Below are 144,179 nucleotides of genomic sequence, written 5' to 3' on the forward strand. Positions count from 1 at the left end.
GCTTGGAATCACTAATTGGTTCCACATGGAGACACCAGCGCTACACATTCGTATTTTCTAGGGAGAAAGCTACTGGGACTGCGGCAAACAAACATGATATATCTGTTTGTATAGATGACATTTCATGCACTTGCCTAACGAAAAGACTTTGCTTTTCTCCAAAACCATTTTTACTGTGATTTTCTCAGTGCATTGCATAGAAATTACACACCACTTTGTCCGGATATGACCTTAATGAAAGTGAAAAAGTATCCGGATTTGTTTTGGCTAACTCAATCCCAGCTTTTAATACAGCCTCAGTGTGTGTGTTTTCTGGATATTATCAATGGACTTTATTGTTTTGAATGTTTTTTATCGGAGAACATTTTATTTTAAGCTTGGATACAGTAATTGGTTCCACATGGAGACACCAGCTCTACACATTCGTATTTCTAGGGAGAAAGCTAGAGGAACTGTGACAAATAAACATGATATTTCTGTTTGTATTGATGACATTTTATGCACTTGCCTAACGAAAAGACTTTGCTCTTCTCCAAAGTCATTTTTACTGTGGTTTTCTCAATCCATTGCATACGAATTCCACACCAGTTTGTCCGGATATGATTCGATGAAACAGAAATATACTGTTGAGTTTTGGCTAACTCAATCCGAAACATTGTGAAAGCCTGTGTGTTTGTGTTTTCTGGATATTATTGATGGGCTGTATTGTTTTGAATGTTTTTATCAGGCAACATTTAATTTTGCACCTCAGAAACACTAATTGCACTTGCCTAACGAAAAGACTTTGCTTTTCTCCAAAACCATTTCTACTGTGATTCTCTCGGTCCATTGCATACGAATTCCACACCAGTTTGTCCAGATATGACTGGATGAAACCGGAAATATCCGGTTGTGTTTTGGCTAACTCAATCCCAGATATTGCTACAGCCTCTGTGTTTTTGTATTCCTGATATTATCCACGGACTTTATTGTTTTGAATGTTTTTTATCGGGGAACATTTAATTTTGTGCTTGGAATCGGTAATTGGTTCCACATGGAGACACCAGCACTACACATTCGTATTTTCTAGGGAGAAAGCTAGAGGAACTGTGGCAAACAAACATGATATTTCTGTTTGTATAGATGACATTTTATGCACTTGCCTAACGAAAAGACTTTGCTTTTCTCCAAAACCATTTTACTGTGATTTTCTCGGTCCATTGCATACGAATTCCACACCAGTTTGTCCGGATATGACTGGATGAAACAAGAAATATCCGGTTGTGTTTTGGCTAACTCAATCCAAAATATTGTGAAAGCCTCTGTGTTTGTGTTTTCTTGATATTATCGATGGACTTTATTGTTTTGAATGTTTTTTATCAGGGAACATTTAATTTTCTACCGTTGAAACACTCATTGGTTCATCAAGGGGACACCAGCTCCACACATTCGTATTTTCTAGATAGAAAGCTAGAGGAAGTTCGGCAAACAAACATGATATTTCTGTTTGTATAGATGACATTTTATGGACTTGCCTAAAGAAAAGAGTTTGCTTTTCTCCACAACCATTTTTACTGTGATTTTCTCGGTCCATTGCGTACAAATTCCACACCAGTTTGTCCAGATATGACTGGATGAAACCGGAAATATCCGGTTGTGTTTTGGCTAACTCAATGCCAGATATTGCTACAGCCTCTGTGTTTTTGTATTCCTGATATTTTCCACGGACTTTATTGTTTTGAATGTTTTTTATCAGGGAACATTTAATTTTGTGCTTGGAATCACTAATTGGTTCCACATGGAGACACCAGCGCTACACATTCGTATTTTCTAGGGAGAAAGCTACTGGGACTGCGGCAAACAAACATGATATATCTGTTTGTATAGATGACATTTCATGCACTTGCCTAACGAAAAGACTTTGCTTTTCTCCAAAACCATTTTTACTGTGATTTTCTCAGTGCATTGCATAGAAATTACACACCACTTTGTCCGGATATGACCTTAATGAAAGTGAAAAAGTATCCGGATTTGTTTTGGCTAACTCAATCCCAGCTATTAATACAGCCTCAGTGTGTGTGTTTTCTGGATATTATCCACGGACTTTATTGTTTTGAATGTTTTTTATCGGAGAACATTTTATTTTAAGCTTGGATACAGTAATTGGTTCCACATGGAGACACCAGCTCTACACCTTCGTATTTCTAGGGAGAAAGCTAGAGGAACTGTGACAAATAAACATGATATTTCTGTTTGTATTGATGGCATTTTATGCACTTGCCTAACGAAAAGACTTTGCTCTTCTCCAAAATCATTTTTACTGTGATTTTCTCAATCCATTGCATACGAATTCCACACCAGTTTGTCCGGATATGATTCGATGAAACAGAAATATACTGTTGAGTTTTGGCTAACTCAATCCGAAACATTGTGAAAGCCTGTGTGTTTGTGTTTTCTGGATATTATTGATGGGCTGTATTGTTTTGAATGTTTTTATCAGGCAACATTTAATTTTGCACCTCAGAAACACTAATTGCACTTGCCTAACGAAAAGACTTTGCTTTTCTCCAAAACCATTTCTACTGTGATTCTCTCGGTCCATTGCATACGAATTCCATACCAGTTTGTCCAGATATGACTGGATGAAACCGGAAATATCCGGTTGTGTTTTGGCTAACTCAATCCCAGATATTGCTACAGCCTCTGTGTTTTTGTATTCCTGATATTATCCACGGACTTTATTGTTTTGAATGTTTTTTATCGGGGAACATTTAATTTTGTGCTTGGAATCGGTAATTGGTTCTACATGGAGACACCAGCACTACACATTCGTATTTTCTAGGGAGAAAGCTAGAGGAACTGTGGCAAACAAACATGATATTTCTGTTTGTATAGATGACATTTTATGCACTTGCCTAACGAAAAGACTTTGCTTTTCTCCAAAACCATTTTACTGTGATTTTCTCGGTCCATTGCATACGAATTCCACACCAGTTTGTCCGGATATGACTGGATGAAACAAGAAATATCCGGTTGTGTTTTGGCTAACTCAATCCAAAATATTGTGAAAGCCTCTGTGTTTGTGTTTTCTTGATATTATCGATGGACTTTATTGTTTTGAATGTTTTTTATCAGGGAACATTTAATTTTCTACCGTTGAAACACTCATTGGTTCATCAAGGGGACACCAGCTCCACACATTCGTATTTTCTAGATAGAAAGCTAGAGGAAGTTCGGCAAACAAACATGATATTTCTGTTTGTATAGATGACATTTTATGGACTTGCCTAAAGAAAAGAGTTTGCTTTTCTCCACAACCATTTTTACTGTGATTTTCTCGGTCCATTGCGTACAAATTCCACACCAGTTTGTCCAGATATGACTGGATGAAACCGGAAATATCCGGTTGTGTTTTGGCTAACTCAATGCCAGATATTGCTACAGCCTCTGTGTTTTTGTATTCCTGATATTTTCCACGGACTTTATTGTTTTGAATGTTTTTTATCAGGGAACATTTAATTTTGTGCTTGGAATCACTAATTGGTTCCACATGGAGACACCAGCGCTACACATTCGTATTTTCTAGGGAGAAAGCTACTGGGACTGCGGCAAACAAACATGATATATCTGTTTGTATAGATGACATTTCATGCACTTGCCTAACGAAAAGACTTTGCTTTTCTCCAAAACCATTTTTACTGTGATTTTCTCAGTGCATTGCATAGAAATTACACACCACTTTGTCCGGATATGACCTTAATGAAAGTGAAAAAGTATCCGGATTTGTTTTGGCTAACTCAATCCCAGCTATTAATACAGCCTCAGTGTGTGTGTTTTCTGGATATTATCCACGGACTTTATTGTTTTGAATGTTTTTTATCGGAGAACATTTTATTTTAAGCTTGGATACAGTAATTGGTTCCACATGGAGACACCAGCTCTACACATTCGTATTTCTAGGGAGAAAGCTAGAGGAACTGTGACAAATAAACATGATATTTCTGTTTGTATTGATGGCATTTTATGCACTTGCCTAACGAAAAGACTTTGCTCTTCTCCAAAATCATTTTTACTGTGATTTTCTCAATCCATTGCATACGAATTCCACACCAGTTTGTCCGGATATGATTCGATGAAACAGAAATATACTGTTGAGTTTTGGCTAACTCAATCCGAAACATTGTGAAAGCCTGTGTGTTTGTGTTTTCTGGATATTATTGATGGGCTGTATTGTTTTGAATGTTTTTATCAGGCAACATTTAATTTTGCACCTCAGAAACACTAATTGCACTTGCCTAACGAAAAGACTTTGCTTTTCTCCAAAACCATTTCTACTGTGATTCTCTCGGTCCATTGCATACGAATTCCATACCAGTTTGTCCAGATATGACTGGATGAAACCGGAAATATCCGGTTGTGTTTTGGCTAACTCAATCCCAGATATTGCTACAGCCTCTGTGTTTTTGTATTCCTGATATTATCCACGGACTTTATTGTTTTGAATGTTTTTTATCGGGGAACATTTAATTTTGTGCTTGGAATCGGTAATTGGTTCTACATGGAGACACCAGCACTACACATTCGTATTTTCTAGGGAGAAAGCTAGAGGAACTGTGGCAAACAAACATGATATTTCTGTTTGTATAGATGACATTTTATGCACTTGCCTAACGAAAAGACTTTGCTTTTCTCCAAAACCATTTTACTGTGATTTTCTCGGTCCATTGCATACGAATTCCACACCAGTTTGTCCGGATATGACTGGATGAAACAAGAAATATCCGGTTGTGTTTTGGCTAACTCAATCCAAAATATTGTGAAAGCCTCTGTGTTTGTGTTTTCTTGATATTATCGATGGACTTTATTGTTTTGAATGTTTTTTATCAGGGAACATTTAATTTTCTACCGTTGAAACACTCATTGGTTCATCAAGGGGACACCAGCTCCACACATTCGTATTTTCTAGATAGAAAGCTAGAGGAAGTTCGGCAAACAAACATGATATTTCTGTTTGTATAGATGACATTTTATGGACTTGCCTAAAGAAAAGAGTTTGCTTTTCTCCACAACCATTTTTACTGTGATTTTCTCGGTCCATTGCATACAAATTCCACACCAGTTTGTCCAGATATGACTGGATGAAACCGGAAATATCCGGTTGTGTTTTGGCTAACTCAATGCCAGATATTGCTACAGCCTCTGTGTTTTTGTATTCCTGATATTTTCCACGGACTTTATTGTTTTGAATGTTTTTTATCAGGGAACATTTAATTTTGTGCTTGGAATCACTAATTGGTTCCACATGGAGACACCAGCGCTACACATTCGTATTTTCTAGGGAGAAAGCTACTGGGACTGCGGCAAACAAACATGATATATCTGTTTATATAGATGACATTTCATGCACTTGCCTAACGAAAAGACTTTGCTTTTCTCCAAAACCATTTTTACTGTGATTTTCTCAGTGCATTGCATAGAAATTACACACCACTTTGTCCGGATATGACCTTAATGAAAGTGAAAAAGTATCCGGATTTGTTTTGGCTAACTCAATCCCAGCTATTAATACAGCCTCAGTGTGTGTGTTTTCTGGATATTATCAACGGACTTTATTGTTTTGAATGTTTTTTATCGGAGAACATTTTATTTTAAGCTTGGATACAGTAATTGGTTCCACATGGAGACACCAGCTCTACACATTCGTATTTCTAGGGAGAAAGCCAGAGGAACTGTGACAAATAAACATGATATTTCTGATTGTATTGATGACATTTTATGCACTTGCCTAACGAAAAGACTTTGCTCTTCTCCAAAATCATTTTTACTGTGATTTTCTCAATCCATTGCATACGAATTCCACACCAGTTTGTCCGGATATGATTCGATGAAACAGAAATATACTGTTGAGTTTTGGCTAACTCAATCCAAAACATTGTGAAAGCCTGTGTGTTTGTGTTTTCTGGATATTATTGATGGACTGTATTGTTTTGAATGTTTTTATCAGGCAACATTTAATTTTGCACCTCAGAAACACTAATTGCACTTGCCTAACGAAAAGACTTTGCTTTTCTCCAAAACCATTTCTACTGTGATTCTCTCGGTCCATTGCATACGAATTCCACACCAGTTTGTCCAGATATGACTGGATGAAACCGGAAATATCCGGTTGTGTTTTGGCTAACTCAATCCCAGATATTGCTACAGCCTCTGTGTTTTTGTATTCCTGATATTATCCACGGACTTTATTGTTTTGAATGTTTTTTATCGGGGAACTTTTAATTTTGTGCTTGGAATCGGTAATTGGTTCCACATGGAGACACCAGGACTACACATTCGTATTTTCTAGGGAGAAAGCTAGAGGAACTGTGGCAAACAAACATGATATTTCTGTTTGTATAGATGACATTTTATGCACTTGCCTAACGAAAAGACTTTGCTTTTCTCCAAAACCATTTTACTGTGATTTTCTCGGTCCATTGCATACGAATTCCACACCAGTTTGTCCGGATATGACTGGATGAAACAAGAAATATCCGGTTGTGTTTTGGCTAACTCAATCCAAAATATTGTGAAAGCCTCTGTGTTTGTGTTTTCTTGATATTATCGATGGACTTTATTGTTTTGAATGTTTTTTATCAGGGAACATTTAATTTTCTACCGTTGAAACACTCATTGGTTCATCAAGGGGACACCAGCTCCACACATTCGTATTTTCTAGATAGAAAGCTAGAGGAAGTTCGGCAAACAAACATGATATTTCTGTTTGTATAGATGACATTTTATGGACTTGCCTAAAGAAAAGAGTTTGCTTTTCTCCACAACCATTTTTACTGTGATTTTCTCGGTCCATTGCATACAAATTCCACACCAGTTTGTCCAGATATGACTGGATGAAACCGGAAATATCCGGTTGTGTTTTGGCTAACTCAATGCCAGATATTGCTACAGCCTCTGTGTTTTTGTATTCCTGATATTTTCCACGGACTTTATTGTTTTGAATGGTTTTTATCAGGGAACATTTAATTTTGTGCTTGGAATCACTAATTGGTTCCACATGGAGACACCAGCGCTACACATTCGTATTTTCTAGGGAGAAAGCTACTGGGACTGCGGCAAACAAACATGATATATCTGTTTGTATAGATGACATTTCATGCACTTGCCTAAGGAAAAGACTTTGCTTTTCTCCAAAACCATTTTTACTGTGATTTTCTCAGTGCATTGCATAGAAATTACACACCACTTTGTCCGGATATGACCTTAATGAAAGTGAAAAAGTATCCGGATTTGTTTTGGCTAACTCAATCCCAGCTATTAATACAGCCTCAGTGTGTGTGTTTTCTGGATATTATCAACGGACTTTATTGTTTTGAATGTTTTTTATCGGAGAACATTTTTTTTTAAGCTTGGATACAGTAATTGGTTCCACATGGAGACACCAGCTCTACACATTCGTATTTCTAGGGAGAAAGCCAGAGGAACTGTGACAAATAAACATGATATTTCTGTTTGTATTGATGGCATTTTATGCACTTGCCTAACGAAAAGACTTTGCTCTTCTCCAAAATCATTTTTACTGTGATTTTCTCAATCCATTGCATACGAATTCCACACCAGTTTGTCCGGATATGATTCGATGAAACAGAAATATACTGTTGAGTTTTGGCTAACTCAATCCGAAACATTGTGAAAGCCTGTGTGTTTGTGTTTTCTGGATATTATTGATGGACTGTATTGTTTTGAATGTTTTTATCAGGCAACATTTAATTTTGCACCTCAGAAACACTAATTGCACTTGCCTAACGAAAAGACTTTGCTTTTCTCCAAAACCATTTCTACTGTGATTCTCTCGGTCCATTGCATACGAATTCCATACCAGTTTGTCCAGATATGACTGGATGAAACCAGAAATATCCGGTTGTGTTTTGGCTAACTCAATCCCAGATATTGCTACAGCCTCTGTGTTTTAGTATTCCTGATATTATCCACGGACTTTATTGTTTTGAATGTTTTTTATCGGGGAACATTTAATTTTGTGCTTGGAATCGGTAATTGGTTCTACATGGAGACACCAGCACTACACATTCGTATTTTCTAGGGAGAAAGCTAGAGGAACTGTGGCAAACAAACATGATATTTCTGTTTGTATAGATGACATTTTATGCACTTGCCTAACGAAAAGACTTTGCTTTTCTCCAAAACCATTTTACTGTGATTTTCTCGGTCCATTGCATACGAATTCCACACCAGTTTGTCCGGATATGACTGGATGAAACAAGAAATATCCGGTTGTGTTTTGGCTAACTCAATCCAAAATATTGTGAAAGCCTCTGTGTTTGTGTTTTCTTGATATTATCGATGGACTTTATTGTTTTGAATGTTTTTTATCAGGGAACATTTAATTTTCTACCGTTGAAACACTCATTGGTTCATCAAGGGGACACCAGCTCCACACATTCGTATTTTCTAGATAGAAAGCTAGAGGAAGTTCGGCAAACAAACATGATATTTCTGTTTGTATAGATGACATTTTATGGACTTGCCTAAAGAAAAGAGTTTGCTTTTCTCCACAACCATTTTTACTGTGATTTTCTCGGTCCATTGCATACAAATTCCACACCAGTTTGTCCAGATATGACTGGATGAAACCGGAAATATCCGGTTGTGTTTTGGCTAACTCAATGCCAGATATTGCTACAGCCTCTGTGTTTTTGTATTCCTGATATTTTCCACGGACTTTATTGTTTTGAATGGTTTTTATCAGGGAACATTTAATTTTGTGCTTGGAATCACTAATTGGTTCCACATGGAGACACCAGCGCTACACATTCGTATTTTCTAGGGAGAAAGCTACTGGGACTGCGGCAAACAAACATGATATATCTGTTTGTATAGATGACATTTCATGCACTTACCTAACGAAAAGACTTTGCTTTTCTCCAAAACCATTTTTACTGTGATTTTCTCAGTGCATTGCATAGAAATTACACACCACTTTGTCCGGATATGACCTTAATGAAAGTGAAAAAGTATCCGGATTTGTTTTGGCTAACTCAATCCCAGCTATTAATACAGCCTCAGTGTGTGTGTTTTCTGGATATTATCAACGGACTTTATTGTTTTGAATGTTTTTTATCGGAGAACATTTTTTTTTAAGCTTGGATACAGTAATTGGTTCCACATGGAGACACCAGCTCTACACATTCGTATTTCTAGGGAGAAAGCCAGAGGAACTGTGACAAATAAACATGATATTTCTGTTTGTATTGATGGCATTTTATGCACTTCCCTAACGAAAAGACTTTGCTCTTCTCCAAAATCATTTTTACTGTGATTTTCTCAATCCATTGCATACGAATTCCACACCAGTTTGTCCGGATATGATTCGATGAAACAGAAATATACTGTTGAGTTTTGGCTAACTCAATCCGAAACATTGTGAAAGCCTGTGTGTTTGTGTTTTCTGGATATTATTGATGGACTGTATTGTTTTGAATGTTTTTATCAGGCAACATTTAATTTTGCACCTCAGAAACACTAATTGCACTTGCCTAACGAAAAGACTTTGCTTTTCTCCAAAACCATTTCTACTGTGATTCTCTCGGTCCATTGCATACGAATTCCATACCAGTTTGTCCAGATATGACTGGATGAAACCAGAAATATCCGGTTGTGTTTTGGCTAACTCAATCCCAGATATTGCTACAGCCTCTGTGTTTTTGTATTCCTGATATTATCCACGGACTTTATTGTTTTGAATGTTTTTTATCGGGGAACATTTAATTTTGTGCTTGGAATCGGTAATTGGTTCCACATGGAGACACCAGCACTACACATTCGTATTTTCTAGGGAGAAAGCTAGAGGAACTGTGGCAAACAAACATGATATTTCTGTTTGTATAGATGACATTTTATGCACTTGCCTAACGAAAAGACTTTGCTTTTCTCCAAAACCATTTTACTGTGATTTTCTCGGTCCATTGCATACGAATTCCACACCAGTTTGTCCGGATATGACTGGATGAAACAAGAAATATCCGGTTGTGTTTTGGCTAACTCAATCCAAAATATTGTGAAAGCCTCTGTGTTTGTGTTTTCTTGATATTATCGATGGACTTTATTGTTTTGAATGTTTTTTATCAGGGAACATTTAATTTTCTACCGTTGAAACACTCATTGGTTCATCAAGGGGACACCAGCTCCACACATTCGTATTTTCTAGATAGAAAGCTAGAGGAAGTTCGGCAAACAAACATGATATTTCTGTTTGTATAGATGACATTTTATGGACTTGCCTAAAGAAAAGAGTTTGCTTTTCTCCACAACCATTTTTACTGTGATTTTCTCGGTCCATTGCATACAAATTCCACACCAGTTTGTCCAGATATGACTGGATGAAACCGGAAATATCCGGTTGTGTTTTGGCTAACTCAATGCCAGATATTGCTACAGCCTCTGTGTTTTTGTATTCCTGATATTTTCCACGGACTTTATTGTTTTGAATGTTTTTTATCAGGGAACATTTAATTTTGTGCTTGGAATCACTAATTGGTTCCACATGGAGACACCAGCTCTACACATTCGTATTTTCTAGGGAGAAAGCTACTGGGACTGCGGCAAACAAACATGATATATCTGTTTGTATAGATGACATTTCATGCACTTGCCTAACGAAAAGACTTTGCTTTTCTCCAAAACCATTTTTACTGTGATTTTCTCAGTGCATTGCATAGAAATTACACACCACTTTGTCCGGATATGACCTTAATGAAAGTGAAAAAGTATCCGGATTTGTTTTGGCTAACTCAATCCCAGCTATTAATACAGCCTCAGTGTGTGTGTTTTCTGGATATTATCAACGGACTTTATTGTTTTGAATGTTTTTTATCGGAGAACATTTTTTTTTAAGCTTGGATACAGTAATTGGTTCCACATGGAGACACCAGCTCTACACATTCGTATTTCTAGGGAGAAAGCCAGAGGAACTGTGACAAATAAACATGATATTTCTGTTTGTATTGATGGCATTTTATGCACTTCCCTAACGAAAAGACTTTGCTCTTCTCCAAAATCATTTTTACTGTGATTTTCTCAATCCATTGCATACGAATTCCACACCAGTTTGTCCGGATATGATTCGATGAAACAGAAATATACTGTTGAGTTTTGGCTAACTCAATCCAAAACATTGTGAAAGCCTGTGTGTTTGTGTTTTCTGGATATTATTGATGGACTGTATTGTTTTGAATGTTTTTATCAGGCAACATTTAATTTTGCACCTCAGAAACACTAATTGCACTTGCCTAACGAAAAGACTTTGCTTTTCTCCAAAACCATTTCTACTGTGATTCTCTCGGTCCATTGCATACGAATTCCACACCAGTTTGTCCAGATATGACTGGATGAAACCGGAAATATCCGGTTGTGTTTTGGCTAACTCAATCCCAGATATTGCTACAGCCTCTGTGTTTTTGTATTCCTGATATTATCCACGGACTTTATTGTTTTGAATGTTTTTTATCGGGGAACTTTTAATTTTGTGCTTGGAATCGGTAATTGGTTCCACATGGAGACACCAGCACTACACATTCGTATTTTCTAGGGAGAAAGCTAGAGGAACTGTGGCAAACAAACATGATATTTCTGTTTGTATAGATGACATTTTATGCACTTGCCTAACGAAAAGACTTTGCTTTTCTCCAAAACCATTTTACTGTGATTTTCTCGGTCCATTGCATACGAATTCCACACCAGTTTGTCCGGATATGACTGGATGAAACAAGAAATATCCGGTTGTGTTTTGGCTAACTCAATCCAAAATATTGTGAAAGCCTCTGTGTTTGTGTTTTCTTGATATTATCGATGGACTTTATTGTTTTGAATGTTTTTTATCAGGGAACATTTAATTTTCTACCGTTGAAACACTCATTGGTTCATCAAGGGGACACCAGCTCCACACATTCGTATTTTCTAGATAGAAAGCTAGAGGAAGTTCGGCAAACAAACATGATATTTCTGTTTGTATAGATGACATTTTATGGACTTGCCTAAAGAAAAGAGTTTGCTTTTCTCCACAACCATTTTTACTGTGATTTTCTCGGTCCATTGCATACAAATTCCACACCAGTTTGTCCAGATATGACTGGATGAAACCGGAAATATCCGGTTGTGTTTTGGCTAACTCAATGCCAGATATTGCTACAGCCTCTGTGTTTTTGTATTCCTGATATTTTCCACGGACTTTATTGTTTTGAATGTTTTTTATCAGGGAACATTTAATTTTGTGCTTGGAATCACTAATTGGTTCCACATGGAGACACCAGCGCTACACATTCGTATTTTCTAGGGAGAAAGCTACTGGGACTGCGGCAAACAAACATGATATATCTGTTTGTATAGATGACATTTCATGCACTTGCCTAAGGAAAAGACTTTGCTTTTCTCCAAAACCATTTTTACTGTGATTTTCTCAGTGCATTGCATAGAAATTACACACCACTTTGTCCGGATATGACCTTAATGAAAGTGAAAAAGTATCCGGATTTGTTTTGGCTAACTCAATCCCAGCTATTAATACAGCCTCAGTGTGTGTGTTTTCTGGATATTATCAACGGACTTTATTGTTTTGAATGTTTTTTATCGGAGAACATTTTTTTTTAAGCTTGGATACAGTAATTGGTTCCACATGGAGACACCAGCTCTACACATTCGTATTTCTAGGGAGAAAGCCAGAGGAACTGTGACAAATAAACATGATATTTCTGTTTGTATTGATGGCATTTTATGCACTTGCCTAACGAAAAGACTTTGCTCTTCTCCAAAATCATTTTTACTGTGATTTTCTCAATCCATTGCATACGAATTCCACACCAGTTTGTCCGGATATGATTCGATGAAACAGAAATATACTGTTGAGTTTTGGCTAACTCAATCCGAAACATTGTGAAAGCCTGTGTGTTTGTGTTTTCTGGATATTATTGATGGACTGTATTGTTTTGAATGTTTTTATCAGGCAACATTTAATTTTGCACCTCAGAAACACTAATTGCACTTGCCTAACGAAAAGACTTTGCTTTTCTCCAAAACCATTTCTACTGTGATTCTCTCGGTCCATTGCATACGAATTCCATACCAGTTTGTCCAGATATGACTGGATGAAACCAGAAATATCCGGTTGTGTTTTGGCTAACTCAATCCCAGATATTGCTACAGCCTCTGTGTTTTAGTATTCCTGATATTATCCACGGACTTTATTGTTTTGAATGTTTTTTATCGGGGAACATTTAATTTTGTGCTTGGAATCGGTAATTGGTTCTACATGGAGACACCAGCACTACACATTCGTATTTTCTAGGGAGAAAGCTAGAGGAACTGTGGCAAACAAACATGATATTTCTGTTTGTATAGATGACATTTTATGCACTTGCCTAACGAAAAGACTTTGCTTTTCTCCAAAACCATTTTACTGTGATTTTCTCGGTCCATTGCATACGAATTCCACACCAGTTTGTCCGGATATGACTGGATGAAACAAGAAATATCCGGTTGTGTTTTGGCTAACTCAATCCAAAATATTGTGAAAGCCTCTGTGTTTGTGTTTTCTTGATATTATCGATGGACTTTATTGTTTTGAATGTTTTTTATCAGGGAACATTTAATTTTCTACCGTTGAAACACTCATTGGTTCATCAAGGGGACACCAGCTCCACACATTCGTATTTTCTAGATAGAAAGCTAGAGGAAGTTCGGCAAACAAACATGATATTTCTGTTTGTATAGATGACATTTTATGGACTTGCCTAAAGAAAAGAGTTTGCTTTTCTCCACAACCATTTTTACTGTGATTTTCTCGGTCCATTGCATACAAATTCCACACCAGTTTGTCCAGATATGACTGGATGAAACCGGAAATATCCGGTTGTGTTTTGGCTAACTCAATGCCAGATATTGCTACAGCCTCTGTGTTTTTGTATTCCTGATATTTTCCACGGACTTTATTGTTTTGAATGTTTTTTATCAGGGAACATTTAATTTTGTGCTTGGAATCACTAATTGGTTCCACATGGAGACACCAGCGCTACACATTCGTATTTTCTAGGGAGAAAGCTACTGGGACTGCGGCAAACAAACATGATATATCTGTTTGTATAGATGACATTTCATGCACTTGCCTAACGAAAAGACTTTGCTTTTCTCCAAAACCATTTTTACTGTGATTTTCTCAGTGCATTGCATAGAAATTACACACCACTTTGTCCGGATATGACCTTAATGAAAGTGAAAAAGTATCCGGATTTGTTTTGGCTAACTCAATCCCAGCTATTAATACAGCCTCAGTGTGTGTGTTTTCTGGATATTATCAACGGACTTTATTGTTTTGAATGTTTTTTATCGGAGAACATTTTTTTTTAAGCTTGGATGCAGTAATTGGTTCCACATGGAGACACCAGCTCTACACATTCGTATTTCTAGGGAGAAAGCCAGAGGAACTGTGACAAATAAACATGATATTTCTGTTTGTATTGATGGCATTTTATGCACTTGCCTAACGAAAAGACTTTGCTCTTCTCCAAAATCATTTTTACTGTGATTTTCTCAATCCATTGCATACGAATTCCACACCAGTTTGTCCGGATATGATTCGATGAAACAGAAATATACTGTTGAGTTTTGGCTAACTCAATCCGAAACATTGTGAAAGCCTGTGTGTTTGTGTTTTCTGGATATTATTGATGGACTGTATTGTTTTGAATGTTTTTATCAGGCAACATTTAATTTTGCACCTCAGAAACACTAATTGCACTTGCCTAACGAAAAGACTTTGCTTTTCTCCAAAACCATTTCTACTGTGATTCTCTCGGTCCATTGCATACGAATTCCACACCAGTTTGTCCAGATATGACTGGATGAAACCGGAAATATCCGGTTGTGTTTTGGCTAACTCAATCCCAGATATTGCTACAGCCTCTGTGTTTTTGTATTCCTGATATTATCCACGGACTTTATTGTTTTGAATGTTTTTTATCGGGGAACATTTAATTTTGTGCTTGGAATCGGTAATTGGTTCCACATGGAGACACCAGCACTACACATTCGTATTTTCTAGGGAGAAAGCTAGAGGAACTGTGGCAAACAAACATGATATTTCTGTTTGTATAGATGACATTTTATGCACTTGCCTAACGAAAAGACTTTGCTTTTCTCCAAAACCATTTTACTGTGATTTTCTCGGTCCATTGCATACGAATTCCACACCAGTTTGTCCGGATATGACTGGATGAAACAAGAAATATCCGGTTGTGTTTTGGCTAACTCAATCCAAAATATTGTGAAAGCCTCTGTGTTTGTGTTTTCTTGATATTATCGATGGACTTTATTGTTTTGAATGTTTTTTATCAGGGAACATTTAATTTTCTACCGTTGAAACACTCATTGGTTCATCAAGGGGACACCAGCTCCACACATTCGTATTTTCTAGATAGAAAGCTAGAGGAAGTTCGGCAAACAAACATGATATTTCTGTTTGTATAGATGACATTTTATGGACTTGCCTAAAGAAAAGAGTTTGCTTTTCTCCACAACCATTTTTACTGTGATTTTCTCGGTCCATTGCATACAAATTCCACACCAGTTTGTCCAGATATGACTGGATGAAACCGGAAATATCCGGTTGTGTTTTGGCTAACTCAATGCCAGATATTGCTACAGCCTCTGTGTTTTTGTATTCCCGATATTTTCCACGGACTTTATTGTTTTGAATGTTTTTTATCAGGGAACATTTAATTTTGTGCTTGGAATCACTAATTGGTTCCACATGGAGACACCAGCTCTACACATTCGTATTTTGTAGGGAGAAAGCTACTGGGACTGCGGCAAACAAACATGATATATCTGTTTATATAGATGACATTTCATGCACTTGCCTAACGAAAAGACTTTGCTTTTCTCCAAAACCATTTTTACTGTGATTTTCTCAGTGCATTGCATAGAAATTACACACCACTTTGTCCAGATATGACCTTAATGAAAGTGAAAAAGTATCCGGATTTGTTTTGGCTAACTCAATCCCAGCTATTAATACAGCCTCAGTGTGTGTGTTTTCTGGATATTATCAATGGACTTTATTGTTTTGAATGTTTTTTATCGGAGAACATTTTATTTTAAGCTTGGATACAGTAATTGGTTCCACATGGAGACACCAGCTCTACACATTCGTATTTCTAGGGAGAAAGCCAGAGGAACTGTGACAAATAAACATGATATTTCTGATTGTATTGATGACATTTTATGCACTTGCCTAACGAAAAGACTTTGCTTTTCTCCAAAACCATTTCTACTGTGATTCTCTCGGTCCATTGCATACGAATTCCACACCAGTTTGTCCAGATATGACTGGATGAAACAAGAAATATCCGGTTGTGTTTTGGCTAACTCAATCCCAGATATTGCTACAGCCTCTGTGTTTTTGTATTCCTGATATTATCCACGGACTTTATTGTTTTGAATGTTTTTTATCGGGGAACTTTTAATTTTGTGCTTGGAATCGGTAATTGGTTCCACATGGAGACACCAGCACTACACATTCGTATTTTCTAGGGAGAAAGCTAGAGGAACTGTGGCAAACAAACATGATATTTCTGTTTGTATAGATGACATTTTATGCACTTGCCTAACGAAAAGACTTTGCTTTTCTCCAAAACCATTTTACTGTGATTTTCTCGGTCCATTGCATACGAATTCCACACCAGTTTGTCCGGATATGACTGGATGAAACAAGAAATATCCGGTTGTGTTTTGGCTAACTCAATCCAAAATATTGTGAAAGCCTCTGTGTTTGTGTTTTCTTGATATTATCGATGGACTTTATTGTTTTGAATGTTTTTTATCAGGGAACATTTAATTTTCTACCGTTGAAACACTCATTGGTTCATCAAGGGGACACCAGCTCCACACATTCGTATTTTCTAGATAGAAAGCTAGAGGAAGTTCGGCAAACAAACATGATATTTCTGTTTGTATAGATGACATTTTATGGACTTGCCTAAAGAAAAGAGTTTGCTTTTCTCCACAACCATTTTTACTGTGATTTTCTCGGTCCATTGCATACAAATTCCACACCAGTTTGTCCAGATATGACTGGATGAAACCGGAAATATCCGGTTGTGTTTTGGCTAACTCAATGCCAGATATTGCTACAGCCTCTGTGTTTTTGTATTCCTGATATTTTCCACGGACTTTATTGTTTTGAATGTTTTTTATCAGGGAACATTTAATTTTGTGCTTGGAATCACTAATTGGTTCCACATGGAGACACCAGCGCTACACATTCGTATTTTCTAGGGAGAAAGCTACTGGGACTGCGGCAAACAAACATGATATATCTGTTTGTATAGATGACATTTCATGCACTTGCCTAACGAAAAGACTTTGCTTTTCTCCAAAACCATTTTTACTGTGATTTTCTCAGTGCATTGCATAGAAATTACACACCACTTTGTCCGGATATGACCTTAATGAAAGTGAAAAAGTATCCGGATTTGTTTTGGCTAACTCAATCCCAGCTATTAATACAGCCTCAGTGTGTGTGTTTTCTGGATATTATCAACGGACTTTATTGTTTTGAATGTTTTTTATCGGAGAACATTTTATTTTAAGCTTGGATACAGTAATTGGTTCCACATGGAGACACCAGCTCTACACATTCGTATTTCTAGGGAGAAAGCCAGAGGAACTGTGACAAATAAACATGATATTTCTGATTGTATTGATGACATTTTATGCACTTGCCTAACGAAAAGACTTTGCTCTTCTCCAAAATCATTTTTACTGTGATTTTCTCAATCCATTGCATACGAATTCCACACCAGTTTGTCCGGATATGATTCGATGAAACAGAAATATACTGTTGAGTTTTGGCTAACTCAATCCAAAACATTGTGAAAGCCTGTGTGTTTGTGTTTTCTGGATATTATTGATGGACTGTATTGTTTTGAATGTTTTTATCAGGCAACATTTAATTTTGCACCTCAGAAACACTAATTGCACTTGCCTAACGAAAAGACTTTGCTTTTCTCCAAAACCATTTCTACTGTGATTCTCTCGGTCCATTGCATACGAATTCCACACCAGTTTGTCCAGATATGACTGGATGAAACCGGAAATATCCGGTTGTGTTTTGGCTAACTAAATCCCAGATATTGCTACAGCCTCTGTGTTTTTGTATTCCTGATATTATCCACGGACTTTATTGTTTTGAATGTTTTTTATCGGGGAACATTTAATTTTGTGCTTGGAATTGGTAATTGGTTCCACATGGAGACACCAGCACTACACATTCGTATTTTCTAGGGAGAAAGCTAGAGGAACTGTGGCAAACAAACATGATATTTCTGTTTGTATAGATGACATTTTATGCACTTGCCTAACGAAAAGACTTTGCTTTTCTCCAAAACCATTTTACTGTGATTTTCTCGGTCCATTGCATACGAATTCCACACCAGTTTGTCCGGATATGACTGGATGAAACAAGAAATATCCGGTTGTGTTTTGGCTAACTCAATCCAAAATATTGTGAAAGCCTCTGTGTTTGTGTTTTCTTGATATTATCGATGGACTTTATTGTTTTGAATGTTTTTTATCAGGGAACATTTAATTTTCTACCGTTGAAACACTCATTGGTTCATCAAGGGGACACCAGCTCCACACATTCGTATTTTCTAGATAGAAAGCTAGAGGAAGTTCGGCAAACAAACATGATATTTCTGTTTGTATAGATGACATTTTATGGACTTGCCTAAAGAAAAGAGTTTGCTTTTCTCCACAACCATTTTTACTGTGATTTTCTCGGTCCATTGCATACAAATTCCACACCAGTTTGTCCAGATATGACTGGATGAAACCGGAAATATCCGGTTGTGTTTTGGCTAACTCAATGCCAGATATTGCTACAGCCTCTGTGTTTTTGTATTCCTGATATTTTCCACGGACTTTATTGTTTTGAATGTTTTTTATCAGGGAACATTTAATTTTGTGCTTGGAATCACTAATTGGTTCCACATGGAGACACCAGCGCTACACATTCGTATTTTCTAGGGAGAAAGCTACTGGGACTGCGGCAAACAAACATGATATATCTGTTTGTATAGATGACATTTCATGCACTTGCCTAACGAAAAGACTTTGCTTTTCTCCAAAACCATTTTTACTGTGATTTTCTCAGTGCATTGCATAGAAATTACACACCACTTTGTCCGGATATGACCTTAATGAAAGTGAAAAAGTATCCGGATTTGTTTTGGCTAACTCAATCCCAGCTATTAATACAGCCTCAGTGTGTGTGTTTTCTGGATATTATCCACGGACTTTATTGTTTTGAATGTTTTTTATCGGAGAACATTTTATTTTAAGCTTGGATACAGTAATTGGTTCCACATGGAGACACCAGCTCTACACATTCGTATTTCTAGGGAGAAAGCTAGAGGAACTGTGACAAATAAACATGATATTTCTGTTTGTATTGATGACATTTTATGCACTTGCCTAACGAAAAGACTTTGCTCTTCTCCAAAGTCATTTTTACTGTGGTTTTCTCAATCCATTGCATACGAATTCCACACCAGTTTGTCCGGATATGATTCGATGAAACAGAAATATACTGTTGAGTTTTGGCTAACTCAATCCGAAACATTGTGAAAGCCTGTGTGTTTGTGTTTTCTGGATATTATTGATGGACTGTATTGTTTTGAATGTTTTTATCAGGCAACATTTAATTTTGCACCTCAGAAACACTAATTGCACTTGCCTAACGAAAAGACTTTGCTTTTCTCCAAAACCATTTCTACTGTGATTCTCTCGGTCCATTGCATACGAATTCCACACCAGTTTGTCCAGATATGACTGGATGAAACCGGAAATATCCGGTTGTGTTTTGGCTAACTCAATGCCAGATATTGCTACAGCCTCTGTGTTTTTGTATTCCTGATATTATCCACGGACTTTATTGTTTTGAATGTTTTTTATCGGGGAACATTTAATTTTGTGCTTGGAATCGGTAATTGGTTCCACATGGAGACACCAGCACTACACATTCGTATTTTCTAGGGAGAAAGCTAGAGGAACTGTGGCAAACAAACATGATATTTCTGTTTGTATAGATGACATTTTATGCACTTGCCTAACGAAAAGACTTTGCTTTTCTCCAAAACCATTTTACTGTGATTTTCTCGGTCCATTGCATACGGATTCCACACCAGTTTGTCCGGATATGACTGGATGAAACAAGAAATATCCGGTTGTGTTTTGGCTAACTCAATCCAAAATATTGTGAAAGCCTCTGTGTTTGTGTTTTCTTGATATTATCGATGGACTTTATTGTTTTGAATGTTTTTTTATCAGGGAACATTTAATTTTCTACCGTTGAAACACTCATTGGTTCATCAAGGGGACACCAGCTCCACACATTCGTATTTTCTAGATAGAAAGCTAGAGGAAGTTCGGCAAACAAACATGATATTTCTGTTTGTATAGATGACATTTTATGGACTTGCCTAAAGAAAAGAGTTTGCTTTTCTCCACAACCATTTTTACTGTGATTTTCTCGGTCCATTGCATACAAATTCCACACCAGTTTGTCCAGATATGACTGGATGAAACCGGAAATATCCGGTTGTGTTTTGGCTAACTCAATGCCAGATATTGCTACAGCCTCTGTGTTTTTGTATTCCTGATATTTTCCACGGACTTTATTGTTTTGAATGTTTTTTATCAGGGAACATTTAATTTTGTGCTTGGAATCACTAATTGGTTCCACATGGAGACACCAGCGCTACACATTCGTATTTTCTAGGGAGAAAGCTACTGGGACTGCGGCAAACAAACATGATATATCTGTTTGTATAGATGACATTTCATGCACTTGCCTAACGAAAAGACTTTGCTTTTCTCCAAAACCATTTTTACTGTGATTTTCTCAGTGCATTGCATAGAAATTACACACCACTTTGTCCAGATATGACCTTAATGAAAGTGAAAAAGTATCCGGATTTGTTTTGGCTAACTCAATCCCAGCTATTAATACAGCCTCAGTGTGTGTGTTTTCTGGATATTATCCACGGACTTTATTGTTTTGAATGTTTTTTATCAGAGAACATTTTATTTTAAGCTTGGATACAGTAATTGGTTCCACATGGAGACACCAGCTCTACACATTCGTATTTCTAGGGAGAAAGCTAGAGGAACTGTGACAAAGAAACATGATATTTCTGTTTGTATTGATGACATTTTATGCACTTGCCTAATGAAAAGACTTTGCTCTTCTCCAAAGTCATTTTTACTGTGGTTTTCTCAATCCATTGCATACGAATTCCACACCAGTTTGTCCGGATATGATTCGATGAAACAGAAATATACTGTTGAGTTTTGGCTAACTCAATCCGAAACATTGTGAAAGCCTGTGTGTTTGTGTTTTCTGGATATTATTGATGGACTGTATTGTTTTGAATGTTTTTATCAGGCAACATTTAATTTTGCACCTCAGAAACACTAATTGCACTTGCCTAACGAAAAGACTTTGCTTTTCTCCAAAACCATTTCTACTGTGATTCTCTCGGTCCATTGCATACGAATTCCACACCAGTTTGTCCAGATATGACTGGATGAAACCGGAAATATCCGGTTGTGTTTTGGCTAACTCAATGCCAGATATTGCTACAGCCTCTGTGTTTTTGTATTCCTGATATTATCCACGGACTTTATTGTTTTGAATGTTTTTTATCGGGGAACATTTAATTTTGTGCTTGGAATCGGTAATTGGTTCCACATGGAGACACCAGCACTACACATTCGTATTTTCTAGGGAGAAAGCTAGAGGAACTGTGGCAAACAAACATGATATTTCTGTTTGTATAGATGACATTTTATGCACTTGCCTAACGAAAAGACTTTGCTTTTCTCCAAAACCATTTTACTGTGATTTTCTCGGTCCATTGCATACGGATTCCACACCAGTTTGTCCGGATATGACTGGATGAAACAAGAAATATCCGGTTGTGTTTTGGCTAACTCAATCCAAAATATTGTGAAAGCCTCTGTGTTTGTGTTTTCTTGATATTATCGATGGACTTTATTGTTTTGAATGTTTTTTTATCAGGGAACATTTAATTTTCTACCGTTGAAACACTCATTGGTTCATCAAGGGGACACCAGCTCCACACATTCGTATTTTCTAGATAGAAAGCTAGAGGAAGTTCGGCAAACAAACATGATATTTCTGTTTGTATAGATGACATTTTATGGACTTGCCTAAAGAAAAGAGTTTGCTTTTCTCCACAACCATTTTTACTGTGATTTTCTCGGTCCATTGCGTACAAATTCCACACCAGTTTGTCCAGATATGACTGGATGAAACCGGAAATATCCGGTTGTGTTTTGGCTAACTCAATGCCAGATATTGCTACAGCCTCTGTGTTTTTGTATTCCTGATATTTTCCACGGACTTTATTGTTTTGAATGTTTTTTATCAGGGAACATTTAATTTTGTGCTGGGAATCACTAATTGGTTGCACATGGAGACACCAGCGCTACACATTCGTATTTTCTAGGGAGAAAGCTACTGGGACTGCGGCAAACAAACATGATATATGTGTTTGTATAGATGACATTTCATGCACTTGCCTAACGAAAAGACTTTGCTTTTCTCCAAAACCATTTTTACTGTGATTTTCTCAGTGCATTGCATAGAAATTACACACCACTTTGTCCAGATATGACCTTAATGAAAGTGAAAAAGTATCCGGATTTGTTTTGGCTAACTCAATCCCAGCTATTAATACAGCCTCAGTGTGTGTGTTTTCTGGATATTATCAACGGACTTTATTGTTTTGAATGTTTTTTATCGGAGAACATTTTATTTTAAGCTTGGATACAGTAATTGGTTCCACATGGAGACACCAGCTCTACACATTCGTATTTCTAGGGAGAAAGCTAGAGGAACTGTGACAAATAAACATGATATTTCTGTTTGTATTGAAGACATTTTATGCACTTGCCTAACGAAAAGACTTTGCTCTTCTCCAAAGTCATTTTTACTGTGGTTTTCTCAATCCATTGCATACGAATTCCACACCAGTTTGTCCGGATATGATTCGATGAAACAGAAATATACTGTTGAGTTTTGGCTAACTCAATCCGAAACATTGTGAAAGCCTGTGTGTTTGTGTTTTCTGGATATTATTGATGGACTGTATTGTTTTGAATGTTTTTATCAGGCAACATTTAATTTTGCACCTCAGAAACACTAATTGCACTTGCCTAACGAAAAGACTTTGCTTTTCTCCAAAACCATTTCTACTGTGATTCTCTCGGTCCATTGCATACGAATTCCACACCAGTTTGTCCAGATATGACTGGATGAAACCGGAAATATCCGGTTGTGTTTTGGCTAACTCAATCCCAGATATTGCTACAGCCTCTGTGTTTTTGTATTCCTGATATTATCCACGGACTTTATTGTTTTGAATGTTTTTTATCGGGGAACATTTAATTTTGTGCTTGGAATCGGTAATTGGTTCCACATGGAGACACCAGCACTACACATTCGTATTTTCTAGGGAGAAAGCTAGAGGAACTGTGGCAAACAAACATGATATTTCTGTTTGTATAGATGACATTTTATGCACTTGCCTAACGAAAAGACTTTGCTTTTCTCCAAAACCATTTTACTGTGATTTTCTCGGTCCATTGCATACGAATTCCACACCAGTTTGTCCGGATATGACTGGATGAAACAAGAAATATCCGGTTGTGTTTTGGCTAACTCAATCCAAAATATTGTGAAAGCCTCTGTGTTTGTGTTTTCTTGATATTATCGATGGACTTTATTGTTTTGAATGTTTTTTATCAGGGAACATTTAATTTTCTACCGTTGAAACACTCATTGGTTCATCAAGGGGACACCAGCTCCACACATTCGTATTTTCTAGATAGAAAGCTAGAGGAAGTTCGGCAAACAAACATGATATTTCTGTTTGTATAGATGACATTTTATGGACTTGCCTAAAGAAAAGAGTTTGCTTTTCTCCACAACCATTTTTACTGTGATTTTCTCGGTCCATTGCATACAAATTCCACACCAGTTTGTCCAGATATGACTGGATGAAACCGGAAATATCCGGTTGTGTTTTGGCTAACTCAATGCCAGATATTGCTACAGCCTCTGTGTTTTTGTATTCCTGATATTTTCCACGGACTTTATTGTTTTGAATGTTTTTTATCAGGGAACATTTAATTTTGTGCTTGGAATCACTAATTGGTTGCACATGGAGACACCAGCGCTACACATTCGTATTTTCTAGGGAGAAAGCTACTGGGACTGCGGCAAACAAACATGATATATCTGTTTGTATAGATGACATTTCATGCACTTGCCTAACGAAAAGACTTTGCTTTTCTCCAAAACCATTTTTACTGTGATTTTCTCAGTGCATTGCATAGAAATTACACACCACTTTGTCCGGATATGACCTTAATGAAAGTGAAAAAGTATCGGGATTTGTTTTGGCTAACTCAATCCCAGCTATTAATACAGCCTCAGTGTGTGTGTTTTCTGGATATTATCCACGGACTTTATTGTTTTGAATGTTTTTTATCGGAGAACATTTTTTTTAAGCTTGGATACAGTAATTGGTTCCACATGGAGACACCAGCTCTACACATTCGTATTTCTAGGGAGAAAGCTAGAGGAACTGTGAAAAATATTCATGATATTTCTGTTTGTATTGATGACATTTTATGCACTTGCCTAACGAAAAGACTTTGCTCTTCTCCAAAGTCATTTTTACTGTGGTTTTCTCAATCCATTGCATACGAATTCCACACCAGTTTGTCCGGATATGATTCGATGAAACAGAAATATACTGTTGAGTTTTGGCTGACTCAATCCGAAACATTGTGAAAGCCTGTGTGTTTGTGTTTTCTGGATATTATTGATGGACTGTATTGTTTTGAATGTTTTTATCAGGCAACATTTAATTTTGCACCTCAGAAACACTAATTGCACTTGCCTAACGAAAAGACTTTGCTTTTCTCCAAAACCATTTCTACTGTGATTCTCTCGGTCCATTGCATACGAATTCCACACCAGTTTGTCCAGATATGACTGGATGAAACCGGAAATATCCGGTTGTGTTTTGGCCAACTCAATCCCAGATATTGCTACAGCCTCTGTGTTTTTGTATTCCTGATATTATCCACGGACTTTATTGTTTTGAATGTTTTTTATCGGGGAACATTTAATTTTGTGCTTGGAATCGGTAATTGGTTCCACATGGAGACACCAGTGCTACACATTCGTATTTTCTAGGGAGAAAGCTACTGGGACTGTGGCAAACAAACATGATATTTCTGTTTGTATAGATGACATTTTATGCACTTGCCTAACGAAAAGACTTTGCTTTTCTCCAAAACCATTTTACTGTGATTTTCTCGGTCCATTGCATACGAATTCCACACCAGTTTGTCCGGATATGACTGGATGAAACAAGAAATATCTGGTTGTGTTTTGGCTAACTCAATCCAAAATATTGTGAAAGCCTCTGTGTTTGTGTTTTCTTGATATTATCGATGGACTTTATTGTTTTGAATGTTTTTTTATCAGGGAACATTTAATTTTCTACCGTTGAAACACTCATTGGTTCATCAAGGGGACACCAGCTCCACACATTCGTATTTTCTAGATAGAAAGCTAGAGGAAGTTCGGCAAACAAACATGATATTTCTGTTTGTATAGATGACATTTTATGGACTTGCCTAAAGAAAAGAGTTTGCTTTTCTCCACAACCATTTTTACTGTGATTTTCTCGGTCCATTGCATACAAATTCCACACCAGTTTGTCCAGATATGACTGGATGAAACCGGAAATATCCGGTTGTGTTTTGGCTAACTCAATGCCAGATATTGCTACAGCCTCTGTGTTTTTGTATTCCTGATATTTTCCACGGACTTTATTGTTTTGAATGTTTTTTATCAGGGAACATTTAATTTTGTGCTTGGAATCACTAATTGGTTGCACATGGAGACACCAGCGCTACACATTCATATTTTCTAGGGAGAAAGCTACTGGGACTGCGGCAAACAAACATGATATATCTGTTTGTATAGATGACATTTCATGCACTTGCCTAAGGAAAAGACTTTGCTTTTCTCCAAAACCATTTTTACTGTGATTTTCTCAGTGCATTGCATAGAAATTACACACCACTTTGTCCGGATATGACCTTAATGAAAGTGAAAAAGTATCCGGATTTGTTTTGGCTAACTCAATCCCAGCTATTAATACAGCCTCAGTGTGTGTGTTTTCTGGATATTATCAACGGACTTTATTGTTTTGAATGTTTTTTATCGGAGAACATTTTATTTTAAGCTTGGATACAGTAATTGGTTCCACATGGAGACACCAGCTCTACACATTCGTATTTCTAGGGAGAAAGCTAGAGGAACTGTGACAAATAAACATGATATTTCTGTTTGTATTGAAGACATTTTATGCACTTGCCTAACGAAAAGACTTTGCTCTTCTCCAAAGTCATTTTTACTGTGGTTTTCTCAATCCATTGCATACGAATTCCACACCAGTTTGTCCGGATATGATTCGATGAAACAGAAATATACTGTTGAGTTTTGGCTAACTCAATCCAAAATATTGTGAAAGCCTCTGTGTTTGTGTTTTCTTGATATTATCGATGGACTTTATTGTTTTGAATGTTTTTTATCAGGGAACATTTAATTTTGCACCTCAGAAACACTAATTGCACTTGCCTAACGAAAAGACTTTGCTTTTCTCCAAAACCATTTCTACTGTGATTCTCTCGGTCCATTGCATACGAATTCCACACCAGTTTGTCCAGATATGACTGGATGAAACCGGAAATATCCGGTTGTGTTTTGGCTAACTCAATGCCAGATATTGCTACAGCCTCTGTGTTTTTGTATTCCTGATATTATCCACGGACTTTATTGTTTTGAATGTTTTTTATCGGGGAACATTTAATTTTGTGCTTGGAATCGGTAATTGGTTCCACATGGAGACACCAGCACTACACATTCGTATTTTCTAGGGAGAAAGCTAGAGGAACTGTGGCAAACAAACATGATATTTCTGTTTGTATAGATGACATTTTATGCACTTGCCTAACGAAAAGACTTTGCTTTTCTCCAAAAGCATTTTGCTGTGATTTTCTCGGTCCATTGCATACGAATTCCACACCAGTTTGTCCGGATATGACTGGATGAAACAAGAAATATCCGGTTGTGTTTTGGCTAACTCAATCCAAAATATTGTGAAAGCCTCTGTGTTTGTGTTTTCTTGATATTATCGATGGACTTTATTGTTTTGAATGTTTTTTATCAGGGAACATTTAATTTTCTACCGTTGAAACACTCATTGGTTCATCAAGGGGACACCAGCTCCACACATTCGTATTTTCTAGATAGAAAGCTAGAGGAAGTTCGGCAAACAAACATGATATTTCTGTTTGTATAGATGACATTTTATGGACTTGCCTAAAGAAAAGAGTTTGCTTTTCTCCACAACCATTTTTACTGTGATTTTCTCGGTCCATTGCATACAAATTCCACACCAGTTTGTCCAGATATGACTGGATGAAACCGGAAATATCCGGTTGTGTTTTGGCTAACTCAATGCCAGATATTGCTACAGCCTCTGTGTTTTTGTATTCCTGATATTTTCCACGGACTTTATTGTTTTGAATGTTTTTTATCAGGGAACATTTAATTTTGTGCTTGGAATCACTAATTGGTTGCACATGGAGACACCAGCGCTACACATTCGTATTTTCTAGGGAGAAAGCTACTGGGACTGCGGCAAACAAACATGATATATCTGTTTGTATAGATGACATTTCATGCACTTGCCTAACGAAAAGACTTTGCTTTTCTCCAAAACCATTTTTACTGTGATTTTCTCAGTGCATTGCATAGAAATTACACACCACTTTTTCCAGATATGACCTTAATGAAAGTAAAAAAGTATCCGGATTTGTTTTGGCTAACTCAATCCCAGCTATTAATAGAGCCTCAGTGTGTGTGTTTTCTGGATATTATCAACGGACTTTATTGTTTTGAATGTTTTTTATCGGAGAACATTTTATTTTAAGCTTGGATACAGTAATTGGTTCCACATGGAGACACCAGCTCTACACATTCGTATTTCTAGGGAGAAAGCTAGAGGAACTGTGACAAATAAACATGATATTTCTGTTTGTATTGATGACATTTTATGCACTTGCCTAACGAAAAGACTTTGCTCTTCTCCAAAGTCATTTTTACTGTGGTTTTCTCAATCCATTGCATACGAATTCCACACCAGTTTGTCCGGATATGATTCGATGAAACAGAAATATACTGTTGAGTTTTGGCTAACTCAATCCGAAACATTGTGAAAGCCTGTGAGTTTGTGTTTTCTGGATATTATTGATGGACTGTATTGTTTTGAATGTTTTTATCAGGCAACATTTAATTTTGCACCTCAGAAACACTAATTGCACTTGCCTAACGAAAAGACTTTGCTTTTCTCCAAAACCATTTCTACTGTGATTCTCTCGGTCCATTGCATACGAATTCCACACCAGTTTGTCCAGATATGACTGGATGAAACCGGAAATATCCGGTTGTGTTTTGGCAAACTCAATCCCAGATATTGCTACAGCCTCTGTGTTTTTGTATTCCTGATATTATCCACGGACTTTATTGTTTTGAATGTTTTTTATCGGGGAACATTTAATTTTGTGCTTGGAATCGGTAATTGGTTCCACATGGAGACACCAGCACTACACATTCGTATTTTCTAGGGAGAAAGCTAGAGGAACTGTGGCAAACAAACATGATATTTCTGTTTGTATAGATGACATTTTATGCACTTGCCTAACGAAAAGACTTTGCTTTTCTCCAAAACCATTTTACTGTGATTTTCTCGGTCCATTGCATACGAATTCCACACCAGTTTGTCCGGATATGACTGGATGAAACAAGAAATATCCGGTTGTGTTTTGGCTAACTCAATCCAAAATATTGTGAAAGCCTCTGTGTTTGTGTTTTCTTGATATTATCGATGGACTTTATTGTTTTGAATGTTTTTTATCAGGGAACATTTAATTTTCTACCGTTGAAACACTCATTGGTTCATCAAGGGGACACCAGCTCCACACATTCGTATTTTCTAGATAGAAAGCTAGAGGAAGTTCGGCAAACAAACATGATATTTCTGTTTGTATAGATGACATTTTATGGACTTGCCTAAAGAAAAGAGTTTGCTTTTCTCCACAACCATTTTTACTGTGATTTTCTCGGTCCATTGCATACAAATTCCACACCAGTTTGTCCAGATATGACTGGATGAAACCGGAAATATCCGGTTGTGTTTTGGCTAACTCAATGCCAGATATTGCTACAGCCTCTGTGTTTTTGTATTCCTGATATTTTCCACGGACTTTATTGTTTTGAATGTTTTTTATCAGGGAACATTTAATTTTGTGCTTGGAATCACTAATTGGTTGCACATGGAGACACCAGCGCTACACATTCGTATTTTCTAGGGAGAAAGCTACTGGGACTGCGGCAAACAAACATGATATATCTGTTTGTATAGATGACATTTCATGCACTTGCCTAACGAAAAGACTTTGCTTTTCTCCAAAACCATTTTTACTGTGATTTTCTCAGTGCATTGCATAGAAATTACACACCACTTTGTCCGGATATGACCTTAATGAAAGTGAAAAAGTATCCGGATTTGTTTTGGCTAACTCAATCCCAGCTATTAATACAGCCTCAGTGTGTGTGTTTTCTGGATATTATCCACGGACTTTATTGTTTTGAATGTTTTTTATCGGAGAACATTTTTTTTTAAGCTTGGATACAGTAATTGGTTCCACATGGAGACACCAGCTCTACACATTCGTATTTCTAGGGAGAAAGCTAGAGGAACTGTGACAAATAAACATGATATTTCTGTTTGTATTGATGACATTTTATGCACTTGCCTAACGAAAAGACTTTGTTCTTCTCCAAAGTCATTTTTACTGTGGTTTTCTCAATCCATTGCATACGAATTCCACACCAGTTTGTCCGGATATGACTGGATGAAACCGGATATATCCGGTTGTGTTTTGGCTAACTCAATCCCAGATATTGCTACAGCCTCTGTGTTTTTGTATTCCTGATATTATCCACGGACTTTATTGTTTTGAATGTTTTTTATCGGGGAACATTTAATTTTGTGCTTGGAATCGGTAATTGGTTCCACATGGAGACACCAGCACTACACATTCGTATTTTCTAGGGAGAAAGCTAGAGGAACTGTGGCAAACAAACATGATATTTCTGTTTGTATAGATGACATTTTATGCACTTGCCTAACGAAAAGACTTTGCTTTTCTCCAAAAGCATTTTGCTGTGATTTTCTCGGTCCATTGCATACGAATTCCACACCAGTTTGTCCGGATATGACTGGATGAAACAAGAAATATCCGGTTGTGTTTTGGCTAACTCAATCCAAAATATTGTGAAAGCCTCTGTGTTTGTGTTTTCTTGATATTATCGATGGACTTTATTGTTTTGAATGTTTTTTATCAGGGAACATTTAATTTTCTACCGTTGAAACACTCATTGGTTCATCAAGGGGACACCAGCTCCACACATTCGTATTTTCTAGATAGAAAGCTAGAGGAAGTTCGGCAAACAAACATGATATTTCTGTTTGTATAGATGACATTTTATGGACTTGCCTAAAGAAAAGAGTTTGCTTTTCTCCACAACCATTTTTACTGTGATTTTCTCGGTCCATTGCATACAAATTCCACACCAGTTTGTCCAGATATGACTGGATGAAACCGGAAATATCCGGTTGTGTTTTGGCTAACTCAATGCCAGATATTGCTACAGCCTCTGTGTTTTTGTATTCCTGATATTTTCCACGGACTTTATTGTTTTGAATGTTTTTTATCAGGGAACATTTAATTTTGTGCTTGGAATCACTAATTGGTTGCACATGGAGACACCAGCGCTACACATTCGTATTTTCTAGGGAGAAAGCTACTGGGACTGCGGCAAACAAACATGATATATCTGTTTGTATAGATGACATTTCATGCACTTGCCTAACGAAAAGACTTTGCTTTTCTCCAAAACCATTTTTACTGTGATTTTCTCAGTGCATTGCATAGAAATTACACACCACTTTTTCCAGATATGACCTTAATGAAAGTAAAAAAGTATCCGGATTTGTTTTGGCTAACTCAATCCCAGCTATTAATAGAGCCTCAGTGTGTGTGTTTTCTGGATATTATCAACGGACTTTATTGTTTTGAATGTTTTTTATCGGAGAACATTTTATTTTAAGCTTGGATACAGTAATTGGTTCCACATGGAGACACCAGCTCTACACATTCGTATTTCTAGGGAGAAAGCTAGAGGAACTGTGACAAATAAACATGATATTTCTGTTTGTATTGATGACATTTTATGCACTTGCCTAACGAAAAGACTTTGCTCTTCTCCAAAGTCATTTTTACTGTGGTTTTCTCAATCCATTGCATACGAATTCCACACCAGTTTGTCCGGATATGATTCGATGAAACAGAAATATACTGTTGAGTTTTGGCTAACTCAATCCGAAACATTGTGAAAGCCTGTGAGTTTGTGTTTTCTGGATATTATTGATGGACTGTATTGTTTTGAATGTTTTTATCAGGCAACATTTAATTTTGCACCTCAGAAACACTAATTGCACTTGCCTAACGAAAAGACTTTGCTTTTCTCCAAAACCATTTCTACTGTGATTCTCTCGGTCCATTGCATACGAATTCCACACCAGTTTGTCCAGATATGACTGGATGAAACCGGAAATATCCGGTTGTGTTTTGGCAAACTCAATCCCAGATATTGCTACAGCCTCTGTGTTTTTGTATTCCTGATATTATCCACGGACTTTATTGTTTTGAATGTTTTTTATCGGGGAACATTTAATTTTGTGCTTGGAATCGGTAATTGGTTCCACATGGAGACACCAGCACTACACATTCGTATTTTCTAGGGAGAAAGCTAGAGGAACTGTGGCAAACAAACATGATATTTCTGTTTGTATAGATGACATTTTATGCACTTGCCTAACGAAAAGACTTTGCTTTTCTCCAAAACCATTTTACTGTGATTTTCTCGGTCCATTGCATACGAATTCCACACCAGTTTGTCCGGATATGACTGGATGAAACAAGAAATATCCGGTTGTGTTTTGGCTAACTCAATCCAAAATATTGTGAAAGCCTCTGTGTTTGTGTTTTCTTGATATTATCGATGGACTTTATTGTTTTGAATGTTTTTTATCAGGGAACATTTAATTTTCTACCGTTGAAACACTCATTGGTTCATCAAGGGGACACCAGCTCCACACATTCGTATTTTCTAGATAGAAAGCTAGAGGAAGTTCGGCAAACAAACATGATATTTCTGTTTGTATAGATGACATTTTATGGACTTGCCTAAAGAAAAGAGTTTGCTTTTCTCCACAACCATTTTTACTGTGATTTTCTCGGTCCATTGCATACAAATTCCACACCAGTTTGTCCAGATATGACTGGATGAAACCGGAAATATCCGGTTGTGTTTTGGCTAACTCAATGCCAGATATTGCTACAGCCTCTGTGTTTTTGTATTCCTGATATTTTCCACGGACTTTATTGTTTTGAATGTTTTTTATCAGGGAACATTTAATTTTGTGCTTGGAATCACTAATTGGTTGCACATGGAGACACCAGCGCTACACATTCGTATTTTCTAGGGAGAAAGCTACTGGGACTGCGGCAAACAAACATGATATATCTGTTTGTATAGATGACATTTCATGCACTTGCCTAACGAAAAGACTTTGCTTTTCTCCAAAACCATTTTTACTGTGATTTTCTCAGTGCATTGCATAGAAATTACACACCACTTTGTCCGGATATGACCTTAATGAAAGTGAAAAAGTATCCGGATTTGTTTTGGCTAACTCAATCCCAGCTATTAATACAGCCTCAGTGTGTGTGTTTTCTGGATATTATCCACGGACTTTATTGTTTTGAATGTTTTTTATCGGAGAACATTTTATTTTAAGCTTGGATACAGTAATTGGTTCCACATGGAGACACCAGCTCTACACATTCGTATTTCTAGGGAGAAAGCTAGAGGAACTGTGACAAATAAACATGATATTTCTGTTTGTATTGATGACATTTTATGCACTTGCCTAACGAAAAGACTTTGTTCTTCTCCAAAGTCATTTTTACTGTGGTTTTCTCAATCCATTGCATACGAATTCCACACCAGTTTGTCCGGATATGACTGGATGAAACCGGATATATCCGGTTGTGTTTTGGCTAACTCAATCCCAGATATTGCTACAGCCTCTGTGTTTTTGTATTCCTGATATTATCCACGGACTTTATTGTTTTGAATGTTTTTTATCGGGGAACATTTAATTTTGTGCTTGGAATCGGTAATTGGTTCCACATGGAGACACCAGCACTACACATTCGTATTTTCTAGGGAGAAAGCTAGAGGAACTGTGGCAAACAAACATGATATTTCTGTTTGTATAGATGACATTTTATGCACTTGCCTAACGAAAAGACTTTGCTTTTCTCCAAAACCATTTTACTGTGATTTTCTCGGTCCATTGCATACGAATTCCACACCAGTTTGTCCGGATATGACTGGATGAAACAAGAAATATCCGGTTGTGTTTTGGCTAACTCAATCCAAAATATTGTGAAAGCCTCTGTGTTTGTGTTTTCTTGATATTATCGATGGACTTTATTGTTTTGAATGTTTTTTTATCAGGGAACATTTAATTTTCTACCGTTAAAAAACTCATTGGTTCATCAAGGGGACACCAGCTCCACACATTCGTATTTTCTAGATAGAAAGCTAGAGGAAGTTCGGCAAACAAACATGATATTTCTGTTTGTATAGATGACATTTTATGGACTTGCCTAAAGAAAAGAGTTTGCTTTTCTCCACAACCATTTTTACTGTGATTTTCTCGGTCCATTGCATACAAATTCCACACCAGTTTGTCCAGATATGACTGGATGAAACCGGAAATATCCGGTTGTGTTTTGGCTAACTCAATGCCAGATATTGCTACAGCCTCTGTGTTTTTGTATTCCTGATATTTTCCACGGACTTTATTGTTTTGAATGTTTTTTTATCAGGGAACATTTAATTTTGTGCTTGGAATCACTAATTGGTTGCACATGGAGACACCAGCGCTACACATTCGTATTTTCTAGGGAGAAAGCTACTGGGACTGCGGCAAACAAACATGATATATCTGTTTGTATAGATGACATTTCATGCACTTGCCTAACGAAAAGACTTTGCTTTTCTCCAAAACCATTTTTACTGTGATTTTCTCAGTGCATTGCATAGAAATTACACACCACTTTGTCCGGATATGACCTTAATGAAAGTGAAAAAGTATCCGGATTTGTTTTGGCTAACTCAATCCCAGCTATTAATACAGCCTCAGTGTGTGTGTTTTCTGGATATTATCAACGGACTTTATTGTTTTGAATGTTTTTTATCGGAGAACATTTTATTTTAAGCTTGGATACAGTAATTGGTTCCACATGGAGACACCAGCTCTACACATTCGTATTTCTAGGGAGAAAGCTAGAGGAACTGTGACAAATAAACATGATATTTCTGTTTGTATTGATGACATTTTATGCACTTGCCTAACGAAAAGACTTTGCTCTTCTCCAAAGTCATTTTTACTGTGGTTTTCTCAATCCATTGCATACGAATTCCACACCAGTTTGTCCGGATATGATTCGATGAAACAGAAATATACTGTTGAGTTTTGGCTAACTCAATCCGAAACATTGTGAAAGCCTGTGTGTTTGTGTTTTCTGGATATTATTGATGGACTGTATTGTTTTGAATGTTTTTATCAGGCAACATTTAATTTTGCACCTCAGAAACACTAATTGCACTTGCCTAACGAAAAGACTTTGCTTTTCTCCAAAACCATTTCTACTGTGATTCTCTCGGTCCATTGCATACGAATTCCACACCAGTTTGTCCAGATATGACTGGATGAAACCGGAAATATCCGGTTGTGTTTTGGCTAACTCAATCCCAGATATTGCTACAGCCTCTGTGTTTTTGTATTCCTGATATTATCCACGGACTTTATTGTTTTGAATGTTTTTTATCGGGGAACATTTAATTTTGTGCTTGGAATCGGTAATTGGTTCCACATGGAGACACCAGCACTACACATTCGTATTTTCTAGGGAGAAAGCTAGAGGAACTGTGGCAAACAAACATGATATTTCTGTTTGTATAGATGACATTTTATGCACTTGCCTAACGAAAAGACTTTGCTTTTCTCCAAAACCATTTTACTGTGATTTTCTCGGTCCATTGCATACGAATTCCACACCAGTTTGTCCGGATATGACTGGATGAAACAAGAAATATCCGGTTGTGTTTTGGCTAACTCAATCCAAAATATTGTGAAAGCCTCTGTGTTTGTGTTTTCTTGATATTATCGATGGACTTTATTGTTTTGAATGTTTTTTATCAGGGAACATTTAATTTTCTACCGTTGAAACACTCATTGGTTCATCAAGGGGACACCAGCTCCACACATTCGTATTTTCTAGATAGAAAGCTAGAGGAAGTTCGGCAAACAAACATGATATTTCTGTTTGTATAGATGACATTTTATGGACTTGCCTAAAGAAAAGAGTTTGCTTTTCTCCACAACCATTTTTACTGTGATTTTCTCGGTCCATTGCATACAAATTCCACACCAGTTTGTCCAGATATGACTGGATGAAACCGGAAATATCCGGTTGTGTTTTGGCTAACTCAATGCCAGATATTGCTACAGCCTCTGTGTTTTTGTATTCCTGATATTTTCCACGGACTTTATTGTTTTGAATGTTTTTTATCAGGGAACATTTAATTTTGTGCTTGGAATCACTAATTGGTTGCACATGGAGACACCAGCGCTACACATTCGTATTTTCTAGGGAGAAAGCTACTGGGACTGCGGCAAACAAACATGATATATCTGTTTGTATAGATGACATTTCATGCACTTGCCTAACGAAAAGACTTTGCTTTTCTCCAAAACCATTTTTACTGTGATTTTCTCAGTGCATTGCATAGAAATTACACACCACTTTGTCCGGATATGACCTTAATGAAAGTGAAAAAGTATCCGGATTTGTTTTGGCTAACTCAATCCCAGCTATTAATACAGCCTCAGTGTGTGTGTTTTCTGGATATTATCAACGGACTTTATTGTTTTGAATGTTTTTTATCGGAGAACATTTTATTTTAAGCTTGGATACAGTAATTGGTTCCACATGGAGACACCAGCTCTACACATTCGTATTTCTAGGGAGAAAGCTAGAGGAACTGTGACAAATAAACATGATATTTCTGTTTGTATTGAAGACATTTTATGCACTTGCCTAACGAAAAGACTTTGCTCTTCTCCAAAGTCATTTTTACTGTGGTTTTCTCAATCCATTGCATACGAATTCCACACCAGTTTGTCCGGATATGATTCGATGAAACAGAAATATGCTGTTGAGTTTTGGCTAACTCAATCCGAAACATTGTGAAAGCCTGTGTGTTTGTGTTTTCTGGATATTATTGATGGACTGTATTGTTTTGAATGTTTTTATCAGGCAACATTTAATTTTGCACCTCAGAAACACTAATTGCACTTGCCTAACGAAAAGACTTTGCTTTTCTCCAAAACCATTTCTACTGTGATTCTCTCGGTCCATTGCATACGAATTCCACACCAGTTTGTCCAGATATGACTGGATGAAACCGGAAATATCCGGTTGTGTTTTGGCTAACTCAATCCCAGATATTGCTACAGCCTCTGTGTTTTTGTATTCCTGATATTATCCACGGACTTTATTGTTTTGAATGTTTTTTATCGGGGAACTTTTAATTTTGTGCTTGGAATCGGTAATTGGTTCCACATGGAGACACCAGCACTACACATTCGTATTTTCTAGGGAGAAAGCTAGAGGAACTGTGGCAAACAAACATGATATTTCTGTTTGTATAGATGACATTTTATGCACTTGCCTAACGAAAAGACTTTGCTTTTCTCCAAAACCATTTTACTGTGATTTTCTCGGTCCATTGCATACGAATTCCACACCAGTTTGTCCGGATATGACTGGATGAAACAAGAAATATCCGGTTGTGTTTTGGCTAACTCAATCCAAAATATTGTGAAAGCCTCTGTGTTTGTGTTTTCTTGATATTATCGATGGACTTTATTGTTTTGAATGTTTTTTATCAGGGAACATTTAATTTTCTACCGTTGAAACACTCATTGGTTCATCAAGGGGACACCAGCTCCACACATTCGTATTTTCTAGATAGAAAGCTAGAGGAAGTTCGGCAAACAAACATGATATTTCTGTTTGTATAGATGACATTTTATGGACTTGCCTAAAGAAAAGAGTTTGCTTTTCTCCACAACCATTTTTACTGTGATTTTCTCGGTCCATTGCATACAAATTCCACACCAGTTTGTCCAGATATGACTGGATGAAACCGGAAATATCCGGTTGTGTTTTGGCTAACTCAATGCCAGATATTGCTACAGCCTCTGTGTTTTTGTATTCCTGATATTTTCCACGGACTTTATTGTTTTGAATGTTTTTTATCAGGGAACATTTAATTTTGTGCTTGGAATCACTAATTGGTTGCACATGGAGACACCAGCGCTACACATTCGTATTTTCTAGGGAGAAAGCTACTGGGACTGCGGCAAACAAACATGATATATCTGTTTGTATAGATGACATTTCATGCACTTGCCTAACGAAAAGACTTTGCTTTTCTCCAAAACCATTTTTACTGTGATTTTCTCAGTGCATTGCATAGAAATTACACACCACTTTGTCCGGATATGACCTTAATGAAAGTGAAAAAGTATCCGGATTTGTTTTGGCTAACTCAATCCCAGCTATTAATACAGCCTCAGTGTGTGTGTTTTCTGGATATTATCAACGGACTTTATTGTTTTGAATGTTTTTTATCGGAGAACATTTTATTTTAAGCTTGGATACAGTAATTGGTTCCACATGGAGACACCAGCTCTACACATTCGTATTTCTAGGGAGAAAGCTAGAGGAACTGTGACAAATAAACATGATATTTCTGTTTGTATTGAAGACATTTTATGCACTTGCCTAACGAAAAGACTTTGCTCTTCTCCAAAGTCATTTTTACTGTGGTTTTCTCAATCCATTGCATACGAATTCCACACCAGTTTGTCCGGATATGATTCGATGAAACAGAAATATGCTGTTGAGTTTTGGCTAACTCAATCCGAAACATTGTGAAAGCCTGTGTGTTTGTGTTTTCTGGATATTATTGATGGACTGTATTGTTTTGAATGTTTTTATCAGGCAACATTTAATTTTGCACCTCAGAAACACTAATTGCACTTGCCTAACGAAAAGACTTTGCTTTTCTCCAAAACCATTTCTACTGTGATTCTCTCGGTCCATTGCATACGAATTCCACACCAGTTTGTCCAGATATGACTGGATGAAACCGGAAATATCCGGTTGTGTTTTGGCTAACTCAATCCCAGATATTGCTACAGCCTCTGTGTTTTTGTATTCCTGATATTATCCACGGACTTTATTGTTTTGAATGTTTTTTATCGGGGAACATTTAATTTTGTGCTTGGAATCGGTAATTGGTTCCACATGGAGACACCAGCACTACACATTCGTATTTTCTAGGGAGAAAGCTAGAGGAACTGTGGCAAACAAACATGATATTTCTGTTTGTATAGATGACATTTTATGCACTTGCCTAACGAAAAGACTTTGCTTTTCTCCAAAACCATTTTACTGTGATTTTCTCGGTCCATTGCATACGAATTCCACACCAGTTTGTCCGGATATGACTGGATGAAACAAGAAATATCCGGTTGTGTTTTGGCTAACTCAATCCAAAATATTGTGAAAGCCTCTGTGTTTGTGTTTTCTTGATATTATCGATGGACTTTATTGTTTTGAATGTTTTTTATCAGGGAACATTTAATTTTCTACCATTGAAACACTCATTGGTTCATCAAGGGGACACCAGCTCCACACATTCGTATTTTCTAGATAGAAAGCTAGAGGAAGTTCGGCAAACAAACATGATATTTCTGTTTGTATAGATGACATTTTATGGACTTGCCTAAAGAAAAGAGTTTGCTTTTCTCCACAACCATTTTTACTGTGATTTTCTCGGTCCATTGCATACAAATTCCACACCAGTTTGTCCAGATATGACTGGATGAAACCGGAAATATCCGGTTGTGTTTTGGCTAACTCAATGCCAGATATTGCTACAGCCTCTGTGTTTTTGTATTCCTGATATTTTCCACGGACTTTATTGTTTTGAATGTTTTTTATCAGGGAACATTTAATTTTGTGCTTGGAATCACTAATTGGTTGCACATGGAGACACCAGCGCTACACATTCGTATTTTCTAGGGAGAAAGCTACTGGGACTGCGGCAAACAAACATGATATATGTGTTTGTATAGATGACATTTCATGCACTTGCCTAACGAAAAGACTTTGCTTTTCTCCAAAACCATTTTTACTGTGATTTTCTCAGTGCATTGCATAGAAATTACACACCACTTTGTCCGGATATGACCTTAATGAAAGTGAAAAAGTATCCGGATTTGTTTTGGCTAACTCAATCCCAGCTATTAATACAGCCTCAGTGTGTGTGTTTTCTGGATATTATCAACGGACTTTATTGTTTTGAATGTTTTTTATCGGAGAACATTTTATTTTAAGCTTGGATACAGTAATTGGTTCCACATGGAGACACCAGCTCTACACATTCGTATTTCTAGGGAGAAAGCTAGAGGAACTGTGACAAATAAACATGATATTTCTGTTTGTATTGAAGACATTTTATGCACTTGCCTAACGAAAAGACTTTGCTCTTCTCCAAAGTCATTTTTACTGTGGTTTTCTCAATCCATTGCATACGAATTCCACACCAGTTTGTCCGGATATGATTCGATGAAACAGAAATATGCTGTTGAGTTTTGGCTAACTCAATCCGAAACATTGTGAAAGCCTGTGTGTTTGTGTTTTCTGGATATTATTGATGGACTGTATTGTTTTGAATGTTTTTATCAGGCAACATTTAATTTTGCACCTCAGAAACACTAATTGCACTTGCCTAACGAAAAGACTTTGCTTTTCTCCAAAACCATTTCTACTGTGATTCTCTCGGTCCATTGCATACGAATTCCACACCAGTTTGTCCAGATATGACTGGATGAAACCGGAAATATCCGGTTGTGTTTTGGCTAACTCAATCCCAGATATTGCTACAGCCTCTGTGTTTTTGTATTCCTGATATTATCCACGGACTTTATTGTTTTGAATGTTTTTTATCGGGGAACATTTAATTTTGTGCTTGGAATCGGTAATTGGTTCCACATGGAGACACCAGCACTACACATTCGTATTTTCTAGGGAGAAAGCTAGAGGAACTGTGGCAAACAAACATGATATTTCTGTTTGTATAGATGACATTTTATGCACTTGCCTAACGAAAAGACTTTGCTCTTCTCCAAAGTCATTTTTACTGTGATTTTCTCGGTCCATTGCATACGAATTCCACACCAGTTTGTCCGGATATGACTGGATGAAACCGGAAATATCCGGTTGTGTTTTGGCTAACTCAATCCCAGATATTGCTACAGCCTCTGTGTTTTTGTATTCCTGATATTATCCACGGACTTTATTGTTTTGAATGTTTTTTATCGGGGAACATTTAATTTTGTGCTTGGAATCGGTAATTGGTTCCACATGGAGACACCAGCACTACACATTCGTATTTTCTAGGGAGAAAGCTAGAGGAACTGTGGCAAACAAACATGATATTTCTGTTTGTATAGATGACATTTTATGCACTTGCCTAACGAAAAGACTTTGCTTTTCTCCAAAACCATTTTACTGTGATTTTCTCGGTCCATTGCATACGAATTCCACACCAGTTTGTCCGGATATGACTGGATGAAACAAGAAATATCCGGTTGTGTTTTGGCTAACTCAATCCAAAATATTGTGAAAGCCTCTGTGTTTGTGTTTTCTTGATATTATCGATGGACTTTATTGTTTTGAATGTTTTTTTATCAGGGAACATTTAATTTTCTACCGTTGAAACACTCATTGGTTCATCCTGGGGACACCAGCTCCACACATTCGTATTTTCTAGATAGAAAGCTAGAGGAAGTTCGGCAAACAAACATGATATTTCTGTTTGTATAGATGACATTTTATGGACTTGCCTAAAGAAAAGAGTTTGCTTTTCTCCACAACCATTTTTACTGTGATTTTCTCGGTCCATTGCATACAAATTCCACACCAGTTTGTCCAGATATGACTGGATGAAACCGGAAATATCCGGTTGTGTTTTGGCTAACTCAATGCCAGATATTGCTACAGCCTCTGTGTTTTTGTATTCCTGATATTTTCCACGGACTTTATTGTTTTGAATGTTTTTTATCAGGGAACATTTAATTTTGTGCTTGGAATCACTAATTGGTTCCACATGGAGACACCAGCGCTACACATTCGTATTTTCTAGGGAGAAAGCTACTGGGACTGCGGCAAACAAACATGATATATCTGTTTGTATAGATGACATTTCATGCACTTGCCTAACGAAAAGACTTTGCTTTTCTCCAAAACCATTTTTACTGTGATTTTCTCAGTGCATTGCATAGAAATTACACACCACTTTGTCCGGATATGACCTTAATGAAAGTGAAAAAGTATCCGGATTTGTTGTGGCTAACTCAATCCCAGCTATTAATAGAGCCTCAGTGTGTGTGTTTTCTGGATATTATCAACGGACTTTATTGTTTTGAATGTTTTTTATCGGAGAACATTTTATTTTAAGCTTGGATACAGTAATTGGTTCCACATGGAGACACCAGCTCTACACATTCGTATTTCTAGGGAGAAAGCTAGAGGAACTGTGACAAATAAACATGATATTTCTGTTTGTATTGATGACATTTTATGCACTTGCCTAACGAAAAGACTTTGCTCTTCTCCAAAGTCATTTTTACTGTGGTTTTCTCAATCCATTGCATACGAATTCCACACCAGTTTGTCTGGATATGATTCGATGAAACAGAAATATACTGTTGAGTTTTGGCTAACTCAATCCGAAACATTGTGAAAGCCTGTGTGTTTGTGTTTTCTGGATATTATTGATGGACTGTATTGTTTTGAATGTTTTTATCAGGCAACATTTAATTTTGCACCTCAGAAACACTAATTGCACTTGCCTAACGAAAAGACTTTGCTTTTCTCCAAAACCATTTCTACTGTGATTCTCTCGGTCCATTGCATACGAATTCCACACCAGTTTGTCCAGATATGACTGGATGAAACCGGAAATATCCGGTTGTGTTTTGGCTAACTCAATGCCAGATATTGCTACAGCCTCTGTGTTTTTGTATTCCTGATATTATCCACGGACTTTATTGTTTTGAATGTTTTTTATCGGGGAACATTTAATTTTGTGCTTGGAATCGGTAATTGGTTCCACATGGAGACACCAGCACTACACATTCGTATTTTCTAGGGAGAAAGCTAGAGGAACTGTGGCAAACAAACATGATATTTCTGTTTGTATAGATGACATTTTATGCACTTGCCTAACGAAAAGACTTTGCTTTTCTCCAAAACCATTTTACTGTGATTTTCTCGGTCCATTGCATACGAATTCCACACCAGTTTGTCCGGATATGACTGGATGAAACAAGAAATATCCGGTTGTGTTTTGGCTAACTCAATCCAAAATATTGTGAAAGCCTCTGTGTTTGTGTTTTCTTGATATTATCGATGGACTTTATTGTTTTGAATGTTTTTTATCAGGGAACATTTAATTTTCTACCGTTGAAACACTCATTGGTTCATCAAGGGGACACCAGCTCCACACATTCGTATTTTCTAGATAGAAAGCTAGAGGAAGTTCGGCAAACAAACATGATATTTCTGTTTGTATAGATGACATTTTATGGACTTGCCTAAAGAAAAGAGTTTGCTTTTCTCCACAACCATTTTTACTGTGATTTTCTCGGTCCATTGCATACAAATTCCACACCAGTTTGTCCAGATATGACTGGATGAAACCGGAAATATCCGGTTGTGTTTTGGCTAACTCAATGCCAGATATTGCTACAGCCTCTGTGTTTTTGTATTCCTGATATTTTCCACGGACTTTATTGTTTTGAATGTTTTTTATCAGGGAACATTTAATTTTGTGCTTGGAATCACTAATTGGTTCCACATGGAGACACCAGCGCTACACATTCGTATTTTCTAGGGAGAAAGCTACTGGGACTGCGGCAAACAAACATGATATATCTGTTTGTATAGATGACATTTCATGCACTTGCCTAACGAAAAGACTTTGCTTTTCTCCAAAACCATTTTTACTGTGATTTTCTCAGTGCATTGCATAGAAATTACACACCACTTTGTCCGGATATGACCTTAATGAAAGTGAAAAAGTATCCGGATTTGTTTTGGCTAACTCAATCCCAGCTATTAATACAGCCTCAGTGTGTGTGTTTTCTGGATATTATCAACGGACTTTATTGTTTTGAATGTTTTTTATCGGAGAACATTTTATTTTAAGCTTGGATACAGTAATTGGTTCCACATGGAGACACCAGCTCTACACATTCGTATTTCTAGGGAGAAAGCTAGAGGAACTGTGACAAATAAACATGATATTTCTGTTTGTATTGATGACATTTTATGCACTTGCCTAACGAAAAGACTTTGCTCTTCTCCAAAGTCATTTTTACTGTGGTTTTCTCAATCCATTGCATACGAATTCCACACCAGTTTGTCTGGATATGATTCGATGAAACAGAAATATACTGTTGAGTTTTGGCTAACTCAATCCGAAACATTGTGAAAGCCTGTGTGTTTGTGTTTTCTGGATATTATTGATGGACTGTATTGTTTTGAATGTTTTTATCAGGCAACATTTAATTTTGCACCTCAGAAACACTAATTGCACTTGCCTAACGAAAAGACTTTGCTTTTCTCCAAAACCATTTCTACTGTGATTCTCTCGGTCCATTGCATACGAATTCCACACCAGTTTGTCCAGATATGACTGGATGAAACCGGAAATATCCGGTTGTGTTTTGGCTAACTCAATGCCAGATATTGCTACAGCCTCTGTGTTTTTGTATTCCTGATATTATCCACGGACTTTATTGTTTTGAATGTTTTTTATCGGGGAACATTTAATTTTGTGCTTGGAATCGGTAATTGGTTCCACATGGAGACACCAGCACTACACATTCGTATTTTCTAGGGAGAAAGCTAGAGGAACTGTGGCAAACAAACATGATATTTCTGTTTGTATAGATGACATTTTATGCACTTGCCTAACGAAAAGACTTTGCTTTTCTCCAAAACCATTTTACTGTGATTTTCTCGGTCCATTGCATACGAATTCCACACCAGTTTGTCCGGATATGACTGGATGAAACAAGAAATATCCGGTTGTGTTTTGGCTAACTCAATCCAAAATATTGTGAAAGCCTCTGTGTTTGTGTTTTCTTGATATTATCGATGGACTTTATTGTTTTGAATGTTTTTTATCAGGGAACATTTAATTTTCTACCGTTGAAACACTCATTGGTTCATCAAGGGGACACCAGCTCCACACATTCGTATTTTCTAGATAGAAAGCTAGAGGAAGTTCGGCAAACAAACATGATATTTCTGTTTGTATAGATGACATTTTATGGACTTGCCTAAAGAAAAGAGTTTGCTTTTCTCCACAACCATTTTTACTGTGATTTTCTCGGTCCATTGCATACAAATTCCACACCAGTTTGTCCAGATATGACTGGATGAAACCGGAAATATCCGGTTGTGTTTTGGCTAACTCAATGCCAGATATTGCTACAGCCTCTGTGTTTTTGTATTCCTGATATTTTCCACGGACTTTATTGTTTTGAATGTTTTTTATCAGGGAACATTTAATTTTGTGCTTGGAATCACTAATTGGTTCCACATGGAGACACCAGCGCTACACATTCGTATTTTCTAGGGAGAAAGCTACTGGGACTGCGGCAAACAAACATGATATATCTGTTTGTATAGATGACATTTCATGCACTTGCCTAACGAAAAGACTTTGCTTTTCTCCAAAACCATTTTTACTGTGATTTTCTCAGTGCATTGCATAGAAATTACACACCACTTTGTCCGGATATGACCTTAATGAAAGTGAAAAAGTATCCGCATTTGTTTTGGCTAACTCAATCCCAGCTATTAATACAGCCTCAGTGTGTGTGTTTTCTGGATATTATCAACGGACTTTATTGTTTTGAATGTTTTTTATCGGAGAACATTTTATTTTAAGCTTGGATACAGTAATTGGTTCCACATGGAGACACCAGCTCTACACATTCGTATTTCTAGGGAGAAAGCTAGAGGAACTGTGACAAATAAACATGATATTTCTGTTTGTATTGATGACATTTTATGCACTTGCCTAACGAAAAGACTTTGCTCTTCTCCAAAGTCATTTTTACTGTGGTTTTCTCAATCCATTGCATACGAATTCCACACCAGTTTGTCCGGATATGATTCGATGAAACAGAAATATACTGTTGAGTTTTGGCTAACTCAATCCGAAACATTGTGAAAGCCTGTGTGTTTGTGTTTTCTGGATATTATTGATGGACTGTATTGTTTTGAATGTTTTTATCAGGCAACATTTAATTTTGCACCTCAGAAACACTAATTGCACTTGCCTAACGAAAAGACTTTGCTTTTCTCCAAAACCATTTCTACTGTGATTCTCTCGGTCCATTGCATACGAATTCCACACCAGTTTGTCCAGATATGACTGGATGAAACCGGAAATATCCGGTTGTGTTTTGGCTAACTCAATCCCAGATATTGCTACAGCCTCTGTGTTTTTGTATTCCTGATATTATCCACGGACTTTATTGTTTTGAATGTTTTTTATCGGGGAACATTTAATTTTGTGCTTGGAATCGGTAATTGGTTCCACATGGAGACACCAGCACTACACATTCGTATTTTCTAGGGAGAAAGCTAGAGGAACTGTGGCAAACAAACATGATATTTCTGTTTGTATAGATGACATTTTATGCACTTGCCTAACGAAAAGACTTTGCTTTTCTCCAAAACCATTTTACTGTGATTTTCTCGGTCCATTGCATACGAATTCCACACCAGTTTGTCCGGATATGACTGGATGAAACAAGAAATATCCGGTTGTGTTTTGGCTAACTCAATCCAAAATATTGTGAAAGCCTCTGTGTTTGTGTTTTCTTGATATTATCGATGGACTTTATTGTTTTGAATGTTTTTTATCAGGGAACATTTAATTTTCTACCGTTGAAACACTCATTGGTTCATCAAGGGGACACCAGCTCCACACATTCGTATTTTCTAGATAGAAAGCTAGAGGAAGTTCGGCAAACAAACATGATATTTCTGTTTGTATAGATGACATTTTATGGACTTGCCTAAAGAAAAGAGTTTGCTTTTCTCCACAACCATTTTTACTGTGATTTTCTCGGTCCATTGCATACAAATTCCACACCAGTTTGTCCAGATATGACTGGATGAAACCGGAAATATCCGGTTGTGTTTTGGCTAACTCAATGCCAGATATTGCTACAGCCTCTGTGTTTTTGTATTCCTGATATTTTCCACGGACTTTATTGTTTTGAATGTTTTTTATCAGGGAACATTTAATTTTGTGCTTGGAATCACTAATTGGTTCCACATGGAGACACCAGCGCTACACATTCGTATTTTCTAGGGAGAAAGCTACTGGGACTGCGGCAAACAAACATGATATATCTGTTTGTATAGATGACATTTCATGCACTTGCCTAACGAAAAGACTTTGCTTTTCTCCAAAACCATTTTTACTGTGATTTTCTCAGTGCATTGCATAGAAATTACACACCACTTTGTCCGGATATGACCTTAATGAAAGTGAAAAAGTATCCGCATTTGTTTTGGCTAACTCAATCCCAGCTATTAATACAGCCTCAGTGTGTGTGTTTTCTGGATATTATCAACGGACTTTATTGTTTTGAATGTTTTTTATCGGAGAACATTTTATTTTAAGCTTGGATACAGTAATTGGTTCCACATGGAGACACCAGCTCTACACATTCGTATTTCTAGGGAGAAAGCTAGAGGAACTGTGACAAATAAACATGATATTTCTGTTTGTATTGATGACATTTTATGCACTTGCCTAACGAAAAGACTTTGCTCTTCTCCAAAGTCATTTTTACTGTGGTTTTCTCAATCCATTGCATACGAATTCCACACCAGTTTGTCCGGATATGATTCGATGAAACAGAAATATACTGTTGAGTTTTGGCTAACTCAATCTGAAACATTGTGAAAGCCTGTGAGTTTGTGTTTTCTGGATATTATTGATGGACTGTATTGTTTTGAATGTTTTTATCAGGCAACATTTAATTTTGCACCTCAGAAACACTAATTGCACTTGCCTAACGAAAAGACTTTGCTTTTCTCCAAAACCATTTCTACTGTGATTCTCTCGGTCCATTGCATACGAATTCCACACCAGTTTGTCCAGATATGACTGGATGAAACCGGAAATATCCGGTTGTGTTTTGGCTAACTCAATCCCAGATATTGCTACAGCCTCTGTGTTTTTGTATTCCTGATATTATCCACGGACTTTATTGTTTTGAATGTTTTTTATCGGGGAACATTTAATTTTGTGCTTGGAATCGGTAATTGGTTCCACATGGAGACACCAGCACTACACATTCGTATTTTCTAGGGAGAAAGCTAGAGGAACTGTGGCAAACAAACATGATATTTCTGTTTGTATAGATGACATTTTATGCACTTGCCTAACGAAAAGACTTTGCTTTTCTCCAAAACCATTTTACTGTGATTTTCTCGGTCCATTGCATACGAATTCCACACCAGTTTGTCCGGATATGACTGGATGAAACAAGAAATATCCGGTTGTGTTTTGGCTAACTCAATCCAAAATATTGTGAAAGCCTCTGTGTTTGTGTTTTCTTGATATTATCGATGGACTTTATTGTTTTGAATGTTTTTTTATCAGGGAACATTTAATTTTCTACCGTTGAAACACTCATTGGTTCATCAAGGGGACACCAGCTCCACACATTCGTATTTTCTAGATAGAAAGCTAGAGGAAGTTCGGCAAACAAACATGATATTTCTGTTTGTATAGATGACATTTTATGGACTTGCCTAAAGAAAAGAGTTTGCTTTTCTCCACAACCATTTTTACTGTGATTTTCTCGGTCCATTGCATACAAATTCCACACCAGTTTGTCCAGATATGACTGGATGAAACCGGAAATATCCGGTTGTGTTTTGGCTAACTCAATGCCAGATATTGCTACAGCCTCTGTGTTTTTGTATTCCTGATATTTTCCACGGACTTTATTGTTTTGAATGTTTTTTATCAGGGAACATTTAATTTTGTGCTTGGAATCACTAATTGGTTCCACATGGAGACACCAGCGCTACACATTCGTATTTTCTAGGGAGAAAGCTACTGGGACTGCGGCAAACAAACATGATATATCTGTTTGTATAGATGACATTTCATGCACTTGCCTAACGAAAAGACTTTGCTTTTCTCCAAAACCATTTTTACTGTGATTTTCTCAGTGCATTGCATAGAAATTACACACCACTTTGTCCGGATATGACCTTAATGAAAGTGAAAAAGTATCCGGATTTGTTTTGGCTAACTCAATCCCAGCTATTAATACAGCCTCAGTGTGTGTGTTTTCTGGATATTATCAACGGACTTTATTGTTTTGAATGTTTTTTATCGGAGAACATTTTATTTTAAGCTTGGATACAGTAATTGGTTCCACATGGAGACACAAGCTCTACACATTCGTATTTCTAGGGAGAAAGCTAGAGGAACTGTGACAAATAAACATGATATTTCTGTTTGTATTGATGACATTTTATGCACTTGCCTAACGAAAAGACTTTGCTCTTCTCCAAAGTCATTTTTACTGTGGTTTTCTCAATCCATTGCATACGAATTCCACACCAGTTTGTCCGGATATGACTGGATGAAACCGGAAATATCCGGTTGTGTTTTGGCTAACTCAATCCCAGATATTGCTACAGCCTCTGTGTTTTTGTATTCCTGATATTATCCACGGACTTTATTGTTTTGAATGTTTTTTATCGGGGAACATTTAATTTTGTGCTTGGAATCGGTAATTGGTTCCACATGGAGACACCAGCACTACACATTCGTATTTTCTAGGGAGAAAGCTAGAGGAACTGTGGCAAACAAACATGATATTTCTGTTTGTATAGATGACATTTTATGCACTTGCCTAACGAAAAGACTTTGCTTTTCTCCAAAACCATTTTACTGTGATTTTCTCGGTCCATTGCATACGAATTCCACACCAGTTTGTCCGGATATGACTGGATGAAACAAGAAATATCCGGTTGTGTTTTGGCTAACTCAATCCAAAATATTGTGAAAGCCTCTGTGTTTGTGTTTTCTTGATATTATCGATGGACTTTATTGTTTTGAATGTTTTTTTATCAGGGAACATTTAATTTTCTACCGTTGAAACACTCATTGGTTCATCAAGGGGACACCAGCTCCACACATTCGTATTTTCTAGATAGAAAGCTAGAGGAAGTTCGGCAAACAAACATGATATTTCTGTTTGTATAGATGACATTTTATGGACTTGCCTAAAGAAAAGAGTTTGCTTTTCTCCACAACCATTTTTACTGTGATTTTCTCGGTCCATTGCATACAAATTCCACACCAGTTTGTCCAGATATGACTGGATGAAACCGGAAATATCCGGTTGTGTTTTGGCTAACTCAATGCCAGATATTGCTACAGCCTCTGTGTTTTTGTATTCCTGATATTTTCCACGGACTTTATTGTTTTGAATGTTTTTTATCAGGGAACATTTAATTTTGTGCTTGGAATCACTAATTGGTTCCACATGGAGACACCAGCGCTACACATTCGTATTTTCTAGGGAGAAAGCTACTGGGACTGCGGCAAACAAACATGATATATCTGTTTGTATAGATGACATTTCATGCACTTGCCTAACGAAAAGACTTTGCTTTTCTCCAAAACCATTTTTACTGTGATTTTCTCAGTGCATTGCATAGAAATTACACACCACTTTGTCCGGATATGACCTTAATGAAAGTGAAAAAGTATCCGGATTTGTTGTGGCTAACTCAATCCCAGCTATTAATACAGCCTCAGTGTGTGTGTTTTCTGGATATTATCAACGGACTTTATTGTTTTGAATGTTTTTTATCGGAGAACATTTTATTTTAAGCTTGGATACAGTAATTGGTTCCACATGGAGACACCAGCTCTACACATTCGTATTTCTAGGGAGAAAGCTAGAGGAACTGTGACAAATAAACATGATATTTCTGTTTGTATTGATGACATTTTATGCACTTGCCTAACGAAAAGACTTTGCTCTTCTCCAAAGTCATTTTTACTGTGGTTTTCTCAATCCATTGCATACGAATTCCACACCAGTTTGTCTGGATATGATTCGATGAAACAGAAATATACTGTTGAGTTTTGGCTAACTCAATCCGAAACATTGTGAAAGCCTGTGTGTTTGTGTTTTCTGGATATTATTGATGGACTGTATTGTTTTGAATGTTTTTATCAGGCAACATTTAATTTTGCACCTCAGAAACACTAATTGCACTTGCCTAACGAAAAGACTTTGCTTTTCTCCAAAACCATTTCTACTGTGATTCTCTCGGTCCATTGCATACGAATTCCACACCAGTTTGTCCAGATATGACTGGATGAAACCGGAAATATCCGGTTGTGTTTTGGCTAACTCAATCCCAGATATTGCTACAGCCTCTGTGTTTTTGTATTCCTGATATTATCCACGGACTTTATTGTTTTGAATTTTTTTTATCGGGGAACATTTAATTTTGTGCTTGGAATCGGTAATTGGTTCCACATGGAGACACCAGCACTACACATTCGTATTTTCTAGGGAGAAAGCTAGAGGAACTGTGGCAAACAAACATGATATTTCTGTTTGTATAGATGACATTTTATGCACTTGCCTAACGAAAAGACTTTGCTTTTCTCCAAAACCATTTTACTGTGATTTTCTCGGTCCATTGCATACGAGTTCCACACCAGTTTGTCCGGATATGACTGGATGAAACAAGAAATATCCGGTTGTGTTTTGGCTAACTCAATCCAAAATATTGTGAAAGCCTCTGTGTTTGTGTTTTCTTGATATTATCGATGGACTTTATTGTTTTGAATGTTTTTTTATCAGGGAACATTTAATTTTCTACCGTTGAAACACTCATTGGTTCATCAAGGGGACACCAGCTCCACACATTCGTATTTTCTAGATAGAAAGCTAGAGGAAGTTCGGCAAACAAACATGATATTTCTGTTTGTATAGATGACATTTTATGCACTTGCCTAAAGAAAAGAGTTTGCTTTTCTCCACAACCATTTTTACTGTGATTTTCTCGGTCCATTGCATACAAATTCCACACCAGTTTGTCCAGATATGACTGGATGAAACCAGAAATATCCGGTTGTGTTTTGGCTAACTCAATGCCAGATATTGCTACAGCCTCTGTGTTTTTGTATTCCTGATATTTTCCACGGACTTTATTGTTTTGAATGTTTTTTATCAGGGAACATTTAATTTTGTGCTTGGAATCACTAATTGGTTCCACATGGAGACACCAGCGCTACACATTCGTATTTTCTAGGGAGAAAGCTACTGGGACTGCGGCAAACAAACATGATATATCTGTTTGTATAGATGACATTTCATGCACTTGCCTAACGAAAAGACTTTGCTTTTCTCCAAAACCATTTTTACTGTGATTTTCTCAGTGCATTGCATAGAAATTACACACCACTTTGTCCGGATATGACCTTAATGAAAGTGAAAAAGTATCCGGATTTGTTTTGGCTAACTCAATCCCAGCTATTAATACAGCCTCAGTGTGTGTGTTTTCTGGATATTATCAACGGACTTTATTGTTTTGAATGTTTTTTATCGGAGAACATTTTATTTTAAGCTTGGATACAGTAATTGGTTCCACATGGAGACACCAGCTCTACACATTCGTATTTCTAGGGAGAAAGCTAGAGGAACTGTGACAAATAAACATGATATTTCTGTTTGTATTGATGACATTTTATGCACTTGCCTAACGAAAAGACTTTGCTCTTCTCCAAAGTCATTTTTACTGTGGTTTTCTCAATCCATTGCATACGAATTCCACACCAGTTTGTCCGGATATGATTCGATGAAACAGAAATATACTGTTGAGTTTTGGCTAACTCAATCCGAAACATTGTGAAAGCCTGTGTGTTTGTGTTTTCTGGATATTATTGATGGACTGTATTGTTTTGAATGTTTTTATCAGGCAACATTTAATTTTGCACCTCAGAAACACTAATTGCACTTGCCTAACGAAAAGACTTTGCTTTTCTCCAAAACCATTTCTACTGTGATTCTCTCGGTCCATTGCATACGAATTCCACACCAGTTTGTCCAGATATGACTGGATGAAACCGGAAATATCCGGTTGTGTTTTGGCTAACTCAATCCCAGATATTGCTACAGCCTCTGTGTTTTTGTATTCCTGATATTATCCACGGACTTTATTGTTTTGAATGTTTTTTATCGGGGAACATTTAATTTTGTGCTTGGAATCGGTAATTGGTTCCACATGGAGACACCAGCACTACACATTCGTATTTTCTAGGGAGAAAGCTAGAGGAACTGTGGCAAACAAACATGATATTTCTGTTTGTATAGATGACATTTTATGCACTTGCCTAACGAAAAGACTTTGCTTTTCTCCAAAACCATTTTACTGTGATTTTCTCGGTCCATTGCATACGAATTCCACACCAGTTTGTCCGGATATGACTGGATGAAACAAGAAATATCCGGTTGTGTTTTGGCTAACTCAATCCAAAATATTGTGAAAGCCTCTGTGTTTGTGTTTTCTTGATATTATCGATGGACTTTATTGTTTTGAATGTTTTTTTATCAGGGAACATTTAATTTTCTACCGTTGAAACACTCATTGGTTCATCAAGGGGACACCAGCTCCACACATTCGTATTTTCTAGATAGAAAGCTAGAGGAAGTTCGGCAAACAAACATGATATTTCTGTTTGTATAGATGACATTTTATGGACTTGCCTAAAGAAAAGAGTTTGCTTTTCTCCACAACCATTTTTACTGTGATTTTCTCGGTCCATTGCATACAAATTCCACACCAGTTTGTCCAGATATGACTGGATGAAACCGGAAATATCCGGTTGTGTTTTGGCTAACTCAATGCCAGATATTGCTACAGCCTCTGTGTTTTTGTATTCCTGATATTTTCCACGGACTTTATTGTTTTGAATGTTTTTTATCAGGGAACATTTAATTTTGTGCTTGGAATCACTAATTGGTTCCACATGGAGACACCAGCGCTACACATTCGTATTTTCTAGGGAGAAAGCTACTGGGACTGCGGCAAACAAACATGATATATCTGTTTGTATAGATGACATTTCATGCACTTGCCTAACGAAAAGACTTTGCTTTTCTCCAAAACCATTTTTACTGTGATTTTCTCAGTGCATTGCATAGAAATTACACACCACTTTGTCCGGATATGACCTTAATGAAAGTGAAAAAGTATCCGGATTTGTTTTGGCTAACTCAATCCCAGCTATTAATACAGCCTCAGTGTGTGTGTTTTCTGGATATTATCCACGGACTTTATTGTTTTGAATGTTTTTTATCGGAGAACATTTTATTTTAAGCTTGGATACAGTAATTGGTTCCACATGGAGACACCAGCTCTACACATTCGTATTTCTAGGGAGAAAGCTAGAGGAACTGTGACAAATAAACATGATATTTCTGTTTGTATTGATGACATTTTATGCACTTGCCTAACGAAAAGACTTTGCTCTTCTCCAAAATCATTTTTACTGTGGTTTTCTCAATCCATTGCATACGAATTCCACACCAGTTTGTCCGGATATGATTCGATGAAACAGAAATATGCTGTTGAGTTTTGGCTAACTCAATCCGAAACATTGTGAAAGCCTGTGTGTTTGTGTTTTCTGGATATTATTGATGGACGGTATTGTTTTGAATGTTTTTATCAGGCAACATTTAATTTTGCACCTCAGAAACACTAATTGCACTTGCCTAACGAAAAGACTTTGCTTTTCTCCAAAACCATTTCTACTGTGATTCTCTCGGTCCATTGCATACGAATTCCACACCAGTTTGTCCAGATATGACTGGATGAAACCGGAAATATCCGGTTGTGTTTTGGCTAACTCAATCCCAGATATTGCTACAGCCTCTGTGTTTTTGTATTCCTGATATTATCCACGGACTTTATTGTTTTGAATGTTTTTTATCGGGGAACATTTAATTTTGTGCTTGGAATCGGTAATTGGTTCCACATGGAGACACCAGCACTACACATTCGTATTTTCTAGGGAGAAAGCTAGAGGAACTGTGGCAAACAAACATGATATTTCTGTTTGTATAGATGACATTTTATGCACTTGCCTAACGAAAAGACTTTGCTTTTCTCCAAAACCATTTTACTGTGATTTTCTCGGTCCATTGCATACGAATTCCACACCAGTTTGTCCGGATATGACTGGATGAAACAAGAAATATCCGGTTGTGTTTTGGCTAACTCAATCCAAAATATTGTGAAAGCCTCTGTGTTTGTGTTTTCTTGATATTATCGATGGACTTTATTGTTTTGAATGTTTTTTATCAGGGAACATTTAATTTTCTACCGTTGAAACACTCATTGGTTCATCAAGGGGACACCAGCTCCACACATTCGTATTTTCTAGATAGAAAGCTAGAGGAAGTTCGGCAAACAAACATGATATTTCTGTTTGTATAGATGACATTTTATGGACTTGCCTAAAGAAAAGAGTTTGCTTTTCTCCACAACCATTTTTACTGTGATTTTCTCGGTCCATTGCATACAAATTCCACACCAGTTTGTCCAGATATGACTGGATGAAACCGGAAATATCCGGTTGTGTTTTGGCTAACTCAATGCCAGATATTGCTACAGCCTCTGTGTTTTTGTATTCCTGATATTTTCCACGGACTTTATTGTTTTGAATGTTTTTTATCAGGGAACATTTAATTTTGTGCTTGGAATCACTAATTGGTTCCACATGGAGACACCAGCGCTACACATTCGTATTTTCTAGGGAGAAAGCTACTGGGACTGTGGCAAACAAACATGATATATGTGTTTGTATAGATGACATTTCATGCACTTGCCTAACGAAAAGACTTTGCTTTTCTCCAAAACCATTTTTACTGTGATTTTCTCAGTGCATTGCATAGAAATTACACACCACTTTGTCCGGATATGACCTTAATGAAAGTGAAAAAGTATCCGGATTTGTTTTGGCTAACTCAATCCCAGCTATTAATACAGCCTCAGTGTGTGTGTTTTCTGGATATTATCAACGGACTTTATTGTTTTGAATGTTTTTTATCGGAGAACATTTTATTTTAAGCTTGGATACAGTAATTGGTTCCACATGGAGACACCAGCTCTACACATTCGTATTTCTAGGGAGAAAGCTAGAGGAACTGTGACAAATAAACATGATATTTCTGTTTGTATTGATGACATTTTATGCACTTGCCTAACGAAAAGACTTTGCTCTTCTCCAAAGTCATTTTTACTGTGGTTTTCTCAATCCATTGCATACGAATTCCACACCAGTTTGTCCGGATATGATTCGATGAAACAGAAATATACTGTTGAGTTTTGGCTAACTCAATCCGAAACATTGTGAAAGCCTGTGTGTTTGTGTTTTCTGGATATTATTGATGGACGGTATTGTTTTGAATGTTTTTATCAGGCAACATTTAATTTTGCACCTCAGAAACACTAATTGCACTTGCCTAACGAAAAGACTTTGCTTTTCTCCAAAACCATTTCTACTGTGATTCTCTCGGTCCATTGCATACGAATTCCACACCAGTTTGTCCAGATATGACTGGATGAAACCGGAAATATCCGGTTGTGTTTTGGCTAACTCAATCCCAGATATTGCTACAGCCTCTGTGTTTTTGTATTCCTGATATTATCCACGGACTTTATTGTTTTGAATGTTTTTTATCGGGGAACATTTAATTTTGTGCTTGGAATCGGTAATTGGTTCCACATGGAGACACCAGCACTACACATTCGTATTTTCTAGGGAGAAAGCTAGAGGAACTGTGGCAAACAAACATGATATTTCTGTTTGTATAGATGACATTTTATGCACTTGCCTAACGAAAAGACTTTGCTTTTCTCCAAAACCATTTTACTGTGATTTTCTCGGTCCATTGCATACGAATTCCACACCAGTTTGTCCGGATATGACTGGATGAAACAAGAAATATCCGGTTGTGTTTTGGCTAACTCAATCCAAAATATTGTGAAAGCCTCTGTGTTTGTGTTTTCTTGATATTATCGATGGACTTTATTGTTTTGAATGTTTTTTATCAGGGAACATTTAATTTTCTACCGTTGAAACACTCATTGGTTCATCAAGGGGACACCAGCTCCACACATTCGTATTTTCTAGATAGAAAGCTAGAGGAAGTTCGGCAAACAAACATGATATTTCTGTTTGTATAGATGACATTTTATGGACTTGCCTAAAGAAAAGAGTTTGCTTTTCTCCACAACCATTTTTACTGTGATTTTCTCGGTCCATTGCATACAAATTCCACACCAGTTTGTCCAGATATGACTGGATGAAACCGGAAATATCCGGTTGTGTTTTGGCTAACTCAATGCCAGATATTGCTACAGCCTCTGTGTTTTTGTATTCCTGATATTTTCCACGGACTTTATTGTTTTGAATGTTTTTTATCAGGGAACATTTAATTTTGTGCTTGGAATCACTAATTGGTTCCACATGGAGACACCAGCGCTACACATTCGTATTTTCTAGGGAGAAAGCTACTGGGACTGTGGCAAACAAACATGATATATGTGTTTGTATAGATGACATTTCATGCACTTGCCTAACGAAAAGACTTTGCTTTTCTCCAAAACCATTTTTACTGTGATTTTCTCAGTGCATTGCATAGAAATTACACACCACTTTGTCCGGATATGACCTTAATGAAAGTGAAAAAGTATCCGGATTTGTTTTGGCTAACTCAATCCCAGCTATTAATACAGCCTCAGTGTGTGTGTTTTCTGGATATTATCAACGGACTTTATTGTTTTGAATGTTTTTTATCGGAGAACATTTTATTTTAAGCTTGGATACAGTAATTGGTTCCACATGGAGACACCAGCTCTACACATTCGTATTTCTAGGGAGAAAGCTAGAGGAACTGTGACAAATAAACATGATATTTCTGTTTGTATTGATGACATTTTATGCACTTGCCTAACGAAAAGACTTTGCTCTTCTCCAAAGTCATTTTTACTGTGGTTTTCTCAATCCATTGCATACGAATTCCACACCAGTTTGTCCGGATATGATTCGATGAAACAGAAATATACTGTTGAGTTTTGGCTAACTCAATCCGAAACATTGTGAAAGCCTGTGTGTTTGTGTTTTCTGGATATTATTGATGGACGGTATTGTTTTGAATGTTTTTATCAGGCAACATTTAATTTTGCACCTCAGAAACACTAATTGCACTTGCCTAACGAAAAGACTTTGCTTTTCTCCAAAACCATTTCTACTGTGATTCTCTCGGTCCATTGCATACGAATTCCACACCAGTTTGTCCAGATATGACTGGATGAAACCGGAAATATCCGGTTGTGTTTTGGCTAACTCAATCCCAGATATTGCTACAGCCTCTGTGTTTTTGTATTCCTGATATTATCCACGGACTTTATTGTTTTGAATGTTTTTTATCGGGGAACATTTAATTTTGTGCTTGGAATCGGTAATTGGTTCCACATGGAGACACCAGCACTACACATTCGTATTTTCTAGGGAGAAAGCTAGAGGAACTGTGGCAAACAAACATGATATTTCTGTTTGTATAGATGACATTTTATGCACTTGCCTAACGAAAAGACTTTGCTTTTCTCCAAAACCATTTTACTGTGATTTTCTCGGTCCATTGCATACGAATTCCACACCAGTTTGTCCGGATATGACTGGATGAAACAAGAAATATCCGGTTGTGTTTTGGCTAACTCAATCCAAAATATTGTGAAAGCCTCTGTGTTTGTGTTTTCTTGATATTATCGATGGACTTTATTGTTTTGAATGTTTTTTATCAGGGAACATTTAATTTTCTACCGTTGAAACACTCATTGGTTCATCAAGGGGACACCAGCTCCACACATTCGTATTTTCTAGATAGAAAGCTAGAGGAAGTTCGGCAAACAAACATGATATTTCTGTTTGTATAGATGACATTTTATGGACTTGCCTAAAGAAAAGAGTTTGCTTTTCTCCACAACCATTTTTACTGTGATTTTCTCGGTCCATTGCATACAAATTCCACACCAGTTTGTCCAGATATGACTGGATGAAACCGGAAATATCCGGTTGTGTTTTGGCTAACTCAATGCCAGATATTGCTACAGCCTCTGTGTTTTTGTATTCCTGATATTTTCCACGGACTTTATTGTTTTGAATGTTTTTTATCAGGGAACATTTAATTTTGTGCTTGGAATCACTAATTGGTTCCACATGGAGACACCAGCGCTACACATTCGTATTTTCTAGGGAGAAAGCTACTGGGACTGTGGCAAACAAACATGATATATGTGTTTGTATAGATGACATTTCATGCACTTGCCTAACGAAAAGACTTTGCTTTTCTCCAAAACCATTTTTACTGTGATTTTCTCAGTGCATTGCATAGAAATTACACACCACTTTGTCCGGATATGACCTTAATGAAAGTGAAAAAGTATCCGGATTTGTTTTGGCTAACTCAATCCCAGCTATTAATACAGCCTCAGTGTGTGTGTTTTCTGGATATTATCAACGGACTTTATTGTTTTGAATGTTTTTTATCGGAGAACATTTTATTTTAAGCTTGGATACAGTAATTGGTTCCACATGGAGACACCAGCTCTACACATTCGTATTTCTAGGGAGAAAGCTAGAGGAACTGTGACAAATAAACATGATATTTCTGTTTGTATTGATGACATTTTATGCACTTGCCTAACGAAAAGACTTTGCTCTTCTCCAAAGTCATTTTTACTGTGGTTTTCTCAATCCATTGCATACGAATTCCACACCAGTTTGTCCGGATATGATTCGATGAAACAGAAATATACTGTTGAGTTTTGGCTAACTCAATCCGAAACATTGTGAAAGCCTGTGTGTTTGTGTTTTCTGGATATTATTGATGGACGGTATTGTTTTGAATGTTTTTATCAGGCAACATTTAATTTTGCACCTCAGAAACACTAATTGCACTTGCCTAACGAAAAGACTTTGCTTTTCTCCAAAACCATTTCTACTGTGATTCTCTCGGTCCATTGCATACGAATTCCACACCAGTTTGTCCAGATATGACTGGATGAAACCGGAAATATCCGGTTGTGTTTTGGCTAACTCAATCCCAGATATTGCTACAGCCTCTGTGTTTTTGTATTCCTGATATTATCCACGGACTTTATTGTTTTGAATGTTTTTTATCGGGGAACATTTAATTTTGTGCTTGGAATCGGTAATTGGTTCCACATGGAGACACCAGCACTACACATTCGTATTTTCTAGGGAGAAAGCTAGAGGAACTGTGGCAAACAAACATGATATTTCTGTTTGTATAGATGACATTTTATGCACTTGCCTAACGAAAAGACTTTGCTTTTCTCCAAAACCATTTTACTGTGATTTTCTCGGTCCATTGCATACGAATTCCACACCAGTTTGTCCGGATATGACTGGATGAAACAAGAAATATCCGGTTGTGTTTTGGCTAACTCAATCCAAAATATTGTGAAAGCCTCTGTGTTTGTGTTTTCTTGATATTATCGATGGACTTTATTGTTTTGAATGTTTTTTATCAGGGAACATTTAATTTTCTACCGTTGAAACACTCATTGGTTCATCAAGGGGACACCAGCTCCACACATTCGTATTTTCTAGATAGAAAGCTAGAGGAAGTTCGGCAAACAAACATGATATTTCTGTTTGTATAGATGACATTTTATGGACTTGCCTAAAGAAAAGAGTTTGCTTTTCTCCACAACCATTTTTACTGTGATTTTCTCGGTCCATTGCATACAAATTCCACACCAGTTTGTCCAGATATGACTGGATGAAACCGGAAATATCCGGTTGTGTTTTGGCTAACTCAATGCCAGATATTGCTACAGCCTCTGTGTTTTTGTATTCCTGATATTTTCCACGGACTTTATTGTTTTGAATGTTTTTTATCAGGGAACATTTAATTTTGTGCTTGGAATCACTAATTGGTTCCACATGGAGACACCAGCGCTACACATTCGTATTTTCTAGGGAGAAAGCTACTGGGACTGTGGCAAACAAACATGATATATGTGTTTGTATAGATGACATTTCATGCACTTGCCTAACGAAAAGACTTTGCTTTTCTCCAAAACCATTTTTACTGTGATTTTCTCAGTGCATTGCATAGAAATTACACACCACTTTGTCCGGATATGACCTTAATGAAAGTGAAAAAGTATCCGGATTTGTTTTGGCTAACTCAATCCCAGCTATTAATACAGCCTCAGTGTGTGTGTTTTCTGGATATTATCAACGGACTTTATTGTTTTGAATGTTTTTTATCGGAGAACATTTTATTTTAAGCTTGGATACAGTAATTGGTTCCACATGGAGACACCAGCTCTACACATTCGTATTTCTAGGGAGAAAGCTAGAGGAACTGTGACAAATAAACATGATATTTCTGTTTGTATTGATGACATTTTATGCACTTGCCTAACGAAAAGACTTTGCTCTTCTCCAAAGTCATTTTTACTGTGGTTTTCTCAATCCATTGCATACGAATTCCACACCAGTTTGTCCGGATATGATTCGATGAAACAGAAATATACTGTTGAGTTTTGGCTAACTCAATCCGAAACATTGTGAAAGCCTGTGTGTTTGTGTTTTCTGGATATTATTGATGGACGGTATTGTTTTGAATGTTTTTATCAGGCAACATTTAATTTTGCACCTCAGAAACACTAATTGCACTTGCCTAACGAAAAGACTTTGCTTTTCTCCAAAACCATTTCTACTGTGATTCTCTCGGTCCATTGCATACGAATTCCACACCAGTTTGTCCAGATATGACTGGATGAAACCGGAAATATCCGGTTGTGTTTTGGCTAACTCAATCCCAGATATTGCTACAGCCTCTGTGTTTTTGTATTCCTGATATTATCCACGGACTTTATTGTTTTGAATGTTTTTTATCGGGGAACATTTAATTTTGTGCTTGGAATCGGTAATTGGTTCCACATGGAGACACCAGCACTACACATTCGTATTTTCTAGGGAGAAAGCTAGAGGAACTGTGGCAAACAAACATGATATTTCTGTTTGTATAGATGACATTTTATGCACTTGCCTAACGAAAAGACTTTGCTTTTCTCCAAAACCATTTTACTGTGATTTTCTCGGTCCATTGCATACGAATTCCACACCAGTTTGTCCGGATATGACTGGATGAAACAAGAAATATCCGGTTGTGTTTTGGCTAACTCAATCCAAAATATTGTGAAAGCCTCTGTGTTTGTGTTTTCTTGATATTATCGATGGACTTTATTGTTTTGAATGTTTTTTATCAGGGAACATTTAATTTTCTACCGTTGAAACACTCATTGGTTCATCAAGGGGACACCAGCTCCACACATTCGTATTTTCTAGATAGAAAGCTAGAGGAAGTTCGGCAAACAAACATGATATTTCTGTTTGTATAGATGACATTTTATGGACTTGCCTAAAGAAAAGAGTTTGCTTTTCTCCACAACCATTTTTACTGTGATTTTCTCGGTCCATTGCATACAAATTCCACACCAGTTTGTCCAGATATGACTGGATGAAACCGGAAATATCCGGTTGTGTTTTGGCTAACTCAATGCCAGATATTGCTACAGCCTCTGTGTTTTTGTATTCCTGATATTTTCCACGGACTTTATTGTTTTGAATGTTTTTTATCAGGGAACATTTAATTTTGTGCTTGGAATCACTAATTGGTTCCACATGGAGACACCAGCGCTACACATTCGTATTTTCTAGGGAGAAAGCTACTGGGACTGTGGCAAACAAACATGATATATGTGTTTGTATAGATGACATTTCATGCACTTGCCTAACGAAAAGACTTTGCTTTTCTCCAAAACCATTTTTACTGTGATTTTCTCAGTGCATTGCATAGAAATTACACACCACTTTGTCCGGATATGACCTTAATGAAAGTGAAAAAGTATCCGGATTTGTTTTGGCTAACTCAATCCCAGCTATTAATACAGCCTCAGTGTGTGTGTTTTCTGGATATTATCAACGGACTTTATTGTTTTGAATGTTTTTTATCGGAGAACATTTTATTTTAAGCTTGGATACAGTAATTGGTTCCACATGGAGACACCAGCTCTACACATTCGTATTTCTAGGGAGAAAGCTAGAGGAACTGTGACAAATAAACATGATATTTCTGTTTGTATTGATGACATTTTATGCACTTGCCTAACGAAAAGACTTTGCTCTTCTCCAAAGTCATTTTTACTGTGGTTTTCTCAATCCATTGCATACGAATTCCACACCAGTTTGTCCGGATATGATTCGATGAAACAGAAATATACTGTTGAGTTTTGGCTAACTCAATCCGAAACATTGTGAAAGCCTGTGTGTTTGTGTTTTCTGGATATTATTGATGGACGGTATTGTTTTGAATGTTTTTATCAGGCAACATTTAATTTTGCACCTCAGAAACACTAATTGCACTTGCCTAACGAAAAGACTTTGCTTTTCTCCAAAACCATTTCTACTGTGATTCTCTCGGTCCATTGCATACGAATTCCACACCAGTTTGTCCAGATATGACTGGATGAAACCGGAAATATCCGGTTGTGTTTTGGCTAACTCAATCCCAGATATTGCTACAGCCTCTGTGTTTTTGTATTCCTGATATTATCCACGGACTTTATTGTTTTGAATGTTTTTTATCGGGGAACATTTAATTTTGTGCTTGGAATCGGTAATTGGTTCCACATGGAGACACCAGCACTACACATTCGTATTTTCTAGGGAGAAAGCTAGAGGAACTGTGGCAAACAAACATGATATTTCTGTTTGTATAGATGACATTTTATGCACTTGCCTAACGAAAAGACTTTGCTTTTCTCCAAAACCATTTTACTGTGATTTTCTCGGTCCATTGCATACGAATTCCACACCAGTTTGTCCGGATATGACTGGATGAAACAAGAAATATCCGGTTGTGTTTTGGCTAACTCAATCCAAAATATTGTGAAAGCCTCTGTGTTTGTGTTTTCTTGATATTATCGATGGACTTTATTGTTTTGAATGTTTTTTTATCAGGGAACATTTAATTTTCTACCGTTGAAACACTCATTGGTTCATCAAGGGGACACCAGCTCCACACATTCGTATTTTCTAGATAGAAAGCTAGAGGAAGTTCGGCAAACAAACATGATATTTCTGTTTGTATAGATGACATTTTATGGACTTGCCTAAAGAAAAGAGTTTGCTTTTCTCCACAACCATTTTTACTGTGATTTTCTCGGTCCATTGCATACAAATTCCACACCAGTTTGTCCAGATATGACTGGATGAAACCGGAAATATCCGGTTGTGTTTTGGCTAACTCAATGCCAGATATTGCTACAGCCTCTGTGTTTTTGTATTCCTGATATTTTCCACGGACTTTATTGTTTTGAATGTTTTTTATCAGGGAACATTTAATTTTGTGCTTGGAATCACTAATTGGTTCCACATGGAGACACCAGCGCTACACATTCGTATTTTCTAGGGAGAAAGCTACTGGGACTGCGGCAAACAAACATGATATATCTGTTTGTATAGATGACATTTCATGCACTTGCCTAACGAAAAGACTTTGCTTTTCTCCAAAACCATTTTTACTGTGATTTTCTCAGTGCATTGCATAGAAATTACACACCACTTTGTCCGGATATGACCTTAATGAAAGTGAAAAAGTATCCGGATTTGTTGTGGCTAACTCAATCCCAGCTATTAATACAGCCTCAGTGTGTGTGTTTTCTGGATATTATCCACGGACTTTATTGTTTTGAATGTTTTTTATCGGAGAACATTTTATTTTAAGCTTGGATACAGTAATTGGTTCCACATGGAGACACCAGCTCTACACATTCGTATTTCTAGGGAGAAAGCTAGAGGAACTGTGACAAATAAACATGATATTTCTGTTTGTATTGATGACATTTTATGCACTTGCCTAACGAAAAGACTTTGCTCTTCTCCAAAATCATTTTTACTGTGGTTTTCTCAATCCATTGCATACGAATTCCACACCAGTTTGTCCGGATATGATTCGATGAAACAGAAATATGCTGTTGAGTTTTGGCTAACTCAATCCGAAACATTGTGAAAGCCTGTGTGTTTGTGTTTTCTGGATATTATTGATGGACGGTATTGTTTTGAATGTTTTTATCAGGCAACATTTAATTTTGCACCTCAGAAACACTAATTGCACTTGCCTAACGAAAAGACTTTGCTTTTCTCCAAAACCATTTCTACTGTGATTCTCTCGGTCCATTGCATACGAATTCCACACCAGTTTGTCCAGATATGACTGGATGAAACCGGAAATATCCGGTTGCGTTTTGGCAAACTCAATCCCAGATATTGCTACAGCCTCTGTGTTTTTGTATTCCTGATATTATCCACGGACTTTATTGTTTTGAATGTTTTTTATCGGGGAACATTTAATTTTGTGCTTGGAATCGGTAATTGGTTCCACATGGAGACACCAGCACTACACATTCGTATTTTCTAGGGAGAAAGCTAGAGGAACTGTGGCAAACAAACATGATATTTCTGTTTGTATAGATGACATTTTATGCACTTGCCTAACGAAAAGACTTTGCTTTTCTCCAAAACCATTTTACTGTGATTTTCTCGGTCCATTGCATACGAATTCCACACCAGTTTGTCCGGATATGACTGGATGAAACAAGAAATATCCGGTTGTGTTTTGGCTAACTCAATCCAAAATATTGTGAAAGCCTCTGTGTTTGTGTTTTCTTGATATTATCGATGGACTTTATTGTTTTGAATGTTTTTTATCAGGGAACATTTAATTTTCTACCGTTGAAACACTCATTGGTTCATCAAGGGGACACCAGCTCCACACATTCGTATTTTCTAGATAGAAAGCTAGAGGAAGTTCGGCAAACAAACATGATATTTCTGTTTGTATAGATGACATTTTATGGACTTGCCTAAAGAAAAGAGTTTGCTTTTCTCCACAACCATTTTTACTGTGATTTTCTCGGTCCATTGCATACAAATTCCACACCAGTTTGTCCAGATATGACTGGATGAAACCGGAAATATCCGGTTGTGTTTTGGCTAACTCAATGCCAGATATTGCTACAGCCTCTGTGTTTATGTATTCCTGATATTTTCCACGGACTTTATTGTTTTGAATGTTTTTTATCAGGGAACATTTAATTTTGTGCTTGGAATCACTAATTGGTTCCACATGGAGACACCAGCGCTACACATTCGTATTTTCTAGGGAGAAAGCTACTGGGACTGCGGCAAACAAACATGATATATCTGTTTGTATAGATGACATTTCATGCACTTGCCTAACGAAAAGATTTTGCTTTTCTCCAAAACCATTTTTACTGTGATTTTCTCAGTGCATTGCATAGAAATTACACACCACTTTGTCCGGATATGACCTTAATGAAAGTGAAAAAGTATCCGGATTTGTTTTGGCTAACTCAATCCCAGCTATTAATACAGCCTCAGTGTGTGTGTTTTCTGGATATTATCCACGGACTTTATTGTTTTGAATGTTTTTTATCGGAGAACATTTTATTTTAAGCTTGGATACAGTAATTGGTTCCACATGGAGACACCAGCTCTACACATTCGTATTTCTAGGGAGAAAGCTAGAGGAACTGTGACAAATAAACATGATATTTCTGTTTGTATTGATGACATTTTATGCACTTGCCTAACGAAAAGACTTTGCTCTTCTCCAAAATCATTTTTACTGTGGTTTTCTCAATCCATTGCATACGAATTCCACACCAGTTTGTCCGGATATGATTCGATGAAACAGAAATATGCTGTTGAGTTTTACTAACTCAATCCGAAACATTGTGAAAGCCTGTGTGTTTGTGTTTTCTGGATATTATTGATGGACGGTATTGTTTTGAATGTTTTTATCAGGCAACATTTAATTTTGCACCTCAGAAACACTAATTGCACTTGCCTAACGAAAAGACTTTGCTTTTCTCCAAAACCATTTCTACTGTGATTCTCTCGGTCCATTGCATACGAATTCCACACCAGTTTGTCCAGATATGACTGGATGAAACCGGAAATATCCGGTTGTGTTTTGGCAAACTCAATCCCAGATATTGCTACAGCCTCTGTGTTTTTGTATTCCTGATATTATCCACGGACTTTATTGTTTTGAATGTTTTTTATCGGGGAACATTTAATTTTGTGCTTGGAATCGGTAATTGGTTCCACATGGAGACACCAGCACTACACATTCGTATTTTCTAGGGAGAAAGCTAGAGGTACTGTGGCAAACAAACATGATATTTCTGTTTGTATAGATGACATTTTATGCACTTGCCTAACGAAAAGACTTTGCTTTTCTCCAAAACCATTTTACTGTGATTTTCTCGGTCCATTGCATACGAATTCCACACCAGTTTGTCCGGATATGACTGGATGAAACAAGAAATATCCGGTTGTGTTTTGGCTAACTCAATCCAAAATATTGTGAAAGCCTCTGTGTTTGTGTTTTCTTGATATTATCGATGGACTTTATTGTTTTGAATGTTTTTTTATCAGGGAACATTTAATTTTCTACCGTTGAAACACTCATTGGTTCATCAAGGGGACACCAGCTCCACACATTCGTATTTTCTAGATAGAAAGCTAGAGGAAGTTCGGCAAACAAACATGATATTTCTGTTTGTATAGATGACATTTTATGCACTTGCCTAAAGAAAAGAGTTTGCTTTTCTCCACAACCATTTTTACTGTGATTTTCTCGGTCCATTGCATACAAATTCCACACCAGTTTGTCCAGATATGACTGGATGAAACCGGAAATATCCGGTTGTGTTTTGGCTAACTCAATGCCAGATATTGCTACAGCCTCTGTGTTTTTGTATTCCTGATATTTTCCACGGACTTTATTGTTTTGAATGTTTTTTATCAGGGAACATTTAATTTTGTGCTTGGAATCACTAATTGGTTCCACATGGAGACACCAGCGCTACACATTCGTATTTTCTAGGGAGAAAGCTACTGGGACTGCGGCAAACAAACATGATATATCTGTTTGTATAGATGACATTTCATGCACTTGCCTAACGAAAAGACTTTGCTTTTCTCCAAAACCATTTTTACTGTGATTTTCTCAGTGCATTGCATAGAAATTACACACCACTTTGTCCGGATATGACCTTAATGAAAGTGAAAAAGTATCCGGATTTGTTTTGGCTAACTCAATCCCAGCTATTAATACAGCCTCAGTGTGTGTGTTTTCTGGATATTATCAACGGACTTTATTGTTTTGAATGTTTTTTATCGGAGAACATTTTATTTTAAGCTTGGATACAGTAATTGGTTCCACATGGAGACACCAGCTCTACACATTCGTATTTCTAGGGAGAAAGCTAGAGGAACTGTGACAAATAAACATGATATTTCTGTTTGTATTGATGACATTTTATGCACTTGCCTAACGAAAAGACTTTGCTCTTCTCCAAAGTCATTTTTACTGTGGTTTTCTCAATCCATTGCATACGAATTCCACACCAGTTTGTCCGGATATGATTCGATGAAACAGAAATATACTGTTGAGTTTTGGCTAACTCAATCCGAAACATTGTGAAAGCCTGTGTGTTTGTGTTTTCTGGATATTATTGATGGACTGTATTGTTTTGAATGTTTTTATCAGGCAACATTTAATTTTGCACCTCAGAAACACTAATTGCACTTGCCTAACGAAAAGACTTTGCTTTTCTCCAAAACCATTTCTACTGTGATTCTCTCGGTCCATTGCATACGAATTCCACACCAGTTTGTCCAGATATGACTGGATGAAACCGGAAATATCCGGTTGTGTTTTGGCTAACTCAATCCCAGATATTGCTACAGCCTCTGTGTTTTTGTATTCCTGATATTATCCACGGACTTTATTGTTTTGAATGTTTTTTATCGGGGAACATTTAATTTTGTGCTTGGAATCGGTAATTGGTTCCACATGGAGACACCAGCACTACACATTCGTATTTTCTAGGGAGAAAGCTAGAGGAACTGTGGCAAACAAACATGATATTTCTGTTTGTATAGATGACATTTTATGCACTTGCCTAACGAAAAGACTTTGCTTTTCTCCAAAACCATTTTACTGTGATTTTCTCGGTCCATTGCATACGAATTCCACACCAGTTTGTCCGGATATGACTGGATGAAACAAGAAATATCCGGTTGTGTTTTGGCTAACTCAATCCAAAATATTGTGAAAGCCTCTGTGTTTGTGTTTTCTTGATATTATCGATGGACTTTATTGTTTTGAATGTTTTTTTATCAGGGAACATTTAATTTTCTACCGTTGAAACACTCATTGGTTCATCAAGGGGACACCAGCTCCACACATTCGTATTTTCTAGATAGAAAGCTAGAGGAAGTTCGGCAAACAAACATGATATTTCTGTTTGTATAGATGACATTTTATGGACTTGCCTAAAGAAAAGAGTTTGCTTTTCTCCACAACCATTTTTACTGTGATTTTCTCGGTCCATTGCATACAAATTCCACACCAGTTTGTCCAGATATGACTGGATGAAACCGGAAATATCCGGTTGTGTTTTGGCTAACTCAATGCCAGATATTGCTACAGCCTCTGTGTTTTTGTATTCCTGATATTTTCCACGGACTTTATTGTTTTGAATGTTTTTTATCGGGGAACATTTAATTTTGTGCTTGGAATCGGTAATTGGTTCCACATGGAGACACCAGCGCTACACATTCGTATTTTCTAGGGAGAAAGCTACTGGGACTGCGGCAAACAAACATGATATATCTGTTTGTATAGATGACATTTCATGCACTTGCCTAACGAAAAGACTTTGCTTTTCTCCAAAACCATTTTTACTGTGATTTTCTCAGTGCATTGCATAGAAATTACACACCACTTTGTCCGGATATGACCTTAATGAAAGTGAAAAAGTATCCGGATTTGTTTTGGCTAACTCAATCCCAGCTATTAATACAGCCTCAGTGTGTGTGTTTTCTGGATATTATCAACGGACTTTATTGTTTTGAATGTTTTTTATCGGAGAACATTTTATTTTAAGCTTGGATACAGTAATTGGTTCCACATGGAGACACCAGCTCTACACATTCGTATTTCTAGGGAGAAAGCTAGAGGAACTGTGACAAATAAACATGATATTTCTGTTTGTATTGATGACATTTTATGCACTTGCCTAACGAAAAGACTTTGCTCTTCTCCAAAATCATTTTTACTGTGGTTTTCTCAATCCATTGCATACGAATTCCACACCAGTTTGTCCGGATATGATTCGATGAAACAGAAATATACTGTTGAGTTTTGGCTAACTCAATCCGAAACATTGTGAAAGCCTGTGTGTTTGTGTTTTCTGGATATTATTGATGGACTGTATTGTTTTGAATGTTTTTATCAGGCAACATTTAATTTTGCACCTCAGAAACACTAATTGCACTTGCCTAACGAAAAGACTTTGCTTTTCTCCAAAACCATTTCTACTGTGATTCTCTCGGTCCATTGCATACGAATTCCACACCAGTTTGTCCAGATATGACTGGATGAAACCGGAAATATCCGGTTGTGTTTTGGCTAACTCAATCCCAGATATTGCTACAGCCTCTGTGTTTTTGTATTCCTGATATTATCCACGGACTTTATTGTTTTGAATGTTTTTTATCGGGGAACATTTAATTTTGTGCTTGGAATCGGTAATTGGTTCCACATGGAGACACCAGCACTACACATTCGTATTTTCTAGGGAGAAAGCTAGAGGAACTGTGGCAAACAAACATGATATTTCTGTTTGTATAGATGACATTTTATGCACTTGCCTAACGAAAAGACTTTGCTTTTCTCCAAAACCATTTTACTGTGATTTTCTCGGTCCATTGCATACGAATTCCACACCAGTTTGTCCGGATATGACTGGATGAAACAAGAAATATCCGGTTGTGTTTTGGCTAACTCAATCCAAAATATTGTGAAAGCCTCTGTGTTTGTGTTTTCTTGATATTATCGATGGACTTTATTGTTTTGAATGTTTTTTTATCAGGGAACATTTAATTTTCTACCGTTGAAACACTCATTGGTTCATCAAGGGGACACCAGCTCCACACATTCGTATTTTCTAGATAGAAAGCTAGAGGAAGTTCGGCAAACAAACATGATATTTCTGTTTGTATAGATGACATTTTATGGACTTGCCTAAAGAAAAGAGTTTGCTTTTCTCCACAACCATTTTTACTGTGATTTTCTCGGTCCATTGCATACAAATTCCACACCAGTTTGTCCAGATATGACTGGATGAAACCGGAAATATCCGGTTGTGTTTTGGCTAACTCAATGCCAGATATTGCTACAGCCTCTGTGTTTTTGTATTCCTGATATTTTCCACGGACTTTATTGTTTTGAATGTTTTTTATCAGGGAACATTTAATTTTGTGCTTGGAATCACTAATTGGTTCCACATGGAGACACCAGCGCTACACATTCGTATTTTCTAGGGAGAAAGCTACTGGGACTGCGGCAAACAAACATGATATATCTGTTTGTATAGATGACATTTCATGCACTTGCCTAACGAAAAGACTTTGCTTTTCTCCAAAACCATTTTTACTGTGATTTTCTCAGTGCATTGCATAGAAATTACACACCACTTTGTCCGGATATGACCTTAATGAAAGTGAAAAAGTATCCGGATTTCTTTTGGCTAACTCAATCCCAGCTATTAATACAGCCTCAGTGTGTGTGTTTTCTGGATATTATCAACGGACTTTATTGTTTTGAATGTTTTTTATCGGAGAACATTTTATTTTAAGCTTGGATACAGTAATTGGTTCCACATGGAGACACCAGCTCTACACATTCGTATTTCTAGGGAGAAAGCTAGAGGAACTGTGACAAATAAACATGATATTTCTGTTTGTATTGATGACATTTTATGCACTTGCCTAACGAAAAGACTTTGCTCTTCTCCAAAATCATTTTTACTGTGGTTTTCTCAATCCATTGCATACGAATTCCACACCAGTTTGTCCGGATATGATTCGATGAAACAGAAATATGCTGTTGAGTTTTGGCTAACTCAATCCGAAACATTGTGAAAGCCTGTGTGTTTGTGTTTTCTGGATATTATTGATGGACGGTATTGTTTTGAATGTTTTTATCAGGCAACATTTAATTTTGCACCTCAGAAACACTAATTGCACTTGCCTAACGAAAAGACTTTGCTTTTCTCCAAAACCATTTCTACTGTGATTCTCTCGGTCCATTGCATACGAATTCCACACCAGTTTGTCCAGATATGACTGGATGAAACCGGAAATATCCGGTTGTGTTTTGGCTAACTCAATCCCAGATATTGCTACAGCCTCTGTGTTTTTGTATTCCTGATATTATCCACGGACTTTATTGTTTTGAATGTTTTTTATCGGGGAACATTTAATTTTGTGCTTGGAATCGGTAATTGGTTCCACATGGAGACACCAGCACTACACATTCGTATTTTCTAGGGAGAAAGCTAGAGGAACTGTGGCAAACAAACATGATATTTCTGTTTGTATAGATGACATTTTATGCACTTGCCTAACGAAAAGACTTTGCTTTTCTCCAAAACCATTTTACTGTGATTTTCTCGGTCCATTGCATACGAATTCCACACCAGTTTGTCCGGATATGACTGGATGAAACAAGAAATATCCGGTTGTGTTTTGGCTAACTCAATCCAAAATATTGTGAAAGCCTCTGTGTTTGTGTTTTCTTGATATTATCGATGGACTTTATTGTTTTGAATGTTTTTTATCAGGGAACATTTAATTTTCTACCGTTGAAACACTCATTGGTTCATCAAGGGGACACCAGCTCCACACATTCGTATTTTCTAGATAGAAAGCTAGAGGAAGTTCGGCAAACAAACATGATATTTCTGTTTGTATAGATGACATTTTATGGACTTGCCTAAAGAAAAGAGTTTGCTTTTCTCCACAACCATTTTTACTGTGATTTTCTCGGTCCATTGCATACAAATTCCACACCAGTTTGTCCAGATATGACTGGATGAAACCGGAAATATCCGGTTGTGTTTTGGCTAACTCAATGCCAGATATTGCTACAGCCTCTGTGTTTTTGTATTCCTGATATTTTCCACGGACTTTATTGTTTTGAATGTTTTTTATCAGGGAACATTTAATTTTGTGCTTGGAATCACTAATTGGTTCCACATGGAGACACCAGCGCTACACATTCGTATTTTCTAGGGAGAAAGCTACTGGGACTGCGGCAAACAAACATGATATATCTGTTTGTATAGATGACATTTCATGCACTTGCCTAACGAAAAGAGTTTGCTTTTCTCCAAAACCATTTTTACTGTGATTTTCTCAGTGCATTGCATAGAAATTACACACCACTTTGTCCGGATATGACCTTAATGAAAGTGAAAAAGTATCCGGATTTGTTTTGGCTAACTCAATCCCAGCTATTAATACAGCCTCAGTGTGTGTGTTTTCTGGATATTATCCACGGACTTTATTGTTTTGAATGTTTTTTATCGGAGAACATTTTATTTTAAGCTTGGATACAGTAATTGGTTCCACATGGAGACACCAGCTCTACACATTCGTATTTCTAGGGAGAAAGCTAGAGGAACTGTGACAAATAAACATGATATTTCTGTTTGTATTGATGACATTTTATGCACTTGCCTAACGAAAAGACTTTGCTCTTCTCCAAAATCATTTTTACTGTGGTTTTCTCAATCCATTGCATACGAATTCCACACCAGTTTGTCCGGATATGATTCGATGAAACAGAAATATGCTGTTGAGTTTTACTAACTCAATCCGAAACATTGTGAAAGCCTGTGTGTTTGTGTTTTCTGGATATTATTGATGGACGGTATTGTTTTGAATGTTTTTATCAGGCAACATTTAATTTTGCACCTCAGAAACACTAATTGCACTTGCCTAACGAAAAGACTTTGCTTTTCTCCAAAACCATTTCTACTGTGATTCTCTCGGTCCATTGCATACGAATTCCACACCAGTTTGTCCAGATATGACTGGATGAAACCGGAAATATCCGGTTGTGTTTTGGCAAACTCAATCCCAGATATTGCTACAGCCTCTGTGTTTTTGTATTCCTGATATTATCCACGGACTTTATTGTTTTGAATGTTTTTTATCGGGGAACATTTAATTTTGTGCTTGGAATCGGTAATTGGTTCCACATGGAGACACCAGCACTACACATTCGTATTTTCTAGGGAGAAAGCTAGAGGAACTGTGGCAAACAAACATGATATTTCTGTTTGTATAGATGACATTTTATGCACTTGCCTAACGAAAAGACTTTGCTTTTCTCCAAAACCATTTTACTGTGATTTTCTCGGTCCATTGCATACGAATTCCACACCAGTTTGTCCGGATATGACTGGATGAAACAAGAAATATCCGGTTGTGTTTTGGCTAACTCAATCCAAAATATTGTGAAAGCCTCTGTGTTTGTGTTTTCTTGATATTATCGATGGACTTTATTGTTTTGAATGTTTTTTTATCAGGGAACATTTAATTTTCTACCGTTGAAACACTCATTGGTTCATCAAGGGGACACCAGCTCCACACATTCGTATTTTCTAGATAGAAAGCTAGAGGAAGTTCGGCAAACAAACATGATATTTCTGTTTGTATAGATGACATTTTATGGACTTGCCTAAAGAAAAGAGTTTGCTTTTCTCCACAACCATTTTTACTGTGATTTTCTCGGTCCATTGCATACAAATTCCACACCAGTTTGTCCAGATATGACTGGATGAAACCGGAAATATCCGGTTGTGTTTTGGCTAACTCAATGCCAGATATTGCTACAGCCTCTGTGTTTTTGTATTCCTGATATTTTCCACGGACTTTATTGTTTTGAATGTTTTTTATCAGGGAACATTTAATTTTGTGCTTGGAATCACTAATTGGTTGCACATGGAGACACCAGCGCTACACATTCGTATTTTCTAGGGAGAAAGCTACTGGGACTGCGGCAAACAAACATGATATATCTGTTTGTATAGATGACATTTCATGCACTTGCCTAACGAAAAGACTTTGCTTTTCTCCAAAACCATTTTTACTGTGATTTTCTCAGTGCATTGCATAGAAATTACACACCACTTTGTCCGGATATGACCTTAATGAAAGTGAAAAAGTATCCGGATTTGTTTTGGCTAACTCAATCCCAGCTATTAATACAGCCTCAGTGTGTGTGTTTTCTGGATATTATCAACGGACTTTATTGTTTTGAATGTTTTTTATCGGAGAACATTTTATTTTAAGCTTGGATACAGTAATTGGTTCCACATGGAGACACCAGCTCTACACATTCGTATTTCTAGGGAGAAAGCTAGAGGAACTGTGACAAATAAACATGATATTTCTGTTTGTATTGATGACATTTTATGCACTTGCCTAACGAAAAGACTTTGCTCTTCTCCAAAATCATTTTTACTGTGGTTTTCTCAATCCATTGCATACGAATTCCACACCAGTTTGTCCGGATATGATTCGATGAAACAGAAATATGCTGTTGAGTTTTGGCTAACTCAATCCGAAACATTGTGAAAGCCTGTGTGTTTGTGTTTTCTGGATATTATTGATGGACGGTATTGTTTTGAATGTTTTTATCAGGCAACATTTAATTTTGCACCTCAGAAACACTAATTGCACTTGCCTAACGAAAAGACTTTGCTTTTCTCCAAAACCATTTCTACTGTGATTCTCTCGGTCCATTGCATACGAATTCCACACCAGTTTGTCCAGATATGACTGGATGAAACCGGAAATATCCGGTTGTGTTTTGGCAAACTCAATCCCAGATATTGCTACAGCCTCTGTGTTTTTGTATTCCTGATATTATCCACGGACTTTATTGTTTTGAATGTTTTTTATCGGGGAACATTTAATTTTGTGCTTGGAATCACTAATTGGTTCCACATGAAGACACCAGCGCTACACATTCGTATTTTCTAGGGAGAAAGCTAGAGGAACTGTGGCAAACAAACATGACATTTCTGTTTGTATAGATGACATTTTATGCACTTGCCTAACGAAAAGACTTTGCTTTTCTCCAAAACCATTTTACTGTGATTTTCTCGGTCCATTGCATACGAATTCCACACCAGTTTGTCCGGATATGACTGGATGAAACAAGAAATATCCGGTTGTGTTTTGGCTAACTCAATCCAAAATATTGTGAAAGCCTCTGTGTTTGTGTTTTCTTGATATTATCGATGGACTTTATTGTTTTGAATGTTTTTTTATCAGGGAACATTTAATTTTCTACCGTTGAAACACTCATTGGTTCATCAAGGGGACACCAGCTCCACACATTCGTATTTTCTAGATAGAAAGCTAGAGGAAGTTCGGCAAACAAACATGATATTTCTGTTTGTATAGATGACATTTTATGGACTTGCCTAAAGAAAAGAGTTTGCTTTTCTCCACAACCATTTTTACTGTGATTTTCTCGGTCCATTGCATACAAATTCCACACCAGTTTGTCCAGATATGACTGGATGAAACCGGAAATATCCGGTTGTGTTTTGGCTAACTCAATGCCAGATATTGCTACAGCCTCTGTGTTTTTGTATTCCTGATATTTTCCACGGACTTTATTGTTTTGAATGTTTTTTATCAGGGAACATTTAATTTTGTGCTTGGAATCACTAATTGGTTGCACATGGAGACACCAGCGCTACACTTTCGTATTTTCTAGGGAGAAAGCTACTGGGACTGCGGCAAACAAACATGATATATCTGTTTGTATAGATGACATTTCATGCACTTGCCTAACGAAAAGACTTTGCTTTTCTCCAAAACCATTTCTACTGTGATTCTCTCGGTCCATTGCATACGAATTCCACACCAGTTTGTCCAGATATGACTGGATGAAACCGGAAATATCCGGTTGTGTTTTGGCTAACTCAATCCCAGATATTGCTACAGCCTCTGTGTTTTTGTATTCCTGATATTATCCACGGACTTTATTGTTTTGAATGTTTTTTATCGGGGAACATTTAATTTTGTGCTTGGAATCGGTAATTGGTTCCACATGGAGACACCAGCACTACACATTCGTATTTTCTAGGGAGAAAGCTAGAGGAACTGTGGCAAACAAACATGATATTTCTGTTTGTATAGATGACATTTTATGCACTTGCCTAACGAAAAGACTTTGCTTTTCTCCAAAACCATTTTACTGTGATTTTCTCGGTCCATTGCATACGAATTCCACACCAGTTTGTCCGGATATGACTGGATGAAACAAGAAATATCCGGTTGTGTTTTGGCTAACTCAATCCAAAATATTGTGAAAGCCTCTGTGTTTGTGTTTTCTTGATATTATCGATGGACTTTATTGTTTTGAATGTTTTTTTATCAGGGAACATTTAATTTTCTACCGTTGAAACACTCATTGGTTCATCAAGGGGACACCAGCTCCACACATTCGTATTTTCTAGATAGAAAGCTAGAGGAAGTTCGGCAAACAAACATGATATTTCTGTTTGTATAGATGACATTTTATGGACTTGCCTAAAGAAAAGAGTTTGCTTTTCTCCACAACCATTTTTACTGTGATTTTCTCGGTCCATTGCATACAAATTCCACACCAGTTTGTCCAGATATGACTGGATGAAACCGGAAATATCCGGTTGTGTTTTGGCTAACTCAATGCCAGATATTGCTACAGCCTCTGTGTTTTTGTATTCCTGATATTTTCCACGGACTTTATTGTTTTGAATGTTTTTTATCAGGGAACATTTAATTTTGTGCTTGGAATCACTAATTGGTTGCACATGGAGACACCAGCGCTACACATTCGTATTTTCTAGGGAGAAAGCTACTGGGACTGCGGCAAACAAACATGATATATCTGTTTGTATAGATGACATTTCATGCACTTGCCTAACGAAAAGACTTTGCTTTTCTCCAAAACCATTTTTACTGTGATTTTCTCAGTGCATTGCATAGAAATTACACACCACTTTGTCCGGATATGACCTTAATGAAAGTGAAAAAGTATCCGGATTTGTTTTGGCTAACTCAATCCCAGCTATTAATACAGCCTCAGTGTGTGTGTTTTCTGGATATTATCCACGGACTTTATTGTTTTGAATGTTTTTTATCGGAGAACATTTTATTTTAAGCTTGGATACAGTAATTGGTTCCACATGGAGACACCAGCTCTACACATTCGTATTTCTAGGGAGAAAGCTAGAGGAACTGTGACAAATAAACATGATATTTCTGTTTGTATTGATGACATTTTATGCACTTGCCTAACGAAAAGACTTTGCTCTTCTCCAAAATCATTTTTACTGTGGTTTTCTCAATCCATTGCATACGAATTCCACACCAGTTTGTCCGGATATGATTCGATGAAACAGAAATATGCTGTTGAGTTTTACTAACTCAATCCGAAACATTGTGAAAGCCTGTGTGTTTGTGTTTTCTGGATATTATTGATGGACGGTATTGTTTTGAATGTTTTTATCAGGCAACATTTAATTTTGCACCTCAGAAACACTAATTGCACTTGCCTAACGAAAAGACTTTGCTTTTCTCCAAAACCATTTCTACTGTGATTCTCTCGGTCCATTGCATACGAATTCCACACCAGTTTGTCCAGATATGACTGGATGAAACCGGAAATATCCGGTTGTGTTTTGGCAAACTCAATCCCAGATATTGCTACAGCCTCTGTGTTTTTGTATTCCTGATATTATCCACGGACTTTATTGTTTTGAATGTTTTTTATCGGGGAACATTTAATTTTGTGCTTGGAATCGGTAATTGGTTCCACATGGAGACACCAGCACTACACATTCGTATTTTCTAGGGAGAAAGCTAGAGGAACTGTGGCAAACAAACATGATATTTCTGTTTGTATAGATGACATTTTATGCACTTGCCTAACGAAAAGACTTTGCTTTTCTCCAAAACCATTTTACTGTGATTTTCTCGGTCCATTGCATACGAATTCCACACCAGTTTGTCCGGATATGACTGGATGAAACAAGAAATATCCGGTTGTGTTTTGGCTAACTCAATCCAAAATATTGTGAAAGCCTCTGTGTTTGTGTTTTCTTGATATTATCGATGGACTTTATTGTTTTGAATGTTTTTTTATCAGGGAACATTTAATTTTCTACCGTTGAAACACTCATTGGTTCATCAAGGGGACACCAGCTCCACACATTCGTATTTTCTAGATAGAAAGCTAGAGGAAGTTCGGCAAACAAACATGATATTTCTGTTTGTATAGATGACATTTTATGGACTTGCCTAAAGAAAAGAGTTTGCTTTTCTCCACAACCATTTTTACTGTGATTTTCTCGGTCCATTGCATACAAATTCCACACCAGTTTGTCCAGATATGACTGGATGAAACCGGAAATATCCGGTTGTGTTTTGGCTAACTCAATGCCAGATATTGCTACAGCCTCTGTGTTTTTGTATTCCTGATATTTTCCACGGACTTTATTGTTTTGAATGTTTTTTATCAGGGAACATTTAATTTTGTGCTTGGAATCACTAATTGGTTGCACATGGAGACACCAGCGCTACACATTCGTATTTTCTAGGGAGAAAGCTACTGGGACTGCGGCAAACAAACATGATATATCTGTTTGTATAGATGACATTTCATGCACTTGCCTAACGAAAAGACTTTGCTTTTCTCCAAAACCATTTTTACTGTGATTTTCTCAGTGCATTGCATAGAAATTACACACCACTTTGTCCGGATATGACCTTAATGAAAGTGAAAAAGTATCCGGATTTGTTTTGGCTAACTCAATCCCAGCTATTAATACAGCCTCAGTGTGTGTGTTTTCTGGATATTATCCACGGACTTTATTGTTTTGAATGTTTTTTATCGGAGAATATTTTATTTTAAGCTTGGATACAGTAATTGGTTCCACATGGAGACACCAGCTCTACACATTCGTATTTCTAGGGAGAAAGCTAGAGGAACTGTGACAAATAAACATGATATTTCTGTTTGTATTGATGACATTTTATGCACTTGCCTAACGAAAAGACTTTGCTCTTCTCCAAAATCATTTTTACTGTGGTTTTCTCAATCCATTGCATACGAATTCCACACCAGTTTGTCCGGATATGATTCGATGAAACAGAAATATGCTGTTGAGTTTTACTAACTCAATCCGAAACATTGTGAAAGCCTGTGTGTTTGTGTTTTCTGGATATTATTGATGGACGGTATTGTTTTGAATGTTTTTATCAGGCAACATTTAATTTTGCACCTCAGAAACACTAATTGCACTTGCCTAACGAAAAGACTTTGCTTTTCTCCAAAACCATTTCTACTGTGATTCTCTCGGTCCATTGCATACGAATTCCACACCAGTTTGTCCAGATATGACTGGATGAAACCGGAAATATCCGGTTGTGTTTTGGCAAACTCAATCCCAGATATTGCTACAGCCTCTGTGTTTTTGTATTCCTGATATTATCCACGGACTTTATTGTTTTGAATGTTTTTTATCGGGGAACATTTAATTTTGTGCTTGGAATCGGTAATTGGTTCCACATGGAGACACCAGCACTACACATTCGTATTTTCTAGGGAGAAAGCTAGAGGAACTGTGGCAAACAAACATGATATTTCTGTTTGTATAGATGACATTTTATGCACTTGCCTAACGAAAAGACTTTGTTTTTTTCCAAAACCATTTTACTGTGATTTTCTCGGTCCATTGCATACGAATTCCACACCAGTTTGTCCGGATATGACTGGATGAAACAAGAAATATCCGGTTGTGTTTTGGCTAACTCAATCCAAAATATTGTGAAAGCCTCTGTGTTTGTTTTCTTGATATTATCGATGGACTTTATTGTTTTGAATGTTTTTTTATCAGGGAACATTTAATTTTCTACCGTTGAAACACTCATTGGTTCATCAAGGGGACACCAGCTCCACACATTCGTATTTTCTAGATAGAAAGCTAGAGGAAGTTCCGCAAACAAACATGATATTTCTGTTTGTATAGATGACATTTTATGGACTTGCCTAAAGAAAAGAGTTTGCTTTTCTCCACAACCATTTTTACTGTGATTTTCTCGGTCCATTGCATACAAATTCCACACCAGTTTGTCCAGATATGACTGGATGAAACCGGAAATTTCCGGTTGTGTTTTGGCTAACTCAATGCCAGATATTGCTACAGCCTCTGTGTTTTTGTATTCCTGATATTTTCCACGGACTTTATTGTTTTGAATGTTTTTTATCAGGGAACATTTAATTTTGTGCTTGGAATCACTAATTGGTTGCACATGGAGACACCAGCGCTACACATTCGTATTTTCTAGGGAGAAAGCTACTGGGACTGCGGCAAACAAACATGATATATCTGTTTGTATAGATGACATTTCATGCACTTGCCTAACGAAAAGACTTTGCTTTTCTCCAAAACCATTTCTACTGTGATTCTCTCGGTCCATTGCATACGAATTCCACACCAGTTTGTCCAGATATGACTGGATGAAACCGGAAATATCCGGTTGTGTTTTGGCTAACTCAATCCCAGATATTGCTACAGCCTCTGTGTTTTTGTATTCCTGATATTATCCACGGACTTTATTGTTTTGAATGTTTTTTATCGGGGAACATTTAATTTTGTGCTTGGAATCGGTAATTGGTTCCACATGGAGACACCAGCACTACACATTCGTATTTTCTAGGGAGAAAGCTAGAGGAACTGTGGCAAACAAACATGATATTTCTGTTTGTATAGATGACATTTTATGCACTTGCCTAACGAAAAGACTTTGCTTTTCTCCAAAACCATTTTACTGTGATTTTCTCGGTCCATTGCATACGAATTCCACACCAGTTTGTCCGGATATGACTGGATGAAACAAGAAATATCCGGTTGTGTTTTGGCTAACTCAATCCAAAATATTGTGAAAGCCTCTGTGTTTGTGTTTTCTTGATATTATCGATGGACTTTATTGTTTTGAATGTTTTTTTATCAGGGAACATTTAATTTTCTACCGTTGAAACACTCATTGGTTCATCAAGGGGACACCAGCTCCACACATTCGTATTTTCTAGATAGAAAGCTAGAGGAAGTTCGGCAAACAAACATGATATTTCTGTTTGTATAGATGACATTTTATGGACTTGCCTAAAGAAAAGAGTTTGCTTTTCTCCACAACCATTTTTACTGTGATTTTCTCGGTCCATTGCATACAAATTCCACACCAGTTTGTCCAGATATGACTGGATGAAACCGGAAATATCCGGTTGTGTTTTGGCTAACTCAATGCCAGATATTGCTACAGCCTCTGTGTTTTTGTATTCCTGATATTTTCCACGGACTTTATTGTTTTGAATGTTTTTTATCAGGGAACATTTAATTTTGTGCTTGGAATCACTAATTGGTTGCACATGGAGACACCAGCGCTACACATTCGTATTTTCTAGGGAGAAAGCTACTGGGACTGCGGCAAACAAACATGATATATCTGTTTGTATAGATGACATTTCATGCACTTGCCTAACGAAAAGACTTTGCTTTTCTCCAAAACCATTTTTACTGTGATTTTCTCAGTGCATTGCATAGAAATTACACACCACTTTGTCCGGATATGACCTTAATGAAAGTGAAAAAGTATCCGGATTTGTTTTGGCTAACTCAATCCCAGCTATTAATACAGCCTCAGTGTGTGTGTTTTCTGGATATTATCCACGGACTTTATTGTTTTGAATGTTTTTTATCGGAGAACATTTTATTTTAAGCTTGGATACAGTAATTGGTTCCACATGGAGACACCAGCTCTACACATTCGTATTTCTAGGGAGAAAGCTAGAGGAACTGTGACAAATAAACATGATATTTCTGTTTGTATTGATGACATTTTATGCACTTGCCTAACGAAAAGACTTTGCTCTTCTCCAAAGTCATTTTTACTGTGGTTTTCTCAATCCATTGCATACGAATTCCACACCAGTTTGTCCGGATATGATTCGATGAAACAGAAATATACTGTTGAGTTTTGGCTAACTCAATCCGAAACATTGTGAAAGCCTGTGTGTTTGTGTTTTCTGGATATTATTGATGGACTGTATTGTTTTGAATGTTTTTATCAGGCAACATTTAATTTTGCACCTCAGAAACACTAATTGCACTTGCCTAACGAAAAGACTTTGCTTTTCTCCAAAACCATTTCTACTGTGATTCTCTCGGTCCATTGCATACGAATTCCACACCAGTTTGTCCAGATATGACTGGATGAAACCGGAAATATCCGGTTGTGTTTTGGCTAACTCAATCCCAGATATTGCTACAGCCTCTGTGTTTTTGTATTCCTGATATTATCCACGGACTTTATTGTTTTGAATGTTTTTTATCGGGGAACATTTAATTTTGTGCTTGGAATCGGTAATTGGTTCCACATGGAGACACCAGCACTACACATTCGTATTTTCTAGGGAGAAAGCTAGAGGAACTGTGGCAAACAAACATGATATTTCTGTTTGTATAGATGACATTTTATGCACTTGCCTAACGAAAAGACTTTGCTTTTCTCCAAAACCATTTTACTGTGATTTTCTCGGTCCATTGCATACGAATTCCACACCAGTTTGTCCGGATATGACTGGATGAAACAAGAAATATCCGGTTGTGTTTTGGCTAACTCAATCCAAAATATTGTGAAAGCCTCTGTGTTTGTGTTTTCTTGATATTATCGATGGACTTTATTGTTTTGAATGTTTTTTTATCAGGGAACATTTAATTTTCTACCGTTGAAACACTCATTGGTTCATCAAGGGGACACCAGCTCCACACATTCGTATTTTCTAGATAGAAAGCTAGAGGAAGTTCGGCAAACAAACATGATATTTCTGTTTGTATAGATGACATTTTATGGACTTGCCTAAAGAAAAGAGTTTGCTTTTCTCCACAACCATTTTTACTGTGATTTTCTCGGTCCATTGCATACAAATTCCACACCAGTTTGTCCAGATATGACTGGATGAAACCGGAAATATCCGGTTGTGTTTTGGCTAACTCAATGCCAGATATTGCTACAGCCTCTGTGTTTTTGTATTCCTGATATTTTCCACGGACTTTATTGTTTTGAATGTTTTTTATCAGGGAACATTTAATTTTGTGCTTGGAATCACTAATTGGTTGCACATGGAGACACCAGCGCTACACATTCGTATTTTCTAGGGAGAAAGCTACTGGGACTGCGGCAAACAAACATGATATATCTGTTTGTATAGATGACATTTCATGCACTTGCCTAACGAAAAGACTTTGCTTTTCTCCAAAACCATTTTTACTGTGATTTTCTCAGTGCATTGCATAGAAATTACACACCACTTTGTCCGGATATGACCTTAATGAAAGTGAAAAAGTATCCGGATTTGTTTTGGCTAACTCAATCCCAGCTATTAATACAGCCTCAGTGTGTGTGTTTTCTGGATATTATCCACGGACTTTATTGTTTTGAATGTTTTTTATCGGAGAACATTTTATTTTAAGCTTGGATACAGTAATTGGTTCCACATGGAGACACCAGCTCTACACATTCGTATTTCTAGGGAGAAAGCTAGAGGAACTGTGACAAATAAACATGATATTTCTGTTTGTATTGATGACATTTTATGCACTTGCCTAACGAAAAGACTTTGCTCTTCTCCAAAATCATTTTTACTGTGGTTTTCTCAATCCATTGCATACGAATTCCACACCAGTTTGTCCGGATATGATTCGATGAAACAGAAATATGCTGTTGAGTTTTACTAACTCAATCCGAAACATTGTGAAAGCCTGTGTGTTTGTGTTTTCTGGATATTATTGATGGACGGTATTGTTTTGAATGTTTTTATCAGGCAACATTTAATTTTGCACCTCAGAAACACTAATTGCACTTGCCTAACGAAAAGACTTTGCTTTTCTCCAAAACCATTTCTACTGTGATTCTCTCGGTCCATTGCATACGAATTCCACACCAGTTTGTCCAGATATGACTGGATGAAACCGGAAATATCCGGTTGTGTTTTGGCAAACTCAATCCCAGATATTGCTACAGCCTCTGTGTTTTTGTATTCCTGATATTATCCACGGACTTTATTGTTTTGAATGTTTTTTATCGGGGAACATTTAATTTTGTGCTTGGAATCGGTAATTGGTTCCACATGGAGACACCAGCACTACACATTCGTATTTTCTAGGGAGAAAGCTAGAGGAACTGTGGCAAACAAACATGATATTTCTGTTTGTATAGATGACATTTTATGCACTTGCCTAACGAAAAGACTTTGTTTTTTTCCAAAACCATTTTACTGTGATTTTCTCGGTCCATTGCATACGAATTCCACACCAGTTTGTCCGGATATGACTGGATGAAACAAGAAATATCCGGTTGTGTTTTGGCTAACTCAATCCAAAATATTGTGAAAGCCTCTGTGTTTGTTTTCTTGATATTATCGATGGACTTTATTGTTTTGAATGTTTTTTTATCAGGGAACATTTAATTTTCTACCGTTGAAACACTCATTGGTTCATCAAGGGGACACCAGCTCCACACATTCGTATTTTCTAGATAGAAAGCTAGAGGAAGTTCCGCAAACAAACATGATATTTCTGTTTGTATAGATGACATTTTATGGACTTGCCTAAAGAAAAGAGTTTGCTTTTCTCCACAACCATTTTTACTGTGATTTTCTCGGTCCATTGCATACAAATTCCACACCAGTTTGTCCAGATATGACTGGATGAAACCGGAAATTTCCGGTTGTGTTTTGGCTAACTCAATGCCAGATATTGCTACAGCCTCTGTGTTTTTGTATTCCTGATATTTTCCACGGACTTTATTGTTTTGAATGTTTTTTATCAGGGAACATTTAATTTTGTGCTTGGAATCACTAATTGGTTGCACATGGAGACACCAGCGCTACACATTCGTATTTTCTAGGGAGAAAGCTACTGGGACTGCGGCAAACAAACATGATATATCTGTTTGTATAGATGACATTTCATGCACTTGCCTAACGAAAAGACTTTGCTTTTCTCCAAAACCATTTTTACTGTGATTTTCTCAGTGCATTGCATAGAAATTACACACCACTTTGTCCGGATATGACCTTAATGAAAGTGAAAAAGTATCCGGATTTGTTTTGGCTAACTCAATCCCAGCTATTAATACAGCCTCAGTGTGTGTGTTTTCTGGATATTATCCACGGACTTTATTGTTTTGAATGTTTTTTATCGGAGAACATTTTATTTTAAGCTTGGATACAGTAATTGGTTCCACATGGAGACACCAGCTCTACACATTCGTATTTCTAGGGAGAAAGCTAGAGGAACTGTGACAAATAAACATGATATTTCTGTTTGTATTGATGACATTTTATGCACTTGCCTAACGAAAAGACTTTGCTCTTCTCCAAAGTCATTTTTACTGTGGTTTTCTCAATCCATTGCATACGAATTCCACACCAGTTTGTCCGGATATGATTCGATGAAACAGAAATATACTGTTGAGTTTTGGCTAACTCAATCCGAAACATTGTGAAAGCCTGTGTGTTTGTGTTTTCTGGATATTATTGATGGACTGTATTGTTTTGAATGTTTTTATCAGGCAACATTTAATTTTGCACCTCAGAAACACTAATTGCACTTGCCTAACGAAAAGACTTTGCTTTTCTCCAAAACCATTTCTACTGTGATTCTCTCGGTCCATTGCATACGAATTCCACACCAGTTTGTCCAGATATGACTGGATGAAACCGGAAATATCCGGTTGTGTTTTGGCTAACTCAATGCCAGATATTGCTACAGCCTCTGTGTTTTTGTATTCCTGATATTATCCACGGACTTTATTGTTTTGAATGTTTTTTATCGGGGAACATTTAATTTTGTGCTTGGAATCGGTAATTGGTTCCACATGGAGACACCAGCACTACACATTCGTATTTTCTAGGGAGAAAGCTAGAGGAACTGTGGCAAACAAACATGATATTTCTGTTTGTATAGATGACATTTTATGCACTTGCCTAACGAAAAGACTTTGCTTTTCTCCAAAACCATTTTACTGTGATTTTCTCGGTCCATTGCATACGAATTCCACACCAGTTTGTCCGGATATGACTGGATGAAACAAGAAATATCCGGTTGTGTTTTGGCTAACTCAATCCAAAATATTGTGAAAGCCTCTGTGTTTGTGTTTTCTTGATATTATCGATGGACTTTATTGTTTTGAATGTTTTTTTATCAGGGAACATTTAATTTTCTACCGTTGAAACACTCATTGGTTCATCAAGGGGACACCAGCTCCACACATTCGTATTTTCTAGATAGAAAGCTAGAGGAAGTTCGGCAAACAAACATGATATTTCTGTTTGTATAGATGACATTTTATGGACTTGCCTAAAGAAAAGAGTTTGCTTTTCTCCACAACCATTTTTACTGTGATTTTCTCGGTCCATTGCATACAAATTCCACACCAGTTTGTCCAGATATGACTGGATGAAACCGGAAATATCCGGTTGTGTTTTGGCTAACTCAATGCCAGATATTGCTACAGCCTCTGTGTTTTTGTATTCCTGATATTTTCCACGGACTTTATTGTTTTGAATGTTTTTTATCAGGGAACATTTAATTTTGTGCTTGGAATCACTAATTGGTTGCACATGGAGACACCAGCGCTACACATTCGTATTTTCTAGGGAGAAAGCTACTGGGACTGCGGCAAACAAACATGATATATCTGTTTGTATAGATGACATTTCATGCACTTGCCTAACGAAAAGACTTTGCTTTTCTCCAAAACCATTTTTACTGTGATTTTCTCAGTGCATTGCATAGAAATTACACACCACTTTGTCCGGATATGACCTTAATGAAAGTGAAAAAGTATCCGGATTTGTTTTGGCTAACTCAATCCCAGCTATTAATACAGCCTCAGTGTGTGTGTTTTCTGGATATTATCAACGGACTTTATTGTTTTGAATGTTTTTTATCGGAGAACATTTTATTTTAAGCTTGGATACAGTAATTGGTTCCACATGGAGACACCAGCTCTACACATTCGTATTTCTAGGGAGAAAGCTAGAGGAACTGTGACAAATAAACATGATATTTCTGTTTGTATTGATGACATTTTATGCACTTGCCTAACGAAAAGACTTTGCTCTTCTCCAAAGTCATTTTTACTGTGGTTTTCTCAATCCATTGCATACGAATTCCACACCAGTTTGTCCGGATATGATTCGATGAAACAGAAATATACTGTTGAGTTTTGGCTAACTCAATCCGAAACATTGTGAAAGCCTGTGTGTTTGTGTTTTCTGGATATTATTGATGGACTGTATTGTTTTGAATGTTTTTATCAGGCAACATTTAATTTTGCACCTCAGAAACACTAATTGCACTTGCCTAACGAAAAGACTTTGCTTTTCTCCAAAACCATTTCTACTGTGATTCTCTCGGTCCATTGCATACGAATTCCACACCAGTTTGTCCAGATATGACTGGATGAAACCGGAAATATCCGGTTGTGTTTTGGCTAACTCAATGCCAGATATTGCTACAGCCTCTGTGTTTTTGTATTCCTGATATTATCCACGGACTTTATTGTTTTGAATGTTTTTTATCGGGGAACATTTAATTTTGTGCTTGGAATCGGTAATTGGTTCCACATGGAGACACCAGCACTACACATTCGTATTTTCTAGGGAGAAAGCTAGAGGAACTGTGGCAAACAAACATGATATTTCTGTTTGTATAGATGACATTTTATGCACTTGCCTAACGAAAAGACTTTGCTTTTCTCCAAAACCATTTTACTGTGATTTTCTCGGTCCATTGCATACGAATTCCACACCAGTTTGTCCGGATATGACTGGATGAAACAAGAAATATCCGGTTGTGTTTTGGCTAACTCAATCCAAAATATTGTGAAAGCCTCTGTGTTTGTGTTTTCTTGATATTATCGATGGACTTTATTGTTTTGAATGTTTTTTTATCAGGGAACATTTAATTTTCTACCGTTGAAACACTCATTGGTTCATCAAGGGGACACCAGCTCCACACATTCGTATTTTCTAGATAGAAAGCTAGAGGAAGTTCGGCAAACAAACATGATATTTCTGTTTGTATAGATGACATTTTATGGACTTGCCTAAAGAAAAGAGTTTGCTTTTCTCCACAACCATTTTTACTGTGATTTTCTCGGTCCATTGCATACAAATTCCACACCAGTTTGTCCAGATATGACTGGATGAAACCGGAAATATCCGGTTGTGTTTTGGCTAACTCAATGCCAGATATTGCTACAGCCTCTGTGTTTTTGTATTCCTGATATTTTCCACGGACTTTATTGTTTTGAATGTTTTTTATCAGGGAACATTTAATTTTGTGCTTGGAATCACTAATTGGTTGCACATGGAGACACCAGCGCTACACATTCGTATTTTCTAGGGAGAAAGCTACTGGGACTGCGGCAAACAAACATGATATATCTGTTTGTATAGATGACATTTCATGCACTTGCCTAACGAAAAGACTTTGCTTTTCTCCAAAACCATTTTTACTGTGATTTTCTCAGTGCATTGCATAGAAATTACACACCACTTTGTCCGGATATGACCTTAATGAAAGTGAAAAAGTATCCGGATTTGTTTTGGCTAACTCAATCCCAGCTATTAATACAGCCTCAGTGTGTGTGTTTTCTGGATATTATCAACGGACTTTATTGTTTTGAATGTTTTTTATCGGAGAACATTTTATTTTAAGCTTGGATACAGTAATTGGTTCCACATGGAGACACCAGCTCTACACATTCGTATTTCTAGGGAGAAAGCTAGAGGAACTGTGACAAATAAACATGATATTTCTGTTTGTATTGATGACATTTTATGCACTTGCCTAACGAAAAGACTTTGCTCTTCTCCAAAGTCATTTTTACTGTGGTTTTCTCAATCCATTGCATACGAATTCCACACCAGTTTGTCCGGATATGATTCGATGAAACAGAAATATACTGTTGAGTTTTGGCTAACTCAATCCGAAACATTGTGAAAGCCTGTGTGTTTGTGTTTTCTGGATATTATTGATGGACTGTATTGTTTTGAATGTTTTTATCAGGCAACATTTAATTTTGCACCTCAGAAACACTAATTGCACTTGCCTAACGAAAAGACTTTGCTTTTCTCCAAAACCATTTCTACTGTGATTCTCTCGGTCCATTGCATACGAATTCCACACCAGTTTGTCCAGATATGACTGGATGAAACCGGAAATATCCGGTTGTGTTTTGGCTAACTCAATCCCAGATATTGCTACAGCCTCTGTGTTTTTGTATTCCTGATATTATCCACGGACTTTATTGTTTTGAATGTTTTTTATCGGGGAACATTTAATTTTGTGCTTGGAATCGGTAATTGGTTCCACATGGAGACACCAGCACTACACATTCGTATTTTCTAGGGAGAAAGCTAGAGGAACTGTGGCAAACAAACATGATATTTCTGTTTGTATAGATGACATTTTATGCACTTGCCTAACGAAAAGACTTTGCTTTTCTCCAAAACCATTTTACTGTGATTTTCTCGGTCCATTGCATACGAATTCCACACCAGTTTGTCCGGATATGACTGGATGAAACAAGAAATATCCGGTTGTGTTTTGGCTAACTCAATCCAAAATATTGTGAAAGCCTCTGTGTTTGTGTTTTCTTGATATTATCGATGGACTTTATTGTTTTGAATGTTTTTTTATCAGGGAACATTTAATTTTCTACCGTTGAAACACTCATTGGTTCATCAAGGGGACACCAGCTCCACACATTCGTATTTTCTAGATAGAAAGCTAGAGGAAGTTCGGCAAACAAACATGATATTTCTGTTTGTATAGATGACATTTTATGGACTTGCCTAAAGAAAAGAGTTTGCTTTTCTCCACAACCATTTTTACTGTGATTTTCTCGGTCCATTGCATACAAATTCCACACCAGTTTGTCCAGATATGACTGGATGAAACCGGAAATATCCGGTTGTGTTTTGGCTAACTCAATGCCAGATATTGCTACAGCCTCTGTGTTTTTGTATTCCTGATATTTTCCACGGACTTTATTGTTTTGAATGTTTTTTATCAGGGAACATTTAATTTTGTGCTTGGAATCACTAATTGGTTCCACATGGAGACACCAGCGCTACACATTCGTATTTTCTAGGGAGAAAGCTACTGGGACTGCGGCAAACAAACATGATATATCTGTTTGTATAGATGACATTTCATGCACTTGCCTAACGAAAAGACTTTGCTTTTCTCCAAAACCATTTTTACTGTGATTTTCTCAGTGCATTGCATAGAAATTACACACCACTTTGTCCGGATATGACCTTAATGAAAGTGAAAAAGTATCCGGATTTGTTTTGGCTAACTCAATCCCAGCTATTAATACAGCCTCAGTGTGTGTGTTTTCTGGATATTATCAATGGACTTTATTGTTTTGAATGTTTTTTATCGGAGAACATTTTATTTTAAGCTTGGATACAGTAATTGGTTCCACATGGAGACACCAGCTCTACACATTCGTATTTCTAGGGAGAAAGCTAGAGGAACTGTGACAAATAAACATGATATTTCTGTTTGTATTGATGACATTTTATGCACTTGCCTAACGAAAAGACTTTGCTCTTCTCCAAAGTCATTTTTACTGTGGTTTTCTCAATCCATTGCATACGAATTCCACACCAGTTTGTCCGGATATGATTCGATGAAACAGAAATATACTGTTGAGTTTTGGCTAACTCAATCCGAAACATTGTGAAAGCATGTGTGTTTGTGTTTTCTGGATATTATTGATGGACTGTATTGTTTTGAATGTTTTTATCAGGCAACATTTAATTTTGCACCTCAGAAACACTAATTGCACTTGCCTAACGAAAAGACTTTGCTTTTCTCCAAAACCATTTCTACTGTGATTCTCTCGGTCCATTGCATACGAATTCCACACCAGTTTGTCCAGATATGACTGGATGAAACCGGAAATATCCGGTTGTGTTTTGGCAAACTCAATCCCAGATATTGCTACAGCCTCTGTGTTTTTGTATTCCTGATATTATCCACGGACTTTATTGTTTTGAATGTTTTTTATCGGGGAACATTTAATTTTGTGCTTGGAATCGGTAATTGGTTCCACATGGAGACACCAGCACTACACATTCGTATTTTCTAGGGAGAAAGCTAGAGGAACTGTGGCAAACAAACATGATATTTCTGTTTGTATAGATGACATTTTATGCACTTGCCTAACGAAAAGACTTTGCTTTTCTCCAAAACCATTTTACTGTGATTTTCTCGGTCCATTGCATACGAATTCCACACCAGTTTGTCCGGATATGACTGGATGAAACAAGAAATATCCGGTTGTGTTTTGGCTAACTCAATCCAAAATATTGTGAAAGCCTCTGTGTTTGTGTTTTCTTGATATTATCGATGGACTTTATTGTTTTGAATGTTTTTTTATCAGGGAACATTTAATTTTCTACCGTTGAAACACTCATTGGTTCATCAAGGGGACACCAGCTCCACACATTCGTATTTTCTAGATAGAAAGCTAGAGGAAGTTCCGCAAACAAACATGATATTTCTGTTTGTATAGATGACATTTTATGGACTTGCCTAAAGAAAAGAGTTTGCTTTTCTCCACAACCATTTTTACTGTGATTTTCTCAGTCCATTGCATACAAATTCCACACCAGTTTGTCCAGATATGACTGGATGAAACCGGAAATATCCGGTTGTGTTTTGGCTAACTCAATGCCAGATATTGCTACAGCCTCTGTGTTTTTGTATTCCTGATATTTTCCACGGACTTTATTGTTTTGAATGTTTTTTATCAGGGAACATTTAATTTTGTGCTTGGAATCACTAATTGGTTCCACATGGAGACACCAGCGCTACACATTCGTATTTTCTAGGGAGAAAGCTACTGGGACTGCGGCAAACAAACATGATATATCTGTTTGTATAGATGACATTTCATGCACTTGCCTAACGAAAAGACTTTGCTTTTCTCCAAAACCATTTTTACTGTGATTTTCTCAGTGCATTGCATAGAAATTACACACCACTTTGTCCGGATATGACCTTAATGAAAGTGAAAAAGTATCCGGATTTGTTTTGGCTAACTCAATCCCAGCTATTAATACAGCCTCAGTGTGTGTGTTTTCTGGATATTATCAACGGACTTTATTGTTTTGAATGTTTTTTATCGGAGAACATTTTATTTTAAGCTTGGATACAGTAATTGGTTCCACATGGAGACACCAGCTCTACACATTCGTATTTCTAGGGAGAAAGCTAGAGGAACTGTGACAAATAAACATGATATTTCTGTTTGTATTGATGACATTTTATGCACTTGCCTAACGAAAAGACTTTGCTCTTCTCCAAAGTCATTTTTACTGTGGTTTTCTCAATCCATTGCATACGAATTCCACACCAGTTTGTCCAGATATGATTCGATGAAACAGAAATATACTGTTGAGTTTTGGCTAACTCAATCCGAAACATTGTGAAAGCATGTGTGTTTGTGTTTTCTGGATATTATTGATGGACTGTATTGTTTTGAATGTTTTTATCAGGCAACATTTAATTTTGCACCTCAGAAACACTAATTGCACTTGCCTAACGAAAAGACTTTGCTTTTCTCCAAAACCATTTCTACTGTGATTCTCTCGGTCCATTGCATACGAATTCCACACCAGTTTGTCCAGATATGACTGGATGAAACCGGAAATATCCGGTTGTGTTTTGGCAAACTCAATCCCAGATATTGCTACAGCCTCTGTGTTTTTGTATTCCTGATATTATCCACGGACTTTATTGTTTTGAATGTTTTTTATCGGGGAACATTTAATTTTGTGCTTGGAATCAGTAATTGGTTCCACATGGAGACACCAGCACTACACATTCGTATTTTCTAGGGAGAAAGCTAGAGGAACTGTGGCAAACAAACATGATATTTCTGTTTGTATAGATGACATTTTATGCACTTGCCTAACGAAAAGACTTTGCTTTTCTCCAAAACCATTTTACTGTGATTTTCTCGGTCCATTGCATACGAATTCCACACCAGTTTGTCCGGATATGACTGGATGAAACAAGAAATATCCGGTTGTGTTTTGGCTAACTCAATCCAAAATATTGTGAAAGCCTCTGTGTTTGTGTTTTCTTGATATTATCGATGGACTTTATTGTTTTGAATGTTTTTTTATCAGGGAACATTTAATTTTCTACCGTTGAAACACTCATTGGTTCATCAAGGGGACACCAGCTCCACACATTCGTATTTTCTAGATAGAAAGCTAGAGGAAGTTCGGCAAACAAACATGATATTTCTGTTTGTATAGATGACATTTTATGGACTTGCCTAAAGAAAAGAGTTTGCTTTTCTCCACAACCATTTTTACTGTGATTTTCTCGGTCCATTGCATACAAATTCCACACCAGTTTGTCCAGATATGACTGGATGAAACTGGAAATATCCGGTTGTGTTTTGGCTAACTCAATGCCAGATATTGCTACAGCCTCTGTGTTTTTGTATTCCTGATATTTTCCACGGACTTTATTGTTTTGAATGTTTTTTATCAGGGAACATTTAATTTTGTGCTTGGAATCACTAATTGGTTCCACATGGAGACACCAGCGCTACACGTTCGTATTTTCTAGGGAGAAAGCTACTGGGACTGCGGCAAACAAACATGATATATCTGTTTGTATAGATGACATTTCATGCACTTGCCTAACGAAAAGACTTTGCTTTTCTCCAAAACCATTTTTACTGTGATTTTCTCAGTGCATTGCATAGAAATTACACACCACTTTGTCCGGATATGACCTTAATGAAAGTGAAAAAGTATCCGGATTTGTTTTGGCTAACTCAATCCCAGCTATTAATACAGCCTCAGTGTGTGTGTTTTCTGGATATTATCAACGGACTTTATTGTTTTGAATGTTTTTTATCGGAGAACATTTTATTTTAAGCTTGGATACAGTAATTGGTTCCACATGGAGACACCAGCTCTACACATTCGTATTTCTAGGGAGAAAGCTAGAGGAACTGTGACAAATAAACATGATATTTCTGTTTGTATTGATGACATTTTATGCACTTGCCTAACGAAAAGACTTTGCTCTTCTCCAAAGTCATTTTTACTGTGGTTTTCTCAATCCATTGCATACGAATTCCACACCAGTTTGTCCGGATATGATTCGATGAAACAGAAATATACTGTTGAGTTTTGGCTAACTCAATCCGAAACATTGTGAAAGCCTGTGTGTTTGTGTTTTCTGGATATTATTGATGGACTGTATTGTTTTGAATGTTTTTATCAGGCAACATTTAATTTTGCACCTCAGAAACACTAATTGCACTTGCCTAACGAAAAGACTTTGCTTTTCTCCAAAACCATTTCTACTGTGATTCTCTCGGTCCATTGCATACGAATTCCACACCAGTTTGTCCAGATATGACTGGATGAAACCGGAAATATCCGGTTGTGTTTTGGCAAACTCAATCCCAGATATTGCTACAGCCTCTGTGTTTTTGTATTCCTGATATTATCCACGGACTTTATTGTTTTGAATGTTTTTTATCGGGGAACATTTAATTTTGTGCTTGGAATCGGTAATTGGTTCCACATGGAGACACCAGCACTACACATTCGTATTTTCTAGGGAGAAAGCTAGAGGAACTGTGGCAAACAAACATGATATTTCTGTTTGTATAGATGACATTTTATGCACTTGCCTAACGAAAAGACTTTGCTTTTCTCCAAAACCATTTTACTGTGATTTTCTCGGTCCATTGCATACGAATTCCACACCAGTTTGTCCGGATATGACTGGATGAAACAAGAAATATCCGGTTGTGTTTTGGCTAACTCAATCCAAAATATTGTGAAAGCCTCTGTGTTTGTGTTTTCTTGATATTATCGATGGACTTTATTGTTTTGAATGTTTTTTTATCAGGGAACATTTAATTTTCTACCGTTGAAACACTCATTGGTTCATCAAGGGGACACCAGCTCCACACATTCGTATTTTCTAGATAGAAAGCTAGAGGAAGTTCGGCAAACAAACATGATATTTCTGTTTGTATAGATGACATTTTATGGACTTGCCTAAAGAAAAGAGTTTGCTTTTCTCCACAACCATTTTTACTGTGATTTTCTCGGTCCATTGCATACAAATTCCACACCAGTTTGTCCAGATATGACTGGATGAAACCGGAAATATCCGGTTGTGTTTTGGCTAACTCAATGCCAGATATTGCTACAGCCTCTGTGTTTTTGTATTCCTGATATTTTCCACGGACTTTATTGTTTTGAATGTTTTTTATCAGGGAACATTTAATTTTGTGCTTGGAATCACTAATTGGTTGCACATGGAGACACCAGCGCTACACATTCGTATTTTCTAGGGAGAAAGCTACTGGGACTGCGGCAAACAAACATGATATATCTGTTTGTATAGATGACATTTCATGCACTTGCCTAACGAAAAGACTTTGCTTTTCTCCAAAACCATTTTTACTGTGATTTTCTCAGTGCATTGCATAGAAATTACACACCACTTTGTCCGGATATGACCTTAATGAAAGTGAAAAAGTATCCGGATTTGTTTTGGCTAACTCAATCCCAGCTATTAATACAGCCTCAGTGTGTGTGTTTTCTGGATATTATCAACGGACTTTATTGTTTTGAATGTTTTTTATCGGAGAACATTTTATTTTAAGCTTGGATACAGTAATTGGTTCCACATGGAGACACCAGCTCTACACATTCGTATTTCTAGGGAGAAAGCTAGAGGAACTGTGACAAATAAACATGATATTTCTGTTTGTATTGATGACATTTTATGCACTTGCCTAACGAAAAGACTTTGCTCTTCTCCAAAGTCATTTTTACTGTGGTTTTCTCAATCCATTGCATACGAATTCCACACCAGTTTGTCCGGATATGATTCGATGAAACAGAAATATACTGTTGAGTTTTGGCTAACTCAATCCGAAACATTGTGAAAGCATGTGTGTTTGTGTTTTCTGGATATTATTGATGGACTGTATTGTTTTGAATGTTTTTATCAGGCAACATTTAATTTTGCACCTCAGAAACACTAATTGCACTTGCCTAACGAAAAGACTTTGCTTTTCTCCAAAACCATTTCTACTGTGATTCTCTCGGTCCATTGCATACGAATTCCACACCAGTTTGTCCAGATATGACTGGATGAAACCGGAAATATCCGGTTGTGTTTTGGCAAACTCAATCCCAGATATTGCTACAGCCTCTGTGTTTTTGTATTCCTGATATTATCCACGGACTTTATTGTTTTGAATGTTTTTTATCGGGGAACATTTAATTTTGTGCTTGGAATCGGTAATTGGTTCCACATGGAGACACCAGCACTACACATTCGTATTTTCTAGGGAGAAAGCTAGAGGAACTGTGGCAAACAAACATGATATTTCTGTTTGTATAGATGACATTTTATGCACTTGCCTAACGAAAAGACTTTGCTTTTCTCCAAAACCATTTTACTGTGATTTTCTCGGTCCATTGCATACGAATTCCACACCAGTTTGTCCGGATATGACTGGATGAAACAAGAAATATCCGGTTGTGTTTTGGCTAACTCAATCCAAAATATTGTGAAAGCCTCTGTGTTTGTGTTTTCTTGATATTATCGATGGACTTTATTGTTTTGAATGTTTTTTTATCAGGGAACATTTAATTTTCTACCGTTGAAACACTCATTGGTTCATCAAGGGGACACCAGCTCCACACATTCGTATTTTGTAGATAGAAAGCTAGAGGAAGTTCGGCAAACAAACATGATATTTCTGTTTGTATAGATGACATTTTATGGACTTGCCTAAAGAAAAGAGTTTGCTTTTCTCCACAACCATTTTTACTGTGATTTTCTCGGTCCATTGCATACAAATTCCACACCAGTTTGTCCAGATATGACTGGATGAAACCGGAAATATCCGGTTGTGTTTTGGCTAACTCAATGCCAGATATTGCTACAGCCTCTGTGTTTTTGTATTCCTGATATTTTCCACGGACTTTATTGTTTTGAATGTTTTTTATCAGGGAACATTTAATTTTGTGCTTGGAATCACTAATTGGTTGCACATGGAGACACCAGCGCTACACATTCGTATTTTCTAGGGAGAAAGCTACTGGGACTGCGGCAAACAAACATGATATATCTGTTTGTATAGATGACATTTCATGCACTTGCCTAACGAAAAGACTTTGCTTTTCTCCAAAACCATTTTTACTGTGATTTTCTCAGTGCATTGCATAGAAATTACACACCACTTTGTCCGGATATGACCTTAATGAAAGTGAAAAAGTATCCGGATTTGTTTTGGCTAACTCAATCCCAGCTATTAATACAGCCTCAGTGTGTGTGCTTTCTGGATAAAATCAACGGACTTTATTGTTTTGAATGTTTTTTATCGGAGAACATTTTATTTTAAGCTTGGATACAGTAATTGGTTCCACATGGAGACACCAGCTCTACACATTCGTATTTCTAGGGAGAAAGCTAGAGGAACTGTGACAAATAAACATGATATTTCTGTTTGTATTGATGACATTTTATGCACTTGCCTAACGAAAAGACTTTGCTCTTCTCCAAAGTCATTTTTACTGTGGTTTTCTCAATCCATTGCATACGAATTCCACACCAGTTTGTCCGGATATGATTCGATGAAACAGAAATATACTGTTGAGTTTTGGCTAACTCAATCCGAAACATTGTGAAAGCATGTGTGTTTGTGTTTTCTGGATATTATTGATGGACTGTATTGTTTTGAATGTTTTTATCAGGCAACATTTAATTTTGCACCTCAGAAACACTAATTGCACTTGCCTAACGAAAAGACTTTGCTTTTCTCCAAAACCATTTCTACTGTGATTCTCTCGGTCCATTGCATACGAATTCCACACCAGTTTGTCCAGATATGACTGGATGAAACCGGAAATATCCGGTTGTGTTTTGGCAAACTCAATCCCAGATATTGCTACAGCCTCTGTGTTTTTGTATTCCTGATATTATCCACGGACTTTATTGTTTTGAATGTTTTTTATCGGGGAACATTTAATTTTGTGCTTGGAATCGGTAATTGGTTCCACATGGAGACACCAGCACTACACATTCGTATTTTCTAGGGAGAAAGCTAGAGGAACTGTGGCAAACAAACATGATATTTCTGTTTGTATAGATGACATTTTATGCACTTGCCTAACGAAAAGACTTTGCTTTTCTCCAAAACCATTTTACTGTGATTTTCTCGGTCCATTGCATACGAATTCCACACCAGTTTGTCCGGATATGACTGGATGAAACAAGAAATATCCGGTTGTGTTTTGGCTAACTCAATCCAAAATATTGTGAAAGCCTCTGTGTTTGTGTTTTCTTGATATTATCGATGGACTTTATTGTTTTGAATGTTTTTTTATCAGGGAACATTTAATTTTCTACCGTTGAAACACTCATTGGTTCATCAAGGGGACACCAGCTCCACACATTCGTATTTTGTAGATAGAAAGCTAGAGGAAGTTCGGCAAACAAACATGATATTTCTGTTTGTATAGATGACATTTTATGGACTTGCCTAAAGAAAAGAGTTTGCTTTTCTCCACAACCATTTTTACTGTGATTTTCTCGGTCCATTGCATACAAATTCCACACCAGTTTGTCCAGATATGACTGGATGAAACCGGAAATATCCGGTTGTGTTTTGGCTAACTCAATGCCAGATATTGCTACAGCCTCTGTGTTTTTGTATTCCTGATATTTTCCACGGACTTTATTGTTTTGAATGTTTTTTATCAGGGAACATTTAATTTTGTGCTTGGAATCACTAATTGGTTGCACATGGAGACACCAGCGCTACACATTCGTATTTTCTAGGGAGAAAGCTACTGGGACTGCGGCAAACAAACATGATATATCTGTTTGTATAGATGACATTTCATGCACTTGCCTAACGAAAAGACTTTGCTTTTCTCCAAAACCATTTTTACTGTGATTTTCTCAGTGCATTGCATAGAAATTACACACCACTTTGTCCGGATATGACCTTAATGAAAGTGAAAAAGTATCCGGATTTGTTTTGGCTAACTCAATCCCAGCTATTAATACAGCCTCAGTGTGTGTGTTTTCTGGATATTATCAACGGACTTTATTGTTTTGAATGTTTTTTATCGGAGAACATTTTATTTTAAGCTTGGATACAGTAATTGGTTCCACATGGAGACACCAGCTCTACACATTCGTATTTCTAGGGAGAAAGCTAGAGGAACTGTGACAAATAAACATGATATTTCTGTTTGTATTGATGACATTTTATGCACTTGCCTAACGAAAAGACTTTGCTCTTCTCCAAAGTCATTTTTACTGTGGTTTTCTCAATCCATTGCATACGAATTCCACACCAGTTTGTCCGGATATGATTCGATGAAACAGAAATATACTGTTGAGTTTTGGCTAACTCAATCCGAAACATTGTGAAAGCATGTGTGTTTGTGTTTTCTGGATATTATTGATGGACTGTATTGTTTTGAATGTTTTTATCAGGCAACATTTAATTTTGCACCTCAGAAACACTAATTGCACTTGCCTAACGAAAAGACTTTGCTTTTCTCCAAAACCATTTCTACTGTGATTCTCTCGGTCCATTGCATACGAATTCCACACCAGTTTGTCCAGATATGACTGGATGAAACCGGAAATATCCGGTTGTGTTTTGGCAAACTCAATCCCAGATATTGCTACAGCCTCTGTGTTTTTGTATTCCTGATATTATCCACGGACTTTATTGTTTTGAATGTTTTTTATCGGGGAACATTTAATTTTGTGCTTGGAATCGGTAATTGGTTCCACATGGAGACACCAGCACTACACATTCATATTTTCTAGGGAGAAAGCTAGAGGAACTGTGGCAAACAAACATGATATTTCTGTTTGTATAGATGACATTTTATGCACTTGCCTAACGAAAAGACTTTGCTTTTCTCCAAAACCATTTTACTGTGATTTTCTCGGTCCATTGCATACGAATTCCACACCAGTTTGTCCGGATATGACTGGATGAAACAAGAAATATCCGGTTGTGTTTTGGCTAACTCAATCCAAAATATTGTGAAAGCCTCTGTGTTTGTGTTTTCTTGATATTATCGATGGACTTTATTGTTTTGAATGTTTTTTTATCAGGGAACATTTAATTTTCTACCGTTGAAACACTCATTGGTTCATCAAGGGGACACCAGCTCCACACATTCGTATTTTCTAGATAGAAAGCTAGAGGAAGTTCGGCAAACAAACATGATATTTCTGTTTGTATAGATGACATTTTATGGACTTGCCTAAAGAAAAGAGTTTGCTTTTCTCCACAACCATTTTTACTGTGATTTTCTCGGTCCATTGCATACAAATTCCACACCAGTTTGTCCAGATATGACTGGATGAAACCGGAAATATCCGGTTGTGTTTTGGCTAACTCAATGCCAGATATTGCTACAGCCTCTGTGTTTTTGTATTCCTGATATTTTCCACGGACTTTATTGTTTTGAATGTTTTTTATCAGGGAACATTTAATTTTGTGCTTGGAATCACTAATTGGTTCCACATGGAGACACCAGCGCTACACATTCGTATTTTCTAGGGAGAAAGCTACTGGGACTGCGGCAAACAAACATGATATATCTGTTTGTATAGATGACATTTCATGCACTTGCCTAACGAAAAGACTTTGCTTTTCTCCAAAACCATTTTTACTGTGATTTTCTCAGTGCATTGCATAGAAATTACACACCACTTTGTCCGGATATGACCTTAATGAAAGTGAAAAAGTATCCGGATTTGTTTTGGCTAACTCAATCCCAGCTATTAATACAGCCTCAGTGTGTGTGCTTTCTGGATAAAATCAACGGACTTTATTGTTTTGAATGTTTTTTATCGGAGAACATTTTATTTTAAGCTTGGATACAGTAATTGTTTCCACATGGAGACACCAGCTCTACACATTCGTATTTCTAGGGAGAAAGCTAGAGGAACTGTGAGAAATAAACATGATATTTCTGTTTGTATTGATGACATTTTATGCACTTGCCTAACGAAAAGACTTTGCTCTTCTCCAAAATCATTTTTACTGTGGTTTTCTCAATCCATTGCATACAAATTCCACACCAGTTTGTCCGGATATGATTCGATGAAACAGAAATATACTGTTGAGTTTTGGCTAACTCAATCCGAAACATTGTGAAAGCATGTGTGTTTGTGTTTTCTGTATATTATTGATGGACTGTATTGTTTTGAATGTTTTTATCAGGCAACATTTAATTTTGCACCTCAGAAACACTAATTGCACTTGCCTAACGAAAAGACTTTGCTTTTCTCCAAAACCATTTCTACTGTGATTCTCTCAGTCCTTTGCATACGAATTCCACACCAGTTTGTCCAGATATGACTGGATGAAACCGGAAATATCCGGTTGTGTTTTGGCAAACTCAATCCCAGATATTGCTACAGCCTCTGTGTTTTTGTTTTCCTGATATTATCCACGGACTTTATTGTTTTGAATGTTTTTTATCGGGGAACATTTAATTTTGTGCTTGGAATCGGTAATTGGTTCCACATGGAGACACCAGCACTACACATTCGTATTTTCTAGGGAGAAAGCTAGAGGAACTGTGGCAAACAAACATGATATTTCTGTTTGTATAGATGACATTTTATGCACTTGCCTAACGAAAAGACTTTGCTTTTCTCCAAAACCATTTTACTGTGATTTTCTCGGTCCATTGCATACGAATTCCACACCAGTTTGTCCGGATATGACTGGATGAAACAAGAAATATCCGGTTGTGTTTTGGCTAACTCAATCCAAAATATTGTGAAAGCCTCTGTGTTTGTGTTTTCTTGATATTATCGATGGACTTTATTGTTTTGAATGTTTTTTTATCAGGGAACATTTAATTTTCTACCGTTGAAACACTCATTGGTTCATCAAGGGGACACCAGCTCCACACATTCGTATTTTCTAGATAGAAAGCTAGAGGAAGTTCGGCAAACAAACATGATATTTCTGTTTGTATAGATGACATTTTATGGACTTGCCTAAAGAAAAGAGTTTGCTTTTCTCCACAACCATTTTTACTGTGATTTTCTCGGTCCATTGCATACAAATTCCACACCAGTTTGTCCAGATATGACTGGATGAAACCGGAAATATCCGGTTGTGTTTTGGCTAACTCAATGCCAGATATTGCTACAGCCTCTGTGTTTTTGTATTCCTGATATTTTCCACGGACTTTATTGTTTTGAATGTTTTTTATCAGGGAACATTTAATTTTGTGCTTGGAATCACTAATTGGTTGCACATGGAGACACCAGCGCTACACATTCGTATTTTCTAGGGAGAAAGCTACTGGGACTGGGGCAAACAAACATGATATTTCTGTTTGTATAGATGACATTTCATGCACTTGCCTAACGAAAAGACTTTGCTTTTCTCCAAAACCATTTTTACTGTGATTTTCTCAGTGCATTGCATAGAAATTACACACCACTTTGTCCGGATATGACCTTAATGAAAGTGAAAAAGTATCCGGATTTGTTTTGGCTAACTCAATCCCAGCTATTAATACAGCCTCAGTGTGTGTGTTTTCTGGATATTATCAACGGACTTTATTGTTTTGAATGTTTTTTATCGGAGAACATTTTATTTTAAGCTTGGATACAGTAATTGGTTCCACATGGAGACACCAGCTCTACACATTCGTATTTCTAGGGAGAAAGCTAGAGGAACTGTGACAAATAAACATGATATTTCTGTTTGTATTGATGACATTTTATGCACTTGCCTAACGAAAAGACTTTGCTCTTCTCCAAAGTCATTTTTACTGTGGTTTTCTCAATCCATTGCATACGAATTCCACACCAGTTTGTCCGGATATGATTCGATGAAACAGAAATATACTGTTGAGTTTTGGCTAACTCAATCCGAAACATTGTGAAAGCATGTGTGTTTGTGTTTTCTGGATATTATTGACGGACTGTATTGTTTTGAATGTTTTTATCAGGCAACATTTAATTTTGCACCTCAGAAACACTAATTGCACTTGCCTAACGAAAAGACTTTGCTTTTCTCCAAAACCATTTCTACTGTGATTCTCTCGGTCCATTGCATACGAATTCCACATCAGTTTGTCCAGATATGACTGGATGAAACCGGAAATATCCGGTTGTGTTTTGGCTAACTCAATCCCAGATATTGCTACAGCCTCTGTGTTTTTGTATTCCTGATATTATCCACGGACTTTATTGTTTTGAATGTTTTTTATCGGGGAACATTTAATTTTGTGCTTGGAATCGGTAATTGGTTCCACATGGAGACACCAGCACTACACATTCGTATTTTCTAGGGAGAAAGCTAGAGGAACTGTGGCAAACAAACATGATATTTCTGTTTGTATAGATGACATTTTATGCACTTGCCTAACGAAAAGACTTTGCTTTTCTCCAAAACCATTTTACTGTGATTTTCTCGGTCCATTGCATACGAATTCCACACCAGTTTGTCCGGATATGACTGGATGAAACAAGAAATATCCGGTTGTGTTTTGGCTAACTCAATCCAAAATATTGTGAAAGCCTCTGTGTTTGTGTTTTCTTGATATTATCGATGGACTTTATTGTTTTGAATGTTTTTTTATCAGGGAACATTTAATTTTCTACCGTTGAAACACTCATTGGTTCATCAAGGGGACACCAGCTCCACACATTCGTATTTTCTAGATAGAAAGCTAGAGGAAGTTCGGCAAACAAACATGATATTTCTGTTTGTATAGATGACATTTTATGGACTTGCCTAAAGAAAAGAGTTTGCTTTTCTCCACAACCATTTTTACTGTGATTTTCTCGGTCCATTGCATACAAATTCCACACCAGTTTGTCCAGATATGACTGGATGAAACCGGAAATATCCGGTTGTGTTTTGGCTAACTCAATGCCAGATATTGCTACAGCCTCTGTGTTTTTGTATTCCTGATATTTTCCACGGACTTTATTGTTTTGAATGTTTTTTATCAGGGAACATTTAATTTTGTGCTTGGAATCACTAATTGGTTGCACATGGAGACACCAGCGCTACACATTCGTATTTTCTAGGGAGAAAGCTACTGGGACTGCGGCAAACAAACATGATATATCTGTTTGTATAGATGACATTTCATGCACTTGCCTAACGAAAAGACTTTGCTTTTCTCCAAAACCATTTTTACTGTGATTTTCTCAGTGCATTGCATAGAAATTACACACCACTTTGTCCGGATATGACCTTAATGAAAGTGAAAAAGTATCCGGATTTGTTTTGGCTAACTCAATCCCAGCTATTAATACAGCCTCAGTGTGTGTGTTTTCTGGATATTATCAACGGACTTTATTGTTTTGAATGTTTTTTATCGGAGAACATTTTATTTTAAGCTTGGATACAGTAATTGGTTCCACATGGAGACACCAGCTCTACACATTCGTATTTCTAGGGAGAAAGCTAGAGGAACTGTGACAAATAAACATGATATTTCTGTTTGTATTGATGACATTTTATGCACTTGCCTAACGAAAAGACTTTGCTCTTCTCCAAAGTCATTTTTACTGTGGTTTTCTCAATCCATTGCATACGAATTCCACACCAGTTTGTCCGGATATGATTCGATGAAACAGAAATATACTGTTGAGTTTTGGCTAACTCAATCCGAAACATTGTGAAAGCATGTGTGTTTGTGTTTTCTGGATATTATTGATGGACTGTATTGTTTTGAATGTTTTTATCAGGCAACATTTAATTTTGCACCTCAGAAACACTAATTGCACTTGCCTAACGAAAAGACTTTGCTTTTCTCCAAAACCATTTCTACTGTGATTCTCTCGGTCCATTGCATACGAATTCCACACCAGTTTGTCCAGATATGACTGGATGAAACCGGAAATATCCGGTTGTGTTTTGGCAAACTCAATCCCAGATATTGCTACAGCCTCTGTGTTTTTGTATTCCTGATATTATCCACGGACTTTATTGTTTTGAATGTTTTTTATCGGGGAACATTTAATTTTGTGCTTGGAATCGGTAATTGGTTCCACATGGAGACACCAGCACTACACATTCGTATTTTCTAGGGAGAAAGCTAGAGGAACTGTGGCAAACAAACATGATATTTCTGTTTGTATAGATGACATTTTATGCACTTGCCTAACGAAAAGACTTTGCTTTTCTCCAAAACCATTTTACTGTGATTTTCTCGGTCCATTGCATACGAATTCCACACCAGTTTGTCCGGATATGACTGGATGAAACAAGAAATATCCGGTTGTGTTTTGGCTAACTCAATCCAAAATATTGTGAAAGCCTCTGTGTTTGTGTTTTCTTGATATTATCGATGGACTTTATTGTTTTGAATGTTTTTTTATCAGGGAACATTTAATTTTCTACCGTTGAAACACTCATTGGTTCATCAAGGGGACACCAGCTCCACACATTCGTATTTTCTAGATAGAAAGCTAGAGGAAGTTCGGCAAACAAACATGATATTTCTGTTTGTATAGATGACATTTTATGGACTTGCCTAAAGAAAAGAGTTTGCTTTTCTCCACAACCATTTTTACTGTGATTTTCTCGGTCCATTGCATACAAATTCCACACCAGTTTGTCCAGATATGACTGGATGAAACCGGAAATATCCGGTTGTGTTTTGGCTAACTCAATGCCAGATATTGCTACAGCCTCTGTGTTTTTGTATTCCTGATATTTTCCACGGACTTTATTGTTTTGAATGTTTTTTATCAGGGAACATTTAATTTTGTGCTTGGAATCACTAATTGGTTCCACATGGAGACACCAGCGCTACACATTCGTATTTTCTAGGGAGAAAGCTACTGGGACTGCGGCAAACAAACATGATATATCTGTTTGTATAGATGACATTTCATGCACTTGCCTAACGAAAAGACTTTGCTTTTCTCCAAAACCATTTTTACTGTGATTTTCTCAGTGCATTGCATAGAAATTACACACCACTTTGTCCGGATATGACCTTAATGAAAGTGAAAAAGTATCCGGATTTGTTTTGGCTAACTCAATCCCAGCTATTAATACAGCCTCAGTGTGTGTGCTTTCTGGATAAAATCAACGGACTTTATTGTTTTGAATGTTTTTTATCGGAGAACATTTTATTTTAAGCTTGGATACAGTAATTGTTTCCACATGGAGACACCAGCTCTACACATTCGTATTTCTAGGGAGAAAGCTAGAGGAACTGTGAGAAATAAACATGATATTTCTGTTTGTATTGATGACATTTTATGCACTTGCCTAACGAAAAGACTTTGCTCTTCTCCAAAATCATTTTTACTGTGGTTTTCTCAATCCATTGCATACAAATTCCACACCAGTTTGTCCGGATATGATTCGATGAAACAGAAATATACTGTTGAGTTTTGGCTAACTCAATCTGAAACATTGTGAAAGCATGTGTGTTTGTGTTTTCTGTATATTATTGATGGACTGTATTGTTTTGAATGTTTTTATCAGGCAACATTTAATTTTGCACCTCAGAAACACTAATTGCACTTGCCTAACGAAAAGACTTTGCTTTTCTCCAAAACCATTTCTACTGTGATTCTCTCAGTCCTTTGCATACGAATTCCACACCAGTTTGTCCAGATATGACTGGATGAAACCGGAAATATCCGGTTGTGTTTTGGCAAACTCAATCCCAGATATTGCTACAGCCTCTGTGTTTTTGTTTTCCTGATATTATCCACGGACTTTATTGTTTTGAATGTTTTTTATCGGGGAACATTTAATTTTGTGCTTGGAATCGGTAATTGGTTCCACATGGAGACACCAGCACTACACATTCGTATTTTCTAGGGAGAAAGCTAGAGGAACTGTGGCAAACAAACATGATATTTCTGTTTGTATAGATGACATTTTATGCACTTGCCTAACGAAAAGACTTTGCTTTTCTCCAAAACCATTTTACTGTGATTTTCTCGGTCCATTGCATACGAATTCCACACCAGTTTGTCCGGATATGACTGGATGAAACAAGAAATATCCGGTTGTGTTTTGGCTAACTCAATCCAAAATATTGTGAAAGCCTCTGTGTTTGTGTTTTCTTGATATTATCGATGGACTTTATTGTTTTGAATGTTTTTTTATCAGGGAACATTTAATTTTCTACCGTTGAAACACTCATTGGTTCATCAAGGGGACACCAGCTCCACACATTCGTATTTTCTAGATAGAAAGCTAGAGGAAGTTCGGCAAACAAACATGATATTTCTGTTTGTATAGATGACATTTTATGGACTTGCCTAAAGAAAAGAGTTTGCTTTTCTCCACAACCATTTTTACTGTGATTTTCTCGGTCCATTGCATACAAATTCCACACCAGTTTGTCCAGATATGACTGGATGAAACCGGAAATATCCGGTTGTGTTTTGGCTAACTCAATGCCAGATATTGCTACAGCCTCTGTGTTTTTGTATTCCTGATATTTTCCACGGACTTTATTGTTTTGAATGTTTTTTATCAGGGAACATTTAATTTTGTGCTTGGAATCACTAATTGGTTGCACATGGAGACACCAGCGCTACACATTCGTATTTTCTAGGGAGAAAGCTACTGGGACTGGGGCAAACAAACATGATATTTCTGTTTGTATAGATGACATTTCATGCACTTGCCTAACGAAAAGACTTTGCTTTTCTCCAAAACCATTTTTACTGTGATTTTCTCAGTGCATTGCATAGAAATTACACACCACTTTGTCCGGATATGACCTTAATGAAAGTGAAAAAGTATCCGGATTTGTTTTGGCTAACTCAATCCCAGCTATTAATACAGCCTCAGTGTGTGTGTTTTCTGGATATTATCAACGGACTTTATTGTTTTGAATGTTTTTTATCGGAGAACATTTTATTTTAAGCTTGGATACAGTAATTGGTTCCACATGGAGACACCAGCTCTACACATTCGTATTTCTAGGGAGAAAGCTAGAGGAACTGTGACAAATAAACATGATATTTCTGTTTGTATTGATGACATTTTATGCACTTGCCTAACGAAAAGACTTTGCTCTTCTCCAAAGTCATTTTTACTGTGGTTTTCTCAATCCATTGCATACGAATTCCACACCAGTTTGTCCGGATATGATTCGATGAAACAGAAATATACTGTTGAGTTTTGGCTAACTCAATCCGAAACATTGTGAAAGCATGTGTGTTTGTGTTTTCTGGATATTATTGACGGACTGTATTGTTTTGAATGTTTTTATCAGGCAACATTTAATTTTGCACCTCAGAAACACTAATTGCACTTGCCTAACGAAAAGACTTTGCTTTTCTCCAAAACCATTTCTACTGTGATTCTCTCGGTCCATTGCATACGAATTCCACATCAGTTTGTCCAGATATGACTGGATGAAACCGGAAATATCCGGTTGTGTTTTGGCTAACTCAATCCCAGATATTGCTACAGCCTCTGTGTTTTTGTATTCCTGATATTATCCACGGACTTTATTGTTTTGAATGTTTTTTATCGGGGAACATTTAATTTTGTGCTTGGAATCGGTAATTGGTTCCACATGGAGACACCAGCACTACACATTCGTATTTTCTAGGGAGAAAGCTAGAGGAACTGTGGCAAACAAACATGATATTTCTGTTTGTATAGATGACATTTTATGCACTTGCCTAACAAAAAGACTTTGCTTTTCTCCAAAACCATTTTACTGTGATTTTCTCGGTCCATTGCATACGAATTCCACACCAGTTTGTCCGGATATGACTGGATGAAACAAGAAATATCCGGTTGTGTTTTGGCTAACTCAATCCAAAATATTGTGAAAGCCTCTGTGTTTGTGTTTTCTTGATATTATCGATGGACTTTATTGTTTTGAATGTTTTTTTATCAGGGAACATTTAATTTTCTACCGTTGAAACACTCATTGGTTCATCAAGGGGACACCAGCTCCACACATTCGTATTTTCTAGATAGAAAGCTAGAGGAAGTTCGGCAAACAAACATGATATTTCTGTTTGTATAGATGACATTTTATGGACTTGCCTAAAGAAAAGAGTTTGCTTTTCTCCACAACCATTTTTACTGTGATTTTCTCGGTCCATTGCATACAAATTCCACACCAGTTTGTCCAGATATGACTGGATGAAACCGGAAATATCCGGTTGTGTTTTGGCTAACTCAATGCCAGATATTGCTACAGCCTCTGTGTTTTTGTATTCCTGATATTTTCCACGGACTTTATTGTTTTGAATGTTTTTTATCAGGGAACATTTAATTTTGTGCTTGGAATCAGTAATTGGTTGCACATGGAGACACCAGCACTACACATTCGTATTTTCTAGGGAGAAAGCTACTGGGACTGCGGCAAACAAACATGATATATGTGTTTGTATAGATGACATTTCATGCACTTGCCTAACGAAAAGACTTTGCTTTTCTCCAAAACCATTTTTACTGTGATTTTCTCAGTGCATTGCATAGAAATTACACACCACTTTGTCCGGATATGACCTTAATGAAAGTGAAAAAGTATCCGGATTTGTTTTGGCTAACTCAATCCCAGCTATTAATACAGCCTCAGTGTGTGTGTTTTCTGGATATTATCAACGGACTTTATTGTTTTGAATGTTTTTTATCGGAGAACATTTTATTTTAAGCTTGGATACAGTAATTGGTTCCACATGGAGACACCAGCTCTACACATTCGTATTTCTAGGGAGAAAGCTAGAGGAACTGTGACAAATAAACATGATATTTCTGTTTGTATTGATGACATTTTATGCACTTGCCTAACGAAAAGACTTTGCTCTTCTCCAAAGTCATTTTTACTGTGGTTTTCTCAATCCATTGCATACGAATTCCACACCAGTTTGTCCGGATATGATTCGATGAAACAGAAATATGCTGTTGAGTTTTGGCTAACTCAATCCGAAACATTGTGAAAGCCTGTGTGTTTGTGTTTTCTGGATATTATTGATGGACTGTATTGTTTTGAATGTTTTTATCAGGCAACATTTAATTTTGCACCTCAGAAACACTAATTGCACTTGCCTAACGAAAAGACTTTGCTTTTCTCCAAAACCATTTCTACTGTGATTCTCTCGGTCCATTGCATACGAATTCCACACCAGTTTGTCCAGATATGACTGGATGAAACCGGAAATATCCGGTTGTGTTTTGGCTAACTCAATCCCAGATATTGCTACAGCCTCTGTGTTTTTGTATTCCTGATATTATCCACGGACTTTATTGTTTTGAATGTTTTTTATCGGGGAACATTTAATTTTGTGCTTGGAATCGGTAATTGGTTCCACATGGAGACACCAGCACTACACATTCATATTTTCTAGGGAGAAAGCTAGAGGAACTGTGGCAAACAAACATGATATTTCTGTTTGTATAGATGACATTTTATGCACTTGCCTAACGAAAAGACTTTGCTTTTCTCCAAAACCATTTTACTGTGATTTTCTCGGTCCATTGCATACGAATTCCACACCAGTTTGTCCGGATATGACTGGATGAAACAAGAAATATCCGGTTGTGTTTTGGCTAACTCAATCCAAAATATTGTGAAAGCCTCTGTGTTTGTGTTTTCTTGATATTATCGATGGACTTTATTGTTTTGAATGTTTTTTTATCAGGGAACATTTAATTTTCTACCGTTGAAACACTCATTGGTTCATCAAGGGGACACCAGCTCCACACATTCGTATTTTCTAGATAGAAAGCTAGAGGAAGTTCGGCAAACAAACATGATATTTCTGTTTGTATAGATGACATTTTATGGACTTGCCTAAAGAAAAGAGTTTGCTTTTCTCCACAACCATTTTTACTGTGATTTTCTCGGTCCATTGCATACAAATTCCACACCAGTTTGTCCAGATATGACTGGATGAAACCGGAAATATCCGGTTGTGTTTTGGCTAACTCAATGCCAGATATTGCTACAGCCTCTGTGTTTTTGTATTCCTGATATTTTCCACGGACTTTATTGTTTTGAATGTTTTTTATCAGGGAACATTTAATTTTGTGCTTGGAATCACTAATTGGTTGCACATGGAGACACCAGCGCTACACATTCGTATTTTCTAGGGAGAAAGCTACTGGGACTGCGGCAAACAAACATGATATATCTGTTTGTATAGATGACATTTCATGCACTTGCCTAACAAAAAGACTTTGCTTTTCTCCAAAACCATTTTTACTGTGATTTTTCTCAGTGCATTGCATAGAAATTACACACCACTTTGTCCGGATATGACCTTAATGAAAGTGAAAAAGTATCCGGATTTGTTTTGGCTAACTCAATCCCAGCTATTAATACAGCCTCAGTGTGTGTGCTTTCTGGATAAAATCAACGGACTTTATTGTTTTGAATGTTTTTTATCGGAGAACATTTTATTTTAAGCTTGGATACAGTAATTGTTTCCACATGGAGACACCAGCTCTACACATTCGTATTTCTAGGGAGAAAGCTAGAGGAACTGTGACAAATAAACATGATATTTCTGTTTGTATTGATGACATTTTATGCACTTGCCTAACGAAAAGACTTTGCTCTTCTCCAAAATCATTTTTACTGTGGTTTTCTCAATCCATTGCATACGAATTCCACACCAGTTTGTCCGGATATGATTCGATGAAACAGAAATATACTGTTGAGTTTTGGCTAACTCAATCCGAAACATTGTGAAAGCCTGTGTGTTTGTGTTTTCTGGATATTATTGATGGACTGTATTGTTTTGAATGTTTTTATCAGGCAACATTTAATTTTGCACCTCAGAAACACTAATTGCACTTGCCTAACGAAAAGACTTTGCTTTTCTCCAAAACCATTTCTACTGTGGTTCTCTCGGTCCATTGCATACGAATTCCACACCAGTTTGTCCAGATATGACTGGATGAAACCGGAAATATCCGGTTGTGTTTTGGCTAACTCAATCCCAGATATTGCTACAGCCTCTGTGTTTTTGTATTCCTGATATTATCCACGGACTTTATTGTTTTGAATGTTTTTTATCGGGGAACATTTAATTTTGTGCTTGGAATCGGTAATTGGTTCCACATGGAGACACCAGCACTACACATTCGTATTTTCTAGGGAGAAAGCTAGAGGAACTGTGGCAAACAAACATGATATTTCTGTTTGTATAGATGACATTTTATGCACTTGCCTAACGAAAAGACTTTGCTTTTCTCCAAAACCATTTTACTGTGATTTTCTCGGTCCATTGCATACGAATTCCACATCAGTTTGTCTGGATATGACTGGATGAAACAAGAAATATCCGGTTGTGTTTTGGCTAACTCAATCCAAAATATTGTGAAAGCCTCTGTGTTTGTGTTTTCTTGATATTATCGATGGACTTTATTGTTTTGAATGTTTTTTTATCAGGGAACATTTAATTTTCTACCGTTGAAACACTCATTGGTTCATCAAGGGGACACCAGCTCCACACATTCGTATTTTCTAGATAGAAAGCTAGAGGAAGTTCGGCAAACAAACATGATATTTCTGTTTGTATAGATGACATTTTATGGACTTGCCTAAAGAAAAGAGTTTGCTTTTCTCCACAACCATTTTTACTGTGATTTTCTCGGTCCATTGCATACAAATTCCACACCAGTTTGTCCAGATATGACTGGATGAAACCGGAAATATCCGGTTGTGTTTTGGCTAACTCAATGCCAGATATTGCTACAGCCTCTGTGTTTTTGTATTCCTGATATTTTCCACGGACTTTATTGTTTTGAATGTTTTTTATCAGGGAACATTTAATTTTGTGCTTGGAATCACTAATTGGTTCCACATGGAGACACCAGCGCTACACATTCGTATTTTCTAGGGAGAAAGCTACTGGGACTGCGGCAAACAAACATGATATATCTGTTTGTATAGATGACATTTCATGCACTTGCCTAACGAAAAGACTTTGCTTTTCTCCAAAACCATTTTTACTGTGATTTTCTCAGTGCATTGCATAGAAATTACACACCACTTTGTCCGGATATGACCTTAATGAAAGTGAAAAAGTATCCGGATTTGTTTTGGCTAACTCAATCCCAGCTATTAATACAGCCTCAGTGTGTGTGTTTTCTGGATATTATCAACGGACTTTATTGTTTTGAATGTTTTTTATCGGAGAACATTTTATTTTAAGCTTGGATACAGTAATTGGTTCCACATGGAGACACCAGCTCTACACATTCGTATTTCTAGGGAGAAAGCTAGAGGAACTGTGACAAATAAACATGATATTTCTGTTTGTATTGATGACATTTTATGCACTTGCCTAACGAAAAGACTTTGCTCTTCTCCAAAGTCATTTTTACTGTGGTTTTCTCAATCCATTGCATACGAATTCCACACCAGTTTGTCCGGATATGATTCGATGAAACAGAAATATACTGTTGAGTTTTGGCTAACTCAATCCGAAACATTGTGAAAGCATGTGTGTTTGTGTTTTCTGGATATTATTGATGGACTGTATTGTTTTTGAATGTTTTTATCAGGCAACATTTAATTTTGCACCTCAGAAACACTAATTGCACTTGCCTAACGAAAAGACTTTGCTTTTCTCCAAAACCATTTCTACTGTGATTCTCTTGGTCCATTGCATACGAATTCCACACCAGTTTGTCCAGATATGACTGGATGAAACCGGAAATATCCGGTTGTGTTTTGGCAAACTCAATCCCAGATATTGCTACAGCCTCTGTGTTTTTGTATTCCTGATATTATCCACGGACTTTATTGTTTTGAATGTTTTTTATCGGGGAACATTTAATTTTGTGCTTGGAATCGGTAATTGGTTCCACATGGAGACACCAGCACTACACATTCGTATTTTCTAGGGAGAAAGCTAGAGGAACTGTGGCAAACAAACATGATATTTCTGTTTGTATAGATGACATTTTATGCACTTGCCTAACGAAAAGACTTTGCTTTTCTCCAAAACCATTTTACTGTGATTTTCTCGGTCCATTGCATACGAATTCCACACCAGTTTGTCCGGATATGACTGGATGAAACAAGAAATATCCGGTTGTGTTTTGGCTAACTCAATCCAAAATATTGTGAAAGCCTCTGTGTTTGTGTTTTCTTGATATTATCGATGGACTTTATTGTTTTGAATGTTTTTTTATCAGGGAACATTTAATTTTCTACCGTTGAAACACTCATTGGTTCATCAAGGGGACACCAGCTCCACACATTCGTATTTTCTAGATAGAAAGCTAGAGGAAGTTCGGCAAACAAACATGATATTTCTGTTTGTATAGATGACATTTTATGGACTTGCCTAAAGAAAAGAGTTTGCTTTTCTCCACAACCATTTTTACTGTGATTTTCTCGGTCCATTGCATACAAATTCCACACCAGTTTGTCCAGATATGACTGGATGAAACCGGAAATATCCGGTTGTGTTTTGGCTAACTCAATGCCAGATATTGCTACAGCCTCTGTGTTTTTGTATTCCTGATATTTTCCACGGACTTTATTGTTTTGAATGTTTTTTATCAGGGAACATTTAATTTTGTGCTTGGAATCACTAATTGGTTGCACATGGAGACACCAGCGCTACACATTCGTATTTTCTAGGGAGAAAGCTACTGGGACTGCGGCAAACAAACATGATATATCTGTTTGTATAGATGACATTTCATGCACTTGCCTAAGGAAAAGACTTTGCTTTTCTCCAAAACCATTTTTACTGTGATTTTCTCAGTGCATTGCATAGAAATTACACACCACTTTGTCCGGATATGACCTTAATGAAAGTGAAAAAGTATCCGGATTTGTTTTGGCTAACTCAATCCCAGCTATTAATACAGCCTCAGTGTGTGTGTTTTCTGGATATTATCAACGGACTTTATTGTTTTGAATGTTTTTAATCGGAGAACATTTTATTTTAAGCTTGGATACAGTAATTGGTTCCACATGGAGACACCAGCTCTACACATTCGTATTTCTAGGGAGAAAGCTAGAGGAACTGTGACAAATAAACATGATATTTCTGTTTGTATTGATGACATTTTATGCACTTGCCTAACGAAAAGACTTTGCTCTTCTCCAAAGTCATTTTTACTGTGGTTTTCTCAATCTATTGCATACGAATTCCACACCAGTTTGTCCGGATATGATTCGATGAAACAGAAATATACTGTTGAGTTTTGGCTAACTCAATCCGAAACATTGTGAAAGCCTGTGTGTTTGTGTTTTCTGGATATTATTGATGGACTGTATTGTTTTGAATGTTTTTATCAGGCAACATTTAATTTTGCACCTCAGAAACACTAATTGCACTTGCCTAACGAAAAGACTTTGCTTTTCTCCAAAACCATTTCTACTGTGATTCTCTTGGTCCATTGCATACGAATTCCACACCAGTTTGTCCAGATATGACTGGATGAAACCGGAAATATCCGGTTGTGTTTTGGCAAACTCAATCCCAGATATTGCTACAGCCTCTGTGTTTTTGTATTCCTGATATTATCCACGGACTTTATTGTTTTGAATGTTTTTTATCGGGGAACATTTAATTTTGTGCTTGGAATCGGTAATTGGTTCCACATGGAGACACCAGCACTACACATTCGTATTTTCTAGGGAGAAAGCTAGAGGAACTGTGGCAAACAAACATGATATTTCTGTTTGTATAGATGACATTTTATGCACTTGCCTAACGAAAAGACTTTGCTTTTCTCCAAAACCATTTTACTGTGATTTTCTCGGTCCATTGCATACGAATTCCACACCAGTTTGTCCGGATATGACTGGATGAAACAAGAAATATCCGGTTGTGTTTTGGCTAACTCAATCCAAAATATTGTGAAAGCCTCTGTGTTTGTGTTTTCTTGATATTATCGATGGACTTTATTGTTTTGAATGTTTTTTTATCAGGGAACATTTAATTTTCTACCGTTGAAACACTCATTGGTTCATCAAGGGGACACCAGCTCCACACATTCGTATTTTCTAGATAGAAAGCTAGAGGAAGTTCGGCAAACAAACATGATATTTCTGTTTGTATAGATGACATTTTATGGACTTGCCTAAAGAAAAGAGTTTGCTTTTCTCCACAACCATTTTTACTGTGATTTTCTCGGTCCATTGCATACAAATTCCACACCAGTTTGTCCAGATATGACTGGATGAAACCGGAAATATCCGGTTGTGTTTTGGCTAACTCAATGCCAGATATTGCTACAGCCTCTGTGTTTTTGTATTCCTGATATTTTCCACGGACTTTATTGTTTTGAATGTTTTTTATCAGGGAACATTTAATTTTGTGCTTGGAATCACTAATTGGTTGCACATGGAGACACCAGCGCTACACATTCGTATTTTCTAGGGAGAAAGCTACTGGGACAGCGGCAAACAAACATGATATATCTGTTTGTATAGATGACATTTCATGCACTTGCCTAACGAAAAGACTTTGCTTTTCTCCAAAACCATTTTTACTGTGATTTTCTCAGTGCATTGCATAGAAATTACACACCACTTTGTCCGGATATGACCTTAATGAAAGTGAAAAAGTATCCGGATTTGTTTTGGCTAACTCAATCCCAGCTATTAATACAGCCTCAGTGTGTGTGTTTTCTGGATATTATCAACGGACTTTATTGTTTTGAATGTTTTTTATCGGAGAACATTTTATTTTAAGCTTGGATACAGTAATTGGTTCCACATGGAGACACCAGCTCTACACATTCGTATTTCTAGGGAGAAAGCTAGAGGAACTGTGACAAATAAACATGATATTTCTGTTTGTATTGATGACATTTTATGCACTTGCCTAACGAAAAGACTTTGCTCTTCTCCAAAGTCATTTTTACTGTGGTTTTCTCAATCCATTGCATACGAATTCCACACCAGTTTGTCCGGATATGATTCGATGAAACAGAAATATACTGTTGAGTTTTGGCTAACTCAATCCGAAACATTGTGAAAGCCTGTGTGTTTGTGTTTTCTGGATATTATTGATGGACTGTATTGTTTTGAATGTTTTTATCAGGCAACATTTAATTTTGCACCTCAGAAACACTAATTGCACTTGCCTAACGAAAAGACTTTGCTTTTCTCCAAAACCATTTCTACTGTGATTCTCTCGGTCCATTGCATACGAATTCCACACCAGTTTGTCCAGATATGACTGGATGAGACCGGAAATATCCGGTTGTGTTTTGGCTAACTCAATCCCAGATATTGCTACAGCCTCTGTGTTTTTGTATTCCTGATATTATCCACGGACTTTATTGTTTTGAATGTTTTTTATCGGGGAACATTTAATTTTGTGCTTGGAATCGGTAAATGGTTCCACATGGAGACACCAGCACTACACATTCGTATTTTCTAGGGAGAAAGCTAGAGGAACTGTGGCAAACAAACATGATATTTCTGTTTGTATAGATGACATTTTATGCACTTGCCTAACGAAAAGACTTTGCTTTTCTCCAAAACCATTTTACTGTGATTTTCTCGGTCCATTGCATACGAATTCCACACCAGTTTGTCCGGATATGACTGGATGAAACAAGAAATATCCGGTTGTGTTTTGGCTAACTCAATCCAAAATATTGTGAAAGCCTCTGTGTTTGTGTTTTCTTGATATTATCGATGGACTTTATTGTTTTGAATGTTTTTTTATCAGGGAACATTTAATTTTCTACCGTTGAAACACTCATTGGTTCATCAAGGGGACACCAGCTCCACACATTCGTATTTTCTAGATAGAAAGCTAGAGGAAGTTCGGCAAACAAACATGATATTTCTGTTTGTATAGATGACATTTTATGGACTTGCCTAAAGAAAAGAGTTTGCTTTTCTCCACAACCATTTTTACTGTGATTTTCTCGGTCCATTGCATACAAATTCCACACCAGTTTGTCCAGATATGACTGGATGAAACCGGAAATATCCGGTTGTGTTTTGGCTAACTCAATCCCAGATATTGCTACAGCCTCTGTGTTTTTGTATTCCTGATATTTTCCACGGACTTTATTGTTTTGAATGTTTTTTATCAGGGAACATTTAATTTTGTGCTTGGAATCACTAATTGGTTGCACATGGAGACACCAGCGCTACACATTCGTATTTTCTAGGGAGAAAGCTACTGGGACTGCGGCAAACAAACATGATATATCTGTTTGTATAGATGACATTTCATGCACTTGCCTAACGAAAAGACTTTGCTTTTCTCCAAAACCATTTTTACTGTGATTTTCTCAGTGCATTGCATAGAAATTACACACCACTTTGTCCGGATATGACCTTAATGAAAGTGAAAAAGTATCCGGATTTGTTTTGGCTAACTCAATCCCAGCTATTAATACAGCCTCAGTGTGTGTGTTTTCTGGATATTATCAACGGACTTTATTGTTTTGAATGTTTTTTATCGGAGAACATTTTTTTTTAAGCTTGGATACAGTAATTGGTTCCACATGGAGACACCAGCTCTACACATTCGTATTTCTAGGGAGAAAGCTAGAGGAACTGTGACAAATAAACATGATATTTCTGTTTGTATTGATGACATTTTATGCACTTGCCTAACGAAAAGACTTTGCTCTTCTCCAAAGTCATTTTTACTGTGGTTTTCTCAATCCATTGCATACGAATTCCACACCAGTTTGTCCGGATATGATTCGATGAAACAGAAATATACTGTTGAGTTTTGGCTAACTCAATCCGAAACATTGTGAAAGCCTGTGTGTTTGTGTTTTCTGGATATTATTGATGGACTGTATTGTTTTGAATGTTTTTATCAGGCAACATTTAATTTTGCACCTCAGAAACACTAATTGCACTTGCCTAACGAAAAGACTTTGCTTTTCTCCAAAACCATTTCTACTGTGATTCTCTCGGTCCATTGCATACGAATTCCACACCAGTTTGTCCAGATATGACTGGATGAAACCGGAAATATCCGGTTGTGTTTTGGCTAACTCAATCCCAGATATTGCTACAGCCTCTGTGTTTTTGTATTCCTGATATTATCCACGGACTTTATTGTTTTGAATGTTTTTTATCGGGGAACATTTAATTTTGTGCTTGGAATCGGTAAATGGTTCCACATGGAGACACCAGCACTACACATTCTTATTTTCTAGGGAGAAAGCTAGAGGAACTGTGGCAAACAAACATGATATTTCTGTTTGTATAGATGACATTTTATGCACTTGCCTAACGAAAAGACTTTGCTTTTCTCCAAAACCATTTTACTGTGATTTTCTCGGTCCATTGCATACGAATTCCACATCAGTTTGTCTGGATATGACTGGATGAAACAAGAAATATCCGGTTGTGTTTTGGCTAACTCAATCCAAAATATTGTGAAAGCCTCTGTGTTTGTGTTTTCTTGATATTATCGATGGACTTTATTGTTTTGAATGTTTTTTTATCAGGGAACATTTAATTTTCTACCGTTGAAACACTCATTGGTTCATCAAGGGGACACCAGCTCCACACATTCGTATTTTCTAGATAGAAAGCTAGAGGAAGTTCGGCAAACAAACATGATATTTCTGTTTGTATAGATGACATTTTATGGACTTGCCTAAAGAAAAGAGTTTGCTTTTCTCCACAGCCATTTTTACTGTGATTTTCTCGGTCCATTGCATACAAATTCCACACCAGTTTGTCCAGATATGACTGGATGAAACAAGAAATATCCGGTTGTGTTTTGGCTAACTCAATGCCAGATATTGCTACAGCCTCTGTGTTTTTGTATTCCTGATATTTTCCACGGACTTTATTGTTTTGAATGTTTTTTATCAGGGAACATTTAATTTTGTGCTTGGAATCACTAATTGGTTCCACATGGAGACACCAGCGCTACACATTCGTATTTTCTAGGGAGAAAGCTACTGGGACTGCGGCAAACAAACATGATATATCTGTTTGTATAGATGACATTTCATGCACTTGCCTAACGAAAAGACTTTGCTTTTCTCCAAAACCATTTTTACTGTGATTTTCTCAGTGCATTGCATAGAAATTACACACCACTTTGTCCAGATATGACCTTAATGAAAGTGAAAAAGTATCCGGATTTGTTTTGGCTAACTCAATCCCAGCTATTAATACAGCCTCAGTGTGTGTGCTTTCTGGATAAAATCAACGGACTTTATTGTTTTGAATGTTTTTTATCGGAGAACATTTTATTTTAAGCTTGGATACAGTAATTGGTTCCACATGGAGACACCAGCTCTACACATTCGTATTTCTAGGGAGAAAGCTAGAGGAACTGTGACAAATAAACATGATATTTCTGTTTGTATTGATGACATTTTATGCACTTGCCTAACGAAAAGACTTTGCTCTTCTCCAAAATCATTTTTACTGTGGTTTTCTCAATCCATTGCATACGAATTCCACACCAGTTTGTCCGGATATGATTCGATGAAACAGAAATATACTGTTGAGTTTTGGCTAACTCAATCCGAAACATTGTGAAAGCCTGTGTGTTTGTGTTTTCTGGATATTATTGATGGGCTGTATTGTTTTGAATGTTTTTATCAGGCAACATTTAATTTTGCACCTCAGAAACACTAATTGCACTTGCCTAACGAAAAGACTTTGCTTTTCTCGAAAACCATTTCTACTGTGATTCTCTCGGTCCATTGCATACGAATTCCACACCAGTTTGTCCAGATATGACTGGATGAAACCGGAAATATCCGGTTGTGTTTTGGCTAACTCAATCCCAGATATTGCTACAGCCTCTGTGTTTTTGTATTCCTGATATTATCCACGGACTTTATTGTTTTGAATGTTTTTTATCGGGGAACATTTAATTTTGTGCTTGGAATCGGTAATTGGTTCCACATGGAGACACCAGCACTACACATTCGTATTTTCTAGGGAGAAAGCTAGAGGAACTGTGGCAAACAAACATGATATTTCTGTTTGTATAGATGACATTTTATGCACTTGCCTAACGAAAAGACTTTGCTTTTCTCCAAAACCATTTTACTGTGATTTTCTCGTTCCATTGCATACGAATTCCACACCAGTTTGTCCGGATATGACTGGATGAAACAAGAAATATCCGGTTGTGTTTTGGCTAACTCAATCCGAAATATTGTGAAAGCCTCTGTGTTTGTGTTTTCTTGATATTATCGATGGACTTTATTGTTTTGAATGTTTTTTATCAGGGAACATTTAATTTTCTACCGTTGAAACACTCATTGGTTCATCAAGGGGACACCAGCTCCACACATTCGTATTTTCTAGATAGAAAGCTAGAGGAAGTTCGGCAAACAAACATGATATTTCTGTTTGTATAGATGACATTTTATGGACTTGCCTAAAGAAAAGAGTTTGCTTTTCTCCACAACCATTTTTACTGTGATTTTCTCGGTCCATTGCATACAAATTCCACACCAGTTTGTCCAGATATGACTGGATGAAACCGGAAATATCCGGTTGTGTTTTGGCTAACTCAATGCCAGATATTGCTACAGCCTCTGTGTTTTTGTATTCCTGATATTTTCCACGGACTTTATTGTTTTGAATGTTTTTTATCAGGGAACATTTAATTTTGTGCTTGGAATCACTAATTGGTTCCACATGGAGACACCAGCGCTACACATTCGTATTTTCTAGGGAGAAAGCTACTGGGACTGCGGCAAACAAACATGATATATCTGTTTGTATAGATGACATTTCATGCACTTGCCTAAGGAAAAGACTTTGCTTTTCTCCAAAACCATTTTTACTGTGATTTTCTCAGTGCATTGCATAGAAATTACACACCACTTTGTCCGGATATGACCTTAATGAAAGTGAAAAAGTATCCGGATTTGTTTTGGCTAACTCAATCCCAGCTATTAATACAGCCTCAGTGTGTGTGTTTTCTGGATATTATCAACGGACTTTATTGTTTTGAATGTTTTTTATCGGAGAACATTTTATTTTAAGCTTGGATACAGTAATTGGTTCCACATGGAGACACCAGCTCTACACATTCGTATTTCTAGGGAGAAAGCTAGAGGAACTGTGACAAATAAACATGATATTTCTGTTTGTATTGATGACATTTTATGCACTTGCCTAACGAAAAGACTTTGCTCTTCTCCAAAGTCATTTTTACTGTGGTTTTCTCAATCCATTGCATACGAATTCCACACCAGTTTGTCCGGATATGATTCGATGAAACAGAAATATACTGTTGAGTTTTGGCTAACTCAATCCGAAACATTGTGAAAGCCTGTGTGTTTGTGTTTTCTGGATATTATTGATGGACTGTATTGTTTTGAATGTTTTTATCAGGCAACATTTAATTTTGCACCTCAGAAACACTAATTGCACTTGCCTAACGAAAAGACTTTGCTTTTCTCCAAAACCATTTCTACTGTGATTCTCTCGGTCCATTGCATACGAATTCCACACCAGTTTGTCCAGATATGACTGGATGAAACCGGAAATATCCGGTTGTGTTTTGGCTAACTCAATCCCAGATATTGCTACAGCCTCTGTGTTTTTGTATTCCTGATATTATCCACGGACTTTATTGTTTTGAATGTTTTTTATCGGGGAACATTTAATTTTGTGCTTGGAATCGGTAATTGGTTCCACATGGAGACACCAGCACTACACATTCGTATTTTCTAGGGAGAAAGCTAGAGGAACTGTGGCAAACAAACATGATATTTCTGTTTGTATAGATGACATTTTATGCACTTGCCTAACGAAAAGACTTTGCTTTTCTCCAAAACCATTTTACTGTGATTTTCTCGGTCCATTGCATACGAATTCCACACCAGTTTGTCCGGATATGACTGGATGAAACAAGAAATATCCGGTTGTGTTTTGGCTAACTCAATCCAAAATATTGTGAAAGCCTCTGTGTTTGTGTTTTCTTGATATTATCGATGGACTTTATTGTTTTGAATGTTTTTTTATCAGGGAACATTTAATTTTCTACCGTTGAAACACTCATTCGTTCATCAAGGGGACACCAGCTCCACACATTCGTATTTTCTAGATAGAAAGCTAGAGGAAGTTCGGCAAACAAACATGATATTTCTGTTTGTATAGATGACATTTTATGGACTTGCCTAAAGAAAAGAGTTTGCTTTTCTCCACAACCATTTTTACTGTGATTTTCTCGGTCCATTGCATACAAATTCCACACCAGTTTGTCCAGATATGACTGGATGAAACCGGAAATATCCGGTTGTGTTTTGGCTAACTCAATGCCAGATATTGCTACAGCCTCTGTGTTTTTGTATTCCTGATATTTTCCACGGACTTTATTGTTTTGAATGTTTTTTATCAGGGAACATTTAATTTTGTGCTTGGAATCACTAATTGGTTCCACATGGAGACACCAGCGCTACACATTCGTATTTTCTAGGGAGAAAGCTACTGGGACTGCGGCAAACAAACATGATATATCTGTTTGTATAGATGACATTTCATGCACTTGCCTAACAAAAAGACTTTGCTTTTCTCCAAAACCATTTTTACTGTGATTTTCTCAGTGCATTGCATAGAAATTACACACCACTTTGTCCGGATATGACCTTAATGAAAGTGAAAAAGTATCCGGATTTGTTTTGGCTAACTCAATCCCAGCTATTAATACAGCCTCAGTGTGTGTGTTTTCTGGATATTATCAACGGACTTTATTGTTTTGAATGTTTTTTATCGGAGAACATTTTATTTTAAGCTTGGATACAGTAATTGGTTCCACATGGAGACACCAGCTCTACACATTCGTATTTCTAGGGAGAAAGCTAGAGGAACTGTGACAAATAAACATGATATTTCTGTTTGTATTGATGACATTTTATGCACTTGCCTAACGAAAAGACTTTGCTCTTCTCCAAAGTCATTTTTACTGTGGTTTTCTCAATCCATTGCATACGAATTCCACACCAGTTTGTCCGGATATGATTCGATGAAACAGAAATATGCTGTTGAGTTTTGGCTAACTCAATCCGAAACATTGTGAAAGCCTGTGTGTTTGTGTTTTCTGGATATTATTGATGGACTGTATTGTTTTGAATGTTTTTATCAGGCAACATTTAATTTTGCACCTCAGAAACACTAATTGCACTTGCCTAACGAAAAGACTTTGCTTTTCTCCAAAACCATTTCTACTGTGATTCTCTCGGTCCATTGCATACGAATTCCACACCAGTTTGTCCAGATATGACTGGATGAAACCGGAAATATCCGGTTGTGTTTTGGCTAACTCAATCCCAGATATTGCTACAGCCTCTGTGTTTTTGTATTCCTGATATTATCCACGGACTTTATTGTTTTGAATGTTTTTTATCGGGAAACATTTAATTTTGTGCTTGGAATCGGTAAATGGTTCCACATGGAGACACCAGCACTACACATTCTTATTTTCTAGGGAGAAAGCTAGAGGAACTGTGGCAAACAAACATGATATTTCTGTTTGTATAGATGACATTTTATGCACTTGCCTAACGAAAAGACTTTGCTTTTCTCCAAAACCATTTTACTGTGATTTTCTCGGTCCATTGCATACGAATTCCACATCAGTTTGTCTGGATATGACTGGATGAAACAAGAAATATCCGGTTGTGTTTTGGCTAACTCAATCCAAAATATTGTGAAAGCCTCTGTGTTTGTGTTTTCTTGATATTATCGATGGACTTTATTGTTTTGAATGTTTTTTTATCAGGGAACATTTAATTTTCTACCGTTGAAACACTCATTGGTTCATCAAGGGGACACCAGCTCCACACATTCGTATTTTCTAGATAGAAAGCTAGAGGAAGTTCGGCAAACAAACATGATATTTCTGTTTGTATAGATGACATTTTATGGACTTGCCTAAAGAAAAGAGTTTGCTTTTCTCCACAGCCATTTTTACTGTGATTTTCTCGGTCCATTGCATACAAATTCCACACCAGTTTGTCCAGATATGACTGGATGAAACCGGAAATATCCGGTTGTGTTTTGGCTAACTCAATGCCAGATATTGCTACAGCCTCTGTGTTTTTGTATTCCTGATATTTTCCACGGACTTTATTGTTTTGAATGTTTTTTATCAGGGAACATTTAATTTTGTGCTTGGAATCACTAATTGGTTCCACATGGAGACACCAGCGCTACACATTCGTATTTTCTAGGGAGAAAGCTACTGGGACTGCGGCAAACAAACATGATATATCTGTTTGTATAGATGACATTTCATGCACTTGCCTAACGAAAAGACTTTGCTTTTCTCCAAAACCATTTTTACTGTGATTTTCTCAGTGCATTGCATAGAAATTACACACCACTTTGTCCGGATATGACCTTAATGAAAGTGAAAAAGTATCCGGATTTGTTTTGGCTAACTCAATCCCAGCTATTAATACAGCCTCAGTGTGTGTGTTTTCTGGATATTATCAACGGACTTTATTGTTTTGAATGTTTTTTATCGGAGAACATTTTTTTTTAAGCTTGGATACAGTAATTGGTTCCACATGGAGACACCAGCTCTACACATTCGTATTTCTAGGGAGAAAGCTAGAGGAACTGTGACAAATAAACATGATATTTCTGTTTGTATTGATGACATTTTATGCACTTGCCTAACGAAAAGACTTTGCTCTTCTCCAAAGTCATTTTTACTGTGGTTTTCTCAATCCATTGCATACGAATTCCACACCAGTTTGTCCGGATATGATTCGATGAAACAGAAATATGCTGTTGAGTTTTGGCTAACTCAATCCGAAACATTGTGAAAGCCTGTGTGTTTGTGTTTTCTGGATATTATTGATGGACTGTATTGTTTTGAATGTTTTTATCAGGCAACATTTAATTTTGCACCTCAGAAACACTAATTGCACTTGCCTAACGAAAAGACTTTGCTTTTCTCCAAAACCATTTCTACTGTGATTCTCTCGGTCCATTGCATACGAATTCCACACCAGTTTGTCCAGATATGACTGGATGAAACCGGAAATATCCGGTTGTGTTTTGGCTAACTCAATCCCAGATATTGCTACAGCCTCTGTGTTTTTGTATTCCTGATATTATCCACGGACTTTATTGTTTTGAATGTTTTTTATCGGGGAACATTTAATTTTGTGCTTGGAATCGGTAAATGGTTCCACATGGAGACACCAGCACTACACATTCGTATTTTCTAGGGAGAAAGCTAGAGGAACTGTGGCAAACAAACATGATATTTCTGTTTGTATAGATGACATTTTATGCACTTGCCTAACGAAAAGACTTTGCTTTTCTCCAAAACCATTTTACTGTGATTTTCTCGGTCCATTGCATACGAATTCCACATCAGTTTGTCTGGATATGACTGGATGAAACAAGAAATATCCGGTTGTGTTTTGGCTAACTCAATCCAAAATATTGTGAAAGCCTCTGTGTTTGTGTTTTCTTGATATTATCGATGGACTTTATTGTTTTGAATGTTTTTTTATCAGGGAACATTTAATTTTCTACCGTTGAAACACTCATTGGTTCATCAAGGGGACACCAGCTCCACACATTCGTATTTTCTAGATAGAAAGCTAGAGGAAGTTCGGCAAACAAACATGATATTTCTGTTTGTATAGATGACATTTTATGGACTTGCCTAAAGAAAAGAGTTTGCTTTTCTCCACAGCCATTTTTACTGTGATTTTCTCGGTCCATTGCATACAAATTCCACACCAGTTTGTCCAGATATGACTGGATGAAACAAGAAATATCCGGTTGTGTTTTGGCTAACTCAATGCCAGATATTGCTACAGCCTCTGTGTTTTTGTATTCCTGATATTTTCCACGGACTTTATTGTTTTGAATGTTTTTTATCAGGGAACATTTAATTTTGTGCTTGGAATCACTAATTGGTTGCACATGGAGACACCAGCGCTACACATTCGTATTTTCTAGGGAGAAAGCTACTGGGACTGCGGCAAACAAACATGATATATCTGTTTGTATAGATGACATTTCATGCACTTGCCTAACGAAAAGACTTTGCTTTTCTCCAAAACCATTTTTACTGTGATTTTCTCAGTGCATTGCATAGAAATTACACACCACTTTGTCCGGATATGACCTTAATGAAAGTGAAAAAGTATCCGGATTTGTTTTGGCTAACTCAATCCCAGCTATTAATACAGCCTCAGTGTGTGTGCTTTCTGGATAAAATCAACGGACTTTATTGTTTTGAATGTTTTTTATCGGAGAACATTTTATTTTAAGCTTGGATACAGTAATTGGTTCCACATGGAGACACCAGCTCTACACATTCGTATTTCTAGGGAGAAAGCTAGAGGAACTGTGACAAATAAACATGATATTTCTGTTTGTATTGATGACATTTTATGCACTTGCCTAACGAAAAGACTTTGCTCTTCTCCAAAGTCATTTTTACTGTGGTTTTCTCAATCCATTGCATACGAATTCCACACCAGTTTGTCCGGATATGATTCGATGAAACAGAAATATGCTGTTGAGTTTTGGCTAACTCAATCCGAAACATTGTGAAAGCCTGTGTGTTTGTGTTTTCTGGATATTATTGATGGACTGTATTGTTTTGAATGTTTTTATCAGGCAACATTTAATTTTGCACCTCAGAAACACTAATTGCACTTGCCTAACGAAAAGACTTTGCTTTTCTCCAAAACCATTTCTACTGTGATTCTCTCGGTCCATTGCATACGAATTCCACACCAGTTTGTCCAGATATGACTGGATGAAACCGGAAATATCCGGTTGTGTTTTGGCTAACTCAATCCCAGATATTGCTACAGCCTCTGTGTTTTTGTATTCCTGATATTATCCACGGACTTTATTGTTTTGAATGTTTTTTATCGGGGAACATTTAATTTTGTGCTTGGAATCGGTAATTGGTTCCACATGGAGACACCAGCACTACACATTCGTATTTTCTAGGGAGAAAGCTAGAGGAACTGTGGCAAACAAACATGATATTTCTGTTTGTATAGATGACATTTTATGCACTTGCCTAACGAAAAGACTTTGCTTTTCTCCAAAACCATTTTACTGTGATTTTCTCGGTCCATTGCATACGAATTCCACACCAGTTTGTCCAGATATGACTGGATGAAACAAGAAATATCCGGTTGTGTTTTGGCTAACTCAATCCAAAATATTGTGAAAGCCTCTGTGTTTGTGTTTTCTTGATATTATCGATGGACTTTATTGTTTTGAATGTTTTTTTATCAGGGAACATTTAATTTTCTACCGTTGAAACACTCATTGGTTCATCAAGGGGACACCAGCTCCACACATTCGTATTTTCTAGATAGAAAGCTAGAGGAAGTTCGGCAAACAAACATGATATTTCTGTTTGTATAGATGACATTTTATGGACTTGCCTAAAGGAAAGAGTTTGCTTTTCTCCACAACCATTTTTACTGTGATTTTCTCGGTCCATTACATACAAATTCCACACCAGTTTGTCCAGATATGACTGGATGAAACCGGAAATATCCGGTTGTGTTTTGGCTAACTCAATGCCAGATATTGCTACAGCCTCTGTGTTTTTGTATTCCTGATATTTTCCACGGACTTTATTGTTTTGAATGTTTTTTATCAGGGAACATTTAATTTTGTGCTTGGAATCACTAATTGGTTCCACATGGAGACACCAGCGCTACACATTCATATTTTCTAGGGAGAAAGCTACTGGGACTGCGGCAAACAAACATGATATATCTGTTTGTATAGATGACATTTCATGCACTTGCCTAACGAAAAGAATTTGCTTTTCTCCAAAACCATTTTTACTGTGATTTTCTCAGTGCATTGCATAGAAATTACACACCACTTTGTCCGGATATGACCTTAATGAAAGTGAAAAAGTATCCGGATTTGTTTTGGCTAACTCAATCCCAGCTATTAATACAGCCTCAGTGTGTGTGCTTTCTGGATAAAATCAACGGACTTTATTGTTTTGAATGTTTTTTATCGGAGAACATTTTATTTTAAGCTTGGATACAGTAATTGGTTCCACATGGAGACACCAGCTCTACACATTCGTATTTCTAGGGAGAAAGCTAGAGGAACTGTGACAAATAAACATGATATTTCTGTTTGTATTGATGACATTTTATGCACTTGCCTAACGAAAAGACTTTGCTCTTCTCCAAAGTCATTTTTACTGTGGTTTTCTCAATCCATTGCATACGAATTCCACACCAGTTTGTCCGGATATGATTCGATGAAACAGAAATATACTGTTGAGTTTTGGCTAACTCAATCCGAAACATTGTGAAAGCCTGTGTGTTTGTGTTTTCTGGATATTATTGATGGGCTGTATTGTTTTGAATGTTTTTATCAGGCAACATTTAATTTTGCACCTCAGAAACACTAATTGCACTTGCCTAACGAAAAGACTTTGCTTTTCTCCAAAACCATTTCTACTGTGATTCTCTCGGTCCATTGCATACGAATTCCACACCAGTTTGTCCAGATATGACTGGATGAAACCGGAAATATCCGGTTGTGTTTTGGCTAACTCAATCCCAGATATTGCTACAGCCTCTGTGTTTTTGTATTCCTGATATTATCCACGGACTTTATTGTTTTGAATGTTTTTTATCGGGGAACATTTAATTTTGTGCTTGGAATCGGTAATTGGTTCCACATGGAGACACCAGCACTACACATTCGTATTTTCTAGGGAGAAAGCTAGAGGAACTGTGGCAAACAAACATGATATTTCTGTTTGTATAGATGACATTTTATGCACTTGCCTAACGAAAAGACTTTGCTTTTCTCCAAAACCATTTTACTGTGATTTTCTCGGTCCATTGCATACGAATTCCACACCAGTTTGTCCGGATATGACTGGATGAAACAAGAAATATCCGGTTGTGTTTTGGCTAACTCAATCCAAAATATTGTGAAAGCCTCTGTGTTTGTGTTTTCTTGATATTATCGATGGACTTTATTGTTTTGAATGTTTTTTTATCAGGGAACATTTAATTTTCTACCGTTGAAACACTCATTGGTTCATCAAGGGGACACCAGCTCCACACATTCGTATTTTCTAGATAGAAAGCTAGAGGAAGTTCGGCAAACAAACATGATATTTCTGTTTGTATAGATGACATTTTATGGACTTGCCTAAAGAAAAGAGTTTGCTTTTCTCCACAACCATTTTTACTGTGATTTTCTCGGTCCATTGCATACAAATTCCACACCAGTTTGTCCAGATATGACTGGATGAAACCGGAAATATCCGGTTGTGTTTTGGCTAACTCAATGCCAGATATTGCTACAGCCTCTGTGTTTTTGTATTCCTGATATTTTCCACGGACTTTATTGTTTTGAATGTTTTTTATCGGGGAACATTTAATTTTGTGCTTGGAATCACTAATTGGTTCCACATGGAGACACCAGCGCTACACATTCGTATTTTCTAGGGAGAAAGCTACTGGGACTGCGGCAAACAAACATGATATATCTGTTTGTATAGATGACATTTCATGCACTTGCCTAACGAAAAGACTTTGCTTTTCTCCAAAACCATTTTTACTGTGATTTTCTCAGTGCATTGCATAGAAATTACACACCACTTTGTCCGGATATGACCTTAATGAAAGTGAAAAAGTATCCGGATTTGTTTTGGCTAACTCAATCCCAGCTATTAATACAGCCTCAGTGTGTGTGCTTTCTGGATAAAATCAACGGACTTTATTGTTTTGAATGTTTTTTATCGGAGAACATTTTATTTTAAGCTTGGATACAGTAATTGGTTCCACATGGAGACACCAGCTCTACACATTCGTATTTCTAGGGAGAAAGCTAGAGGAACTGTGACAAATAAACATGATATTTCTGTTTGTATTGATGACATTTTATGCACTTGCCTAACGAAAAGACTTTGCTCTTCTCCAAAGTCATTTTTACTGTGGTTTTCTCAATCCATTGCATACGAATTCCACACCAGTTTGTCCGGATATGATTCGATGAAACAGAAATATGCTGTTGAGTTTTGGCTAACTCAATCCGAAACATTGTGAAAGCCTGTGTGTTTGTGTTTTCTGGATATTATTGATGGACTGTATTGTTTTGAATGTTTTTATCAGGCAACATTTAATTTTGCACCTCAGAAACACTAATTGCACTTGCCTAACGAAAAGACTTTGCTTTTCTCCAAAACCATTTCTACTGTGATTCTCTCGGTCCATTGCATACGAATTCCACACCAGTTTGTCCAGATATGACTGGATGAAACCGGAAATATCCGGTTGTGTTTTGGCTAACTCAATCCCAGATATTGCTACAGCCTCTGTGTTTTTGTATTCCTGATATTATCCACGGACTTTATTGTTTTGAATGTTTTTTATCGGGGAACATTTAATTTTGTGCTTGGAATCGGTAATTGGTTCCACATGGAGACACCAGCACTACACATTCGTATTTTCTAGGGAGAAAGCTAGAGGAACTGTGGCAAACAAACATGATATTTCTGTTTGTATAGATGACATTTTATGCACTTGCCTAACGAAAAGACTTTGCTTTTCTCCAAAACCATTTTACTGTGATTTTCTCGGTCCATTGCATACGAATTCCACACCAGTTTGTCCAGATATGACTGGATGAAACAAGAAATATCCGGTTGTGTTTTGGCTAACTCAATCCAAAATATTGTGAAAGCCTCTGTGTTTGTGTTTTCTTGATATTATCGATGGACTTTATTGTTTTGAATGTTTTTTTATCAGGGAACATTTAATTTTCTACCGTTGAAACACTCATTGGTTCATCAAGGGGACACCAGCTCCACACATTCGTATTTTCTAGATAGAAAGCTAGAGGAAGTTCGGCAAACAAACATGATATTTCTGTTTGTATAGATGACATTTTATGGACTTGCCTAAAGGAAAGAGTTTGCTTTTCTCCACAACCATTTTTACTGTGATTTTCTCGGTCCATTACATACAAATTCCACACCAGTTTGTCCAGATATGACTGGATGAAACCGGAAATATCCGGTTGTGTTTTGGCTAACTCAATGCCAGATATTGCTACAGCCTCTGTGTTTTTGTATTCCTGATATTTTCCACGGACTTTATTGTTTTGAATGTTTTTTATCAGGGAACATTTAATTTTGTGCTTGGAATCACTAATTGGTTCCACATGGAGACACCAGCGCTACACATTCATATTTTCTAGGGAGAAAGCTACTGGGACTGCGGCAAACAAACATGATATATCTGTTTGTATAGATGACATTTCATGCACTTGCCTAACGAAAAGAATTTGCTTTTCTCCAAAACCATTTTTACTGTGATTTTCTCAGTGCATTGCATAGAAATTACACACCACTTTGTCCGGATATGACCTTAATGAAAGTGAAAAAGTATCCGGATTTGTTTTGGCTAACTCAATCCCAGCTATTAATACAGCCTCAGTGTGTGTGCTTTCTGGATAAAATCAACGGACTTTATTGTTTTGAATGTTTTTTATCGGAGAACATTTTATTTTAAGCTTGGATACAGTAATTGGTTCCACATGGAGACACCAGCTCTACACATTCGTATTTCTAGGGAGAAAGCTAGAGGAACTGTGACAAATAAACATGATATTTCTGTTTGTATTGATGACATTTTATGCACTTGCCTAACGAAAAGACTTTGCTCTTCTCCAAAGTCATTTTTACTGTGGTTTTCTCAATCCATTGCATACGAATTCCACACCAGTTTGTCCGGATATGATTCGATGAAACAGAAATATACTGTTGAGTTTTGGCTAACTCAATCCGAAACATTGTGAAAGCCTGTGTGTTTGTGTTTTCTGGATATTATTGATGGACTGTATTGTTTTGAATGTTTTTATCAGGCAACATTTAATTTTGCACCTCAGAAACACTAATTGCACTTGCCTAACGAAAAGACTTTGCTTTTCTCCAAAACCATTTCTACTGTGATTCTCTCGGTCCATTGCATACGAATTCCACACCAGTTTGTCCAGATATGACTGGATGAAACCGGAAATATCCGGTTGTGTTTTGGCTAACTCAATCCCAGATATTGCTACAGCCTCTGTGTTTTTGTATTCCTGATATTATCCACGGACTTTATTGTTTTGAATGTTTTTTATCGGGGAACATTTAATTTTGTGCTTGGAATCGGTAATTGGTTCCACATGGAGACACCAGCACTACACATTCGTATTTTCTAGGGAGAAAGCTAGAGGAACTGTGGCAAACAAACATGATATTTCTGTTTGTATAGATGACATTTTATGCACTTGCCTAACGAAAAGACTTTGCTTTTCTCCAAAACCATTTTACTGTGATTTTCTCGGTCCATTGCATACGAATTCCACACCAGTTTGTCCGGATATGACTGGATGAAACAAGAAATATCCGGTTGTGTTTTGGCTAACTCAATCCAAAATATTGTGAAAGCCTCTGTGTTTGTGTTTTCTTGATATTATCGATGGACTTTATTGTTTTGAATGTTTTTTTATCAGGGAACATTTAATTTTCTACCGTTGAAACACTCATTGGTTCATCAAGGGGACACCAGCTCCACACATTCGTATTTTCTAGATAGAAAGCTAGAGGAAGTTCGGCAAACAAACATGATATTTCTGTTTGTATAGATGACATTTTATGGACTTGCCTAAAGAAAAGAGTTTGCTTTTCTCCACAACCATTTTTACTGTGATTTTCTCGGTCCATTGCATACAAATTCCACACCAGTTTGTCCAGATATGACTGGATGAAACCGGAAATATCCGGTTGTGTTTTGGCTAACTCAATGCCAGATATTGCTACAGCCTCTGTGTTTTTGTATTCCTGATATTTTCCACGGACTTTATTGTTTTGAATGTTTTTTATCGGGGAACATTTAATTTTGTGCTTGGAATCACTAATTGGTTCCACATGGAGACACCAGCGCTACACATTCGTATTTTCTAGGGAGAAAGCTACTGGGACTGCGGCAAACAAACATGATATATCTGTTTGTATAGATGACATTTCATGCACTTGCCTAACGAAAAGACTTTGCTTTTCTCCAAAACCATTTTTACTGTGATTTTCTCAGTGCATTGCATAGAAATTACACACCACTTTGTCCGGATATGACCTTAATGAAAGTGAAAAAGTATCCGGATTTGTTTTGGCTAACTCAATCCCAGCTATTAATACAGCCTCAGTGTGTGTGCTTTCTGGATAAAATCAACGGACTTTATTGTTTTGAATGTTTTTTATCGGAGAACATTTTATTTTAAGCTTGGATACAGTAATTGGTTCCACATGGAGACACCAGCTCTACACATTCGTATTTCTAGGGAGAAAGCTAGAGGAACTGTGACAAATAAACATGATATTTCTGTTTGTATTGATGACATTTTATGCACTTGCCTAACGAAAAGACTTTGCTCTTCTCCAAAGTCATTTTTACTGTGGTTTTCTCAATCCATTGCATACGAATTCCACACCAGTTTGTCCGGATATGATTCGATGAAACAGAAATATACTGTTGAGTTTTGGCTAACTCAATCCGAAACATTGTGAAAGCCTGTGTGTTTGTGTTTTCTGGATATTATTGATGGACTGTATTGTTTTGAATGTTTTTATCAGGCAACATTTAATTTTGCACCTCAGAAACACTAATTGCACTTGCCTAACGAAAAGACTTTGCTTTTCTCCAAAACCATTTCTACTGTGATTCTCTCGGTCCATTGCATACGAATTCCACACCAGTTTGTCCAGATATGACTGGATGAAACCGGAAATATCCGGTTGTGTTTTGGCTAACTCAATCCCAGATATTGCTACAGCCTCTGTGTTTTTGTATTCCTGATATTATCCACGGACTTTATTGTTTTGAATGTTTTTTATCGGGGAACATTTAATTTTGTGCTTGGAATCGGTAATTGGTTCCACATGGAGACACCAGCACTACACATTCGTATTTTCTAGGGAGAAAGCTAGAGGAACTGTGGCAAACAAACATGATATTTCTGTTTGTATAGATGACATTTTATGCACTTGCCTAACGAAAAGACTTTGCTTTTCTCCAAAACCATTTTACTGTGATTTTCTCGGTCCATTGCATACGAATTCCACACCAGTTTGTCCGGATATGACTGGATGAAACAAGAAATATCCGGTTGTGTTTTGGCTAACTCAATCCAAAATATTGTGAAAGCCTCTGTGTTTGTGTTTTCTTGATATTATCGATGGACTTTATTGTTTTGAATGTTTTTTTATCAGGGAACATTTAATTTTCTACCGTTGAAACACTCATTGGTTCATCAAGGGGACACCAGCTCCACACATTCGTATTTTCTAGATAGAAAGCTAGAGGAAGTTCGGCAAACAAACATGATATTTCTGTTTGTATAGATGACATTTTATGGACTTGCCTAAAGAAAAGAGTTTGCTTTTCTCCACAACCATTTTTACTGTGATTTTCTCGGTCCATTGCATACAAATTCCACACCAGTTTGTCCAGATATGACTGGATGAAACCGGAAATATCCGGTTGTGTTTTGGCTAACTCAATGCCAGATATTGCTACAGCCTCTGTGTTTTTCTATTCCTGATATTTTCCACGGACTTTATTGTTTTGAATGTTTTTTATCAGGGAACATTTAATTTTGTGCTTGGAATCACTAATTGGTTCCACATGGAGACACCAGCGCTACACATTCATATTTTCTAGGGAGAAAGCTACTGGGACTGCGGCAAACAAACATGATATATCTGTTTGTATAGATGACATTTCATGCACTTGCCTAACGAAAAGAATTTGCTTTTCTCCAAAACCATTTTTACTGTGATTTTCTCAGTGCATTGCATAGAAATTACACACCACTTTGTCCGGATATGACCTTAATGAAAGTGAAAAAGTATCCGGATTTGTTTTGGCTAACTCAATCCCAGCTATTAATACAGCCTCAGTGTGTGTGCTTTCTGGATAAAATCAACGGACTTTATTGTTTTGAATGTTTTTTATCGGAGAACATTTTATTTTAAGCTTGGATACAGTAATTGGTTCCACATGGAGACACCAGCTCTACACATTCGTATTTCTAGGGAGAAAGCTAGAGGAACTGTGACAAATAAACATGATATTTCTGTTTGTATTGATGACATTTTATGCACTTGCCTAACGAAAAGACTTTGCTCTTCTCCAAAGTCATTTTTACTGTGGTTTTCTCAATCCATTGCATACGAATTCCACACCAGTTTGTCCAGATATGATTCGATGAAACAGAAATATACTGTTGAGTTTTGGCTAACTCAATCCGAAACATTGTGAAAGCCTGTGTGTTTGTGTTTTCTGGATATTATTGATGGACTGTATTGTTTTGAATGTTTTTATCAGGCAACATTTAATTTTGCACCTCAGAAACACTAATTGCACTTGCCTAACGAAAAGACTTTGCTTTTCTCCAAAACCATTTCTACTGTGATTCTCTCGGTCCATTGCATACGAATTCCACACCAGTTTGTCCAGATATGACTGGATGAAACCGGAAATATCCGGTTGTGTTTTGGCTAACTCAATCCCAGATATTGCTACAGCCTCTGTGTTTTTGTATTCCTGATATTATCCACGGACTTTATTGTTTTGAATGTTTTTTATCGGGGAACATTTAATTTTGTGCTTGGAATCGGTAATTGGTTCCACATGGAGACACCAGCACTACACATTCGTATTTTCTAGGGAGAAAGCTAGAGGAACTGTGGCAAACAAACATGATATTTCTGTTTGTATAGATGACATTTTATGCACTTGCCTAACGAAAAGACTTTGCTTTTCTCCAAAACCATTTTACTGTGATTTTCTCGGTCCATTGCATACGAATTCCACACCAGTTTGTCCGGATATGACTGGATGAAACAAGAAATATCCGGTTGTGTTTTGGCTAACTCAATCCAAAATATTGTGAAAGCCTCTGTGTTTGTGTTTTCTTGATATTATCAATGGACTTTATTGTTTTGAATGTTTTTTTATCAGGGAACATTTAATTTTCTACCGTTGAAACACTCATTGGTTCATCAAGGGGACACCAGCTCCACACATTCGTATTTTCTAGATAGAAAGCTAGAGGAAGTTCGGCAAACAAACATGATATTTCTGTTTGTATAGATGACATTTTATGGACTTGCCTAAAGAAAAGAGTTTGCTTTTCTCCACAACCATTTTTACTGTGATTTTCTCGGTCCATTGCATACAAATTCCACACCAGTTTGTCCAGATATGACTGGATGAAACCGGAAATATCCGGTTGTGTTTTGGCTAACTCAATGCCAGATATTGCTACAGCCTCTGTGTTTTTGTATTCCTGATATTTTCCACGGACTTTATTGTTTTGAATGTTTTTTATCGGGGAACATTTAATTTTGTGCTTGGAATCACTAATTGGTTCCACATGGAGACACCAGCGCTACACATTCATATTTTCTAGGGAGAAAGCTACTGGGACTGCGGCAAACAAACATGATATATCTGTTTGTATAGATGACATTTCATGCACTTGCCTAACGAAAAGACTTTGCTTTTCTCCAAAACCATTTTTACTGTGATTTTCTCAGTGCATTGCATAGAAATTACACACCACTTTGTCCGGATATGACCTTAATGAAAGTGAAAAAGTATCCGGATTTGTTTTGGCTAACTCAATCCCAGCTATTAATACAGCCTCAGTGTGTGTGCTTTCTGGATAAAATCAACGGACTTTATTGTTTTGAATGTTTTTTATCGGAGAACATTTTATTTTAAGCTTGGATACAGTAATTGGTTCCACATGGAGACACCAGCTCTACACATTCGTATTTCTAGGGAGAAAGCTAGAGGAACTGTGACGAATAAACATGATATTTCTGTTTGTATTGATGACATTTTATGCACTTGCCTAACGAAAAGACTTTGCTCTTCTCCAAAGTCATTTTTACTGTGGTTTTCTCAATCCATTGCATACGAATTCCACACCAGTTTGTCCGGATATGATTCGATGAAACAGAAATATACTGTTGAGTTTTGGCTAACTCAATCCGAAACATTGTGAAAGCCTGTTTGTTTGTGTTTTCTGGATATTATTGATGGGCTGTATTGTTTTGAATGTTTTTATCAGGCAACATTTAATTTTGCACCTCAGAAACACTAATTGCACTTGCCTAACGAAAAGACTTTGCTTTTCTCCAAAACCATTTCTACTGTGATTCTCTCGGTCCATTGCATACGAATTCCACACCAGTTTGTCCAGATATGACTGGATGAAACCGGAAATATCCGGTTGTGTTTTGGCTAACTCAATGCCAGATATTGCTACAGCCTCTGTGTTTTTGTATTCCTGATATTATCCACGGACTTTATTGTTTTGAATGTTTTTTATCGGGGAACATTTAATTTTGTGCTTGGAATCGGTAATTGGTTCCACATGGAGACACCAGCACTACACATTCGTATTTTCTAGGGAGAAAGCTAGAGGAACTGTGGCAAACAAACATGATATTTCTGTTTGTATAGATGACATTTTATGCACTTGCCTAACGAAAAGACTTTGCTTTTCTCCAAAACCATTTTACTGTGATTTTCTCGGTCCATTGCATACGAATTCCACACCAGTTTGTCCGGATATGACTGGATGAAACAAGAAATATCCGGTTGTGTTTTGGCTAACTCAATCCGAAATATTGTGAAAGCCTCTGTGTTTGTGTTTTCTTGATATTATCGATGGACTTTATTGTTTTGAATGTTTTTTTATCAGGGAACATTTAATTTTCTACCGTTGAAACACTCATTGGTTCATCAAGGGGACACCAGCTCCACACATTCGTATTTTCTAGATAGAAAGCTAGAGGAAGTTCGGCAAACAAACATGATATTTCTGTTTGTATAGATGACATTTTATGGACTTGCCTAAAGAAAAGAGTTTGCTTTTCTCCACAACCATTTTTACTGTGATTTTCTCGGTCCATTGCATACAAATTCCACACCAGTTTGTCCAGATATGACTGGATGAAACCGGAAATATCCGGTTGTGTTTTGGCTAACTCAATGCCAGATATTGCTACAGCCTCTGTGTTTTTGTATTCCTGATATTTTCCACGGACTTTATTGTTTTGAATGTTTTTTATCAGGGAACATTTAATTTTGTGCTTGGAATCACTAATTGGTTCCACATGGAGACACCAGCGCTACACATTCATATTTTCTAGGGAGAAAGCTACTGGGACTGCGGCAAACAAACATGATATATCTGTTTGTATAGATGACATTTCATGCACTTGCCTAACGAAAAGAATTTGCTTTTCTCCAAAACCATTTTTACTGTGATTTTCTCAGTGCATTGCATAGAAATTACACACCACTTTGTCCGGATATGACCTTAATGAAAGTGAAAAAGTATCCGGATTTGTTTTGGCTAACTCAATCCCAGCTATTAATACAGCCTCAGTGTGTGTGCTTTCTGGATAAAATCAACGGACTTTATTGTTTTGAATGTTTTTTATCGGAGAACATTTTATTTTAAGCTTGGATACAGTAATTGGTTCCACATGGAGACACCAGCTCTACACATTCGTATTTCTAGGGAGAAAGCTAGAGGAACTGTGACAAATAAACATGATATTTCTGTTTGTATTGATGACATTTTATGCACTTGCCTAACGAAAAGACTTTGCTCTTCTCCAAAGTCATTTTTACTGTGGTTTTCTCAATCCATTGCATACGAATTCCACACCAGTTTGTCCGGATATGATTCGATGAAACAGAAATATACTGTTGAGTTTTAGCTAACTCAATCCGAAACATTGTGAAAGCCTGTGTGTTTGTGTTTTCTGGATATTATTGATGGACTGTATTGTTTTGAATGTTTTTATCAGGCAACATTTAATTTTGCACCTCAGAAACACTAATTGCACTTGCCTAACGAAAAGACTTTGCTTTTCTCCAAAACCATTTCTACTGTGATTCTCTCGGTCCATTGCATACGAATTCCACACCAGTTTGTCCAGATATGACTGGATGAAACCGGAAATATCCGGTTGTGTTTTGGCTAACTCAATCCCAGATATTGCTACAGCCTCTGTGTTTTTGTATTCCTGATATTATCCACGGACTTTATTGTTTTGAATGTTTTTTATCGGGGAACATTTAATTTTGTGCTTGGAATCGGTAATTGGTTCCACATGGAGACACCAGCACTACACATTCGTATTTTCTAGGGAGAAAGCTAGAGGAACTGTGGCAAACAAACATGATATTTCTGTTTGTATAGATGACATTTTATGCACTTGCCTAACGAAAAGACTTTGCTTTTCTCCAAAACCATTTTACTGTGATTTTCTCGGTCCATTGCATACGAATTCCACACCAGTTTGTCCGGATATGACTGGATGAAACAAGAAATATCCGGTTGTGTTTTGGCTAACTCAATCCAAAATATTGTGAAAGCCTCTGTGTTTGTGTTTTCTTGATATTATCGATGGACTTTATTGTTTTGAATGTTTTTTTATCAGGGAACATTTAATTTTCTACCGTTGAAACACTCATTGGTTCATCAAGGGGACACCAGCTCCACACATTCGTATTTTCTAGATAGAAAGCTAGAGGAAGTTCGGCAAACAAACATGATATTTCTGTTTGTATAGATGACATTTTATGGACTTGCCTAAAGAAAAGAGTTTGCTTTTCTCCACAACCATTTTTACTGTGATTTTCTCGGTCCATTGCATACAAATTCCACACCAGTTTGTCCAGATATGACTGGATGAAACCGGAAATATCCGGTTGTGTTTTGGCTAACTCAATGCCAGATATTGCTACAGCCTCTGTGTTTTTGTATTCCTGATATTTTCCACGGACTTTATTGTTTTGAATGTTTTTTATCAGGGAACATTTAATTTTGTGCTTGGAATCACTAATTGGTTCCACATGGAGACACCAGCGCTACACATTCATATTTTCTAGGGAGAAAGCTACTGGGACTGCGGCAAACAAACATGATATATCTGTTTGTATAGATGACATTTCATGCACTTGCCTAACGAAAAGAATTTGCTTTTCTCCAAAACCATTTTTACTGTGATTTTCTCAGTGCATTGCATAGAAATTACACACCACTTTGTCCGGATATGACCTTAATGAAAGTGAAAAAGTATCCGGATTTGTTTTGGCTAACTCAATCCCAGCTATTAATACAGCCTCAGTGTGTGTGCTTTCTGGATAAAATCAACGGACTTTATTGTTTTGAATGTTTTTTATCGGAGAACATTTTATTTTAAGCTTGGATACAGTAATTGGTTCCACATGGAGACACCAGCTCTACACATTCGTATTTCTAGGGAGAAAGCTAGAGGAACTGTGACAAATAAACATGATATTTCTGTTTGTATTGATGACATTTTATGCACTTGCCTAACGAAAAGACTTTGATCTTCTCCAAAGTCATTTTTACTGTGGTTTTCTCAATCCATTGCATACGAATTCCACACCAGTTTGTCCAGATATGATTCGATGAAACAGAAATATACTGTTGAGTTTTGGCTAACTCAATCCGAAACATTGTGAAAGCCTGTGTGTTTGTGTTTTCTTGATATTATCGATGGACTTTATTGTTTTGAATGTTTTTTATCAGGGAACATTTAATTTTCTACCGTTGAAACACTCATTGGTTCATCAAGGGGACACCAGCTCCACACATTCGTATTTTCTAGATAGAAAGCTAGAGGAAGTTCGGCAAACAAACATGATATTTCTGTTTGTATAGATGACATTTTATGGACTTGCCTAAAGAAAAGAGTTTGCTTTTCTCCACAACCATTTTTACTGTGATTTTCTCGGTCCATTGCATACAAATTCCACACCAGTTTGTCCAGATATGACTGGATGAAACCGGAAATATCCGGTTGTGTTTTGGCTAACTCAATGCCAGATATTGCTACAGCCTCTGTGTTTTTGTATTCCTGATATTTTCCACGGACTTTATTGTTTTGAATGTTTTTTATCGGGGAACATTTAATTTTGTGCTTGGAATCACTAATTGGTTCCACATGGAGACACCAGCGCTACACATTCATATTTTCTAGGGAGAAAGCTACTGGGACTGCGGCAAACAAACATGATATATCTGTTTGTATAGATGACATTTCATGCACTTGCCTAACGAAAAGACTTTGCTTTTCTCCAAAACCATTTTTACTGTGATTTTCTCAGTGCATTGCATAGAAATTACACACCACTTTGTCCGGATATGACCTTAATGAAAGTGAAAAAGTATCCGGATTTGTTTTGGCTAACTCAATCCCAGCTATTAATACAGCCTCAGTGTGTGTGCTTTCTGGATAAAATCAACGGACTTTATTGTTTTGAATGTTTTTTATCGGAGAACATTTTATTTTAAGCTTGGATACAGTAATTGGTTCCACATGGAGACACCAGCTCTACACATTCGTATTTCTAGGGAGAAAGCTAGAGGAACTGTGACGAATAAACATGATATTTCTGTTTGTATTGATGACATTTTATGCACTTGCCTAACGAAAAGACTTTGCTCTTCTCCAAAGTCATTTTTACTGTGGTTTTCTCAATCCATTGCATACGAATTCCACACCAGTTTGTCCGGATATGATTCGATGAAACAGAAATATACTGTTGAGTTTTGGCTAACTCAATCCGAAACATTGTGAAAGCCTGTTTGTTTGTGTTTTCTGGATATTATTGATGGGCTGTATTGTTTTGAATGTTTTTATCAGGCAACATTTAATTTTGCACCTCAGAAACACTAATTGCACTTGCCTAACGAAAAGACTTTGCTTTTCTCCAAAACCATTTCTACTGTGATTCTCTCGGTCCATTGCATACGAATTCCACACCAGTTTGTCCAGATATGACTGGATGAAACCGGAAATATCCGGTTGTGTTTTGGCTAACTCAATCCCAGATATTGCTACAGCCTCTGTGTTTTTGTATTCCTGATATTATCCACGGACTTTATTGTTTTGAATGTTTTTTATCGGGGAACATTTAATTTTGTGCTTGGAATCGGTAATTGGTTCCACATGGAGACACCAGCACTACACATTCGTATTTTCTAGGGAGAAAGCTAGAGGAACTGTGGCAAACAAACATGATATTTCTGTTTGTATAGATGACATTTTATGCACTTGCCTAACGAAAAGACTTTGCTTTTCTCCAAAACCATTTTACTGTGATTTTCTCGGTCCATTGCATACGAATTCCACACCAGTTTGTCCGGATATGACTGGATGAAACAAGAAATATCCGGTTGTGTTTTGGCTAACTCAATCCAAAATATTGTGAAAGC

This window comes from Lepus europaeus, unplaced genomic scaffold (assembly GCF_033115175.1).
Source record: "Lepus europaeus isolate LE1 unplaced genomic scaffold, mLepTim1.pri SCAFFOLD_28, whole genome shotgun sequence".
Classification (NCBI taxonomy): domain Eukaryota; kingdom Metazoa; phylum Chordata; class Mammalia; order Lagomorpha; family Leporidae; genus Lepus; species Lepus europaeus.